Source organism: Xyrauchen texanus, chromosome 7 (genome assembly GCF_025860055.1).
Source record: "Xyrauchen texanus isolate HMW12.3.18 chromosome 7, RBS_HiC_50CHRs, whole genome shotgun sequence".
In the NCBI taxonomy this organism is placed as follows: domain Eukaryota; kingdom Metazoa; phylum Chordata; class Actinopteri; order Cypriniformes; family Catostomidae; genus Xyrauchen; species Xyrauchen texanus.
This window is the reverse complement of record NC_068282.1, coordinates 40,033,765-40,174,585: the sequence shown is the minus strand read 5'-3', so window position 1 is coordinate 40,174,585 and position 140,821 is coordinate 40,033,765. Positions and strand designations below refer to the sequence as shown.

The 140,821-nt window shown below is 39.7% G+C and overlaps 2 protein-coding genes and 1 non-coding gene across 3 annotated transcripts; 1 reads left to right on the top strand and 2 right to left on the bottom strand.

Annotated features, from left to right (window-relative positions):
* The first annotated feature begins 32,180 nt into the window (after positions 1 to 32,180).
* Positions 32,181 to 48,123, top strand: atg9a (ATG9 autophagy related 9 homolog A (S. cerevisiae)). The gene is made up of 14 exons (XM_052129729.1): positions 32,181 to 32,328; positions 39,851 to 40,002; positions 40,174 to 40,217; positions 40,392 to 40,456; positions 40,651 to 40,800; positions 41,127 to 41,268; positions 41,488 to 42,236; positions 42,315 to 42,468; positions 42,615 to 42,794; positions 42,906 to 43,145; positions 44,540 to 44,778; positions 45,815 to 45,932; positions 46,380 to 46,584; positions 47,950 to 48,123. The coding sequence occupies exons 2-14, from the start codon at positions 39,900 to 39,902 to the stop codon at positions 48,096 to 48,098; spliced, it is 2,538 nt and encodes an 845-aa protein (XP_051985689.1). The 5' UTR covers positions 32,181 to 32,328; positions 39,851 to 39,899; the 3' UTR covers positions 48,099 to 48,123.
* A 3,907-nt stretch (positions 48,124 to 52,030) lies between these two features.
* Positions 52,031 to 52,103, bottom strand: trnak-uuu (transfer RNA lysine (anticodon UUU)). Its single transcript has one exon. It is a non-coding gene; the product is annotated as a tRNA-Lys (tRNA).
* Positions 52,104 to 55,830: 3,727 nt separating this feature from the next.
* Positions 55,831 to 140,436, bottom strand: pcnt (pericentrin). Its single transcript, XM_052129734.1, has 54 exons — positions 140,276 to 140,436; positions 135,175 to 135,348; positions 129,669 to 129,857; positions 116,975 to 117,124; positions 116,603 to 116,698; positions 114,409 to 116,427; positions 110,970 to 111,158; positions 110,648 to 110,743; positions 110,395 to 110,538; positions 109,779 to 110,034; positions 108,608 to 108,687; positions 107,273 to 107,504; positions 105,495 to 105,595; positions 105,288 to 105,399; positions 104,870 to 105,116; positions 104,017 to 104,095; positions 103,426 to 103,642; positions 101,971 to 102,170; positions 101,250 to 101,695; positions 99,288 to 99,903; positions 98,464 to 98,673; positions 98,154 to 98,306; positions 95,850 to 95,996; positions 93,091 to 93,251; positions 92,683 to 92,864; positions 92,284 to 92,501; positions 91,737 to 91,899; positions 85,696 to 85,887; positions 84,807 to 85,039; positions 84,588 to 84,707; positions 84,413 to 84,433; positions 83,641 to 83,877; positions 83,385 to 83,552; positions 82,835 to 82,987; positions 82,534 to 82,695; positions 80,935 to 81,924; positions 78,208 to 78,378; positions 77,496 to 77,996; positions 77,155 to 77,257; positions 76,872 to 77,044; positions 76,584 to 76,778; positions 76,179 to 76,349; positions 75,873 to 76,065; positions 75,493 to 75,715; positions 71,895 to 72,045; positions 70,128 to 70,826; positions 62,514 to 62,684; positions 61,106 to 61,264; positions 60,505 to 60,669; positions 60,107 to 60,333; positions 59,275 to 59,363; positions 58,957 to 59,104; positions 58,662 to 58,792; positions 55,831 to 56,180 (listed from the first exon to the last, which is right to left on the bottom strand). Exons 1-54 carry the CDS (start codon positions 140,321 to 140,323, stop codon positions 56,137 to 56,139), a joined length of 12,915 nt encoding a protein of 4,304 aa, XP_051985694.1. The 5' UTR covers positions 140,324 to 140,436; the 3' UTR covers positions 55,831 to 56,136.
* Between the last annotated feature and the right edge of the window lie 385 nt (positions 140,437 to 140,821).

The window sequence follows — 140,821 nt, the reverse complement described above, 5'->3', positions numbered from 1 at the left end:
GCCAGGACCCGTTCACACATCTCCACCTCTCTCGCGTCGGTGGACGGCGCCACTGAGAGAGGCTACTCCTCCATCCCCCGGTCGAGGACTTCGGTAGCAGCACACCTTTGTCCGCCCTCCGCGAGATGGCGTTCCAAGCCTGTGCTCCCGTCTAAGGCCTGCAGAGCGACTTCGCCTATGTTGGCCGCGCCTATTCCGCCGCCGGCCAAGCCGCATCTGCTCTGCACTCAATGGCCGTTTTACAGATCCTACAAGCAGACCTTCTTCGGGAGTGGGATGAGAAAGGCAGGCACCCAGAGGCTGTTACTGATCTACGGCGCGACAGACCTCGCCCTTCAGCTACCAAAGCTGCAGCCCAAGCTCTAGGGAAGTGCATGGCCTCACTGACTGTGACCGAGAGACACTTATGGCTAACACTAGCCGACATGGGAGAAGCAGAGCGCTCCACGTTCCTCAACGCACCGCTCTCTCCAACCGGTCTCTTCGGCTCCGCGGTGAGTGGCATTGTTGACCGCTTCTCAGAAGTCCAGAAAGCCACCCAAGCCATGAACCTCTTCCTGCCGCGTCGCGCTAGCTCCTCTGCAGGCCGCTCACGTGATCAGCCTCCTGCACGAGCCTCTTCACAGCGCCCAGTTCAACAATCTCAGACTTCTCAGCGTCGACAGGGCGGCCGCCTCGATCAGGCTCAGACAGCCGCCGCAGACCGCCGCCCCGCGGGCCTCGATCTAAGGTAACGCTGAAACCCGAGCAGCCGAAGTCTTCCTAACTGTGTTGAACAAGCGACGGCTCAGTCCGCCGCGGCCGGACCACTGTCAAAGCTTTACCCCCTGTCAGTCCCCTTCTCTCAGGCTACTACAGTGGTGAATTTAGCAGCCAACAAGCCGGTGACACTGCCCGCTTGCCTGCACTCAAACGCCGTTTTCACGGCGACCCAAATAAATCTTGTAAAGAGCAAACATGTCTTATGTGTAGAAAAAGTGCCCACAACCTAGTGTTCGCCCCTACACACAAGCATAACACATCCCGTGCCCCTATCAGAGCACGCTCTCATAAAGCGGTTACTGAACCGCTCGAAGCGCCAGAGTCAATGAAGGCGCCCACAAATGCGTCGCGCGCGCCCATTCTCTGACCGCTCTGTCACACGACCAGCCCTATGTGTAGAAAATGTGCCCACAATCCAGTGTTCACTTCTGCACACAAGCACTGCATGTCTCGTGTCCCCACCAGAGCACGCTCACATAAAGCGGTTACTGAACCGCTCGAGCGCTAGAGTCAATAAATGCGCCCACAAATGCGTCGGCGCTACCATTCTCTGCCCGCTCTGTTACACGGCCAGCAACCATTCCTCTGTGTGTAAGTCCCGTGCCCATGACTATGCTTGCGCATCACGTAACAGATGTGACTCTTTCCCCATTCATTCCAATCGGAAGTCACTCACAAAACAGCCTGTTCATGCTGTCTGCGAGCAATCATGCATGAACACACTAAACGCGCTCACACATTTTGTTCAGCTCTGTGTGCGGCAATCAGAGCTGAATTGGCCATTCACCCTCTAGCTGCTACGCTTCAAAGCGTGGGAAGCTATTCCAGTGATATCCAAGTGGGTGTTAAGCACAATACAACAGGGCTATTTGCTACAGTTCGATCGCCGCCCTCGCTTCAGAGCTGGCTCGAAACCACTGTGAACACGGAAGCAGCGTGCATGCTTCGCTCAGAAATAGCAAGCCTTCTGTGCAAAAGGGCCATAGAAAAAGTGCCACCCTCTCTGAGCGAAGTCAGGGCTTTACAGCCGTTATTTTCTTGTTCCCAAGAAAGACGCCGACCTCAGACCCATATTAGATCTCAGGGTTTTGAACAAGGTGCTTGCAAAAGACCGTTCAAAATGCTTACAATCAGGAAACTCCTCGCGCATGTGCGCCAGGGGACTGGTTTATTTCTCTCGATCTGAAAGATGCATACTTTCAGATTCAGATAAATCCCGTCACAGGCCATTCTTGAGATTCGCCTCGACGGCCAGGTTTATCAATACACCGTCCTTCCGCTCGGCCTGTCCTTAGCACCCCGTACTTTCACGAAGTGCATGGATGCGGCGCTCGCACCCCTGCGGAGTCAGGGTTTGCGAATTCTTTACTATTTGGACGACTGGCTGATTATGGCTCAGTCACATATGGAGCTTCTGTCTCACAGAGCAGTTCTCCTCAGCCATCTGAACAGTTTGGGTCTTGCAGTCAATTGGACCAAGAGCTCACTACAGCCCAGTCAGACCATTTCCTTCCTGGGAATAGAACTAGACTCCGTGGCAATGACGGCTCGCTTATCTACACAGCGCCAGACGCCGTGTTCAGCTGACTAGCCGCATCTTTTCAGATGAACAGCCTCACGCCTCTGAAGAAATTCCAGAGAGTGCTAGGTTACATGGCCTCAGCCGCAGCAGTACTTCAGCTGGGTTTACTGCACATGCACCGCTTCAGCATTGGCTAAACACCTGCGTCTCGCCGGGCTTGGGCCACAGGCCGCCAGCCCATCAAGGTGACTCAGACCTGCATATCAGCTCTGCAGCCCTGGACAGTGGCCGAATGGTATCAGCGGGAGTGACAATGGGAGCTGTATCTCGCCGAAAAGTCATCTCGACAGACGCGTCCAACACGGGTTGGGGCGCGGTCTCGCGAGGGCTCTCCGGTTTTCGGCCTATGGTCAGTTCAGGAAAAGCTCCTTCACATAAATTGTCTGGAAATGATAGCGGTCGAGTACGCCGCGGCGCTTTCTCCCGGTCATTCAGGGTCACCACGCCCTGGTCCGCTCGGACAACAGATCTGTGGTATCCTACCTAAACCGCCAGGGCGGTGTCAGATCCAGGAACCTCTTCCATCTGACAAAACGCATACTGAGTTGGTCCCAGTGCCACCTGCGCCGCTGAGGGCGACGCACGTGCCAGGCCACCTGAACGACGGCCCGGACAGACTGTCCAGAGACAATATTCCCCAGGGGAATGGTCCCTGCACGCTCAAACAGTCCAGACGTTATGGCACCTATTCGGCAGAGCAGAGATAGACCTCTTTGCGTCCAAAGAGAACTCTCACTGCCCAATATTTTTCTCGAAAGCGAGGACGCCGCTGGCCCAGGACTGGCCCAGACGCCCGCTTACGCCTTCCCTCCCGCCTCGCTATTGCCACAGGTAATGCAGAGGATCAGGAAACGGCCACTCGGTGCTCCTCATAGCCCCGCTGGGAGAATCAGACATGGTTCCCGAGCTTACGCAGCTGTCACTGACAGCCGCGGGCCCATCCCAGTGAGAGCAGATCTCCTCTCTCAAGCTCACGGCACAATCTGGCATCCCCACCCAGAGCGCTGGGCTGCATGCGTGGGTGATCAACGACTACCCGTCGCTCTGCCAGAAGGAGTAATAAACACCATCATACACGCTAGAGCCCCTTCCACGAGAAGACTCTATGCGCCAAAATGGTCTGTGTTCTCAAAATGGTGCACCGACAGAGACCTGGACCCACGGACATGTGGGGTGTCATCGCTGCTCGTATTTCTACAAGAGCTGCTGGATAAGGACAGATCCCCATCCACGCCAAAGTGTATGTGGCGGCCGCTGCGGCGTTCGCTGAACCCATGCACGGCCAGTCATGGGGTAAAAACGAGCTGGTCATCCGCTTCCTCAGGGGAGCTAGAAGGATGAACCCCCGCGCTCCATCGGTTCCTATCTGGGATCTTTCTATAGTTCTCGAAACTATGAAAGCCCCCTTTCGAACCACTTCAATCCATGGATTTGAAATACCTTTCACTCAAAACCGCTTTTCTGACTGCCCTGTCATCAGTCAAACGTGTGGGAGACCTTCACGCGCTGTCTGTCAGCACTGCGTGTCTTGAGTTTGGACCAAGTGACTCCAAGGTCATTTTAAAGCCTAGACACGGCTATGTTCCCAAGGTGATCGGTACTCCTTTCAGAGCACAGGTCATTTCCTATCGGCGCTGCCAGCACCGGATAGCGAACGCGACGCCAATCTCCTTTGCCCGGTCAGAGCACTGAGATTGTATACTGCGCGCCCGCTGCTTTCAGACGCCCGAGCAGCTTTCGTTTCGCTCGAGGGCGCACCAAAGGTCTCGCCGCCAAACAGACACTATCTAGATGGATAGTGGACGCTATTGCTGCTGCATACGCGCCAAAAGACCTGCCATGCCCGCTGGGCATTAGGGCTCACTCCACTAGAGGCATGGCATCCTCGTGGGCATGGTCCAGCGGAATTTCCATTCACGACATATGTGTGGCAGCGGATGGACTTCCCTCCACCTTTGTCAGATTTTACAATATGGAAGTGCCCGCTCTGCAGGCAAAACTACTAGCGGTTTAATACGCTACAGCTCCCTGGTGAGCTGCACTGATGGGACACATTCCACACAGACCGCACCGCCGCTCTGTCGCTCCCATCCTACTATGTGCTTATGTATTACACAATCAATGACCTGCATTCTTGCCGGCCAAATATTATTTCCCCACTCATAAGGGCTCCCCGGTCCCCCTTAATTCCCTGGGGCTCATACAGTGGATGCTTGGCACGCACGGCGCTGACAATGGGTTCCCGTGAGCGTAGCTAGCTTACGCAATACGAGAGAACCTCTCGTGAAGAGAACGTGATCGGTTACCTAACGTAACCTCGGTCTCTCTAGATGAGGGAACGAGTATTGCGTAGCCGGCCGTGCTCTCCACGCAGCTGACTTTTCGCTTCAGTCAATGAAAACCAGGGTTCCAGCCTACTAACTACGCTTATATGCACTCTAGTCATGCCCATTTTGGCGGGCTTTGATGCAGTGAGCGCCGGACGCTTCTCATTGGATGCGAGTTCGCCCAAGCTCGTCTATAGGCTGCAGCAGTTGCCGCAGAGCAACCTATGAGCTCGCTAGCTAGCTCGCCAAGGTCTGCAGCTGCCGCGACTGCGCTGACAATGGATACAAAAATTAAGGATAATTTTTTGGCTTCAATATCTCAGAAAAGATTAATCTTTCCCGTAGCGTAAGCTAGCTTACGCAATACTCGTTCCCTCATCTAGAGAGAACCGAGGTTACGCTAGGTAACCGATACGTTTCCACTGAATGAAGCCTTAGCTTGACGCTTTATCCACTCCCTTCGTCCACATCCACTTGAATAAATCCACAGGACAACTCGTAAAAAATATATCAGTTTACTTGGTTATTCACAAAAATAGCAGCACAGTAATATTACGAAAAATAAAAATGATTATTAACAACACAAAAGTAGAGAAAGGTAAAGTAATGTAAAGGTCAAAAAACTGTGTGGCTCCACTCTCTGCTTGCCTGACTGTTCACACAGATAACTTCACTAAATCTCCTCACTAACTCTCGTGAGAGTATTCCTAAAATACAACCAAAGTAATATAAATACACTCTAAATTATCCACACACATTTTAGAGAATAACACAATTAACTCCTTGCATTACTGTAAATATTAACTGCATCGAACTGTAAATATTTTCTCCACATAAAATGAATCATGCAAATTACTGAATAACGCATAAATTAAATTATTTATCAATTAACTGCATTTAGGCTCCTACACTCTACATCAGGCATAAGGGGAACAGCAGGCTTCCCAGAGGGAACACAAATCTGTTTAGTTCACATATTAATTGTAACAGCACAAATAAACAGTTTTTCCACCATAAAACAATTTAAATAAAAGCGGTAATATGTCATTTGGATATGATATACAATTAAATATGGTTCACAAAACTATTAAAACACATAAAAGTAAACCAAACAAAGATAAATAGTCTGACATACAAAAATAAAGACAGATGTAAATTGTTAAATGAGTCTCAGAAACAAGATTAGATATACTGAATCGCAATCAACCACATGGAATTACTCAAAAGTACAAAAAATGAATTAGAACACCACTTTGCCACAAATAACAACATCTACTTTTCTACAAACATTTTAACCTGTGAATAATTGTAATGTAGAACATGGATGGGCAATATTGATAAAGTAATTAATTAGATTAACACTCAGATAAAGAGCACACTTCTTAGCTTCCCAGAGGGAACACAAATCTGTTGCATAGCAACAGCTTCAACACTAATGAAAGGCTCAGTAACACCATTTGGAACAAAATAAATTACAGCTCCCCCTAGAGGGTGGAAGCCTTATAACATCCTCCCTACACATACAATTTATTATCTTTTTACATTTTGTTTCTATTTTACTTATATGCCACTTCCAAATCAACTTTTTAACAATCCTTCCCTCCACAAAATATCATATGCCTTTTCTATATATAAAAAGACCGCAACCAGGGATTCCTTCATTACTCATGCTTTTTTATTTCATTTTCAAACAATCATGGGGTCTCATGTATAAAACTATGCTTAGATGTCTTCCTAAAAGTGTGTGTAAGCACAATAGTCAGATTTTGCATACGCTCAACAAAAAAATAAAAATAAATAATCTCATCTGCATACAATTACCATATGCATTTCACCACCCAGACACATGATTACTGCGTTTAACGGTACCAGAAACGGTATCATAAGAGATAAGACATATGGTTTGATGCTGCATCATGAAGAAACATTATTTATTAAGATATAAACTTGTTTTCAAAGAATTCATCATGAAAATCCCTTGGCAAGATATTTTTATCTTTGCAGGCATAAATATAACCCAAGCAATTTTGGTTCTCAGAATTTTTTATAAATCGTTTTAAGGGTTTTTATTGAGTAGTTCAATATTTAGTACTGGAAACAAAACAAAAATTATTAAAATTATTTGTGCAGCATTGTCTGATATAATCGGAGTACCAACAATTTTATATTTGACTGGTATTTTTTTATTTTTATTTTTTAAACTGCTGAACGACAAACTTACTTTTTCATAATGTTTTTATTAGACTAGAATGGGGGTTTCATTGCGATGAGGGTCGGAATGAAGTGGAGCAGGCAGCTCTATTGATGCGCATTTTATGTGCGTTGCTGTACCTGTTTGCCAGAGGTGGGAGCAAGTCACAGGCAAGTCTCAAGTCTTAACCATCAAGTCTTGAGTACAGTGAAAAATCAAGCAAGTCAAGTCGAGTCCTGATAAGTTTCGAGTCAAGTCACCGTACTAAAATAAATAGAGGTTTATTTATTTTATTATAATTTTTTTTTTGCTCTGAGAAGATAAACTTGTATACATATCTTTACATTAATTTTTTCATATGAATTGTATAACAGTAATGTGTTCGGAAAATAAGGTATCTATAAGTATTCACAGTATTTTTAATTGCCCACGATAAAAAAATACCATGCATGTTCATTAACAAAATGTACTAATATATATATAATACATATAACACTGCGTGTATGCTATGTAATAATGCAGTCAGATTTTCACATTGATCTAACAAAAACGGCAGCGGGGCTGAATGAATATGCAAATTCGCTCTCTGACAGTAGGTGGTGCTTATGCAGCAGAAATATAGCTGTTACCCTGGTAATGGCTGTACACAAAGCAGCCCTGCGCTTGTCGTGGAATATTGCGAAGAGTTTCTCTAAGTTGAAGAAAACTTTCAGAGTCTTGAGTTCCAGATGCCAAAGTTGTAGTTTATTGATCACCAACAAACAAGAGACCAGTCAGCTGATTGTTCTGACTCTATCCTCCTGAGTTCTCAGTTATATACCTTTTTGTTATCTTCTTGCCCATTATCTCTGACCAATAGAATAATTACTCTTGTCTCTTTCCTTCGCCACCAATATGTTCTATTTTCCTCACTAATTAAATATTGGTGGAAAATCCCCCATCTAATTATTTTTTAAAAACATACATCAACTGGTAACTCCACTTATTTTTGACATAAGTCATAGTTCATGGTAAAAGTGCATCAATTTTAGAAACACCTGTGTATGATACAAACAGACATGTCCCCATCACATACCTTTTACCTTTGCCCTACATTTCAGTGTACCCTCATAATGAGGCGGCCTTGTTTGTTCATACACAGTATCATTTGATTAATGAAAGAAAATACAAGCTCCAAAGATATTTAACTCATCAGGGTAAAACACCATGCCAGAAACATATCATATAAGAGATATCTAACTTATTAAAAGTGTTTTCGTAAGAAGTGCATCCTGTATTTTAATGAAGTGCATCCTGTATTTTAATGAAGTGCATCCAGTATATTAATGAAGTGCATCCTGTATTTTAATGAGACACACCATATATTTTAGAGATACGTGTCAGCATAAAGGAAATACACCAAAGATATATGTCAGAATACTACTAATTAACAGAAACAGCAAAACACCAGCTGCAAGAATACAAGACACCATTCATATAATAACTGATTAAAGAAGTACATCCTGTATTTCAAGGTTGTATACCATTCTTTGTGTTCTCTGCAGCATCAACACTTTTAGTAACCTCATATGCTCTCTCCTGGCTCACACAAAGGCCTAGAAACTCATATAAGTATTTTGATATCTAAGAATGATTATTATACCATCTAAAAAATTATTATTCTACAATACGCTCAGTGGCGGTCTTAACATAGAGGCATAGGTAGGCGGCTGCTTGGGGCCCCCTACCAGCGGTCGAAGTATGGGGGCCCCCAACCAACCTAAAAAAAATAATAAGAAATAATCAAATAAAAGGCCCCTTATCATCATGAACGATTCAAAAGCATAGTACATTTTATTAACATTCTTAAGAAATACGTTGAAACGTTGAAGTACTGGTTAAAATGTCCAGTTCATGGTTATCTGTCCCTACACATACACCCCCTATTTTCACAATGAAATGGACTAGTCCGTAACGGTGCGCGCCGCGAAAGATAAACACACAGTGACAGGAGGTACACAAACAGAGACGAAACAAGACGAGTCTAAACGCGAAAATGAAAAGAAGTTACCCAAGCGGCTCCATTAAAAGAAAAAAGCGAAAAGACGCTGATAAGTATTTGGCAACACTGCCAAAGATGACAAACTTTTTTACGGCTAACGTTACTGATACAGACAGGAATAAAAACGTCCAACGAGTTGAACATGCCGCTACAGCAACAGCTAGCTGAAGCTGTGAAGTGGTGCTAGGTGAGGATAAAGTCAACCAAGTAATTGAAGAGGACATCGCGTTGTTGCCGCCCGCCGTCACCGACAGTGTTATCGAGGTTGACACTGAGGAAGAGTTGTCCAGTGATGGCCATTTTGACAGCGACGAGGAGGCTTTGGTGAGTCAACCTGTGAAATTTACGGTAAAACATTTTTTTTTTACTAACGTAATTGTAGTAGCCCTATGATTCTACAGCATGTGATCCATCATATGTTGTGATAACGTTAACCTGAAGAATTTGTAAAACATTGTGCACAATGAAGGTTTGAACTTTCAGACACACACACAGACATCAAGATTCAGCATAATGAATCATTATCAACAACTGTGATGATATAAGTGCATTGCATGATGGGAGCCATCAATCAAAACTCATCAATATCTCCCAGCATACATTGCAGCATGAATAAATTATGCTGAATTGCCTAAAGGTGATGATACACAGGGCAACTTTTTGAGCAATGTTGCTTGGGCACTTTCCCATTGAAAATGTGCAATACATTTCTATCTGGATATTTTAGATCGGTCGTAGGCCCTGTGTCTCATCTGGTTGCCTGTTGACGGCAACATTGCTCAAAAAGTTGCCCTGTGTATCATCATCACCTTTAGTATTTTCTTTTATTATTACTATCTGCTTTTATTTTTGCTGTTGTTATTGTTGCAACTTTTTAGTAGCTTGTTTTGTGATGTTCAGAGTTTTATCTGATTATTTTGTTGATTGTCACCGTTGTTGAGATACATATGCTGATTCTTGAATTCTGTGTTGGTCTACATCATACTGTAGTTCAAAACCGTTATTGTACACCATGTGTTTTTAAAGTTCTTCAGATTACCTGTTTGTCACTGCTAGCTCGCATGCGGTAGGTTCACAGAGCTTTAATACTCAAAAACGTGAAATATTAATTCGTATTAAGCATTCCTCCACATAATGGCCACTACATAATGATTATGTCATCATCAATAAATAGCCAACAACACCTGATCACATTTTCTCTCAGATTTTCATGCCATAACGAATGTGTTTTATAATCAGCCAGAGAAAATCTTTTTGTAAATCTCACTGTTATTTTTTACTTTTTTTTTTTTTTTTTTCCAGTGTAGTAATAGCCCAAGCCCTAGCTGTGCTAATCCTGCTGCCACCGACCAAAGCACTGTAGGCTTGCTACGGGCCGTAGATTAGCTTTACCTGCCTATCCCATCATTCAGTCTGTAAATTTTTTTGGTGGGGGGAAGAGAGGGGGGCCCATACATACCTTTGCCTTGGGCCCACAATTTGCTAAATCCGCCACTGCCTGCGCTTATAAACATTACTTTATTAGGCATTATATGGAGGTAAAATTAAAAGAAAATGCAACTTTTCAGTTCCCTTCAGAGATCCATTTATATAAAATAGCCATAAAGTTATTGCATTCAAGGGCTTTAGTTAAAGTCTACAGAAGTCATAATCATTATGAGAGCACTTGGATTTCGTCATGAGTCATTCTGTATATTTTATACTACTTGTCACATTTTAAATAAAGTGTTGTGACTGCAAATCTGCCTGTTATGTTTTTATATTGCCAACAAATGGTTATGCTATAGTGTTATTATATATGTATATATGTTGAGATGGTTTAGAAAAGGCACACACACACATTTAGAGGCAATGTCGGGTCATTTCAAACTTATCGCGCTACAAAACATGAGATTAATCGTGAATAATTTTAATTACTGACAGCCCTCAAACATTTGAACAGTAATTTTACATATTCATTTTTCTGGATAATGAAATTATTAACTTTTCCTTGTGGTTTTTGAAATGTGTGATGAAATTCGGGGTTGTTGTGGTTGTATCTGATATTTTTGCATTGCATGTTTTCATACTTTTTTTTTTTTTATTCACACGGTCCAAATCGAAATCTTTATATCCAAAAGTGGTTATTTTGGGAACTCGAGAATCATCTGTCATTTTGACGTGTTGTGTGCGCAGCGTTAACTGCACAGATGCAAATCAGTGGTGCTGGCGGACTCACATTTTTGCATATGAATTAATTGATGTTGCAATCTTTTTTTTAAACACATTTCATTGCTGTTTATAATAAGTTATTGAAAATAATCATAATAAAAAAACATTAAAGTCATTGTCGAGTCATTCAGATCAAGTCAAGTCTCGAGTCGCTGGTAATTAAGTCAATGTACAGTCAAGTAATTTTTTTCATTTAGTCAAGCAAGTCACAAGTCGTTAAATTTGCGACTCGAGTCAGACTCAAGTCAAGTCCCCCACCTCTGCTATTTGCAGCTGTACAATACTGTTTCTGATGAGACATGTCAAGAAATAATATAGCCTACTATTGGCTTGATAACGATTACTTCTGTTTCAAGTGCTTAACTACATACTTTTTATTCTATATGCGAATTGAAATGAAAATCAGTTTATAATCAGTCTGTTCAGTTCAGTATTGTCCAGCTGGAGTCACCAATTCACACACACTAGTAAAAGTGTGTAGTCTGCGTACACAGTCAAGAGTGTCCGGACGGTGCGCACATATTTAAGGCATCTAGTTGGTAGTTGATTTGGTTTGGTTGGTAGGTAATTTCTTTAAGATTTTATAGCTTATCGTATCCTTACCTGGTGTAGTATTCTTTGAATTATTAATAGCTATACTTAATTCAAAAAGATTAAATTCTTTATCTAAAATACTACTGAGTTCCTGTTTTTTCTTACAAACATTTTCATATATATTCCTAATTTGTTGTCTTCTCGCTAAGAATGTATTATTTAAAGTTTCAATGCTAAGCTTTAGCAAATGCTTGACCCAGAATGTTAACCTTGTCTTTATTTGTAATATCTACCTCTCCATTTTCTTCCATAACAGGACTCCTTTTGAAACTATCAATCCAATTCATCTTCTTGATAATATGCCAAACCATATTTATTTCAGTTTCCCTCCCAATCATATTGCAAACATTTTGCCAAGCTTTCCTTTTAGTACTTTTAATAATCTACCTAACAAATGCTCTTTTCCTCTGACAATTGATAACTGCATCTTGGGTGTTCATTTTAACATGCAAAATGTCTTATTCCGTTCTCTGATTACTTATGAGCATTCTTCTGACCACCATGGCACATTCTTCTTTTTACGTGTACCTTTTGATAGTGGGATAGACTGGCAAGCTGCCAAATGAATGCTATTCACCACTTTACAATACCTGTCATCAATATTTCCCTCAAATGACAGCTCATTGATTCTTTCTTCACGCAGCCTTTGAAAATTTTCCCAGTCTACCTTTTTAGATGTCCATCTAACACCATAGATACATTTTTGTCGTTGAATCACATTTTTAATTTCACAAATCACTGGAAAATGATCACTATACTATTAGATACTTACATATACATTTGCCGGCTAATAAAGCTGAACCTAATTTAATATACGGACATGACATTCTATTTCTTACTATGTCCACTCTAGTTGGCCTTCCAACATTCAGACATATTAAAGATTTCTCTTCCATGAATTCTTCTATTATTTTCCCATTTTTATCTGTGTCCTTACTACCCCAAACACTAGTATGAGCATTCAAATCACCACATATAATCATTTTACTTGACAATTCTCCCATGTCCCCTTTTAAAATATCACCTGTCAATTCTATACATGGATTAAATAAATGTAATATTTTAGTTGTCCCTTGTTTTCAAATAATTTCTATACACATGCATTCAGCATTACTTTCATTAGTTTTAAGTCTATATGCCAAGTTTCTTTTAATAAATATTGCACATCCTCCACCTCTTCTCTTTCCTTATTGCTTCATAACCATTCAGCTTAAAGTCCAAGGATTTGCATAGCCATGTTTCCTGTATAAATGATGTCAGGAGATTTATTATATCCAGAATAGATTTTTTTAAACTCTGGTACATAGGAAATGCATAATAATGCTACATATCACTACATTGAGATGCTTCATTATTTGCTGTTATATTTCCCTCAGCTTTCCCTTCCTTGGGGTTTAATATCTTGTGAGCCTGCTCAGCTGATATACCAGCAGTTCAAAAATATCCTTGAACACTCCACCACAATTTTCAGTGTATTAGATCTCCTTTCTACCACTTTCACCACTGCACAAATGAATGCCACAAATTCAGTTTTGCTAATTTTTATAATGTCTGGTGATTCAAACTTTGAAGAGCCCGTATGGCTCATTGGTTTACTATTATGAGAAGTTGCCTGGTCATTCTGCAGTTTTGCTTCTGATACGCATTTCACTCTGTGGGCTGCTTCTGCATAGGTTAGGTTCTGAGTGGACATTATCTTTTGGCTATCTCGTGCTTGTCGTTTGACTGGACATCCCGCATCCACCGCCAATGGCAGCTCTCACTCGACCTGTCATGTCTCTCTTTGTCTTTTAAAGGATTAAAAGTTCCAGTCCAAAATGGTTCGGATGACAACTGATATCTTCCTTGTAGCAGCATAGATCATCTGACAGTCATCATCTCTACAAGCTTAACAGGACTATATGCCAGCAAATTATACAATCCTCCTTCATTCACTCAGATCACTCATTTGATTGGCTATCGATAGTTGGCATGTTCTCTTTTTACATAATTCAATTTCTTTTTTATACAAAATTCACAACAATAGAGTTTTTAAGGAGATGTATTAAAGCAAGTGATGGTGACATAAGGCAAAACTTCTAAGCATATTATTTTCTACATATACTGCTTTTTGTTTTATCATAAAGGGAGATTAGCATAGCATCTTATAGACAAATAAAACAGGCTAAAAAAAAATAGGGGTGGAGTGGCACACAAACAAACACATAAGAAACATGCCAGTGCTTTTGCAAACTACAAACACTTTGCAAACAAATGTTTAATGTTTTATATGCTGTGATACACAATGACTGGGGTAAAAAGATTATTTTGTTATGCTTTATAAAGGAGTGAAAAACATTAGGTTACTAAAGCTAGATATTTTCTCTATACAACTCTGTAGATTTTAGATAAAGCCTGTCATATTGCACTGATCCTCTGTATCTGAATATGGAAACACCATAATGATTTGAATCCAAAACCTTTCTCAAATCTAGCCAATTAAATGTTAGATTTTGATGTTAAAATATTATTTTATGTAATATTAACGTTCAGAGGATTTTACCCATGTATCTTGTTACTAGATAGACTAGCATATGTAATGGGATACATATACAGCCATACACCATATCAATAAGCCAAAAGCAAAAACGACTTTCTCTAAACACAACATTAGTGGGAGTACATACGCCATAAAAAAAAAATCACACCGTGGTTCATCAGTAATTTTCTGGTAATTTGATAACTATATGTTATGTTGATGATTTGTATACCTGCTTGAGCAATAGTAGCTGGTCAACATTTTTATGAAGATGGTGTGATTGGGGTTGGTTGCCTTATTGATTATGTGGTTGTTTGGCACATCAGTATTTTGGCTGAATTGGCTAGCACATCAGTGTGGCAGGGCGGAGGGCGGGGCTGGGTCGTGATCATACACACCCGGTCCCGTATTAGGCTAATCAAGCCTCTGATGTTTAAGGGACGACTGCAGAGGATTGTGCGGGAAAAACAAGAAAGATGCCCAGATATAATATGTGTTCAGGAGTCTTGGTTGAAACCATGTCTTAATTTTACATTACAAGGATATATTGCAATACGTAGAGACAGACCAGGTGGAAATGGAGGGGGGATAGTAACTTTCATAAAACAAGATATGATGCAGGATAGTTGAGATTAATCAGGAACATGAGGTAATGGTAACTGAAATATGGGAAGGAGCAGAAAGTATAAAAATAGTAAATCTTTATAATCCATGTAAGAAACTAAATATAGGAGATTTGGAAAAAATAGATGAGAATGGTAAACAAAAGATGGTATGGTGTGGAGAGTTAAATTCTCATAATACATTGTGGGGGAGTGAAAATACAGATCATAATGGATTGGTAGTGGAAGAAATGTTAGATTTAAGAGGATTAGTGTGTATAAATGATGGGTCAGGCACCAGAATTGATATAGGAAGTGGACAGATGTCAGCTATCGATTTAACTTTGGTATCAGATAATTTAGCAAGGAAAAGTACTTGGAAAGTAATAACTCACAATAACATAGGAAGCCACCATTTTCCAATATTATGTAAAATAGGAATAGATATTCAAAAAGAAAAGGTTGAGAGAATACAAAGATGGGCATTTAAAAAGGCAAATTGGGAGCAATTTAAGGAGATTTGTGAAGAATATTTGGAGGGGTTTTTGGGTGTAATAGAGGATGTAGATGAGTTGAATAAAAATATCTGTAATGCAATACGGAGAGCAGCAGTAGAAGCAATAGGAAAAAAGAAATCAGGAAATAGAAAAAGGTAGTTCCTTGGTGGAATGAGGAATGTAGTGAGGCAGTTTATATAAGAAATAAAGCACTCAGGAAAGTAAGAAAAAGTATTAATTTTAATGATTTAATAAACTATAAAAAGGCACAAGCAAAAGTGAGGCGTGTAATAAGAATAGCAAAGAGGAAATATTGGAGGGAATTTTGTGAAAGTATTGGTGAAGATGTTGAAATAAACGAAATATGGGGGATGATTATAGTAGCATACCAGTTTTAACAGATAAAGGGAAATCAGCAGTTTCAGATGAAGAAAAAGTAAAGTATTAGCAGAAAAATTTATGAAGGTGCATAGTAATGATAATATTCCTGTGGAAATGAGAAAATATAGGAGACAACGCATTAGAGAAAACCCTAAAATGTTAGAAAAAAGAGGGCATTCAGGTAGTAATAGAGGCTGAGTTTACAATGTATGAAATGAAGAGAGCACTTTTCCAGGAAAGGATGAAATTTGTGTAGAGTTGATAAAAATTTTTATCAGAAACATCATTAAAAATAATTCTAGGATTGCTTAATAAAGTATGGGAAACAGGGAAACTTCCTTCTGAGTGGAAACATGGGGTCATAGTGCCAATTGCTAAGCCAGGGAAAGACAAAGATCAACCAAGCAGCTATAGGCCAATAGCATTGACATCAAACTTATGTAAGCTTATGGAGAGAATGGTAATGTCAAGGTTAGTATATTTTATTGAGAAGAAGGGGTTATTTTCACAATACCAGAGTGGTTTTAGGAAGGGGCGTAGGATTCTGTAATAAGTCTGGAAGCAGCAATAAGGAAGGCTCAAGTAAATAAAGAGGTAGTAGTTGGAGTGTTCTTCGATATAGAGAAGGCTTACGATATGTTGTGGAAAGAGGGTTTATTAATGAAACTTGATAAACTGGGAATTACAGGAAAGATGTATGATTGGATCAAGGATTTCTTATTTAATAGGACAATACAAGTTAGAATTGGGACAACATATTCTCAAACATACTCTATAGAAAATGGAACTCCCCAAGGTAGTGTATGTGGTCCAATACTTTTTAACATAAAGATTAATGATATTTACACACAAATTGACACAGGAATAGGGAGATCACTGTATGCAGATGATGGCGCAATATGGAAAAGGGCAAGAAATGAAATATTTGTAGTTAAAAGTCTGCAGGGGGCAGTAAATAAAGTAGAAAACTGGGCAAATGAGTGGGGTTTCCGGTTCTCAATTGCAAAAACACAGGTAATTTGTTTCACAAAAAGGAGAAAAAACATTAAAGTAAGTATAAAAATGTATGGTCAAGAATTAGAACAAGTTAAAATATTAAGATTTTAGGTATGTGGATGGACTCTAAATTAACATTTGGTATTCACATTCAAAAGCTTGTAGACAAATGTAAAAAAGGAATAAATGTAATGAGGTGCTTGGCTGGGGTTGAGTGGGGAGCAAGTAGACAGTCTTTAAGAAGAATATATAGCTCATTAATAAGACCGGCAATAGATTATGGTAGTTTGATATACTGTTCTGCATCAGAAACATGACTCAAAAAGATCGAGGTAATTCAGACTCAAGCTTTAAGGATCAGCTGTGGAGCATTTAGAACATCTCCAGTACCATCAATCCAAGTAGAGATGGGAGAAATGCCACTAGAAGTTCGTAGGAGAAAGCTAAGAATGAGATACTGGATTAATATAAAAGGACATGATGAAAGACACCCAGTTAAAAAGGTACTGGGAAACTGTTGGGAGTATGAGTATGGGAGAATAAATAGTTTTGGCTGGGTAGCAAATAAGGAGGCACAGGAAATGGGTATAACCGAGATAGAAGTTTCTCCTTCTGTTATAATTTCATCTATACCCCCTTGGATATATCCAATGCCAGAAATAGACTTATTCATACACAAGGAGATACACAAGAAAGAACATAATTTGCCATTAAAAGTAATCGTTCAACAATACATAAATCAAACTTTTTTATTTATGCATTTTGGCAGACGCTTTTATCCAAAGCAACTTGTGCAGTTATTACAGGGACAATCAGTATATATTCCTCAGTACAATATTAAAATATCAAAAAGAGTAACCGATTTGTTTTTACAACAGAACTGATAGCCATATCATTAGCCTTACAATGGATAGAAGAAAAGCAGCCTAATAGTAGTGTGATATGTACAGACTCACAATCAGCTTTGCAAAGTTTAGAAAATGGAACATCTTTAGCAAGACAAGATATTTTAAATGAAATATTACAGAAATGATATAGCATAAAGCACGTAGGTGTAAGGGTGAGTTTTTTATGGGTACCAGCACATGTCGGAGTAAAGGGGAATGAGGAAGTTGATAAACTGGCAAAGAAGTCATTGAAAGATCCTGAGATCAATATTAGAGTAAAGATGAGTAAAGTGGAAATTAAGGGGCTGATTGGGACTTAAGTAAAAAAAGAGGTGGCAGAGGATATGGGACAATGAAACAAGAGGAAGACATCTATATAGTATTCAAAGAAATGTGGGGGTGGAAAGAACAACTGTTAATAATAGGAAAAAGGATATGATTGACAAGATTACGTATTGGATATACAACATTAAATCTAAATTTACATAAAATAGGTAAACATGAAAGTGGTAATTGCGATAAATGTGGAGATCCAGAAACAGTAAATCATATATTACTAGAATGTATAGCATACAATAGAGAAAGACTTGAATTAATCCAGTCACTAAAGGATAGGGGTGTAAACAATTACTCACTTAAGGAAATATTAGGAGAAGGAACAGATTATATAATACATGAGAAAGTATTAAAATTTGTAAATGATACTGATCTGGTAAAAAAAGATATAATTCTTCTTCTTATTATTATTATTTTATATATAGATATATAAACAAGTGTATTCTACCACGTAGCGCTCAATACTTCAATCCAGTAGGTGGCGGACAATGCACCTTTAAGTTGGTTTGCCAACCGCCATTTAAACAGAAGAAGAAGATGATTGTGCGGGAGAGAGAGATGCTTCGCTCCCAGAGCTGGGAGGAGAGGGGAGACAGAAGGTTTGAAAAGCCAGGTCGAAAAGATCCAGATGGAGCACCAGCCCAATTTCCACTCAATCACATAAGGGCAAACTACGAGGATGCTGGTGCAGCCAATGCTCGAAAGCACGAGTTCATATGCTCAGAGAGTGACAACTGGCGCGTGTCTCGAGAGGAGCAAAGAGGATGATGACGTGGGCTGAAAGCTAGCGGGGTCTTGTCGGGATAATGAACGGTCTCTCTCTCTCCTGCACGATCCTCTGCAGTCGACCCTTAAACCTCAGAGGCTTGATTAGCCTAATACGGGACCGGGTGTGTATGATCACGACCCGGCCCCGGCCTCCGCCCTGCCACAATCAGATATAAAAATAATACATAATTCATTACCATAATGCAGTATTTACATATAAATGTAATATATCTAAACAGACACACACACACATACTGTATAAACACACATGCCTTGTACATACAGTATATAATGTATGTATATATTAAAAACCAATATTAATGTGTGTTATTTAGCATATTGTACACATGATAAAAATATTAAACACATCTTTTATTTATGGTTTTCTTTTTATACATTTTAGTTTATAAATTATGCTTAAAGGGTTAGTTCACCCAAAAATGAACCCTCACCTTCAAGTCATCCTATAAACCTATAATGTTTGGCTGAAATAAGAAAGTCATATACACCTAGGATGGCTTGAGGGTAAATTATGGGATAATTTTCATTTTTGGGTGAACTAACACTTGCACACAGTATTTATTAAAGTTGAAGAAATTGCACTATATTAATGATATGGGGCTCTATTTTAAGAGTGCTAGCAATAAGCTCAGGGCAATGTCTGTACATTTTTGGGGTCGTTCACCTGGATTCAAACATTGTTTGGATGTGCATGCTTTCTACAATTTTTGATTCTGAATGAAGGCAGCACATTTATAAGTCACTAGTGCCAATATTTTACATTATGAACAAGATAAACATGATATATGATATATATGATACATAAGATAAAAATGATCTCAAATTAATTTTTGTTTTTGATACTCTTGGGTGAATATGGTAGTAGAAACTTTTGGAAATATAATATATTTTGATGCATTTAATTCTGATCATACACACACAACCTAACATTACACCTTTATAGAAAGCTTATGCCTTATATATATATATATATAAGGCAAAAGCAAAATATATATAGTTTGCCTTAGGCAATATATATATATATACCTTAGGCAAAAGCAAAAACTGAGAAATTTGAAATACTGAGAAGTACAACTTTCGAAGAGCCCCTTTTTTATTTACTTCACAAAGATTCGTTAAGTAATAATTTATAATGAGTTAAAGAAATTCAAATAGATACAATGGGGTTAAAGGGATAGGGTTAGATTTTTTTATTTTCTAATTTACTGTAGTCTCTGTTTTCAGCAAACGTGAAGAAAGAGATCACATAATCACAGATTTTTAAGGGAGCTTACTGAAGAGTCCATCGCAGATTTTTAGGGTTGCTAAGATGAAAAACAGAGTGACAATAAAAAAAGGGTCTAGCTACGCCTTTGAGCGCAATGATTATTGAACTTGTTATGCAATTATACCCTATTGAAATTAGATATACATGCCAATAGAGGGCGCCAAAATGCTCGTTATTTTACTTCAACGTTTTCACTGTACAACATTATTATTATAGATAGGTTAATTATTGTTTTCAAACTTTCATTGTAATTCATATTACAAAAATGTATTTAATATAACAATTGTCGATAATTGTCGACCTTTTTTTTTTGTATTTAGACCAAATGCATGATGGGGACTAATTTTTCTCAACTATCGCCAACTTTTCTTAATTTAACATGAGTAGGCCATAGGAGGAAATAGAAATCCTCTTGTTTCTTGTTTTGAAAAAACAAACAAACATGAATTTATTAAAACAAATAATAAAAATAATATCTAACCATGCATTTATTTAAAGTAGTCAATAGACTACATTTGGAAAATACAACTATTCTTACCCTCATTTCAGATTCAAACTCCAAAAACCCTGGGTTGAGCCATGCAAATCAAAATTAACAAATCAAAAGAGGCTGCATAATGAATCGAACTTAAATCGCGGTATGGACTCTGTGACTATACCGCAAAAGGCTGGGTTGTCTGTGATTAATTATGATCAGTTTGCAATCCCACACAATGAGGTATACCTGATCATCAGGTGCCAGCATCTAATGGTATAGCCTTAATTATCATTCACAAAATTAATTAAAATTCAACCACAAAATTATACTCATACAGACACACACACACACACACACACACACACACACACACACACACACTTACTTTTACTCCCTCCCCCATAGTATATTTTGGGTCAAGATACACCCGGGTGCCTTTTGCTCCATTTTGAGGGGGCCATCTTAACCCAAGGGGTAACTCTATATATTATATTATATTTTAATTTTTTGCCTCAAATCTAAGTTAATTGAGCTAAGTTATGAACTGTATGTTTATATTACATTAAATATTAAAAGTTAAATTAGAACCTGCGCTCTCACACAGTCTCACACTTAAGGCATAGGACTAAAACTCTAAGCCAAAATCGTTCTACTCTTAAATTGCATGTCTATAAAGTCTTATCCCATCTAAGGTGAAATCATAAAATCACCTTTGCTCACCTTTGCTAAGTGATTACCCATCTATGCGTTTTAGTGGAATACTGCAATGGATAGGCCTATTAAATATTTTCATCATATAATACCCTCATTGGGGACAGTGGCCATCCAAACGGTGTTTAAAGTGGCGCTTTTCACACAGGAAAAATGCGTTTTTAAAATTTTTTACGCCTTCTCATGCAGCAAGCGGGGCAAGCTTGGTGGATCTCTCCACTCGATGTTTCAGAGAACCGGGGTTACGTGAGTAACCTATTGTTCGCTTTCATTATCTCGTGTTCGAGATCCACCTATGGGAGACATGGACAGCTCCCCTATTGCACAATACACTCACAGTGAGGTCCTGCAAGCCAGTTAAGGGAACGGTCGCCCCAAGAAGGCGGTGCTTGACACGTCCCATAATCACACACATGGCAACCCTGAAGCACACAAGTGAGAACTGTGTACAGGTAAAGCATAAGTAACATGTTATTGGCACAAACATAAAAATCAGCCCAGCAGCATACAGTAAAGACAACACCCAGGCAGGAATGTTAATGCATGCATGGTGACATGAATGTGCACAGCCAACCGGCCCATTACCCCTTTTTCTTACTTATATATATATATAAAAGGAGCTAACAAAAGTATGGGGAGAAGCCCAGTTGGCAGCAGAACAGATGTCCTCCAATGAAACTCCCCTGAACAGAGCCCAAGTGGCGGCCATGCCCCTCGTGGAGTGGGCTCTGATGCCTTCTGGAGGCAGCACTCCCCTAGATTCATAAGCCAAAATTATAGCTTCCACAAACCAATGGGAGAGGCGTTGCTTAGAAATGGGATTCCCCGAGTGAGGGGGGGCCCAAGAGATAAAGAGCTGATTACTCTTCCGAAAAGCACTGGTCCTATCCAAGTAAGCCCGCAGGGCACGGACCGGACACAGACCATTCAGCATCTGATCCTCCGCAGATGAAAAAGGAGGAGGGTGAAAAGCGGAAAGCTCCATTACCTCATACGAGAATGCTGGGAAGTATTTTGGCATAAAGGCTGGGTTAGGCTTAAGGAAAACCTTAACTCCACTAAGAGAGAATTTAGTGCATGAGGAATGAACAGAGAGTGCCTGCAGGTCACTGACTTGTTTAGCTGATGCTAAGGCCAGGAGCAACGCTGTCTTGAAAGACAGCAATTTTAGGGAAATGCTTCCCAGGGGTTCAAAATGTGGCTGACATAAAGCCTCCAGCACCATGGAGAGGTCCCACTAAGGAACAGTTCTCCTAGTAACTGGGAGAGAACGGCATGGCACCCTTCAAAAATCTAAGAAAGAGGGGGCGCTGCCCTGCCGTTGAGCCGTCAAACCCAAAATGACAAGCGGAAATAGCCACCAGGTAGACCTTAATAGTGGAAAAAGACCTGCCTTTATCCATAAGGTTTTGTAAAAAACACAAAATATCAGAGACTGAACACTGATATGATGTGGAACCATGCCCATCACACCACCCTTCAAACACTTGCCACTTACAGTCATATAGGGACCTTGTGGAGGAGGCCCTAGCGTTCTGTATAGTGGCAACCACCCGTGGGCTTCCATCGAGCTTAAATTTGTCCTCTCATGAGCCAAGCACAAAGAGCCACCCTGTCCGGGTGTGGGTGATATATCTCCCCGTTCGCCTGAGACAACAGGTCTGTGCATAGAGGGAGGGGCCACGGTTGGGCATGCAGAAGAGGAATTAGCTCTGCCAGCCTTGGTGCCTTGGGCCACCTGGGTGCTATCAAAATGAGGGACAGGCCCTGCTCTCTCACCCTGGCCAGGGTAGGTATTAACAGGCACAGGGGAGGAAATGCATAGAGCAGCACTTTGGGCCATGGGTGGGCTAGTGTGTCCACGCTGAGGGGCGCATCCTCGTCCTTTAGCGAGAAGAACATAGGAAAATGGGAGTTTTCGCACGAGGCAAAGAGATCTACGTTCGCCTGTCCGAATCTTTCCCACAACATGCCCACTATTTGGGGGTGGAGTCGCCAGTCTCCGTAGAGCAGGTTCCCCCTCGACAGAAGTTCCGCGCCCCTGTTCAAAATGCCTGGAACATGGGTCGCGTGTAATGACAGGAAGTGCCGCCTGCTCCACACTAAAAGCCTGTGAGCTTGGGCATGAAGCTTGGGCGAGCGCATGCAGCCCTGGCGATTGATGTGTGCCCCTGCAAGCGCTGCAGAAAATGATTCACAGCTTTCCATACAGTAGCTGTATGCCATAAGACCCTGTAATCTGAGACATGTGCGATTTGGCACTTTTCACAAGAAGAGCGAACGCGTTCTTGTAAAAGGCGCGCGCACATGGAGATTGAATTCAGCTCCAGACCCAGGAATATAACACTCTGGGCAGGTGTTGTTCACATTCACTCTGAACCCGAGTGATGTGATGTGCGTGAGCACACGGCGAGTGTCTTGCACCACTTTCTCCCTGGAATTGGCTATGATTAACCAATCGTCTATGTATGTTAGAATCCTTAGACCCGTTATTCTCAGCGGCGCTAAGCCTGCCTCCGCACATAGACAGAACACCCTCGGACTCAGCGAGAGGCCGAAAGGGAGGACTGTGAATTCGTAGCATATGCCCTGCTAGGCAAAATGAAGAAATTTCCTGTGTGGGAGGTAGATACTGATGTGGAAAAAAGCATCTTTCAGACCAACTGATGTGAACCAGTCATTCTGATGAATTGAGCGCGCGAGTGTGCCGTGTGTTAACATTCTGAAATTGTATTTCCTCAAATGCTTGTTTAAAACGCTGAGATCCAAAATAGGACGGAGAGAGCCGTCCTTCTTTGGAACTAGGAAATAATGGGAGTAAAACCCCTGATTGCATTGATCTAGGGGTACTACGTGAATCATCCCCTTCGCGAGGATGGAGGAGATTTCTTCTTTCAGAATGTGAGCAGCGCTCTTCTCTGTGTGAGAAAAGATAACGCCGCCGAAAGGCCGGCCGCTTACGTTTAGAGTCTGAGGGGGTAGAGTTGGGGGGTTTCTTGGCCGCAGCCATGGCTAAAGACATTCTACCCCAGGGCTTAGCAGAGGATGGGTTACTCTGCTGAGGAGGTGGCTTATTGCGTGGCTTTGCCTTACCGGGTTGCTGGAGGGGGGCGCCTGCCGCGCTTTTCTAGGAAGGCATAATTTGAGCGTTTCGTCCTCCTTTTTCTTACCGTCACAACGCTGTTGCATTAAAGCGACGGCATGGCAAAAGAGAGCCTGGCCAGGCTCTACAGGGGCACCTGCAATGCGCCGCTTCTCACTGTCAGGGAGGCCCGACAGATTAAACCAAAGCGCACGTTCTCCGACAACTGAGAAAGCTATAGAGCTCCTGCAGGCTTGGATGGCCTGACGGGCATTACAGAGAACAAGTTCATTGACTGTGACAATCTCCTTCCACAGAGAGGGTGTGGGGGTCCCTTTCTCTAGTTGCTGCCCCATGTAAACCAGGAGTTCAGCATGGTATGCAGAGAGAAGGGAGGAGACATTGAGGGCCCTGACCGCCAAGGCAGAGGCTTTGAAAGAGGCCTGGTGTATGGAGGCAGAAAATCGGTCCATTTTGTTGGGGAGAACAGGCTTGGGGGGGGCAATAGCGATAGAGGGCTCGATGACAGGGGGTCACCCATGCCAATGGCCGTCATATCCTTCACTTCGAGGACCGCAAGAACGTGTTTGAGGTCGAGCGGGTCCCACCAAAAATACCTCATATGCTTTACACATGCAGGGAGGACGGGAAGAAGTTGTTTTCTCGGGCCGGGAGGGGGTCCCAGGAGTTTCCCATCGTACACAGCCCTCTCTTGGTCAGTGGCACTTTGTAGGGCTGGCCATTCGATATTGAGGCGAGCGGCTGCTCTCTCACAAACCTCGATGAGGACGGACTAGGGGAGGGCCGCGGGGGCGTTAGCCTGGGGAGTCATAGAAGACGGGATGGTATCCTCATCCTCCGAACCCTCGAGAAGGCCTGCATCATCTTCATCACCAGAACCAGCCGGCTCATTGGCGAACAAGGGGTCCCCTGAGAGAACGCCGGATTATTTTGATCGGCCCAGCTAAGAGAGGCTGCGCCCCAGGAGGGACCCAGGAGCGCGTCGTCATCACCGTTTCCCCCATCGGAGTCGGAGAGTTCGAGGTCGGTGCACTGGGTAGCGGCGACCTTGAGCCTCCGGTGCCAGAGTTTATTAGGCAGCGCCAGGCAGTGGCTACAGTTTTACGGAAACTCTAGAGCCTCCTCCACGTGTTTGAGACCCATGCACACACAGAAAGGATAGGCATGTGACAGGCTGACCCTGGAGGAAGCCGTAGGTTTGGAAAATGCCATATTAGGGTGAAACTCCGTAAAATCCTTTTCGTGGAGCAGGGGAAGTGGTGAGAGAGAAAGGCGGGCAGCCTGGTGGTAGTTTAAGCGAGCGTGGGCGGCTTGCAATAAACAAGAAATGGCTAACCTGGCTGAAACAAGACAGTCACGTCTGGCGGAAGCTGATCTGAGCGATGTGTCCTCCTGTAGACAAATCAGTGAAAGTCAAAATCCAACCGAGCTGAGAGAAAAACAGAGGTCGCGAGAAGCGAATGTCAACTGAGGAGCAGTAGTGCGTGCAGGTCGTTATATGCTCTTAGGTAAGGGGGTGCGTCCTTACCGAGCATAGGTCACGCGCTTCTGTCTGTCTAGCCAGACTTGGTGCCATTGGATGCTCCTGCAGATGTCAGGTACGGATGCCCTTCCCATAGGTGGATCTCGAACACGAGATGATGAAAGAGAACCCTACGGCGTATTTTACGGTGCCAAGCTCTCACACACGATCCGTCACGTCACAGCCAGCTCTCACACATGATCCGTCGCGTCACAGCTCTCACACACGATCCGTCGCGTCACAGCTCTCACACATGATCCGTCGTGTCACAGCCAGCTCGCACACATGAGCCGTTGCGTCACAGCTCTCACACATGATCCGTTGCATCACAGCTCTCACACATTATCCGTCACGTCACAGCTCTCACAAAAAAAACACTTACTTGCCAGTTCTACGATACGCCGTAGCTTGGTCCTCGGCCACTCCTTCACCCTATAACGGACGACAGCCACGCCTCCCTGGGCGGATCGGAGGCAGTCCTCCAGCCCCTGGTGGACAGAACACCCGCCGCGTTCTGGGGAACAGAAGGGGTCTCCCCCACCCCTGGCAGCGGATCTCCCGCTCCAAGCGGTCGGCAGCGAGCCCCGACCCTCCCCGTTTCAGCGGCTGGTAGGGGACTCCTCCGCCCCTGTCAGCGGCCCTGACCGCTCCAGGCGGTTGGTTAGGAGCCCCTTCTCCCTTCGCGGTCGGCGACCGTTCCTCCGCTTCCAGGCAGCCGGGCTCCTCCGTCCCCCGCAGATGGCCGCGGCTGCTCTATTGGGGTGGATGGTAGTGGCAAGAACTCTACTACGGCGTATCCCTCCTCCTTCTCGGGTTTTAGCACCATTGTAAAGGGATTTAAGGGAAAGGAGGAGGTGAGAACCGGCTTGACGATATAAATAATAGTTTCATGAAAAACTTAAACAAAAGACACAAACATAAACACATGACGGTCAGCTTCCTGTAAACGATCTCTCTCTCTCTGTCGCACCACCATCAACAGTCGGCCTTTATCCCTAATAGAGGCTTAATTGGCCTGATAAGGGACCGGGTGTGTATAATCACGACCCGGCCCCGCCCTCTGCCCTGTCACAGAGGACATTTGCGTTCTGATTCTCATCTTTACATTTAATCAAAACTCTTCCATTGCTCAGACATGTTCCCCCCATTCCCTGGTCCTATTTCTTTTTCTTTCGCCTTTGATAATTTAACAGGATGCATGTATTTTTTGGCTTGTTTGACAAATGTGATCATTACTTTGATTTCTCTTTCCTAAACATTCCTCATGATACTTTGACTTGTATGTCTGGTTCTACTATACGTTTGTTCATATTCCTTTTATTATACTGTACTTCCTGGAACTCCATATTCTGATCATTTCCACCATCCGAAGATACGTCCATTATTTCCACCTACTTTAAATCAAGTGCCGTTCTTGCCTTTGTCCTCCTAAAAATCCTCTCTGCTGCCTGGATTAATGTTTTTCCTCCACTCACGCTCCTCCCACTTCACGTGCAACACTCTATTTTGGAACCTTCTTGGTTTTTAATGGCGAGTGGCATCCAACGTAAATGGAGCACGGAGCAGAGCTTAAATTCTACCTATCAATCCTGTTTTTCTTATGAATTCAAAGAAAGTTCTACTATTTTTACAACTTGACATATTTGTTAATTCCTTAATACTGCACTCCTTAATTCCATTCTTCATCAAATCCTCCATCATATTTGTGCATTCAGTAATTACATGTGATATATTCTCCTCAGCCTGAGAGTATTCACACAACCCATCTGGATGCTAACCTGTTATTTTTAGGGTACTATTTACATTTGAATGTCCTAACCTTATTCTGTTGTAAACAACTTCCTATTTCCTTGACTTACCCATGCTTCCTATTTTCTGATTAACTTTATTGGTTATGCTGTAAAGAAATCTAGCCTTTGTTTCATTGTTCCACTTTCCTTGCCATTCTTCTATTGCTTTACTCCATATTACTGCTTTATCTTCTGACTTAATGCAACTTGTAATTCTATTGATTCTCTTTGAAATGCTTGTTTTGCAAATGTATCCACCTCCTCATTTCCCTTTATACCTACATGTGCCGGAACCCACATAAACCTAATTAATCTACCCTCTCAAATTATTCTTGTATGTACTTGTAAAATTCTAAACAGAATATCTTGTCGGCTGGATTTGAAAGATCTCAGGCTCTTAAGGACTGAAACAGAGTCAGAACATAGTAAAATGTATCCTGGTTTGTGTTCTTCTACCCACTGTTAAGCCAAGAATATTGCCAGCATTTCCACTGTATACACTCCCAAATTAGTTTTATTCCACTTTCTTTTCATTTTGGGACTATAAATGCTGCTCCAGTCTGATGCTCTGGATCTTTTGACCCATCTGTAAATATATATGTATATATGTAAATATGTATATATTGGGGGTAATTAACACTGACATGGATTGAAAATTATTTTAGTAAATCTATTTCCCCTCTTCCTGCTTTCTTTATTTCCAACATATGCATGGTTATTTGTGGTGTCTTATGTACTCACGGTTCTGTTTCTGGGATTACAATTGTTGGGCTCATCTTGACTCAATTAATCCCCATTTCTTTTGCATATATTCTGCTTGCCCATCATAAACAATTTATTTTATCTTGTTCCCAGCATTTGTATCACCATTTTTGTAGGATGTTCCTCTTTATGCCCTTTAAGATTGACCCAGTAATTAATAATTCGCTGTTTCCTCACTTCTAGTGGCATTTCTCCTGTCAGAACTTGCAGAGCTGATATGAATGTTGATTTTACTACTATACTGCACTGCCTCAGAGCTTGAGCTTGTATCTTATTTATTTTTTCCAATAACGTTTTTGATGCTGACCCATATACTTCCATAATTAATCACAGACCTAATCATTGTCACATATTTATGTTTGGTTTGTTTGCCCTCCCGTTCAACTCTACTTAAACTCCTCATGACAATTTCCAACAATTTCTGCTAGAATTATTTTCCTTGGGAAAACTACTGTATTGTCTTTTCTACTGAGAATTTAAATCCCCATTCATATGCCCATTTTTATACCTTTATTATTGCTTCTTGTATCTTTCTATGTATATGCAGAATGTTCCAAATTGCCCCATCATCTTCAAAAAGAGATCTTCCTATATCTGGTTGAACTTCAGAAAAAACATCATTAATCATTATATAAAACTTTAATGGACGTATTACACTTCCTTGTGGACTCCCATTTTCTATTTCATGTCTATTAGATATTTAATTTCCTACCCTACTTGAATAGTCCTATTTCTCATAAAATCCTTTATTCATCATTTTTAGTTTTATCAGAAGACCCTCTTTCCACATCATGTCATATGCTTTTTTAACATCAAAAAATACCACTACAACTGATTCTTTATTTATATGTGCTTTTTCTAATTTCATTTTCCAGACATTCAATAGGATCCATTGTTCCTCTTCCTTTTCTAAATCCACTGGTATTTTGTTATTAGTCCTCACTTTTCTGAAGAATATGTTAACCTTTCTGTGACCATCCTTTCCATAATTTTACATATTTTCGATGTAAGGGCTAACGGCCTATGGGCTTAAATGGATCATTCCCAGGCTTCCTAATAGGAATTATTATAGCTGCTTTCCATGCTTTTGGAAGTATACCTTCCTCACATACTCACATTATATCATGTCAACAGTTTCCTCATTGCCCCCATCCTTAAGGTGTCTCTGCATTAAATACCCTATTTGATCCTTCCCTGGTGATGTATGAGTATTGGCTGATTTACTTAAAGCTCTTTTTTTAATTTTTTCTAGAATAAATGGAAAGTTGATTGGCTGATCTTCCATTTCCCCCTCTCTTTTCCAGTATTTTTAAACATTTCCCCTTTGTTATTTCCCTCCCTCCTTCCTTCCTCGTTTAAGTTCCCTGACCCATGTATCTGGACCAATGCTTTTACCAACATTTCTGCTTTATCTTTGTCTGTAACTGCAACTTAACCTTACTTCTAATACTGGATACTCCCATTCCTTTCTACTACCCCCCATTCTATTGATCATATTACACACTTCTCCTACTGGAGTTGATCTTCAATCTCATTGAAAAAACTTTGCCAGCTTCCTCTCTTAGCTTATCTTATTGTTTTCCTCGCTACTGCTTGGGCTCTCTGGTATTCAATTAATTGTGTATAATTGTGTTCTCTTAAGACTTCTAAAAGCTCTATTTCTGTCTCATATCACCTTGCTACACGTGTTAGTCCTCCATTGAACAAGCTTTCCTTTTCATTCTCCCTTTACTTTGTGATATTGTTTCTGATGCTGCCTCTATAACATCACTTCATTTCATTTTTTTGGGGGGTATTTCTTCTCCTTGAAATTCTATCATTACTGTTTCATTTTCTCTTCTATTTCCTCCCACAATTGATTTCATTCTTTGTGCATTCAATATTATTCCTCCCTTTACATTACTTTTCATTTCATCCATGCCTATGTTAAGTGGGACCCCAGAAATAACACCTCTTTGTCCCCTATTACTACCCTTTTCTCCTACTTAGTTTGTACTAACCATTCTGACTATTTCTTTAAGTTTAAGAGCTTTATTTGCCTGTTCTTCTTTGTTACATCCCACCAACACATGTCCATCAGATAATACTTTTGTTAAATCTATATTTCCAATAGATTTATTTATCATCTTTGTCAATTTTAATGGATTCATTTTACTTACCCCAAACTGATCACCAAACCTTTTCATGCATTTAATATTTTTTTCACTCTGTTCATCTGTGCCTCCCCTCCTTTCCCATTCTACTTCCCACTGACGATGGCGCCATCCAGCAAAAGTCCCGGAACCGTCGTAATTATTCGTTCAGTCCAGCTTTTCTTTCAACCGGCTCATGCGTCACTTCCGTTACACAAGCTGCGCTATCTTGGAAAAATCTCCCTGGTCTTCCTCTAAATAGCCTGAAGATTGCAGAAACTCTTGATGACATCCATACTACTCTAGGCATGCCTGATCTTGAAAACAAAGCAGGTTTGGGCCTGGCAAATACATGGATGGGAGACTGCCTGGGACTACCAGGTGCTGTTAAATTTTTTCTTTTCTTTTTGCTTTATTGTTTTAACTCATACACTCCCAACTGGCTCGACTGGGATTTATTTATTTATACTTTGAAATTGGTTGTTTGATTGACTTTCATTAATTTAGCTTTCTCTGTGGCAAAGGACAGCCTGGTCCTTTTTCTTGCCTCCTCCAGGGGGCAGTAGAGAGGCTTTTTTTTAATTATATTTTATTTTTTTGCTCTTCCTTGGCAGTGCACTGGGGGCCAAATGCACTGGGGGCCAAAAGTTTGGAATAATGTACAGATTTAGCTGTTTCTGAAGGAAATTGGTAGTTTTAATTCATCAAAGTGGCATTCAACAGATCACAAAGTATAGTCAGGACATTACTTATGTAAAAACAGCATCATCACTATTTGAAAAAACGTAATTTTTTATCAAATCTAGACAGGCCCCATTTCCTTGAGTAATGTAGTAGTTTTTCATGCCAATTTTGTGAAAAATCACTCAGCATCTTTGGGGTTTTGATTTCAGAAGAATAGACTTTATTATCGCACAATAAAGCCGAGTTGCCTATGGTGAAACCACAGTACCAACAACAACAACAACTGAACCATCTCTGGTTTAGTTTTACTTAAATACACCTCCTCAAACAAGGTGGGGCTTACATGCATTATCTATCATGCTCTTCATTGACTCTGGTCTTGACCATATTAAGAAGTAACAGAATGTCCTTTGGAAGAGATCAGTTCTCCCCCCTAAGTAATGCTATTTATGTTTCTGCACACACAGTCAAATAATCAAACATATGTGAGCACATATTCATCACGTCACAGGCCTTTACATAGAGTAAACTGCATGTTTGCCCCTCAGACATAACTGTGGTATAAATCAACAATGTTTTCATTGATTATTCCTGATTAACTTGATAAAAATATACTACAGTAATCATGCTAAATTGCTATAATACAAACACCATGTTTGACGTCATTACTGATTTTACATTTTAATATCCTGTTGTACTTGCCTGATTTTTGTCCTGTTTCTTGCAGGGTTTTAGTTTATTAAAATACATTTTCCATATCAATGTTTTGTCTCACCTGCTTTCTTCGTGTATTCTGAAGTCACGACCTCTGCTTCATCTGTGGATGTTTAAGTGTTTGAGAATGTGTTTTGTATACATGCACACAAAAAATATTTATTGACAATATAGCTTTTGTTTTCCGTAACAGCTATTATCGCATTCCATTACTAGTGGGCTACTGCATAGTACAAGCTGTGTGCATCAAGGACCAAATAAAGAACCAACTACTATTGGCTTATCCCAAACCTGCTGCTCATTGGACAGCAAATGTGTCACGCTGACGCGGCCTCTGTACTCTGCGTTAAGAAACGAAACCAAAAATGCTTCAAATGCGAAAACAAAATGGATCTTGATATTTTTAAACTGAGCGCAAATTTTTAATCACCGTTCCTTATATTCGAATGAGGTAAGAATTCAATCCAGTCCATTTTTTCTTGGCTAGTGTATCGCCGGTTGTTGCTGCGGGTGTTTCTCAATATGACGCGCATGTTAGCCCCAATATTTTGTTGGCATAAACACCTGAGTGCTTTCGGCCAGGGATAATAACATATTATTTTTTATTTTTTTAAGTATGTCATGCGTGGATAATAAGCTTTCTGAAGGAAACGTGTTTGAAACCTGTATGGTTTTGAGACTTTTGCAGCAATTGACTGCATGTGATTATTATTATTATTATTATTATTATTAGTATTCTATTTATTAATTTGTTATTTAATCTATAGGAAGAGCGGAATTGGTCCCGTAATAGTTTTATATGGGATGGCGGGAGGTACAAGGTAAGAGCCGTTGTTGATGTAGATGTTATGTTACATTTCAATGCAAGGACGTTCCTTCCGGTTGCATTGATTTATTCATTTCACATTGCTGGCCAAACTGGTCCAACGCGTGTTTTAAAAGCGCTCTAGTAATGTCAAAGTTAGTAACCAGAGAATATTGGTGAGCTTGCTTTGGCTTCTTCTGCCCGTAGCCTCCATGTACGTTTCTCGAACATGGGCCCGCCGCTTTTTCACAGTGAGCTCTAAAGCGGGTTCACACTTTAATAGTTTGGCTACGATTTTGCCGTCTCAGACAAATGTTAGGGATATTAAACGATTTCAATCGGAACGATCGGAATCAAAGTCTTTGCTATGACGTGTATCGTACAGTCTGACATGCAGTGGCGGCTGGTCTTTTTTTAAAAGAGGGGAAGCACATATGTTGGTCAAAAAAGAGAGACAGCAAGCTCTAATCGCGGCACTTCCGGTTTCATGCTCAGTTGCCGCTGACATAGAGTGCCGAAGTTATGACGTCACTTTGTAGGCCAAAACGCGGAAGTGAGTTAGTATTTTAGCACTTCTGGTTCCCTCGCCCTAAAGTCTATGGGTTTTTTGAATGGGTTTTTGCTAAATCGCCTGAAATAAGGTCTGTGGTTAACAAAGCCTCTAAATATTTTCACGTTTTGATCTATGAAATAAAACACACCAGTTATAACCTGCTTGTGGTTTTTTAAACTTTATTGTGTCTTAAAAACAGTGATTGCTAACAAGTTTTTAAAAGGGACTACATCCTTTGGCGGGGACTTTAGACGTCATCATGACAAACAGCCTTACATTCTTAGAAGTTTACCTTTCAGTTAATATACATAACGTTATATATTTAATCTTTTCAAATTGTAGTTTTTCCAAATATTTTTGTACACAGGATTCTGTGATTTATAGTGGTTCTCTCCTCAATCTATGGTTTTTCTATCGTCTAAGAAAAAGGACATAAGATTGGAAATTCATACGCCATAGCTAACGTTAGTGCTTATGAGATGGTAAAATCGTGTTTTTTTTTTTCTGGCAAATTAGCAAATGGTATGCAAACATACAATCAAACATAATACAGTGAAAGATTATCTTTAAAGTTTATTTGGGGCACAATGATCAAGGCATAATAATCTTAATCACAAAGAAAATAATATTAAGGTTTATATAAACTAACAAAATAATAAACGAATAAATAAAACATTAACAAAAGATTTTAAAAAAATCTCAGAGAGGCACGCATAAACAAAATTAGTTTCTAACATTTTTGGAAAAAACGAATGGGCAATATTTCTCATGAAAATGTGGATAAGTGTTCATACACAGCGCAGATCATAATGAGCGATTTGTTTTTTAAATAAAGTTTGAGGAAGCTTGATGATGACGTTGATCCGCGACCATGGTGTGCTGTAGTCCGTTTATAGCCTACCGTTAGCATTTTATATCTGACGGCTTTATTTAGGCTTCAAAATGTATACATTTTGGATTAACTTGTAAATATTATCTTGATAGACAAAACGTGTAAGGGTCACAACTCTTTGTTGAACACAGATCTTATTTTTTGCGATTTTCCAAAAGTCTATGGGGAAAATGCATAGCTTTTCGATCGAGGGAACCCATGCGCCGCTAACTTCCGTTTTGGCCTACAAAGTGACGTCATGACTTCGGCACTCTTATTACGGCATGTGCCGCTGAATTTAAATGGAGTATGCCCCTGTTTATTAATTATGCCAGTGAATTTACACTGGATCTGCCGCTGAAATGCCTCTGCATTTACGAGGCAGATGCCGCTGTTTATGAATGATGCCACTATATTTACACGCCATCTGTCGCTGTTTATGAATGATGCCACTGAATTTGCACAGCATCTTCTCTTGGACTACTTAAAGGATCCGTTCACCTCTGCCCACTGTCCTTTTAACTAATTCATAACAGAAACATATTTGCTCATAAGGCGACTATCCTACTGATTTTATGAATGGTTACATTTTTTCAAAATGAGCAGGTGGTAATACAGAAACGATGTTTGTTTAGCTACATTTTGTTACTCAATAGCCTATTAAGACTTTGTTTGCTTTGAAGCAGATTTTATTCAATTGGATCAGTTCATTTTAATAGATTTTCAATGCAGTTTTCCCAGTGATGAGAGAATAACGTCTGTGATACGTTAATTTTAAGAACTCCCTGTAAGGGACTATCGAGCAATTATGATAAATATATTAGGCCTAACAGTAGCATTGTATCATATTAAAAATGCCTTTTTCTATTGGCATACTTAATATTATTTTATAAGATGTTTTTATTGCTATTATTTACAGGATGAGGTTCCTACATGCAGGTACAAAATATAAAAAAAAAACATCTTCATTACCACAACCAATTCGAGGAGAGCTACTTTTTCCAAGAATATTTGTCCTAGAATTGTATTTGCTGTTCATAGGTTACATTATGATTCAAATGCATTCAAAATTCACCAGAATGCAGGAAGTATTTCTGATACTCCCATTTCCTTGGGGGAAAAAGTTAAAAAAGTACAAATATACAGCTATAAAAGCCAAGTCCGCTGTACTTGTGCTTCTGGACATCAGTTAATATTCTGCCCATGGTTTGAGCCTTATTGTGATGACTGTCAGCCACTGACAAAGGACAATGCTGCCACTGACCTGCAACTGTTTGGGGCAGCTGCCAATAAATTGTGCATTCTATGAATAGTGTGACTGAAATGTTTTATGTAATGGCCTCAGAATTGGTAAAAAGGGTATTTTAACATGAAATGTGCAGAAAAGTGCAGACTAAGGATGCTCAGGTCAAAGACCATGTATACAACAAACGATCAAAGAATCTAGACTTACCGAAAAGTGCTTAACACAATAGAACTAACAGTCATATGATTTGCTTAGATCATTACAAACCAATCACCAGAACAGTATAACCAATTACAGTGAAGAAGAATTGAGTGACATTTGATTTTTACTCAACTGTAAGAAATAAATGTACATGTATCTTTCTGTTCGGGGAGACTCTCTTGGTTGTTGTGACCAGTGAGCTCTCGGCCATGAATAAAACTTGATTCCTGCAAAGAGCAACTTGGGAGTTGTGTCTGGTATATGCTGTGCAGCTGCAGAATAGAAGTACTAAAGATTCTTAGCTCAGAGGACCACAGCAGGGACAGTGATCGTGTTGAATAATAAGCGAGTAGCCGTAATACTCAGAGTTAGTATTAATGATCCTGTATCGGACCAGCGTACACCTGAGAAGGGCGGTGAGAGTGCCTAGATGCTAAAGACCTGGTGCTCACGTGTGGTTTGAGGTAGTGATGGTAGCTTCTTGACGGGACGCCATCACCATACATTGGGAATGGAATTACCTTGAGATACTGTAGTCAGATTAGTAGGTTGTATTCATATTAAGAATTTCCACAACAAAAGGCTGATATATTTTTAATAAAATATTGCTCTCTTTATCTAATGTACCTGGTAGATGGTGTTGTAGGTTGTGGCCCTAGACCTCCTGGTGTTTGCTGATCAGGGTCTGAAAAAAATGTAATAATGAAGATTGAAAAAGTAAAGGGCATAGCATTAATGTAGATCTCCTAATATGATCATGTTTTAAACACTGAGAAGTAATAGCATTTCAAAGACAGTAATATAACACTGCATATTTTATTAAAAAGATATCAGCCTATATATAGCCACAATTTATTGGCAGCTGCCCCAGAGGCAGGTCAGTGGCCGCATTGTCCTTTGTCAGTGGCTGACAGTCATCACAATAAGGCTCAAAACATGGGCAGAATATTAACTGATGTCCAGAAGCACAAGTACAGCAGACTTTGGTTTTATAGCAGTATATTTGTACTTTTTTTTTTTTTTTTTACTTTTTCCCAAGAAAATGTGATTATCAGAGATAGAAATTTTAGGACTGATATTATTGGAAAAAAAAGTAGCTCTCCTCAAATTGGTTGTGGTAATGAAGATGTTTGTAATATTTTGTACCTGCATGTTGGAACCTCATCCTGTAAATAATAGCAATACAAATTCTTATAAAATAATATTAAGTATGCCAATAGAAAAATACCTTTTTAACATGATCATATTGTATTATAGATATGATACAATCAAAATACTACTGTTAAGCCTAATATATTTATCATAATTGCTTGATAGTCCCTTACAGTGAGTTCTTAAAATTAACGTATCACAGACGTTATTCTCTCATCACTGGGAAAACTGCATTGAAAATCTATTAAAATGAACTGATCCAATTGAATAAAATCTGCTTCAAAGCAAGCAAAGTCTTAATAGGCTATTGAGTAACAAAATGTAGCTAAACAAACATCCTTTCTGTATTACCACCTGCTCATTTTGAAAAAAAATTTAACCATTCATAAAATCAGTAGGATAGTCCCTTGTTGTGAGCAAAGATGTTTCTGTTATGGATATGAATTTGTTAAAAGGACAGTGGCCAGTGGTGAATGACCCTTTAAATAGTCCAAGAGAAGATGCCTTGTAAATTCAGTGGCATCATTCATAAATGGAGGCAGATGATTTGATTTGAAGTGTGTTTCTTCATGCTTTAGTCTTTTTGACTAACAGCATATCTTATCATGTGTCACTCCGAGACGTCTTACAGGTCACCCACCTGTTGCAGGTAGATGAGCAAATTTACTCGCGTATGAAATACCTACATTTGGACAAGGAGCTTGTGAACTGGATTGAGCCTCGTTGCATTTGGAGTGTGGCAGGTGCTATTTCACATCCTGGTTGCGCATAAAAAATAACGAACGTTCATAAAATCGCTGGTATAAAATGCTCTTAACAGTTAAGATCAATAGTTATTGGGAAACGACGCCCAGAAAAGGATATTTAGCTATATTGAGGAGGTGTAGAAACACTTCAGAAACCTATTTGAATTTGTATTTACTACAGCAGACGCAAATTGACATGTCAGCCAATCAGTGCTGTTTGACATACAAAGTAACACAAAATCAGTACTCATTGAAATTTATAGCAATTTACAATAAAATATAAGAAGGTAATAAATAGAAAGTGAAAATAAATGGACAGTGAAAGTATAAAAACATTCAAAGAATATTGTAACATTTGAAACCATTGAAGTAATAACATTTTGGAAAAATTGCAATGAAATTTCTTTACACAGTGTGAATAATATTTATTACGGTTTATGCAAAAGGAGATCGTTTTAAAGAGTTAGAGCACAAAAATGCAGAAAGTGGCGTAGTGGGCTAAAGCACTAAACTGTTAATCAGAAGGTCGCTGGTTCGATCCCCACGGCCTCCACCATTGTGTCCTTGAGCAAGGCACTTAACTCCTGGTTGTTCCGGGGGGATTGTCCCTGCAATAAGTGCACTGTAAGTCCCTTTGGATAAAAGCGTCTGCCAAATGGATAAATGTAAATGTAATGTAAGTTGTCAACAAAGATTAAATGTAAAATAAGTAAAAATCAAATAAACCCAGATGTTCAGAAATAATAGAATAAGAATATAGAATAAATCATTCTAAGCGAGTGTAGGTATTCATTTTATCTAAACCAAGTCTACATCAAACATCAAGTTGAAACAATTTGTGTATACATAAACCCCTCTAGTGGTTCACGCGCCCTCTAGTGGTTCACGCTGAGCAGCACAGCAATATGAAATAATCTATCATTACAATTCCACTAGCAAAGTTTGTCAAAATGATCGCTTGCCAAATGTTGGCTATAGATGCAGTAACCTTAAAACATGTCACAGAACAAAGCAATAATTAGTGATCAATCTGAATCATCATGGCAAAAGGAGCAGCGGATGTTTGATTCTTTCTCCCATATATATTTCCTCTCCAGAATTTGAAATGAAGCGCCCATAACTGTCACGTAATTAACGGTTTTTATGGGTGAAAAGAAATGAGACCGTTCATCAACATGAGCATGCCGAAGTAAGTTATGGTCTTAAGCCGGTGTATACCTGCGTGATGGACGAAGCTGAGCTACAATCACACTGTGTACAATTGTACTGGGAATATTACCATCTTTTATATAAATCTCCGTGTTTTTAACCTGTCACGTTCATTTGGAGCGCGCTACACGTGCAGCTGATCAGAACAGGAATGGCATTAAGACAAGCGCTATGAATTCTTTTTCTCTTTTTTATTCAACCGTTGGTGGATTTACAAGGTAGCTAACTATAGCGTATTATTTTTTTTAATGTATAAAAAAAATGGTGTCAAAACGGAAATTCGAAATAATCGGAAAAACCGCCAAGCCCTAGCTTGACCAACAAGTTCGATCAACGGCGACTCCACCTCACAATTTACAGGATCTGCTGCTAATGTCTTGGTGCCAGATACACAGCAGGACGGCCCTGTTTTTGCGGCCAGCGGAGGACCAACAGCATTTTGGCACATCGGTGTAAATACATAGAACAGAGAGAATCCCTTTAGTCCCTCGTGACTGTTTGTGAATTTGTTTTCATTTTATTTATTTATTGTTTTTATATTCAATTGTTATAAATAAATGAAAATAAATATTTAGATTTTTTATTTTTTCTGAAAAGGCAAATTTTGTTCAGGTCAAATGGTGTAACCCTTACTTGGAGTAACACTTACTCCAAGTAAGGGTTATATTTTTTTACAAAATCTGTTATATTTTTGTACAAAAAAAAAAAGAAGAGTGGTGGTGTAGTGGGCTAAAGCACATAACTGATAATCAGAAGGTCGCTGGTTTGATCCCCACAGCCACCACCATTGTGTCCTTGAGCAAGGCAGTTAACTCCAGGTTGCTCTGGGTGATGTAATAAGGGGTCTGTAAGTCACTTTGGATAAAAGCGTCTGCCAAATGCGTACATGTAAATGTAAATATATATTTTTTAATTTATGAGTAAGTTGTGTTGCAAGGAAAGTATTTATATACCATTTAATTGAGAGTTATGCCATTGTCATTTTAACAATTTATGAAACCAACATTGAAACAAATATTGCATTTTAACGAACTTGACACATGACAGACACAACTAGATTTTTGATGAAAGATTTCTCATTATCACCCTCTTATTTGGCACTGACCCACATACAGGTTAAACCTTACAAATTAACATGTATTTCTGGAAAGACAAGTTAACTACAAATAATACATATTTTTATTTAAAAGGCAACAGAAGGGATAGTGTGTGACAGGTGTTCATGGGGCTGACGGCAGGATGGCACACTTTGATACAGAATACCAGCGCCTGGAGGCTTCCTACAGTGATTCCCCTCCTGGAGAAGAGAACATGTTGGTGCATGTTCCAGAGGGATCCAAATGTAAAATATAAACACCCACACATTTCAATAAAGCAACAATGCAAGACAGTTAATTTGCCAAATGATATTAGAGCCATGTGCTACCTTGCCTTACCATGTGCAATGAATATTATGCAATCATGCTTCGCAACCATTTACCCAGATGTTATGAATTCACCTAATTTATTGCAGCTCCATGGCACCACATTGAAAATCTGGACCTTTTCTTCCAGAGAATATCCTTTTTGCACTGAAATGAATAGCTTGTTTATGGGTTAAATAGATTTTCATATGATAGATAATCATATCAGGTATTGTATATTGACTGAAAATGCTTTGATTACATTACAAATAGTTAATGGCTCAACAGATCGTTCAGTTCCAATTGTATTTTTCTTAACATTCAGTAAGTCTATAATCTACACCAGAAGAATGGATTTACTTGTATGCTGCTGGGAGAAATATTTGAGCTTGTGTAAGTACCAGTTAATTTATTCTTTATTTATCCATAATCTTGAGATACTATACTTGTGCTCTGTTATTGCACCATCTAGATGGGTATTGCAACTAGACATTATAAAAAAATTTTTTAGCATTATTTGTGTGTTCTTATAGGTAGTGACAATGGATCATAATTTGGACATTGCTTGACCCCACCTTTTTTTTTAGGCAACTGGTGTTTGTGGTGACATTCACAGTGTTCCTGGCTAACTGTGTGGACTATGATATTCTCTTTGCCAACAAATTTGTTAATCACACTGATTCATCAAAGGTTACACTCCCTGATGCTTTTCTCCCAGTGGATGTGTGCAGTGCTCGGTAAATTTCTTGATTTTCATGTGGCATTAATGTTATTACTTCTTACCAATGTCAGAATTTTTTTAACATTTTGTATTATTATAATTTTTTTTTAAGGGGCGATATTTTCCCCCCTGGAGCTGATTTTCAGGGGCATTTTTACTTTAAATTATGAGAGCAAATTATTTTCTAATATATATAACACAGTGTGTTGTCTGTTTATACAAAATATTTAATTTAAATGAATTGGTCACTACAGTTTCTATGAATTATATATAAAATGTTAGATAACGGACAAAAAAAATCCAGCTTAACACAAACTGTCCTTTTGTTAACATGTGTTGCAGGATCCATGACAATGTTTTTGTCATCTTCATCCTTGTTATATCAGGGGTCTTTTGGCTCCATCGTCTCATCAAGTTTATCTACAACATTTGTTGCTATTGGGAGATCAGATCATTCTACATCAACGCCCTAAAAATGACCACGGTGAGCTTTTCTGTTATATTTCACTACTAATATCACATTACCGAAATGCATAGCTACTAACAGCAGAGTCGGCAGTGGGAGAGAACACACTTTTTTTCAGTACTTACTGTGTCTGAAGCTGTAAAATCCAAAAGTATCATAAAAGCAACAACTTTGTAGTGATTCAGTTAAATCTCTGAGACACTGGAAACAACTCTTATGTTCCATTCTTTTTTGCAGACAGACCTTCCTTATTTCACCTGGCAAGAGGTGCAGGCACGGATTGTTGAGATACAAAAAGAACACCAGATTTGTATCCACAAAAAAGAACTAACAGAGCTTGACATCTACCACCGTATACTGCGTTTTAAGAACTACATGGTCGCAATGGTCAATAAGTCACTGCTACCTGTGCGCTTTCGTTTACCTCTACTGGGTGACACGGTTTTCTACACCCGTGGGCTCAAGTACAACTTTGAGCTAATTTTCTTCTGGGGCCCAGGATCTCTTTTTGAGAATGAGTGGAGTCTGAAACCAGAATACAAACGTGGAGGGAACCGTTTGGAACTTGCAGATCGCCTAAGCTCAAGGATCTTGTGGATTGGAATTGCCAACCTTCTCCTATGTCCAGTTATCCTAATTTGGCAGATCCTGTACGCATTCTTCAGCTACACTGAGGTGATCAAGCGTGAGCCGGGAAGTCTGGGTGCTCGATGTTGGTCTTTGTATGGCCGTTTTTACCTTCGACACTTTAATGAACTAGACCATGAGCTGATGTCACGCCTCAGTAAAGGCTACAAGGCCTCCTCCAAATACATGAACTGCTTCATGTCACCATTACTGACAGTGGTGGCTAAGAACGTGGCATTCTTTGCTGGCTCCATACTAGCAGTTTTGATTGCTTTGACCATTTACGATGAAGATGTATTGGCTGTGGAACACGTGCTAAGCAGTATCACATTACTTGGAGTCTGCATCACAGTCTGCAGGTGGGCACAGAGTGGAAAGGTTTTTTTTTTTTTTTTGGAGTGACCAATATTAAACTTTCTGCCTTTTTTCTTCTCTAGGTCTTTCATCCCAGACAAGCATATGGTGTTCTGTCCAGAGCAGCTGCTTAAAGTGATCTTGGCACACATCCACTACATGCCTGATCATTGGCAGGGTAGTGCCCACCGCTATGAGACCAGAGATGAGTTCGCACAGCTCTTTCAGTACAAAGCTGTAAGACATGCAGCAGCTCAAAAAAGACACTTCTCTATGTACCTAACACAAGTATTTACCCCCTTCTCCTGACTGCAACTACAATATTAACCCCCCACCACTCTCTCTCTCTCTCTCTCTCTCTCTCTTTCATTCTGTTTCCTTAGGTGTTTATTCTTGAGGAGCTCCTGAGTCCCATCATCACTCCCTTCATTCTCATTTTTTGCTTGCGTCGCAAATCTGTGGAGATCATAGATTTTTTCAGGAACTTTACTGTGGACGTGGTTGGTGTGGGTGACACCTGCTCTTTTGCACAGATGGATGTCCGTCAACATGGTCATCCTGCAGTAAGGATGCAAAACCTCTGTTTACCACTTATTTTTTTTTTTAGGTAACTGCATCTATCTAATTCTCATTTTATTGCTAACTGTTATGCCCTCTTATTTGGTCCATTATAGTGGATGTCTGCTGGGAAAACAGAGGCCTCCATCTATCAGCAGGCAGAGGATGGGAAGACCGAACTGTCGCTCATGCATTTTGCCATCACAAACCCACACTGGCAGCCTCCTCGGGAGAGCACCCATTTCATTAGCCAGCTGAAAGAGAAAGTGCACCGCGAGGCCACTGGGGGTCAACAAGGAATCTTAACAGAAAATCCTGCATTCACCTCAACCCACTCTCTACAGTGTGATTCAGAGGTATGAGATACCAACAAATTATTGCACTGCAAACATCCATCAGATTTTTACAGATAACATACACTAACTAAACAAATTTGTTCCAAAACAGGCTAAAATTGTTACAATGTTGCAGTTTATTCTTGGCAAGACCGCATTTCAAAACCAACCAAAACTGTATCATTAAAAGTCACATGTAAGCAAACTGCCCCCTTATTGGTCAGAATGTTTGTACGCTGTTCTGGGATTTAGCGTATCATTATTCGCTTTTCCACTATCGGGCCAGGGCCAATAGCCTCAGATCTTGAGCCGCGAGACCAAAATCAATCTGTATTCCCACAATCAGGCCAAATGCCATGCAGCATTGCCCTAAAACTCGGCCTTAAAATGACGCCATGGTGCCAATATCACACACCCCACCCATTTCCCAAGCAAGAGTGAAGCTCAAGCAGAGGTGTCATGTTATCTAGCATATCGAGTTTATATAATTTGTAAAAATTAGCTGGCTAGCAAGATAAGTTAGCATTGACAACACACTGACTGTAACTGCCATGGTGTCCCACGTAGTCTCTCCACTAACAGCGGACGATGTCCCAGCACACCCATCCATGATCTCGGACCATGATCTTTGGGCACTGCTTTGTCTATTGTGCATTTTAATGGATTTGTACTGTACCCGCAAGTTTTTAATTTTTCATGCGCATGTATCGTTGTGCACTGGAGACACAACCTGCAAGTTCTGCGATCTTGGTGCTGAAACCTCTGACTTGACTCAGTGAAACTCCACCTTTGACACTGCACCTGCCTCAATCCCCAGTTTGCCTTGTTTGGCCCAAAGGTAATTGGCGGGCTGAAGGCCATTGGCCGAGAGAAGCATCGTACTAAAATTACCTCAGGAGTGATAAATGGCTCCTATTTTAAACATACAACTATATCTAATATAGTGGCCAAAAGGCTATATCCACATTTTGATGAAGAATTACAGTGAATTGCTGACCTACAGATGTCCTCTTCTAAGATGTTCATGGTTTTTAGAGGGATATTGTTTGGTTTGTTTTTCTGTTGGGTCAGATTGCGTTCTCACTACAAGCAAACTGATCCACGGTTTGTTTGCAATCACCTAGACAAGGTGGTCTCAGACCAATTGTTTTGGTGCGGATCCTAGTGCGATTAACATATTCCTATATCCCTAAGCGAACTGAACTTCGAAGAAGAAAATGTACCAGGCTTCAAAACAAATGCTCCAAACGAGCCAGGTGTGAAAGCATACTAAGAGAGCTCTATGGGTAATGTCAATCATGATGGATTAAGGGGATGACATTTGATGGCCTTGTTGTTTAAATGCTGACCAGAATGTCACAGAATCTTGGTATCCTTTTGAGTTTAAACACACACTCTGCTTTTTTCCTTTCCAGCCTCGCAGTCTTATTGCAAATCTCCTGATGGGACCCCCCTCCTTGGCCTCACTGCATTTGGGTCGAGAGGGCTCCATCATCAATCCTGTGTCCATTGGATTCAGTGAAGGAGTGTCCGCTCTCCGGTCTCTCTCTCCTGTCAGCACAAGTATACACCTGCAGGGAAGCTACCCATCTGCCAGGCTGCCACGATCTGACCATCCAGCTGTGGTAGCTGGCCGGGCAATGGCAGGCTCAGGGTAAGAGATCACTCAAAGTGCAGCAACAACTAATCAATAATGAAAATGATCAGCAACGCATTTCATTGTCAATTTCATAAGTCATTCTTGTAATTCCATTAAAAAGCAAAAAGAGTCTGCACCATAAGAGAGTGACTGTTATGACTGTAAATGTCAAATCCAGGGCATGCAGAGTGACCCCCCGTCAGGCCTGCTAAGCAACCAATTGGCCCAGTTGCTAGAATGGGTAGAGTCATGTTGGGTCAACCCCCTCATGGTCATTATAATGTGGTTCCCACTCTTGGTGGGGCGCGTGGTGAGTTGTGCGTGGATGCTGCGGAAAATAGCATGGGCTTCCACACGTGCTACATCTCCATGATAACGCACTCAACAAGCCACGTGATAAGATGCGGAGGCAACTGAGATTCGTCCTCTGCCACTCGGTTTGAGGCGAGTCACTATGCCACCACGAGGACCTAGAGCGCATTGGGAATTGGGCATACCAAATTGGGGAGAAAAGCCCAAATTAAAAATACATGATAATTAAAATACATCGACACAATTGTGATTCAGTTGATGCCTTTTTAAATGGTCAGTGTATAATTATAAATGTATATTGGCTGCAGCATCCATGCTTCGGATTGTTTTTGAGTCACTCTTAGGGAGTTAGATGACTTATAAGCTGTCGTGGGTTTAGGAGCTAGTTTTTCGCATTAAAATGCTTCATGAATTACTCTTAGGTTAAATTTTACGAGTCCTAAAATTAGAAGTTACACACCCCTAATTTTTAAGAGTTGCTCCTAAATGTACACGTTAGGAGCTACTTATAGCCTTAAGATTTTTTATGAATATGGGCCCTGGTCAATAAGTTAAAAGATTTTTTTTTTTTTTTTAGCCCAAACAATCTAAATGGCTTTAATGTCTTTTTAGGAAATTCTTCATTTGATTGTAGTCCAGATGAGATACAGAAACCAGGAAAGTATGTTATGTTAATACAGTTATTTGTCCTTGTTTTCCTTTTCCTTCTCTCTTCTTTCCTTGGCTTGTCCTCATTCAGCACTGATGCTCGTACTGTCAGCTCCAGCAGTAGTGTCTGGGAAGGCCAGCTAACCAGTCTGGTCTTATCAGAATATGCCTCCACAGAGATGAGCATTCATGCTCTCTACATGCATGAGGTTAAGTACTATCACAACAAACTGCAGATTGTTGGTTACAATATGTTTAAGAGAAGATAACGAAGTCAGAACAGTTTATATAATAACCGCTTTCATTAAATTAGTTCAGTGAATCTCTTAGCAGAGTATGTGCAGCACAGACTGTGTGCATTTAATTTGCTATCAATTCTACCAGCTATTCTTCCATTTTAGGGATTTAAGCATACGCTTATGCAGGAACAACCTACTAGTACTTCAATTTTTATGTGTGAGGCTGCCATGTTCAACTGATACTTATGCTACTAATGACTGCCTGTAAAGCAGTTTTTACAAATTAAGGCACCACAGGAGTTTTTTTTATGTGTGATGATTAGTCTGACTGTTGAAAGAAGTCAGTCTATAGTCTGATAAATCTAGATAATGAAGTGCATTTTAAATAACTTTATCCCTATGTTTGTGTATGCTTAGATTCATAAGCAGCAGTCCCGGGGTGAGATGTCTCGACACACCTGGCACAGGCAAGAGAGTGATGAAAGCAGTGAGAGTGTCAATGACGATGTGGAGTTGGCCCGCAACTTTCCCCGTTCCAGCACTTTCCCAAGTGCCAGCACCACACACCAGGAGGGGGCAGCACTGCAAAACAGCAGCCAGAGGCACTTCAGTGGAACTGCAGGTACTTTAACCCTTATACTCGGGTGCATTTTTGGCTGCTGCCTGCAGTTTTTCACACTCAAATTTAAAAGCTCACCATTCATACATAGGGGAATAATTGCAGAAATGTGTGTAATTTTTCAGAGAACACCTCAAATAAATAAATAAAAGGCTCCAATGTGTTTCTAATCTTATGATAAATTATTTATTTATTTTTTAACTTTTTTTGTTCTCCTAACTTTGTAAAATGTAATGCTTCGGATCATTTGTGAGTCACTCTTGGGGAGTTAGAAGCCCTCAGGAGGACTTCTTAGCTCTCATGGGTTTAGCAGCTATTTTTAGCTTTAAAATGCTTCGTGAAATACTCTTAGATGAAAATGTTATAAGTCCTAAAATTAGAAGTGACACACCCCTAATTTTAAAAGTTCCTTTCTAAATTTACAGGTTAGGAGCCTGGATCTGTTCACTCTGTCACATTGAAAAGGTTCATGATATTCCACTAGATGGCAGCAAGCACTAAAAAAAAAAAAAATCTTAATCACAATATACAGATCTTAAATGTAGTTGGTGCTCTAATGCATTTTAGCCCTCAAAGATTGGCTCGTCCATAGAGATTCAGTCTAATTTTTAGTTAAAGCAACACCCTTGTTGTTTCATTTAATATCTTAGACACTTAGTGGTCTAGAACCTCAATCTAGGTGTCATTACAAAGCAAATTCTCAACATACTTGTTTTTAGGCCTTATTTAGTTATTTTAAGTAACATAAATGCATAAGTTAAAGCTTTCAAATTAAACCTCATATGCCTGACTTATGTATATGGAGACTTTAACATTTTAAGCATAAACAATATAAACAGAAATGCAAGGGGGGAAAAATTACATTTCTTTCTCAAATCATTGTATTTTCATCTTAAGTTCTGATATCTAAGTGAAGAAATTAGATATAAGTGTTTTCACACATGAGCACTGGGTGTAGGTAATCGGTAAATGAGTGTGGCAGTGGCAGTGTTTTCCAAATGAAACAAGAGCTGTTAGTTTTGAATGATATGTCTAACGTAGAGAACTGTGTTTAGTGTTTTGCAAAAAGTGTTTTACAATTGCAAACTGAGTGTAAAGCAGATTTTGACTTGGGCTGAAGATTAGGTACATGAGTTAATGGTTTCACTGAGTGTGCCTCAAGTACCACTTTTAGTGTGTAAACAAGTGTAAAAAAACAAAACAAAATAAAATCTGTAAGCGGTTAAATGAGGAAGTAGCAACTCCTCAAAATTAGACTCATTTGCCCATTATTTGTCCTGATAATTCATAATGTAATCTTCATGGAGGCACCTACTGTACATAGTTGTAATTTGAGCCTTGCAGAATCTAAATCTCTGTCTCCCACAGATTCTATTTCTGGAAGCTCTCGAGTCCAGAGAACACCTCGTATGCCTATGGGAGGCTGGTCTGAGGAGACACAAAGGAGTCGGCACCATGGCCCTGTTCCCGAGGAGGGGTCTGAGGATGAGCTTCCACCACACGTCCACAAGGTATAAAAACTTGTAGGTATGAAGCAACACTAACTCCCATTAGATGGATACCTAATATTTTTTTCTTTCTTGTTTTTTTTGTCATTTCATAGGTGACTTAAAGGTTTGTCATAGATGAAGTACCCACAAAGGACTCACAGCATCCATTTACTTTTGGACTCTGATAAAAAAAAGTAATATTTATGTACTCTTGGACAGTGTCAAGTGCTCAAGCTTTACTATTGTATGTCACAGTGTGGCATTATATCAAATTGATTTCATATGGCTGAAGCATGTAAAACATTTTTGAGTTTACTAGAAATTGATAATTCACTATATTGGATGAAATTATAAAAAACACCTAATTATCCATATACCTGAATGGGAACATCTAACTAATTGATCCAGTCATATTGAAAAACGGACAGATTTGTGATTCTGTGAGGAATTATATTTGTATATTTATTTACATAGTTCATATTGCAAATGATGCTTTTCTTTTCTTCTTTTTATTATTTTTTTGTCTTTTCATTGTGAATTGGCAACTCAGTAAATAATCTTCTGGAATAAACTATTACATTGAAGTTATTTTGACATAACCCATTCCCACAGTGTCCAAAAACGGTAGCATTCAGTTGACCTTTAGATTTAAATTCTGTTGTCAAAGATTGTCAGTGGTCATGTAGGAATTTTGTGCTTAGCATCTCTGAAATGCTTTTGGTAATTTTGTTAAAATGAACACAAATTTATGATATTCTCGAAATAAGATAACATTTTCAAGCCCCGTCTCTATGAGGGATTACCAAATAGTTCAAGCATGGCACTGGAAATAAAATGCATGCTCTTTATGTTATTATTTGCACAAAATTTAATGAGAATGCACTTTAGAATTTTTACATATCCAAATAATTAAACGACATTGGGCAAATAAGTCTTTTTATTTTATTTTTTATAAACATACAGTTTAGATGGTGTACGCTTGTGTCTATAAGGTAAACCACAACATTTTCAGTTTGTTTAACATCCATGGATCAGAGAATAAAGAACTGTCTTTCATAAAAATGAGTGAGGAGGTATAGGATTTAAAATACCTCAGGACCGGCTGGCTTCTTTTTGGCGCTCGAAAGTGCATGACACTTGTTGGATGATAGCAGGTTGCTGCACACTCCTAAAAACCATAACTGCTAAAGGGACAAAAATAATCATTTCTGGGTGACTACAAAGTTTTTGGCATGTTTATACATATCATTCATCGTACATAACAGCAAAAAATAAATGTAAACCATATATTTTGTTTAACTTGAACTGACAGCGTTTCTCATATTGTACATTGCATCCTCTACATTGTGCTTGGAGAGAAAGTGTACAAAATACTAATTGTGCATGACCCTTGACCTTTACAATGGTAAAGGTTTTTAATAACTAGCCTGTGAAAAGCTTATGTGACCTTATCTAATTGATCAACTGCGTCTGTGCATTTTACATTATCTTTCTTTTCAGGTATATATAGAGAATTTAAATTTTGTACAGTTGTAAATTTATCAATAAAATGTATTTAGTAGTTTGATTACTGAAACAGTTTTTGAGGTCTTATGTATTATAGGACATGGGCCACCGTTGCTTTATGAAAGTGGCACCCGGGCTCGTATGTTTAAAACTCTTAAACTCAAATCCACTAAGCTTATACTTGTGTATTTACACTAGCATATAGTGCATATTTATCGTTTGAAAACGTATTGATTTTTTCCAACGTTTATTCATCGAGCGCGCGTGTCGTCTTTGAAAAACACGAGAACCACTCTGGTCTGTCTGTCAATTATTCCCCTTATAACACGGTTAGCACACTTTAAGACATCGTTTTATAGCAAGACATCTTCTAGTTTTAGTCCGTAAAACGTAAAAAAAAAATATCCCTCCTCGAATTCAGCGTTTTGTTTTTATACCGCCGGATCCTCCACGGAGGGTTGCGCTGCTTTATTGGAGCATTTACTGGAGTAAACAAAGTTTTGTGTGTGTGAGAGAGAGAGGGTCTGCGAGAGGGAGGCAGACCACAGAAACTAAAAGTTGTTTCGGATTTTATATATGCTGTATTGACAGTTTACGCCAAAGCTCTGTTTGTTGGTCGCGTGCGTGCGGTGTAGCGGATCCTGGCGTAGGCGATATAGGCAGCTCTCTGGGGCGGCACGACGTGGTACCTGCATGAGAGCTTGCATGCTATTGATCGGAGAAAGGTGCCCCGAATTGTGCCACCCTTCACAAAGCTGGCAAGATCGCAATTTGTTCCTAATAGGCTACTCAGCCTTAAAGGCCATATTGTTAGGATTATGGATGTTCATAATGCATTCTTACATTCTAAAAAAGAAGAAGAAAAGATAACCATGATAACAGTATAGGTAGCCTACTACACCATGACAGGATCACCTCAGTCGTCTTGAGAAATTTTGAATCAACGATGTAATTGCTGGGCAGATGACAAAGTAATTGATGATTTTGCATCAATGAAAACAAGGGAGGGAGGGCTACATTTTTTAGATTAGGTGTAATAGCAGCAAGCTGCAATCTGTAAGTATTCTGCCATTTTTGTATTTATTTATTGGCTCTATAATTACATTGTGCAGTTTAAATTATGCATATATTATGTAAATGTTAATATAATTTTCCATAAATAATATAGGCCTACATAGTTCCTTAATTTATATATTCATTGTCTGTTTATTTTATTTAAATGAATAGTTCACCCACAAATGAAAATTCTCTCATCATTTACTCACACTCATGCCATTCCAGAAACATGGCTTTCTTTTTTAGAAGAATATTTCAGCTCTGTAGGTCCATAAAATGCAAGTGAATAGTGGCCAGAACTTTGAAGCTCAAAAAAGCAAATAAACGCAGCATAAAAGTACTCCATAAGACTCCAGTGGTTTAATCCATGTCTTCAGAAGCGACATGATAGGTGTGGGTGAAAAACAGATAAAAATGTAAGTCCCTTTTTACTCTATATCTCCACTTATGCTGTGTTAAGGGGCTCCATGTTGGATCTCACCTAGGGCACCAAGTAAGCAGAACTGCCTGTCTCTCTCAGCCTGTGTGTGTGTGTGTGTGTGTCAATATGAGACCAGAGTGAAAGAGATCGAGATAGGGGAGCGCAAGGTTGCTGTTCAACTGAAATTGAAATGTTGAAATTTACATTGTTTGTCGTTCTTATCCAATGTCTTTTTTTATGTGGCTGTTTTGCTGTGGTAGTCTGAACAGCTATTTGAAATAACTTGCCGAAGTGATATGGAACTGTTATGCAGTTGGTTTACTGAAAGGTTGCAGTTATCCCCTTTGAACATTCCTCAACCAATCAGAATCAAGCATTCAACAGATCTGTGGTATAATATCTTAAATAGCATTAATCTGTTTAGATCATTAATTTCTGGTCTTTTTATATTTTGTATTATTAACTCGTCAAGATACCACCCCTGGAGTCGTGAGTTTGAATCCTGGGTGTGCTGAGTAACTCCAGCCAGGTCTCCTAAGCGGTTGCTAGGGAGGGTAGAGTCACATGAGGTAACCTCCTTGAAGTGGTTCTCGCTCTCAATGGAGTGCATGGATCACAGAGATTAGCATCAGGCTCCACGTGCTGTGAGTCTCTGCCATGTCATGCACAGCGATCCACATGATAAAATGCGGATTGACTCAGAAGCAGAGGCAACTGGATCCTCAAACCGGATCAGATCCTCAAACCGGATTGAGGTGAGTAAACTTGAGGTGGTGAGCATTCCAAAATTGGGGAGAAAAGTGGATTAAAATATATATATTTTTAAATTAATTGTCAAGAATTGTATACACTTTCATGTAGTACTAAAGGGTTAAACCAGCCGAACAAACCAATATTTTAAAACACATGCATTGTTAGACAATGTGTTGTGGCACATATGTTTGTGTTTGTTAAATAAAAAATAAAATAAAAATAACGCCCGAACAGGGACTTGAACCCTGGACCCTCAGATTAAAAGTCTGATGCTCTACCGACTGAGCTATCCGGGCTCTTACAATCTTCTAAAACGCCCCCTATTTTACTGTTGTAGTGTAGTGTACTTATTAGCTAACTAGCATTTTATTTAACTAGCGTCTCATATGAATTTATATACATTTAACCAACTGGATTGTCTAGCAGATGGCGGTGTATTAAAACTTAAGCAGCAAGCAGCGTTTTTTCAAAAGTACATTTATATGTATTCTACACCAAGCATTTGATTGCAAAGTGTTTTCTTAATCGATTCCCAAAAGTTAAATATATATAATTTGCTCAGACTGCAACATGATTTATGTTGCGTGTGAAAAGGGAGCTCAACCAGAACACGTATGCGTTTTACTAATGGGCTGTGTCTAGAAGGTAACCCCCGGAATCCTACACCTCGCGAGGCATTCGCTGTTATTAAGGTTGGGTTTAGTGTTAATTTAGAGGTAGAGTTTGGGTTAGGTTTAGAGCTACGTGTAGGGGTACTGTAGGACTCTAAATAAATAAAACGCAGTAGGCTCGTCCGAGATGAGCAATATGCGCAGCACCGATAACTGATGATCACCGCGAGGTTACAAATGTGTCCAAGTGTGGTCCTTGCTCTGATGCCATGCTGATGTATGCCAAAACAACTCTAGTGACGGCACAGCTCTCTCCTCGACTGCTCTGAGTCAAGGCATAATAGGATTATTTTTTTATGTTTGATCTTTGTAACTCTTATATCATGTTTTGTGTGTATACATTTTGTGAATATTCCCAACAATCTGACAGTGCGATATTTTGAATGATTGATATGCAATTGTTAAATATTGATATTTTTTTCTAAAATACATGCCTTTATTAAATACAAATGGATGAAAATACACGTCTATGGTAGAAATTAAATGACATTTACATTGAGTGTCTTTTTCATAATAATTATTTTCATAAAAAATAAAAAAAGTATTTAAATATATCCAATTATCTGCAACAGTGCATGAACTTGAATACTCTCTTTGATATTTGGAGGTGATTTTAATGTAGTACTGGATTATAAATTGGATATATGGCCTCCACAATCTGGTAGACCAACTCCTAATTATGTAACCAAGTTTATGGAGGGATCTTTCTTAATTGATGCATGGAGAAAATCTCACCCATCACAAGTATCCTTTACTTGGAGTAATAATTCATTATCAAGTCAGTCTAGGATTGATTACTGGCTTACATCCAAGGATTTAGAAAATATTATGTCTGATATAATATCTCCATTTTCAGACCACAAGGCTATCTCTAAATTATCTTAAATAGAAAATCTTCTTACTGGAAACTGAATAATTCAGTACTACAACATAAATTAGATAATCACCAGTATAGAAAAATGTATCTCATTTTATTGGAATAAAGCAAAAAATGATTAAAAAAAAAAAAAAAAAATTACTGTAGCAATTGGGAGCTTCTTAAATTTGAAATTGGAAAATTTCTTAGGAAATAGTGCAGCGAACTAGCAAACATTAGGAAAATTGATGAGGATAAAATTTTAGGCAAACCTTCCGTATTATTATTATTAAAACAAAGAGGAAATGTCTGAATTGGACAAAGCAGAACTTACTGAGCAGAAGATTAAATTAGAGGACATTTACAAAAGAAAGTCTGAAGGAGCTTTTATAAGATCTCGAAGAAAATGGCTTGAAGCGGGCGAAAAGAGTTCTGCCTATTTTTTAGACTTGAGAGACAAGCAAAAAATCATTATATTTAACAATTTAATATTAATGGTGATATTGCCGAGCACCCCCAAATAATTGCTAATTTTTGTTCTGAGTTTTGTAGTAATCTATACACCTCTACATTTTGTCAACATTTTACTAATACGTTTGTTGAGTCCTTGCACAACATAAAGCAGCTTAGCATTGAGGATTCTAATGTATGCGAAGCCCCTTTTAGATTACAAGAAATTATTGATGCCATAAATGATTTGAAAAATAATAATTCTCCAGGAACAGATGGTTTAACTGCTGAATTTTATAAAGCATTTAGTAAGACCTTAGCTCCTTTTTGTTTTTTTTAAACTCTTAAACCCTTCTCCAAAGCCTCAGTTCTTTACCTTAATATCAATAAATGTGAGCTGCTTCCAGTTGGCAACTGCGTGGAGTCCTCAATCTGTAACATTCAAGAGCGTAATGGGTTAAAATTGGTGCCCCTCCAAGTTTGCCCCAATTATTGAAAAGACACGCAAATTTCTCCCCAAAGATTCTTTCTCTGGAATAACGGCAATATTTTGTATAGGAATAAATCTTTATATTTTCACAATTGGTTTAAGAATGGGTTGCTGTTAGTCAGTTATTCAATAATTAATGGACTTTGAGTTTGCAGACTTTATCTCAAAATACATATTATTAAAATAATTCAATGGTTAAAAAGGCTATACCTGCTGTGGTGGGTATGCTTTTTAGAAATGGTGTCTGTGTGTTTGCACCGTCTGTCTGTCCTCCCAGACCTGAAAATACCCAAGTTGATTCGATTTGCATTTCCATGTTAAAATCTAACAATTATAAAATTAGATCCTTATTTCTGAAAGGGAGTATCTCTACTCATGTTATTTTCTATTGGAACAACCTCTTTAATAATGTAAACTGGACTCAAGTTTGGTCGTTGCCCCAAAAATCTCTCCTTAGAAATAAGGTTAAGGAATCTCATACAAAATAAGAGTCTATCATACAAAGCAATTTTTACAAAAATGTAAAAGTGATATTGATATAAAATGCTCTTTCAGCGAAAGTTCTACTGAAACTATTTTTCATATAGTTTGGTCCTGCCAAGTTACACAGTGTTTTTTTTTTAAAAAATATAAAAAAATAAAACGTTAATACCGCGATAACTGCCTTTGATCTCGTAGCGGCTGGTCCACTACGAGAACTTATAAGTGCTCAAGTTGGACAGTTCTATCACTCCTCCCCTAACTGCAGCAGACTACTCTCGTCTACTTTCAAACGCGAGACGTATGGCATCTCAAACAAGCCTAGTGTGTGAACAGTAAATGTGGCTCTCGCGAGACCTTAGGTAATTGGCGGTTACCTTCTAGACACAACCGAATTAATGGGCTGGCAAGTAACCTACCCCCTTCCCTGGGTGACCGGGTAAATCCCACAAAGGTCAGATTTCAAAATCAAAAGAAAAACAAAACTTATATATGGAATTAAGTAATGGGATAGTGCTTAATTAACATTAACAACAAAATAAACAATAATGAATAACAACGGAACATGTAGGCTTCATGTAAATGGCACATTTTTTACATATACGACACAGACATGTTCTAGACCGTTTTATCGTATTCACTCTCATAGTATTTTGTCTTGGAGTCTAGTCTCAGTGTATCAATAATGCTCTTTCAAGTTAACTTAAGAAAATGACATGCAAAATTATAACTGAACAGAATTTTAAATCTCAAATTGCCAGGACTCACTTTGTGCACAAATATCCAAGTGCTAAATCATAGATCCTAATGCATATCTTGCAAAATTACTGTGCAAGGTAAAAAAAATTAAAATAATCCTCTGAAGAAATCATACTAACAATATTTTAAAAAAATTGCTCTGCATCTATTTCAGAAGCCCTTGACCGAGACACTTAAGAGCATTTCTACTTAATGACATAGACCACAAATAACTCAAGAATAGATTAAAATATTTATTACATTTTATAGAAAGTCCATAAAAACAATGAAAATAATTATATAAAAACAACAACACATTTTACAAAACTTATCCAACCATGTGCATTAAACAGTGACATCTATTAAATCACAAATTCAAGTGCAATTATCTTTATAAATGCTTAAAAGACATTCTGTGTATAAAAACAAAAGTAAACCATGAACATTTTCAGACCATACAAAAATCTAAAATGCACAAATATGTGAGGGGGAAAAAACAAAAACATTTTGGATATGAACGTTATCATTTTAGATATTTAAAAAAAAAAAAAAGATTATGTAAAAATATTTTTTATAAAAAGGTTAAAAAAAAAAAAAAAATCGAATAATTGAACAGACTGGCACTGGTTATAAGATTTCTTCGTTCATCGATCAGATTTTCTGGCATAAGAGAGAATGGATGATGCACCTAGAAAACATAACATGAAATTAGAAACTAGATCAACACACACAGCGCACAGGCACAAGGCAGCATTTATGCAGACGGACATGCATGCTGTTGTGTGCACATACAAAAACCACACCTGTGTGAAACAAGACCAAACCGAATGTGACTGATCACACAAGATGGTTAAGTCTTTTTTGAATTCCGTTGTGACTGGTTAATATGGAAATGAGGCCAGACCATCACTCACCTAAAAGGTCAGGTGTAAACTGGTGCCAAACAACTCAAATACAGCCAGGTTCTATTTTCTAGAAACCACTTCTGCTGATAGCTCATCGTATCAGGGAGGCTATGCCTCCTGTTCTCTCTGGGGACTGTAAGATGGTAAGGTCAGACATCATAGAACGTTTTGGATCCTGTCACCGTTCCCCCAGTGTTAATAGGGATCCTCGTAGCCCAAAGAGACTAACAGTCTTGTGTACTCAGTTACAGATAAAAGGTTTAAAGTTGTTGGATTTCATTTAGTGTTAGAAAGCAAATTAAAACATATGTTTTTTAGGGCTGGGAAATTTAACAAGTTAATTACTACAATTATTAGTTGAGTGTTTAAAGAATAAAAAAAACCTGTATGCAATAATTACAGCATTAATTGTTTCCACTTCCGGAGGCTAAAATTGGCATTTATAAATTTTCAAGGAGGTGCACACATGCAACTCGACAGCACATGCTAGCACAGAAACTGAGCAGTGTGCGCTTATTATGTGTGATGCATGTCCCAGACAAGGCACAATTGGAAGAATTATGTGTGACATCATGATCATCTTACTTGAACCGCTACATCTCCACTACTAACATCTAAATGGGTCTAAAAAGCCAGCTAGCTATTTGTCATCAAATTTCATAAACTTAACACTACCTTGATTTCTTTAAATTAGGTGTGGAGTTGGACTCCCATTTATTCTTTGTATTTTCTACTGACGCTTTTATTTTTGGGGTGCTTTCAATTCTTTTACTACTCTGATTTTTTTTTAATCAATTCGTATTTGTTAAATAAATGTATTTAAACAGCAATAACAATCCAGGGTAACAATGCATTGTGCACTCTAATGTAATGTGTGTTTAAATATGTAACTGCATACATTCCAGTGTGGTTGCCAGATATTCAATCCTGAAATCATTATGCATGACTAAGACGTATTTTCATTATCTAGTGTCTACCATCAGACCTTTAGGTGACCAAATTTCAATTTGGTTTGTATCTGTATGTAAAGTGTTTAATAATGCAATATTTAAGTTTCTCTTGCCAATAAAGCTTGATATAAACATTCTACTCATTTGATCATATTATTAAAAAAGTCCACTGGAAAACAGCAGAATATTTTGCCAAACTTTTAATTATAGCATGCCCACTGATTTTATGGCATGCAAGCATATCATTTTATTAAAGATTTATACCTGTAGAAATGTGTCAACTCTATTTGAAAAAAATAAAAAAATCTCTTTTAAATTTAAATATTTCAACAATTAAAAAAAAAAAAGAAAAAAAAAAAGACTATACTTGTAAGTTCTTTAAGACAAAGTAAATATATTTATGAATGCAATTTAAATGTACCATGATTAATCGTGATTAAATAACAGAAAACGGTGCAATTAACTATTTGATAATTGGATAAACCAAATTGGATTTTTAGTGGAATTCACATCAAATTTATTCATGTACTGAAGAACTGGTGCATGATTACACAGACAGACTCCCTAGAACAGCAGGGTGCATTATTAAAAGTCTAGTGTGAAAATGTGAACTAGTTGAAACCAAGGACACCATACATGTGAGTGATTAAATAGGTGATGTGCTTTGTCCAGTAGAGAGATCAGTGTAGATTGTAATCCTCAACAGGTTGTTTCTTTTAAAAGGAATGTTTTCGGTTCATAATTAAAAAAAAAAAAACTATATCGACATAATTTGTGGCATAATATCATTTACCACATAAAATAACTATGAAGCATCCCTCATTTAATAAAACAGAAATAACTAAAAAAATGGAAGATAAAAAAAAAAAACTACACAATGTGGGTTTAAGCAGAAGTGTTAAGCGCATATTTTGGTTAAAGCACTTCCATGAATTATTCAGTATCAAACCCACTTATTATTTTACATTGAAAAGTTGTCTAAATCAAAATTTTTGACAAAGGGGCACTTTTCTTGAAATATGCAATCAACACATTCTTTGCGTGGAGTTTGCTCCATGTAAACAGCTCCTTATCTCGTATCATTATGTTTATCATGGAACATATAATGCCAGTTAAACGGCTAACTTTTACAAGACATCTTACACATATTACTGTACACAGACAAGGTTAAGTCAGGGACAAGTAAACAGTTAAAAAGGAGGTAATCAACATTTGCCACAAATGCTGTGGATAGAGCTCAACTTCTATTGAACCTAAAACAAGCAACACTACACAATTCAGTCATGAGCTGAATTTCTTTTGGCCTCGCCTTACCTGGACGACTAGCTCCCAGACGCTGCTGGACGGTCTCCAGGTGTTGAATATACTCTGTGAGGGAGCGTTCCTGATCTTGGGACGAGCTGCAGGAGCGGTCAGCTGGTCCCAGCACAGGACTTGGGTACATTCTTGGATGGAAGGGTATAAAAAAAGTTGAATTGAAACTGATATTTTAAGTGAAAACGGTCACTTATGGTTCCAAGTGGGGAGAAAACAACCTAGAACACCACTGAATACACCATTTATAGAAATAAAAGTGTCTGGCTGATATGATTAAACCAAAACATTTCACCTATTGTGTAGTCTAAAGGGGGATTTGATAGGTGGCACCAGAGATGAGACCACACCCCTTTGGGTGAAAGCATGATCACGGGTGGGTGGAGATTCCAACGCGGCACCGGTCTGCTGTGGCTTCAGCACTTCAGTCCTCAAAGCAGAAACTGAGAGAAAAGCAAAGGCGACATGAATTTTGACTAATCAATAAAACATCTTAAATCACCTCTAGAAGAGAATTTTAAAGGGCAGCCAAATGTTTGTTTCCTACAAGTACACAAACTGAAAAAATGTATAATGCTGCTGTTGAACAAGTGATTGAGAGACTGACCAGTACCTTGTCTGGTTCCATGCATGTTAACTATGGCACTGCCAACTGAGATTTTCCTTGTAGCTCTTTGCCATTTCCTGGTGAGGAACTTCAGTCTATAAAAAGGACAGAAAAAAGAAAATCATCTAGGGATGAATAAAATTCCCAGTACCAAGTCGACACTAAGATGAAAAATGTTATGATATCAGTCTTTCTACAAATTTAGTAATACGGAGTATCGATACGGAGTCTGACATACAAGCACTCGGTGGTCAAATGCACTTTGGGTTCAAAATGCTCACTTTGGCGAGTTGTTATATGCACAGTCATTTATTTATGAAGTAAAATGTAAACAAATGTCAAAATATTAGACCAGCAGACCATTGAGCATGCATACTGGGGCGGCTGTGGCTCAGGTGGTAAAGCAGGTTGGCCATTAAGCGCAGGGTTGGTGGTTCAATTACCGGCCCACATGACTCCACATGCCAAAGTGAAACCGTAAGTATTTTATCATTTACGGACTGGCCCCATTCACTTCACTGTGAAGTGCCTCACTGGAACTCAGATTTTTGCCCTTTTTTTCTTTTTATATTTTTTTGTTGGTAATCAGCATTATGCCACAAATGCTGAAGATTGAGCTTAACTTTTATTGACTTTTTAACTTAGCTTTTAAATAATGGAGCATATTTAACAGCATATCAGTCAAGAATCATTAAGTTTGATGCATCAACTACTAAAATCAACCAACCATCAATACATTCTTTTCTTTTTTACATGTCTGTGATTTAATTAAGTCAACAAACTGAATGTTAAAACTCCAGGACACATAGTAAATGTGCTGTATAGCTATTTTCCCTACCTCGAGATAGCAATAACTACTCTGACAGATGTTCTGAAGCGATTTATGGGTCTGGAGACTTGTGATTGGCTCAAAGTTGGCTGTGCGCCCATCCGAGCTATAAGCGCAAGGGTAGCCTGCTCGCACTCCCGGAAGCCACCCAGCAGCAAAAGCAGATAACGCTTCTGATACACCAGTGACTTTCTGTAACTCTCCGCTCGCAGGTATCTCTCATAGAGCCGCTGCACCTACAGGGAGCAGGATGGAGAAATGCTGTTGAAATACACACATCCTTACTCTGAAATGCTCTCAACAAGTCTGAGTTTATTAGCTAAACCAATGGAAAAAAACACCAATGATTGCAACACAAAAGAAAGGCATGAGTTTTACACTGTGAAACTCTATAAAAAGGCCTTTACCTTGTTGTTTGAGAGGTCGGAGATGGGTCGGTTTTCATTGCTAGCTGTGACCTTTGAGAGATCAGCCTCTGCCTTTCGTAATGCAGCCTGAAGAGCTGCTTTTTCTTTCTGCCAAGCCAGTTTCTCCGATAACATGCACTGCTCTGTTAGAGCAGGAGACTTCACCTGAGCAAGAGAGAGAGACATAAAAATTCAGTGTACAGTGTTGTACAACTGCAAGTTACCACCCAAAATGCCACCATAATTAATTGTGGTCATGGTCTGACGAAGAGCCGGGTGGACTCGAAAGGTCACCAAGCTGGGAATACTTAAAATGTATATTTTTGCTATGGTGTGCCGACTCTTTTGAAACCATTTTCCTCTTTTTGGTAGAGCACCACACTGAGCACTTTTGCCATTGAGTGTGCATGCAATGACTTACTATTTCACCAGATCAAATTATAGAATAAAAAATAAAGTTCTATTTTGTCTTGTTACCAAGTTACACTTTTATTGCATTTAATCAACAGCTGCTGTCACTTCTGCATACTTGTGCCCACCACTATTATGTACAATATTAAAATATTCAGATCAGACAAGCAAGCGAAATATGGATTATTACCTGCTCCTGGCATTTGAAGCTGTGCAGTTCTCTCTCTAGACAAGATATAGTGTGTTTGAGAGAGATTTTCTCCTCACTCAGAGCAGCAAGACACTCAGAGAACTCAGAGTTCTCCTTCAGCAATCGTTCCATTAGAAAGGGAGTCGATGAGGTAGAGTCCTATGGAACACAGGATCAAATAAGTAGGAGTGCTGCTGCACCAAATATCTGTAGGGCTATAATTCTGCCATAGGCACGAGGCCACAGGTAATTTAAAAAAGAAATTAAGTAGTTAATATAAAAAAATCTTACAATTTAGACACAATAAAACAGGATTAACCATAGCAAATAGCTGAGCAACAGACTTTGTCAAGGATAAGATAAATTCAGAATAACAACATACATTTCTGGCTATACATCACACAAAGCTATTGTATGCCTTCATGTACTTTTGTGTTCTCTGACAGCCCCTCTTCACAGAATTTTTTTTTTTCATAAAATGAAAGCAGCAATGTAATTATTTTTTTTAATTTCTCATTTTGTGTTCCACGTTAGAAAGAGTCATACCAGTTGGGACTAACATGAGTGTAATGAGTATATGATGAATTTAAAGCTGAAGTGTGTAACTTTTTCAGTGTAAAAATGAGAGCTGTCAGAATTAACGCGTTAACGCATGCGATTAATTAAGGTATACCGTATTCATTTTTCTTACCTATGATTAAGGCATTTACCATTAATACAGCATATACCATTAGTCAAACTCCCACTTAGACTTTGGGAAACATTTAATGTTACTTGAATTGGTGCTATTTTAGTGCATTTCTATCTTTATACTGTGTAAGGCTTTGTTTGGAAAATTTTAATAAAGCATTGTATTGTTGCATATTGGTTTGTTTTCTTTGCCAAGATGGAAATAACTGCATTTTGACAGGAAAAGTTGTATATATATGGTGTCAAATTACGGCCTTTTCATAATCTGTGATTAATCGCAGTTAACTACAAAAAAAAAGAAAGAAATTAATAGTGATTACATTTTAATCGACTTACAGCACTAGTTAAAATACTTTCTCAAGCCAGATTAATATGCAGACAACTGTAAATAAGCCATTTGTAGGTTTATTTTCTCAGAAACTGTAAACACTGTGTCTCTGTGGGGCTATTAAAATTCCTGTTTTGAGCAACCTGTCCATACAGACACAATAACATTGACTGAACCAATGTTGCGAGTTGGGGGCAGGAGTATTATTTTTGTGTTAACAAACTATAATATTTTTTTCCAGGCATCATGGCATTGCTCACATCAGGAAAGTAGTTTCAGAGGCAGAAAAAGTAATTACATTTGACATTTTTTGACTTATTATTTATTATTACTTTATATTTATATTTATTATTTTTTTATTTATTATTACCCTACATGTGTTCATGTTACCTGTGAATGGTTTGTGAGTGTTTTCTGGGCTAAGTTTAAGCCATTTGTGTGTGTCTCTCGCTGCAGGTGTTCTGAAGTGAGCTGTTTCTCTTCCTGCTCCAGGTCAGCCAGCGTCTGCTGCAGATGCTTCAATCTTTGCTGATCCCTTTGACGCAACAACTCGAGCTCCAACTGTGGAAATACATAAAATAAAAAATTACAACCCCAAATGTTGTGATGGTCTGGATGTAGAATCAGAATACAAGTTTAAAAGAGTTTACCCAAAAATTTGAATAGACATTAACTCACACTCATGTTGTTCCAAACTCGCATTACTTTCTTTTTATAGAATACAAAAGGAGATGTTAGGTGGAATGTTAGATGCAATGAAAGTGTATGGTGTCAGCCCTAACATCTCTTTTAGTGTTCCAAAAAATAAAGTCAAGAGGGTTTGAAACAACTTGAGGTTGACTTTACTTGATGAAATAAGTTATGATAGAATCTGAGAGTCTGCCTAAAAAACTGCTGTGAAAAATCACAAAAACAATTAAACCAAAAATATATATTTTCCAGTTTTCTTTTTTGACATTATAAATCTCTGGGTGTAAATAAGATGGCTCAGAAAAACTGCTTTTGTTTGGTTCCCAATCATGTTACGTGTACCTGAGAAACATGAAACATGTGCTGATACGACAAAGCACTCAAAAGTTATAACATTACAAAAATAATTTATCATAGTATACAAAAACAAGTGTCCAACAGCCTCTTCAAACAAATAAAACATAATTATTGTAAATAAGAAATAATTTCAATGCAAACACAACAATGACTAAAGGCATGCATAACATGGAGACATAGATTTTAGTAATGAGATTTCACAGAATGAGTGCCTTTTTACTCAGAGTCTGCATCATTGTGTTTATGTAATTTACATGGCACCATCTCCTGGTGGCAATATGTAACATTGTACTTCGTGTGGATTATATAATGTTCTCTTACGAGAGGTTCTCTCGTATTGCGTAAGCTAGCTTACGCTACGGGAAAGATTCATCTTTTCTGAGATATTGAAGCCAAAAAATTATCCTTAATTTTTGTATCCATTGTCAACGCAGTGCGGCAGCTGCAGACCTTGAGCGGGCTAGCTAGCGAGCTCATAGGTTGCTCTGCGGCAACTGCTGCAGCCTATAGACGAGCTTGGGCGAACTCGCATCCAATGAGAGGCGTCCGCGCGCTCACTGCAACAAAGCCCGCCAAAATGGGCGTGACTAGAGTGCATATAAGCGTAGTTCGTAGGCTGGAACCCTGATTTTCATCTCTTCAGCGAAGCTCTTCGCATCTCTGAACTGGAAGCCGCGTCGCCGTTCGAGGGGCATCAAGCAAGCGTGGACAGCGCTCGAAGAAGCCGGCCGTCTTCGCCACCTTCGGCCATCCTGCGAGCTCGCCATCCGGCGACGTATCCTTTTAAAGCAAGCTAGTTCTTATGAACTTCACAAAAGAGTACGAGCGTCTTTTTAAAGATGCCTCGCTCCACTTGCGCCTCATGCCGCGCCCCTCTCAGCACCGGAGACCGCCACGTCATCTGCGCTCTCTGCCTGGGACTGGGGCATGCAGAGCTCCCCTCGCTGAAGGCGGATGCGATCTCTGCGAGGAGCTTCGATGTCGACCCTGCGGGCTCGACTCGAGCGCTCAGGACCGAAGCCGCCGCGCGCCTTCCATTCAGCCGCGCAGTAAAAGCGCCGCTCTCAAAGGCTGCCGGAACCAGTGGTAGAAGCGATTGCCTTGCCGGAGCCCCTCCCTCGAGCATCGCCTTCACCCTCCCCGCCCACTCGGGACGCGCAGTTGCCGCCCGGCGGCTGCTCTGCTGCCATCTCGGACGAAGAAGCGGAGGATAAGGGCTGTTCCATCATGGCTTCGGACAGCGAGGAGTGGTCAGGCTCACACGCCTCCTCCTCGGCCCAGGAATCCAGCAGGACCAGCGCCCGAGTCGAAGGGGAACTAACGCCTCCTCACACAGGTTGTCGACCGCCTCGGGCTCGAGTGGTCACCGCCCCTGAACAGGCTCCCAACAGACTCCACGCCGCACCTTTGCCAGCCCTCCGCGAAATGGCGGTCTAAGCTGGTGCTCCCGTCTAAGGCCTGCAGAACTACTTCCGCCTGTGTTGGCCGCGCCTATACCGCCGCCGGCCAAGCCGCATCTGCTCTGCATTCCATGGCCGTCTTACAGACAGAGGCTGTTTCAGATCTGACTAGCCGACTTGGGAGAAGCTGAACGCACTACGCGCCGCTCTCTCTGTCCGGTCTCTTCGGTTCCGCGGTGAGTGGCATTGTTGACCGTTTCTCGAAGCCCAAGCCATGAATCTCTTTCTGCCTTGTCGCTTAGCTCCTCTGCAGGCCGCCCACGTGACCAGCCTCTTGCACGAGCCTCTTCACAGCGCCCAGCTCAACAAGCCAGACTTCTCAGCGTCGACAGGGCGGCCGCCCTCGATCGCGCTCAGACAGCCGCCCCCCTGCGGGCCTCGGCCTAAGATTGTACTGAAACCTGAACAACCGAAGTCCTCCTAGCGTTGTTGAGAAAACGACGGCTCAGTCCCGCCACAGCCGGACCACCGTCAAAGCTTCGCCCCCTGTCAGTCCCCTTCTCTCAGGCTACTGCAGTGGTGGATTCAGCAGCCAACAAGTATCTTGTAAAGAGTAAACATGCCTTATGTGTAGAAATTGTGCCCACAATCCAGTGCTCACCCCTACACACAAGCATTACACATCCCGTGTCCCTATCAGAGCACACTCACATAAGCGGTTACGACCCGCTCAAGTGTTAGAGTTAATAGACCCGCTCTGTCACACGGCCAGCTGTATGTAAGTCCCGTACGCCCCCTGTCAGTCCCCTTCTCTCAGGCTACTGCAGTGGTGGATTCAGCAGCCAACAAGCCGGTGATATTACCCGCTTGCCTGCACTCAAACGCCGTTTCCACGGCGACCCAAAATAAAGCCTTGTGTAGAAAATGTGCCCACGATTCAGTGCTCACCCCTACACACAAGCATTACACGTCCCGTGTCCCTATCAGAGCACACTCACATAAAGCGGTTACGACCCGCTCGAGTGTTAGGGTTAATAAACGCACCCACGAATCCGTGCGCGCGCCCATTCTCTGGCCGCTCTGTCACACGACCAGCCTTATGTGTAGGAAATGTGCCCAAAATCTAGTGTTCAGCTCTACACAAGCATTACACGTTCCGTGTCCCCATCAGAGCACACTCAAAAGCGGTTACGAACCACTCGAGTGTTAGAGTCAATAAATGCGCTCACGAATACGTGCGCGCCCATTCTCTGCCCGCTCTGTCACACGGCCAGCAAACACTTCTCTGTATGTAAGTCCCGTGCCCGTGGCTATGCTTGCGCATCACTTAACAGACGTGACTCTCTTTCCCCATTCACCTCAATCGGGAAGTCACTCACAGAACAGCCTGTCCATGCTGTCTGCGAGCAGTCCAGCATAAGCACAGTAAGCGCGCTCACACATTCTGTTCAGCGGCTGTGTGCGGCAATCAGAGCGATTTGGCCATTCACCCTCTAACATTACGCTTCAAAGCGTGGGAAGATATTCCAGGGATATCCGAATGGGTGTTAAGCACAATAAAACAGGGCTATTTGCTACAGTTCGATCGCCGTCCTCCTTGCTTCAGAGCACGGCTCGAAACTACTTTGAACACGGAAGCAGCGTGCATGCTTCGTTCAGAAATAGCAAACCTTCTGTGCAAAAGGGCCATAGAGAGAGTGCCGCCTCCCTGAGCGAGTCGGGGTTTTACAGCCGTTATTTTCTTGTCCCCAAGAAAGACGGCGGCCTCAGACCAATATTAGATCTCAGGGTTTTGAACAAAGCGCTTGCAAAAAGACCGTTCAAAATGCTTACAACCAGCAAACTCCTCGCGCATATGCGCCAGGGGACTGGTTTATTTCTCTCGATCTGAAAAATGCATACTTTCAGATTCAGATAAATCCCGTCACAGGCCATTCTTGAGATTCGCCCGACGGCCAGGTTGATCAATACACCGTCCTTCCGTTCAGCCTGTCCTTAGCACCTCGTACTTTCACGAAGTGCATGGGCCTGGCGCTCGCACCCTCGCGAGTCAGGGTTTGCGAATTCTGAACTATTTGGACGATTGGCTGATTTTGGCACAATCACATACGGAGCTTCTGTCTCACAGGACAGTTCTCCTCAGTCATCTGAACAGTTTGGGCCTTGCAGTCAATTGGACCAAGAGCTCACTACAGCCCAGTCAGGCAATTTCCTTCCTTGGAATAGAACTAGACTCAGTGGCAATGACGGCTCAGCTTATCTACACAGCTGCGCCGTGTGCAGCGACTAGCAGCGTCATTTCAGATGAACAGCCTCACACCTCTGAAGAAATTTCAGAGAGTGCTAGGCTACATGGCCTCAGCCGCAGCAGTACTTCAGATGGGTTTACTGCACATGCGCCGCTTCAGCATTGGCTAAACACCCGCGTCTCGCCGGGCTTGGGCCACAGGCCGCCAGCCCATCAAGGTGACTCAGACCTGTATTTCAGCTCTGCAGCCCTGGACAGTGGCCGAATGGTATCAGCGGGGAGTGACAATGGGAGCTGTATCTCGCCGAAAAGTCATCTCGACAGACGGCGTCCAACACGGGTTCAGCGGTCTGCGAGGGCTCTCCGGTTTTCGGCCTATGGTCAGTTCAGGAAAAGCTCCTTCACATAAATTGTCTGGAAATGATAGCGGTCGAATGCACGCTGCGGCGCTTTCTCCCGGTCATTCAGGGTCACCACGTCCTGGTCCGTTCGGACAACAGATCTGTGGTATCCTACCTAAACCGTCAGGGCGGTGTCAGATCCAGGAACCTCTTCCATCTGACTAAACGCATACTGAGTTGGTCCCAGTGCCACCTGCGCTCGCTGAGGGCGACGCGCGTGCCAGGCCACCTGAACGACGGCCCGGACAGACTGTCCAGAGACAATATTCCCCAGGGAATGGTCCCTGCACGCTCAAACAGTCCAGACGTTATGGCACCTATTCGGCAGAGCGGAGATAGACCTCTTTAGCGTCCAAAGAGAACTCTCACTGCCCAATATTTTTCTCAAAGCGAGGACGCGCTGGCCCAGGACTGGCCCAGACGCCCGCTTCGCCTTCCCTCCCGCCTCGCTATTGCCACAGGTAATGCAGAGGATCAGGAAACGCGTCACTCGGTGCTCCTCATAGCCCGCGTTGGGAGAATCAGACATGGTTCCCGGAGCTTACGCAGCTGTCACTGACAGCGCCGTGGCCCATCTCAGTGAGAGCAGATTTCCTCTCTCAAGCTCGCGGCACAATTTGGCATCCCCACCCAGAGCTGGGCTGCATGCGTGGGTGATCAACGACTACCCGTCGCTCTGCCAGAAGGAGTAATAAACACCATCATACACGCTAGAGCCCCTTCCACGAGAAGACTCTATGCGTCAAAATGGTCTGTGTTCTCAAAATGGTGCACCGACCGAGACCTGGACCCGCGGACATGTGGGGTGTCGTCGCTGCTCAGTATTTCTACAAGAGCTGCTGGATAAGGGCAGATCCCCATCCACGCTCAAAGTGTATGTGGCGGCCGTTGCGGCGTTCAGCTGAACCCCTGCACAGCCAGTCATGGGGTAAAACGAGCTGGTCAACCGCTTCCTCAGGGGAGCTAGAAGGATGAACCCCCGCGCCTCCATCGGTTCCTATCTGGGATCTTTCTATAGTTCTCGAAACTATGAAAGCCCCCTTTCGAACCACTTCAATCCGTGGATTTGAAATACCTTTCACTCAAAACCGCTTTTCTGACTGCCCTGTCATCAGTCAAATGTGTGGGAGACCTTCACGCGCTGTCTGTCAGCGCTGCGTGTCTTGAGTTTGGACCAAGTGACTCCAAGGTCATTTTAAAGCCTAGACACGGCTATGTTCCCAAGGTGATCGGTACTCCTTTCAGAGCACAGGTCATTTCCCTATCGGCGCTGCCAGCATCCGTTAGCTGAACGCGACGCCAATCTCCTTTGCCCGGTCAGAGCACTGAGATTGTATACTGCGCGCTCCGCCGCTTTCAGACGCTCTGAGCAGCTTTTCGTTTCGCTCGAGGGCGCACCAAAGGTCTCGCCACCGAAACAGACACTATCTAGATTGCTGCTGCATACGCCAAAAGACCTGCCATGCCCGTTGGGCATTAGGGCTCACTCCACTAGAGGCATGGCATCCTCGTGGGCATGGTCCAGCGGGATTTCCATTCACGACATATGTGTGGCAGCGGGATGGACTTCCCCTCCACCTTTGTCAGATTTTACAATATGGAAGTGCCCGCTCTGCAGGCAAAACTACTAGCGGTTTAATACGCTACAGCTCCCCTGGTGAGCTGCACTGATGGGACACATTCCACACAGACCGGCACCGCCGCTCTGTCGCTCCCTTCCCACTATGTGCTTATGTATTACACAATCAATGACCCGCATTCTTGCCGGCCAAATATTATTTCCCCACTCATAAGGGCTCCCACGGGTCCCCCTTAATTCCCTGGGGCTCATACAGTGGCTGCTTGAGCAGCACGGCGTTGACAATGGGTTCCGTGAGCGTAAGCTAGCTTACGCAATACTGAGAGAACCTCTCGTGAAGAGAACGTATCGGTTACCTAACGTAACCTCGGTTCTCTCTAGATGAGGGAACGAGTATTGCGTAGCCGGCCGTCGTTCGCGCCCACGGCGACTTTTCGCTTCAGTCAATGAAAACCAGGGTTCCAGCCTACGAACTACGCTTATATGCACTCTAGTCACGCCCATTTTGGCGGGCTTTGTTGCAGTGAGCGCGGATGCCTCTCATTGGATGCGAGTTCGCCCAAGCTCGTCTATAGGCTGCAGCAGTTGCCGCAGAGCAACCTATGAGCTCGCTAGCTAGCCCGCTCAAGGTCTGCAGCTGCCGCACTGCGTTGACAATGGATACAAAAATTAAGGATAATTTTTTGGCTTCAATATCTCAGAAAAGATGAATCTTTCCCGTAGCGCAAGCTAGCTTACGCAATACTCGTTCCCTCATCTAGAGAGAACCGAGGTTACGTTAGGTAACCGATACGATTTATTCATCCAATTATGTTGTGTGTGAGCTTGTTTGAAAGATAATCACCTCCTCCAAGTAATGGTATGTGCTATTAGTTTTATTTTTCATGAAGTTACAAGTGAAAACGCGGCATATAAGCAACACCAACATAATTGTCAAATACAAATATTTGGCTATGACTTGCTATATTTTGTCTGTGAATAAAACATATTGGTTGTATTCTACTCTTCGAGAGCTTAACAAAAATATATGAAACATGGCTATTTGAGGAGTCTGATATTTTTACTGATTGTAAAAATATGTACAGTACAATTTGTTTTTATTTTTTATAAATTATCAAAACTGAACACTTCTGATATTTCTGCAAATTTCAAAGCACATGTTCAGTTTTGGTAATAATGACTGCATGCATTGTAAAGTAGAGCTTCTAGGCTTTCAAATGACACCCATTTAGTGATAGTCAAGACTGATATTGGTGATTATTTGTTTTTCTCGTGGGCCCACCCATTCGGGCACAAAGGGTTAAGGAAACATAGATTTTTTTGTCTTACCACTTTTTCGTTGGTGCGTTCGTGGCGTCGCTCCTTTTCCACCTGCTCTTGTTTCTCCTGCCTCCTCTGCCTCTCCATCTGCTCTTCTCTCAGTTTCTCCTTCTCCTTCACTGCTTTCATCTTTTCCTTCATCCCATCCAACTCTCCTTGTAACCGAGTGGCTCTCTCTCTCTCAGCCTCTAGGATGCGCCCAACCTCCATCTTCTGACCCTGCAGGCCCTCCAGAGCAGCACGGAGCCTCCTCACTTCCTCCTGCTCTTTGTGTGCCTCCTGCTCTGCCTCCTGTGCATGCCTGCGCTTCCCTTCCAGCACTTGCCCTTGCAGACATTCCAACATGACTGCCAGATCTTCTCCCTGCCGCCTCTCCTGCTCTAGCTGCATCCGTAGATCCTGAATGAACTTCCTGTCATGGGCACTGGCTGCTTCCTGTCTGCGAGCTTCCTCCTCCGAGCGGCGTGCGTGCTCCTGGGCTTGACGGGAGAGCGAATCAGAGAGTTCGGTTGTTCGAGAGCGCTCCTCCTCCAGGCAAGAGTTTGCGAGTTCGGTGCGTTCGCGCTCCTGGGCCAGCAGGGCCTCGCAACGAGACTGCTCGATTTGGAGCTCAGATCGCAGGTTACTGACGGTCACATGCTCCTGGTCCAAAGTGGAGTTCAGCTGACTGAGACGAGATGCTTGTTCTTTCAAAGCCTGACGCAATGACTGTATAAAAAATGATAAATAAATGAATTATATATATATATATATATATATATATATATATATATATATATATATATATATATATATATATATATATATATATAAAAAAATGCACTAGGTAGGCATTATTTTAAACCAACCACACTTATGCAAGAATTTATGGTGTAATTCAAGGGAACATACAGTATGGCAGAATTTGTTTTGAAATAAGAGTTGTACTGTGTAGACATTCTCATAACATTTACAACACAAAGCTCCCTCCCTCATTTTGACCATTTGTGAAAAAATGTGTCACAAATATGATGTCACAACTATGCTAATGTTAATGTTAACCTTTTGCATTAACATCTATTCAGTAACCCGGCCCCATTTTGCAGCCAGCCCACCAGGAAATGTCCCGGTTCTCCCTATTGCCAGTCCGCTCATGGCCTTAAAAAATTATTACTCCAACTAACACTTTAAATGGTTGTTCCCATCAGGACCACTGGTTTTGGCAGGTTTTTTATTTTATTTATTTTTTTACATATTTATCCACTTTTCTCCCAATTTGGAATGCCCAATTCCCACTACTTAGTAGGTCCTCGTGGTGGCGCGGTTACTCACCACAATCCAGGTGGCGGAGGACAAGTCTCAGTTGCCTCGGCTTCTGAGACGTCACTCTGAACATCTTATCACGTGGCTCATCATGCACGACACCATGGAGACTCCGCATGTGGAGGCTCATGCTACACTCCGCGATCCACACACAACTTACCACATGCCCCATTAAGAGTGAGAACACCAATCAAGACCATGATGAGGTTACCCCATGTGACTCTACCCTCCCTTGCAAACGGGCCAATTTAGTTGCTTAAGAGACCTGGCTGGGTCACTCAGCACACACTGGATTCAAACTCACGACTCCAGTGGTGGTAGTCAGTGTCAATTCTCGCTGAGCTTTCAAGGCCCTGGTTTTGGCAATTTTGACACTGCTTCTTTTTAACCATAAACCAAAAATAGGCAACATAGAGCCACCCAGTGGATGGTCAGGAAAACTGTGGACAATACTACATTAAACAGGTTTTTCACCTCCTGTGTGTGGTGGCTCTGCTCAATTGTCTGTTGGTTGCAGAGTCTCTGTTGCTGAAGCTCCTCCTGCAGTTCTTGCACTCTAATCTGCTCTTTCCCCACCGCCTGTAAGCAGGCCTGATGTTCAGCCTCCACATTTTCCAGCTTTAGCCTAAAGACAGAAAACATTTAGGAAAAAAATAAAAAATTACACAAAAATTACATAATGCCAAATAATAAAATGAGTGCAACAACTCAACATGACTCACTGAAGTTTATGGAAGCACACTATGGTAATATTCAAGTGTGATTACAAATTTAATTAGTATTTACATTTCCTCCAGAAGTGATGGAGATTGCTCTTTTGGTTATTAGCACACTAATAAAGAGAATCTATCCGTGCTTGTGCAGAGGCTGGGATTTTGTTTAGTGCAGTGGTTCCAAACCCTGTTTCTGGAGGCCCCCCAACACTGCACATTTTGTATATCTCTCTTTTCTGACAACCAATTCAGGCCTTTGAGTCTCCACTAACGAGCTGATGAGTTGAATCAGATGTTTGATTAGGGAGATATCCAAAATAAGTAGTGTTGGGCCTCCAGGAACAGGGTTGGTAACCACTTTGTGACTCGCCACTAAACGCAGTGGTCACATGTCCCCAGAGTTGGGAAGTAACGGAATACATGTAACAGGTTTACGTATTTAAAATACAAAATTTAAGTAACTGTATTCCACTACAGTTACAATTTAAATCATTGGTAATTAGAATAGTTACATTACTTAAGAGATTATATTTGCATTTTATTGTCATTGTTTCATTTAATATTTAGTCTTTTCAGATTGAAAACATTTATACATATAAATGATGCGATCCAAAGTGCATTTGATCAGCAGTGAAACACTTTTATATGATGTGTTACATTCATATGAGCAGATAGAGAAGTACTTTTGAAGTTTGAAGCACAAGAAATAAACCTTGTGTAAATAGACAGCTTTACGGTAAGATAAAATGCCATTTCTAGACATTTTACATGCACGTGTTACCAGACACTATCATATTTTCTTTATCAAGAAAATTCATGTTAGATCATCATTTCTTTTTTTCCAAGTAAGACCTTTGAGATTAGGGCAAAAATCATATTCTTGATCCATTTTTTGTATCGTTTTCCAGTAAAAAAAATCTAAAAATCCAATTTGATTGATCTTGTTTTAGAAACAACACTGCATAAGATATTTCGTTTTTTGCAGAGAATGTATTTTTATAGTTTTTATAGTCAAAACAAGTGATCTACCAGTGCTGAAGTAATCCAAATGATTTAAAATACATACTGACCTTATACAGCATGTATTCTGTAATGGAATACATTTCAAAAGTAACCCTCTCAACCCTCCCACCTACTGTCTGAGCCAAACTCTACATCAGTTGTGTCAAAATACAAAGAAGAGTCCAATCTAACCTGCTAAGCATCCAGAACACGTAGTCAATTTTGAGTGATTTATTTAAAACCATTTTATAAAATTGTTTTCATTATATCTTTTAAAAATACTTCCCAATCTGCAGCAAAGCTACAAATGTTTCCTGTCTGACCTGGATTTCAACCAGGGTCACTGAAGGTACTGCAAGTAGGAGTAATAACTGGACCAGTGTCCCAGCTCTATTTTATCCATCGCTTTGTTGATTTTCAAGTCATTATTCATTATAAACAAATAAAAGCATTTGAAAGTATTTGACTGACACATATCAGCCTATGATGCTTTAAAATGTTAAAAATAAAATAATTCCACTTGAGATTTACTGCTCTGATAAGTGTAATTGTCAGTTTCAATTAAAACCAATGACCCAAGTTAACATGGGAAACTAAATGTTACCCTCTGAAACTGTTAAAATCGCTCTTAAACTGTGTCAAATTCATTAGAACAGACATCAATGAACCAAAGTGGGTTAATAATGATACCAGCATTGTTTTTATAATGTGCAAAAAAAAAAACATCTTTTCTTTGCTCCTTGGCCATTCTCATTGAATGAATCAGCTGAAATGGCAAGTGAAATTATTCGCACATCCTCAGTTAACACTATCCCCAGTTGACTTATAACACCGGCTCTGCTTTGCCCTAACAAAAATGCATGGGCTGGCACTGTGGCATGACTTAACTGTGTACAAAAACATCCTATTTCATTGGTTAAGCATCAACCAATAAAACGACTTCATTGCCCCTCCCCTACTGAACACTGATCCTGCTCTCTCGCATCAAGTGAGTTATTTAATACAAAAGTATTATGTTTTTTTTTTTTTTGCAACTACAAAAGTTGTTGAAAATGAACGCGAGGAAATAAACAAATCTCTGAGATAATTTTCAGCATTTTCATAGATGACATTATTCTTGCAAACAGTTTTCAGACGAATGAAACAAGAGAAAAAAGAAAGTGTGAAAACTATTCACGAGACAGACTCATGCTGCACGCCTCTGAAAAAACAGCGAATCAGACACAAGCATTGACGGCTTTTCTTTTGTCCATTATTAAAAATAAAATAAAGTGCATTTCTTCAAGCGCATGTATTTGTGACAGAGCACTGCTTGTCATGTGTCACTCTGAGACAGGTCGCCCGCCAGTTGCGGGTAGATGAGAAAAATTAACCATGCATGAAGTACATTTGGATGAGGAACTTGGAAAGTGGTTTTAGCTTCGTCGCATTTGACAGGTGCTAGTTTCACACCCTGGCCACTGTTTAATATATTTGGTGATTTCCAAGATCCATGGTTTTGCCATTTCCCGATATTGTCGATCATCATCTGTTCACCCAGCCCTAGTGACTACTTGTCTACAATTGTGAATTCAAAACACAAGCTTTGAATAATTGTCTGTGAGTGCAGATTGCAACATTCAACTTAAATTTTTTATTATTTTTTTATACAAGTTTTCACATCGGTGCTGTAAGTGTAAGTTTCAACGTATGAGTACACATATTTACTGTAAAGTTCTCAAATCCAAATATGCAAGCTCTCCAGTTTTGCTACTGATTTACCTTCATGCAATTCAAGTAGTAGAACTTGTTATAGTAGCACTTGTTTTCAGCAGGGGGCAGTAAGGGAAACTCAAGCACAAGATGCCACACGATCTGTACAAACACAGGTCGACGGAGTGCAATTCCTTTTAAACTTCGTTTTACATAACTCTGCATATATGATGCAGCCCAACCAAAGTGAGATGCAGGTGCACATTGGCGCTTCCTTAGACAAGCCTCCAAAATAATTCTATCTTGTATAGATTGACAAATTCAATAGCAAAATGGATTGCCATGAATTATAGGCCACTGTATTGGCAAGAAAATGGAAATAAACAATATACTGCCTTCTGAAGACATTTTGTATTGTCTTCTCAATGCTTCACTAATCTGTCACAATAAATGTAATGCATTTTAGTAAGCCGTCATATAAATTAATCTGATAAATTTTAATAGATTTGCAGCCCTAAAAATATATAAATCCACACACACACACACACACACACACACACACACACACACACACCTTAAAAATGTGTTTTATTTTTCACAAAGTCTAGTTTCATATAATAATTTTCAGTTTCGGCCAAGAATTTGTTGGTGCATGTTTGGTTTACCTGAGTTTGTTAATCTGGCTCTTTAATTCCTCTTGATTTTTGCAAGATGACTGTAGCTGCAGTCTGGAGTCCTCAAGCTCCGCCTTCAGCTCTGAAACCACCTTCAGCTCCACCTCCAGCTGTCTCCGCTGATCTGCAACCAGAGTCTTCTCTGCGTCCAGAGAAGACTGCAGATCATGAGACACTGTCTGTTCCCGCTGCAGCCGCAACTCCAGCTCTTCAACTAAACAAATATTCCCAGACACAGTTAAAATCGGAATTTACAATGACAGTGTAACCAACATCTGCCCTTGTAAAAATGACACAATCAAGTAGTGATAAACAGAAACAGTCGCAGAGACCAAGGAAATGAACTAAACAGCAGGTTCTGCAGAACTTACTTTCTCTATGCATCTGTTGTGTTTGCGTGCCTTGTTCTTTTGCAGTGTGCAGAGAATCCTGCAGCTTCTGCAGCTGTTCCTGGCTCTGTTTGGTGCTTGCATGCAACTGTTCATGCAAGCTGCGCACATCAGCCAATAGACTGTGATTGTCTGCACTGAACAACTGCTCCAAAGACCTCCTCTGCTGCTCCTCCTAAAAGAGAAAGCATTTTGATAACAGAACAGTATTTGGTTTGGGAAGATAAACATGGATGTACAAGCATGGCATACTCTAGCAACAGTACCACATGCTGGGCTACTCCATACCTGTTTTTGAAACAGTTTCTCCAGCTGGTCCATCAAAGGGGTGTGGTCTATCTGAGTGCTGGCTGCCATAAGAGCCTGAAGTTGCAAGTGAAGCCACTCCCTTTCGCTGTCAAACACACTGCGGACTGCCTGCAATAGCTCACGCCTCCAGTCCACATCCTCACTGTCAGTCTTCGTGCACGAACACACAGACACAAAGAGTTTAATTTGAAGGTCCTGCTAGCATGTACATTTTTCGTTTGTGATATTTATTAAGAAAACCATTTCAGTAAAGAAAAAAAAAACACTGAGTGCTGCTTCAAGTCAATTATATAACATATTATGCCATTAATTCACAAGCGAGTCTCTGAAAATTAAGGATGTCCTTTAAATCGGTTAGGTGATCAATTAACAGACAATCCTCACCTTGGGTTCCCTGTCAGCCATCCTGCAGAGCAGTTCTCGTAGTGACAGGATGGTCTCCTGTAAGGCCCGTCTCTCCCTCTGCCAGGAGGGTGGCGGGGCAGGCTCAGAATCTGGGCGGGACTGACCAGATGGGGTGGGGCGATGGGACAAAGACAAGATTCTGCAGCTCTCCTGGTATACACGCTTCAACATGGTCTATAAATGAATGCCGCACAAATATGCAGTGAAAATCCGTCCAATCAGTCATTTGTCATATCTAGATGTTCTAGGCAACATTGTTGCGTTTACCTGTAGCTCTGGTGTGAGATGCTCGCTGCTCTCATGCATGCTGCCCGCAGCACTGTCTGTGTTTTCAGCAGGTGACATTCCTCTGCAGCGCAGATATTCGACAAAATGAGCATCCAAACGCTCAGTATTCTCCAACTCAAGCTTCAGCAAGGCCTCCATACTGGAGCTCACATCTACAAACAAACACATTTCAGATAACTCGAGTAAGGGAAATAATCAATATAAATTTCACAGATGCAGTCTCTCTTTGGTAAATGCATGCAGACACAAACACGTGACTCACTGCTACCGTATCCATCGCTGACCCACTCTGGCACAGACACAGGAGACGCGGAGCCAAGCAGAGACCGAGATAAAGTTACATCCAGATTCTCCAATTCATCAACCTTGAAAACACAACAACTAGTTTTATAACTTTTATAGCATTAGTTTGCACTTTATCAATAACATTAATGAAAGAATAATTTTTTGCTTTGTTTTAATATTTTTAGCAGTGGTGATTCAAAGGGATGAATTTAGAGACAACTTTTCAGAGAGGGTTTTCAAAATTATTGATGGGCTGTTTATAACACAACATGATTTTAGGTTACACTACTCCATTAACACGGTTGCAGTTGTGCTGACCTTATCTGCATCTAGCGAGTCAAGCACAGAGAGGTGTTCAGACACCGTGAGCGAGCATGGTGATGGAGAGTGTGTGCTGGATTGGTCAGTCTCTGTAGAAAGAATGAACGATTGTCTGGCTTGCGGTCTCTCTCTGTCCCGCTCCATAGGCGAGTGCTTGCTTCGAAGCTCCAAGCTTGCGTTGTGTAGTGCGGTGAGTTCTGAGAGGTGAGATACATGCAGGCGAGAGGGGTGCTCTTCGCTGCAGTCCAGTCTCCGCAAAACCTCTGGGGAAGAGAGGGAGGCAGACAGGGATGGGTCACGGGACAGGCCTTCCAGGAAACGGTGGTTGTGTTTAGGATTGTGGTCTTCTAGGCTGCAGCGCTGTCTAAGCTGTTCTAGCTCCCTTTGCTGGTAGGCCAGCTCCTCCTCCTGCACGGTCAGGTCATCCTGCAGACTCCGTAGCTCCGCCTTCAGATGCTGGTTATGGACCTCCAGATCAGCCAATGCACGATCTTTTGTCTGATGATGAGAGGACAAGAGTAAACCAAGTTTTTACATTTTCTGAAGAAAATGCTAGTAGTTGTTTTTTTAGAATTTGTAGACTTTAATTATTTAGACTGACTGGGTCAAATGGGTTAAGCCTAACACATAATTATAAAATAATAATAATAATAATAATTCAGCTTAATTCCAATATGAGCATTAAGGAGAAAAACCATTACAGACATACCTGTCCCTCTTCCTGTAGCTTCTCTGCTCTCTCTGTGCTGGTACTAAGCCCCTCCTTAACTGCAGCTAGCTCCGCCCTTAGAGCATCATGCTCCACCTTCAGGTGGATCAGCTGCTGTTCTCTCTCGCACAGAGCAATCTCTGCCTTCGCAAGGGTCTCTTCAGCACATGTCTGCACACATAAACAAAAACAGTCAGCATACATAAATGTGGTGCACACACACACACACACACACACACACACACACACACACACACACACACTCACAAAAACACCAAACTTTCAGTTACATCAGTGGTTATGAAATCAATATAATCAGGTCATGCTTGGATAAAATGGGGGTAAAGAACAGACTAAATCGAATACATAAAGCAAGCCTCTAGTAAAGGGATGACATAACTTGCAAATGATTCTAAAGTTGGTGAACATGAAAAAGCAAAACGTCCAAATTTGAAAGGAAAAGGCATTCATTTTTTCAATTACAATAGAAGTAATTTCTAAAAAAAAAAATAGAAAAGGTAGTAGAGACAAAGACATTGGTTAAAATACCTCTCAATCTTACATCAAATATAAACAAAGAGCGCATTAAGTTCTCTATTTTATCACATGACGAACCAAAGCAAAATCTAAATCAAGCTTTTAAGGTACACAGTTTTAAAGACTTCAGACTGAAATTTCCTCTCTGCAAATGTATACTTCCTGGGCAAATTTTCATCTAAAATCTGTTCTTGTACATACTTTTTTTTTCTGCTGTCACTTAAGGCTTTACCCAGACTGCACAAATAATGTGGTAGATCTGCAACTAATTGAATTAACACTGAAAAGCTTGAAAATATAATGCAACTTCCAACCAAAAAACTGACTGATTACATCATGACATAGCAAAATGTCCATATCAATAATGGTTTGTTTACTGTGGTATTCTTGAAAAATATGAGAGGACAAAACCTGCAAAAATAATAAATACATAAATAAATAAATGTAATAATAAGAAAATAAAGGAATAAATGTCTTGATAAAACAAATATAATTAGTTTTTAATCAAAGTTATTCCTGAATGTATTTTTGTAGACTTTTTTCCTTTATTATTTTCTCTTTTTATTTTTTAAAACTTTATATTCTTTCAATTTTTTTTTAATTATTATTATTTATTTATGCATTCATTTATTTATTCCCACCTGTATTTATTTCCATATTTAAAAATTCCCACATTACATTTCTGTCTCTTGTATGATAATTATGTGGGCCGGTCCTGCATCGGTTTATCATAGATTGAAGCGTGTGCTCGATTACTCTTGACTTGTTTTGGATGTCACGTTAGGTCATAGCAACATCGTGTAATCTATAGCTATTTGTGGGGCTAAAAACACAAGAGCTTAAGTCAATCCAAGACTGATTGGTTATACTAAAATCACAAAATAAATGGGAAACAGTTTCTTCAACAAAACCACAAAATGAGCAAATTTCATAAATGATATGATTTAAACTTATTCTTTTCTGTGTCTATAACTTCATATTTTGATGTCCGCAAATCCATAATATTGTTTTCTGTTGTTATGATTGTTCATTGTAAAAGATACAACCATGCTTAATTTCCCTAATCGTTTATGTATGTATGAATGTACATAAAAGTTCTGCAATAAAAAAACTAATCTATAGCTGACGCTTCACATATATCTAGAGAGTTGCGCAACTTTGCGAATGAAGTCGATACCCACGCATCAAATGAGTGTTTCATTTAGAGTATAGGTGCTTATTGACGGTTTAGGAGAGCTGTATGCCGGTATGAATGTCGAAGCACATCCTGGATTGTTAAGACTCTCTGCAAAACGTTTCCCTGCATATTCTAAATCTGTGCGAGTCAGAGGATGCTAAGGTGGGACGTCCATCTTATTTGCTTTTGATAAGTACTATTGAGCTCTCAACCAATGATGCACTGGAGCTACACAAGGACTGCCTCCCTCATTTCCATGTTGCACACAGAAAAGTCAAAATAAATACATGTATAAATATATATGAGAATATTTAAATATGGAAAAAAAAAAAAAATAATATATTATATATATATATATATATATATATATATATATATATATATATATATATATATATATATAAATAAAATACCTAAATAAAAAAAATAAAGTTAAAAATAAATATTAAAATAAAGGAATAAAGTCATACAATAATAAATTTAGGAATACATTTAATTAAAAACTAATTATATTTGTTTTATCAAGACATTTATTCCTTTATTTATTTTTTAATTATTACATTTAAATATTTATTATTTTTGCAGGTTTGGGCCTCCATAGAAAAATACAGCACAGCAGAAATAAATGAAAACCATGTGAGATTTATTTACCACTCAAAATAATTGCTTGTAAAATTTCTTAATTTAGTGTACCAGACTACACGAGATGAGAGATATGTTTGTTGTTGTGCAGGACCCGCTGTGAGGACAATGCAATAGAATGTGTGCATTTATTGTTATTGTATTATGAGAGGGATAGACTTGGTGCCAAGATATTCACACAGGATTCAGACTGCAAGCACACAAATCATGAAAATAGTTTGGTTTATAATTTGGAAAGAAATAAAATTCTTGATTCCTAACCCATAAGTGAATCATAAACGTAATTAAGGATTAACATCATTTTAAAATGTGCAAACACTAAAGTAAGAAGTTATTTACTAATATTGTATAATCAAGTTTAAGTATCTCACCAGTACTTCTTTCTGGGCTTCCCCTTGCTTTGCCACCATCTCGTCCTGCTGCTCATGTAGTTCTTTTATGTAGTTTGTCTTTGATGTCACTTCCTGTTTCAAGCACTCTATTTCTTCTTGGAGACATCCCTCACGTTTTTTCAGAATTTCTCTCTCCATGGACAGTTTTGCTATCCCGGTCTCCAAGGCAATGATGTTAGCTCTGCCTGCTTGGACATGCTCCTCAAGATCTTTCAGTTTGGACCGCAAAGCAGCAAGCTCATTCTGATCCTCCTCCTCTTTGTGCTGAAGCTCAGAGACCTGACTTTCCAGCTGCTCATTCTCCACTCTTTGCATCTCCTCCTGCAGCCTTTCAAGCTCCTGCTGAGCCTTCTCTCTCCTCTCCTCTGCCCTTCTCAACTGGAGCTCAGATTTTCTCAGGCTGGACTGGTGAGTCCGCTCTTTGACTTCCAACTCTTCCACATAGTCAGTCAATCTCATGGTCTCTGATTGTTTCTCCTCTAGCTGGAGTTTGATCTCCTCTGCTTCCTTTTCCAACATGGCCACCTTCCCTCTTTCCTCTCCCAGACTCCGGCCAAGTGCTTCCACTTGACTCCCATACTGTTCCTCCTGGGAGAGCAGCAGTCTCTGAAGAGCTTCCCTCTCTCCGGAAGCATGTTCCAGCTCAATCTGTAACTCCTTTAAACGAGCGTGAGCCGACTGGAGGGTGTGGCTGTTGAGCTCCTGACACAAGCTCTCCTCTGGTGCCCTCTGCTGGCAAGGTCGAGAGGACCAGTGGAATTCAGAGGACTCGGGGCTGTCAGTGTTGGGGTCACTGATCTCATGATGGTTAGGGTCAAGCTGGCTTAGCTCCTCTTGAAGCTTGTTGATTACCTCGTGGAGCTGCTCTGCCTCTTCTTCCTTGGCATGGCGCAAACGTTCCTGATCGCAACGAAGACGTTCGACCAGAGAGCGCAGCTCTTCGATCTCAGCCTGCTTCTCTTCTAGTGTCTGAAAATGTCAATGGGGATTACAGTTACAAAGCCAGCATCATAAATATCACCACTGAGAATAATGAAAAACAAAATGAAATTAAAATGAAGCCTAATTTTAGGACCACATATTATACCATATTATTTTGTTTGTGGTGATTTTGAAAGATTCACCCTGCAAGTTGCACAAAATCATCAGGCAAATGGTCAGTGTAAGAGTAGCAAAAAATAAAAAATACACTGAAGTGGATAACATATTCAGGGTTCCCACACTTTTCAAATTATTGTTAAATATATTGTGGTTATCAAATTATTTTTACATTCATTTTGAAGTGTGCAGCACATGCAGATTATACATTTATTTATATAGCAGCCTTTAGCAGTTTAATAATTCCACTAGGATATATCGCAATTTTAATTTGATTATTTGTGCATTCAAACATTCCTTTTTATTCCAAATGTCAAATTCCAAGACATTCCATTTAATAGCTAATCCCATTTTTATGACTGGATTCAGTGATTCTGTCCATGTTTTCCACATCATGATAATCAGCTTTAGAAACAGAAATTGAGACTGCTTCTTCCTGAAAATCCAAACAACAGCGTATCTGAGGGATAAAGCTCTCACTTTATTATCGTTTGTCATGTCTAGCTCCTGCTGCAGCTGAAGGATCTGCTGGTTTAAGTGGTCAAGCTCTAGATTCTTCTCCTCTAGAAGGGCAGAAGGCAGCTGAAGGATGGAGTCATCATTCACTTCCTCTAGCCGTCTGGTCAGAGTGTCCACAGTCTCCTGCAGTAAACAGACACAATGCACAAACAGATCCAACAGACCTGCTTTTAAAATCTTCCAGAAGATCACAGTTAACAAAATATCCTACAATATTTCATAGTTCCTTGAGATAAAAATTAAGATGAAACTATGCAGGTACCTGCAAGTGTGTGATGTGTGCATGGAGTTGGTCTTCAATAGCTTTGCTCTCTCTATTTTTGAGCTCCAGCTGTAATGTGAGCTGTCTGATCTCTTCCTCCATCAATACTACACCTTTCTCAAGCTCACCTTCACGCTCTGACAGCAACTCCACCTAAAAGTATCAAGCAATAAACAAAAAAAAAAGTCCATGTTAATCTAAGATTTAAAAATAATGATTGGTCACTTGGTTTCCAATTTCTACCTTATACAGTGAAATCTCATTGGTCCAAAATCCCACTCCATATAGCTGTATATTAAATATCAAATGTGATCTGATTGAGTGAAATCAAAATCTATGTGAAGTGACGAAATCAGACACGTAAAAAAATACTTCATTTGAAAACATGTCGCACCTAGTTAGATGTGATCTTGGGTTGTGTTCTGATAATTTGGAAGTAGGTTTGAATCATACATTGTGCTGTAAGCTTGTTTTAATAAATAACTACCTCTAGGGAAAAAAAGTGTATAGCTCAGATTAATTACATTGAAGTATTCTTCTTGACACACACCTGTTGCTCTTTGGTCTGCAGATCATGTTGAGTGGCTTCCAGCTGTTCCCGGAGGTTGGGGTCAGAGGTCACATCAGGCAAACGGTGTCTGGTCTCATCGAGTTTAGACTGCAGAGCGGAGATCTGAAGCTTATTGGCATACTGCTGTTGTTGCAAAGCTTCTTTATCCTGACCGAGAACACAAACCAATGTGGGTTAGAGCAATAAAGATTTTTATATAAACATTAAATGATCTTCAGTGTGTGTTAGTATGCACCTGTGTGAGCTCCTGAAGGCTCTTGGATGTTTTCTGAAGTTCTTGCTCTAACTGCGTGACGGTCCTGCTGGCCTCCGCACTGCTTAGAAATGCTTGTTCCAGCTCACGTATACGAGTCGCCAATTTTTCAATCTCCTCATTACGTTCTTCCACATCACGTTGACACTGCTCTTTCGCTATCAAAAGCACGCTGTAGTCTTCCATCTTATCTTTGATCAGAGCCTGAAGGCTCTCAACCTGTGTAAAAACCCCCAAGTAAACATTCAGATCAAAAGAAAGCAAGCCAGCATTTAAATTAAAATGCTGAATATGCATGTGGTCACATGGGCCAAATAACATGAAGTAAACATAAATCAAAGATATTTAATAGATTGAGATTTTCTAAAGGGCTACAAGACCACAAACTAATGTCAGACAGGACATCTTAAAAAAAAAAAAAAAAACATGATTTGAGCTGCATGATTTAACCAAAAAGGCATTATCATGCACCAACTACTTAAATGGTGAGCCATGACATTTCACAGAGACTGTCCAGAGGATAAAAAGTAGCATAGAGTTATATGGATATGAGTGTCTGTATTCGAATGGGAAGGAGGAAGCAAAAGCAATGAAATATCATATAGACGTGACTGCTGTAGATCTACTGAAAAAAGGTTTAACACACAAAACAGTGAATAGAGAGGAAGCATTTGCTCAGCTCCTTTAAATGTTGCAAAAGCCATGCAAAAGCTGCTAAAGAACTAGTATTATTGACTACAGCCGGATAACATACCTGAAGAACTAAGTCCTCAATCTACAACATTCATTTAAGAAAAAAGAAAGTCAGATTAAAACGTCAAATCCTTCACAGTATCACGGATTACTCATAATTCACATAGAAAGGTGCAAGCACAAGACATTTTCTGAAGAAAAATTACATCTCCATAGTTCTAGACATTAGCCCTTACCCTTTGACCTTTGCTGTCCCCTCCTGCATGTCCTTTAGATGGCCGTCTCAGCTGAGCTTCCAGATTCTTGATTTCCTGCTGAAATTCATCTCTTTCATGTTCCCGTTCCACAGCTTGTTCCTGTACATTTACAGGACAGTCAGTTAATCTCTTAGAAGATGCTCATCATAAACAGTGAAGGACCTGTGAACATGAAGGCATTCAGCTAGAAACACTCACATCTATGAACTGGCGGTGATGTTTGAGCTGCTTCTCCAGAGCATCAATGTGTTGCTGCAGGTCATCAGTCTGCAAGCGGTGCTGTTCCTCCAGCTGATGGGAGTGACTCTCCTGCTCTTCCAAGGCCTGCTCTAGCATCCGCAACCGAGATGCCAGCCCACCGCAGTCCTTCTCTGCCTGCCGCTGCACTTCCACACACTCCTGCCCCAGGCGTTCGGCCTCCGCCAACAGAGCTGCACAGAGCCCAGGATGACCAATAAATGAAAATGAAACACCAGAGGGGAGACAAAACACTTACGCTCACACAAACAACTGCAAATGCAAATTAGGATGCAAACATGCATGGGGGCTGTGATTCATTTGTGCAATCTCAATGCACAAATAAAAGCACAGAAAACTGGATTGAGAACAAACTGGCAAAGAAAGAATCATAAAAATGGAAATAATTACATTTGAAATTTGCCCTTTAAAAGGTACCTTCAAAAAATTTTGTAAAATTTAGAATGCAAACAAAGACAGGGAATCAATAAAACATAAGTTTAAAATAAAATGCAAACTTGAATGCCTTTAGAGATAAAAATTCAATATTCAACTTCTGTTTCAGATTGTGAATACAAACCTGTCTCTTCCTCAGCGTCGAGGAAGCCTATAGAGCAGAGAAAATTTGAAGGATCAAACTAAGCCCTACATAGCAAGCACATAAACGATTCATTTGTAAATTTCACCTTTGTCTGCAAAAACAACTGATGTATCTTTAACAGACCATGACAATTCTGGCAAGCCCTGAATGACTAAAATAAATGTTATGTAACAAGCACAGATATAAACTAAATCATGTCAACCTAAATTAAATCACATCCTCTGAACCCTTCCTCTGATCCTCTCTCACCCTTCTCAGTGTCTCCGAGGCTGGCAGTTAGGGCTTCTCTCTGACGCAGTAGGAGGGCATGATTTTCGCTGACCTCCAGCAGTTGCATCCGAGTGCTCTCCAAATCCTCTGCCAGACATTGCTCCTTTTTATCCTTCTGCTGAAGAGCCTCCTCTAGAGTGGCCTTCTCAGCTACATAGCCTTCCATCAGACCTGGAGGAACATGTAAATGCACTCAGGAGAGCAAACTTTATTTGAAAGGAGGAAGCTATATCGTACTTTCAAAACCTAACCCCTAAACAAAAATACTTAAAATGTAAATGACAAATATAAATTGTGCCGAATGCAAGTAAAATTTGCCTTCGGCAAGTAAACACAACAGAGTTGGTTGCCTGTAACTACAAATTTACATGGATTAATTAAAATTATAAAAATGAGTCTGAACCTTGCTGATTTAAGAGATATGTACAATACAAATCAAACAATCTTTAATATATTATGACTCAACATTTGATTCAGGCTAAGTTTAAAGAATCATGAACCGATTCTTTAATAGACATGTATACACACACACACACACACACACACACACACACACACACACACACACGTGTGTGTGTGTATGTATGTATGTGTATAATGTGTGTATGTATATATATATACACATACACACATACACACACACACTGTAATATACAGGTGAAACTCGAAAAATTAGAATATCGTGCAAAAGTTCATTAATTTCAGTAATTCAACTTAAAAGGTGAAACTAATATATTATATAGACTCATTACAAGCAAAGTAAGATATTTCAAGCCTTTATTTGATATAATTTTGATGATTATGGCTTACAGCTTATGAAAACCCCAAATTCAGAATCTCAGAAAATTTGAATATTACATGAAATCAATAAAAAAAAAGGATTTTAAATACAGAAATGTCGGCCCTCCGAAAAGTATAATCATGCATATGTACTCAGTACTTGGTTTGGGCCCCTTTTGCATTAATTACTGCCTCAATGCGGCGTGGCATGGATGCTATCAGCCTGTGGCACTGCTGAGGTGTTATGGAAGACCAAGATGCTTCAATAGCGGCCTTCAGCTCTTCTGCATTGTTTGGTCTCATGTCTCTCATCTTTCTCTTGGCAATGCCCCATAGATTCTCTATGGGGTTCAGGTCAGGTGAGTTTGCTGGCCAATCAAGCACAGTAATACCATGGTCATTGAACCAGGTTTTGGTACTTTTGGCAGTGTGGGCAGGTGCCAAGTCCTGCTGGAAAATGAAGTCAGCATCTCCATAAAGCTTGTCTGCTGAAGGAAGCATGAAGTGCTCTAAAATGTCCCAGCAGACGGCTGCGTTGACTCCGGACTTAATAAAGCACAGTGGACCAACACCAGCCGATGACATGGCTCCCCAAACCAACACAGACTGTGGAAACTTCACACTGGACTTCAAGCATCTTGGATTGTGTGCCTCTCCATTCTTCCTCCAGACTCTGGGACCTTGGTTTTCAAATGAGATGCAAAATTTGCTCTCATCAGAAAAGAGGACTTTGGACCACTGAGCAACAGACCAGTTCTTTTTTTCTTTAGCCCAGGTAAGACGTTTGACATTTGAAGCCCATGTCCAGGACCCGTCTGTGTGTGGTGGCTCTTGATGCAGTAACTCCAGCCTCAGTCCACTCCTTGTGAAGCTCCCCCACACATTTGAATGGCCTTTTCCTGACAATCCTCTCCAGGCTACGGTCATCCCTGCTGCTTGTGCTCCTTTTTCTTCCACACTTTTCCCTTCCTCTTAACTTTCTATTAATGTGCTTTGATACAGCACTTTGAGAACATCCAACTTTTTTGCAATTACCTTTTGAGGCTTTCCCTCCTTGTGGAGGGTGTCAATGATGGTTTTCTGCACAACTGTCAGGTCAGCAGTCTTCCCCATGATTGTGAATTCAACTGAACCAGACTGAGAGACCATTTAAAGGCTCAGGAACCCTTTGCAGGTGTTTAGCTGATTAGAGTGTGACACTTTGAGCCTACAATACTGAACCTTTTCACAATATTCTAATTTTCTGAGATTCTGAATTTGGGGTTTTCATAAGCTGTAAGCCATAATCATCAAAATTATATCAAATAAAGGCTTGAAATATCTTACTTTGCTTGTAATGAGTCTATATAATATATTAGTTTCACCTTTTAAGTTGAATTACTGAAATTAATGAACTTTTGCACGATATTCTAATTTTTCGAGTTTCACCTGTATATACACTCACCTAAAGGATTATTAGGAACGCCTGTTCAATTTCTCATTAATGCAATTATCTAATCAACCAATCACATGGCAGTTGCTTCAATGCATTTAGGGGTGTGGTCCTGGTCAAGACAATCTCCTGAACTCCAAACTGAATGTCAGAATGGGAAAGAAAGGTGATTTAAGCAATTTTGAGCGTGGCATGGTTGTTGGTGCCAGACGGGCCGGTCTGAGTATTTCACAACCTGCTCAGTTACTGGGATTTTCACGCACAACCATTTCTAGGGTTTACAAAGAATGGTGTGAAAAGGAAAAACATCCAGTATGTGGCAGTCCTGTGGGCTGAAAATGCCTTGTTGATGCTAGAGGTCAGAGAAGAATGGGCCGACTGATTCAAGCTGATAGAAGAGCAACTTTGCCTGAAATAACCACTCGTCACAACCGAGGTATGCAGCAAAGCATTTGTGAAGCCACAACACGCACAACCTTGAGGCGGATGGGCTACAACAGCAGAAGACCCCACCGGGTACCACTCATCTCCACTACAAATAGGAAAAAGAGGCTACAATTTGCAAGAGCTCACCAAAGTTGGACAGTTGAAGACTGGAAAAATGTTGCCTGGTCTGATGAGTCTCGATTTCTGTTGAGACATTCAGATGGTAGAGTCAGAATTTGGCGTAAACAGAATGAGAACATGGATCCATCATGCCTTGTTACCACTGTGCAGGCTGGTGGTGGTGGTGTAATGGTGTGGGGGATGTTTTCTTGGCACACTTTAGGCCCCTTAGTGCCAATTGGGCATCGTTTAAATGCCACGGCCTACCTGAGCATTGTTTCTGACCATGTCCATCCCTTTATGGCCACCATGTACCCATCCTCTGATGGCTACTTCCAGCAGGATAATGCACCATGTCACAAAGCTCGAATCATTTCAAATTGGTTTCTTGAACATGACAATGAGTTCACTGTACTAAAATGGCCCCCACAGTCACCAGATCTCAACCCAATAGAGCATCTTTGGGATGTGGTGGAACGGGAGCTTTGTGCCCTGGATGTGCATCCCACAAATCTCCATCAACTGCAAGATGCTATCCTATCAATATGGGCAAACATTTCTAAAGAATGCTTTCAGCACCTTGTTGAATCAATGCCACGTAGAATTAAGGCAGTTCTGACGGCGAAAGGGGGTCAAACACAGTATTAGTATGGTGTTCCTAATAATCCTTTAGGTGAGTGTATATACACATACAAACACACACACACACGTGTATATACACACAAACCAAAACATTATGACCACTCACAAGTGAAGCAAATCTCCTAACAAGGCCACAGGTCAAGGTAGATTAGAAAAGAGAACAATCGGTTCTCATGGTCAAAATGTTGAACGCAGGAGAAATGGGCAGGAGTAAAGACACAAGCAACTTTGACAAGGGACAAATTAATATGGCCAGACAACTGGGTCAGAGAATGAATGATGCACAAGGGCAACGAAGGCTATCCTGTCCGGTCCAAACCGACAGAATGTCTACTGTGGCACAAGTCACAGATAATTTTAATGATGGTTACAGGAGGAATGCGTCACAACACAGTACATCGCACCCTGCTGCATATGGGGCTGCGTAACCACAGACTGGTCAGTGTCCATGATGACCCGTCCACCATCAAAAGCACCAGCAATGGACACGTGAGCATGGAAATGGAACCTGGAGCAGTGGAAGAAGGTCACCTGGTCAGATGAGTCCATTTTCTTACACATTATGTTGACAGGCGTGTACGCATGCAGCGTTTACCTGAGGAAGTGATAGCACCAGGATGCACTGTGCTAAGACGACAAGATGGGAGTGTGATGCTCTGGGCAATGTTCTGCTGGGAAACCTTAGGTCCGGCATTCGTGTGGATGTCCATTTGACACGTGCCACCTACCTAAACAACATTGCACACCAGGTATACCCTTTCATGGCAATGGTATTTCCTGATGGCAGTGGCCTCTTTCAGCAGGATAATGTGCCCAGCCAAACTGCACACATTGTTCAAGAATGGTTTGAGGAACATGATGAAGAGTTCAAAGTGTTGCCCTGGCCTCCAAATTGCCCAGATCTCAAACCGATTGCGCATTTGTGGGATGTGCTGGACTAGCATGTCTGATCCACGACAGCTCAACCTCGCAACTTATAGAACTTAAAGGATATGGTGCTAACGTCTTCGTGCCAGATATCACAGGACACCTTCAGGGGTATGCCTCGGCGGGTCAGCACTGTTTTTGTGGCACGCGGAGGACCAACAGCATATTAGGCAGGTGGTCATAATCTTTTGGCTTATCAATGTACAATACATCCAGAAAGTATTCAGACCACTTCATCTTTTTCATCTTATGCTAAAATGCTTTAAATTATTTTCTTTTTTCACATCAATCTACATTCCATACCCCATAATGACCAAAAAACAGATTTTTGATAACTTTGCAAATGTAAAAAAAAAAAATCTTAAATATCACATTGACATAAGTATTCAGACCTTTAACTCAGTACTTAGTCGAAGCACCTTTGGCGGTGATTACAGTCTCAAGTATTTTTGGGTATGAAGCAACAAGCTTTGCACACCTGGATTTGGGAATTTTCTGCTATTATTCTCTGCAGATCCTCTCAAGCTCTGTCAGGCTGTATGGGGACCGTCGGTGGACAGTCATTTTCAGGTCTCTCCAGAGATGTTTGATTGGGTTAAGTCCAGGCTCTTGCTGGGCCACTCAAGGACATTCACAAAGTTATCCCTAAGCCACTCTTGTGTTGCCTTGGCTGTGTGCTTAGGGTCATTGTCCTGTTGGAAGGTGAACCTTTAACCCAGTCTGAGGTCGTGAGCACTCTGGAGCAGGTTTTCATTAAGGATATCCCTTTATTTTACTGTTCAGCTTTCTTTCAACCCTGACCAGTCCTCCAGTCCCTGTTGCTGAAAAACACCCCCACAGCATGATGCTAGTTGGGATGGTTTTGTGCAGGTGATGAGCAGTGCCTGGTTTCCCTGCAGACATGACACTTGGAATTGAGGCCAAAGTTCAATCTTTGTTTCATCAGACCAGATAATCTTGTTTCTCACAATCTGAGTCCTTTGGGTGTTTTTTTTTTTTTTTTATGTGTCTTGCACGGAGGAGAGGCTTCTATCTGGCCACCCTGCCATAAAGCCCAGATCGGTGGATTGTTGCAGTGATTGTTGTCCTTCTGCAATATTCTCCACACATGATCTCTGGAGCTCAACCAGAGTGACCTTCAGGTTCTTGATCACCTCTCTTACCAAGGCCCTTCTCCCCCGATTGGGAGTCCTGGTTGTTCCAAACTTCTTCCATTTAAGAATTATGGAGTCCTCTGTGCTAGCCTTCCCCAGATCTGTGCCTTGACACAATCCCGTCTCTGAGCTCTGCAGGCAGTACGTTATGACTTTGTTTTTGCTCTGATATGCATTTTCAGCTGTGAGACCTTATATAGACAGGTGTGTGCCTTTCCAAATCATGTAAATTGAATTTACCACAGATGGACTTGGTAAAAGTGTAGAAACATCTCAAAGATGATCCAGAGAAATGGGATGCATCTGAGCTAAATTTCAAGTGGCATAGCAAAGGGTATGAATACTTATGTCAATGTGATATTGCAGTTTTTTATTTTTAAGAAATTTGAAGTTATAAAAAAAATCTGAAGTCTGAATGCTTTCTGAATGCACTGCATATGGCCATTCTGAAATATTTTTTACATCTCTCAAATTTCTCAACACCAAGTATTCAAAAAGTTAATTCTGAGCCCTTAATGAGGGTTGACAAAACTTATAACCTTCAGCTTTGTGCAACTCAAGCTGTAGTTGGCTCTTCAGACGGGCCTCATGGTCCAACTGCTCCAGGAGCTGAGAGTTTTGAAGCAGCAGAGATTCTCTGGCCTCACCTCCGTCTCTGAAGCGCTCATCCAGTGCAGCATGGAGGCCACAGATTTGCTCCATCTACAACAGAGAAATAGAACATTTTAAAAAGATATTTAAAGATTAAAAAAAGAAATTATAATAAAATAATCATTAAAATATAAATACGTGGTTAAAAGAGTTTCTTAAACAAAGCCACACAAATCTATCACATTATCCAGTTATGAACTATAGTCTAAATCACAGGGGGGGATAGAAAGATAATTTGGGCTGGTCATTTCATGTTAATAGCTCAGACCCCATGAGGTGACCTGCTCCATGTAAAATAAATCCGCTCTTACTAGGCTGATGATTTTCCTAAAACCTTATACATGATACACACTAACAAATGTTTAATTGCAATCAGGCTATATTCCAATTTGAACAGCAATTATGAAGTTGTTGGTGGGTCTGTGGGTGTTGCACCTGATGTGAGGACTCCGAAAGCAGCTCCAGTAGTTTATCCACAGCAGTGCGCAGGCGTGTGCAGGCTCCAAGCATGAGCTCCTCACCTTCTGCCTCCATCTCTCCCTCCGGCCCAGAAAACACACTCTCACACAGCCTCTGAGACAATTCCAGCCCCTCGTCCACTGCAGACGACCATGTGCTGCAGTCAGCATCTCCAACCATACCAGCCGAATCTCCTGAGAGAGGTGGCAAGATGACTGATTGTTAAAAAAGAAAATCTGAAAACAAGATTGCCAATGGATTGTATTTTTATTTTTGAAAGAATTTAGAAAATATTGCTTCAACTTGTGCATCTCACTGGCTATCATTTAATGGTATTACCGGTCTGTTAAAAATGTAAAACCGAGTGAAACACACCCATTTCATGTGGGTCACGGCTACTTCTGGCTGTCCTGGTCTTGGGTGTTTCATCTCCAGGGCGACCACCTGTTACACATGCCCCTAACTTGCAGCTGATGTGCTCCTCCGTTGAGATTGTAATCCGAAGCATATCCATGAGCATTCGCTGTAGTTTGTCACGAGCTGTTTGCAGGTCTCTTCTGATAAGAGTAAATACCAAAGATTTACTGATTAATTCATTATAAAATCAGTTTATATACAACAGTAGCAAGCTCTTAAGACACACTGCATTGTTTGAGGGATGCACATCCTCAGTGCTTTGAGCAACTGTATTACTTGTCTTCAAATCACCCTCTTAACATAGAACAGTTACAGTTCCCTCAACACACTTTCTTCTGCATTCATGCAGAAGAAAGTTCAGCTGACCTTTGCTGTGTGGCTGTGTTGAGGTCTGCTCTGAGCATGGCCAGTAGATTGTCTCCCTCTTGGTTCTCCCGGTCTCTGCGCTGCAGAAGAGTCTCCAGCGTGTCCATCTCTGCTCGCTTGCCCTCAAGCTCCACCTGTAGGCAACTCACCTCGGTGCGTAGCTAAGGGAAAGGCACGAGAAACATCACAGACAGGAAACCAGTCATCACACAGACAGGAAATGTTCAAGCATTTAACTAAGAGGCGTCAATGCATCATCAGCAATGTTCAAGGGACAGGCTACGCCGTCAAGAACACATCAGCACCATAAAATATGTTTGTTCCCAAACTGAATAAAAAAGGACTGTCCTGTAGTTCTACAAAATGTACAGCCCGTCCTCAGAGCCTGAACAATCAAAAGAATGGGGGAAAAATGGCAGCAAGTTTGAATGTGACAATGTAGCATGCGTTTAAATATGACTCTTGTAAAAGGCGTGTGGTGTACTACAGCAGCCAAAAAGGGCGTCAACGATGTAACCATAATAACCAGCTTTACCACAGCTTAACTAGGCCCTGTGATAACTCCCACTCACCACTTCTGATGTACACATTAATACAGGGTTGCTGCAGAGTTTTTAAAATAAAATGTAAGACTTTTTAAAGGGGACACATTATGCCAAATCATTTTTTTATTATGCAAATATTATTATTTTTTTAACAAAATGTGTCCCCAGAATGTAGGCAACCACAAAATATGGTAAAAGACCATCCCCTCATTTCTTTCCATTTCCCATCAATAAAAAACAGGGTCTCCGAACCAGCAGTTAAGGTTTGCAGCCCCTTATGACGTCAAAAGAGGAAAGGTACCACACATGGCTCGCGAAGAGATCTACCAGAGTAGCTTAGATCCACCCTCATTAAAACCTGAGCGCGTATCGCACGGTCTGCCATATTTATCTCCTTACCAGAGCTGCTTGTGCCAATTTGAACTGCTTCACCAACGATGGTTAACACAAGGCTGAATTTGCTTCAAAGCTAAGTATCAAGAATGGATCGATACCAACTCTCCGTGACCCAAATTCAGATATGCAAGTCGTAAGTTTGGCTTTCAGAATTAGCTTGTTTGCACACTGCACGAAAAATGCTTGTTGTGAAAACATTGTGCTTTGTGTAATGTAGCAACTAGTCCCCAAATACCTTATTCCATAAAAATGAAGCTTTAGCTCTGTTTCGGTTACAATAAAAACTAATTGGCGTCCTCCACAGTCCCGCTAGAGTAGTCATGCAGTTAAGATTTTCCGTGTAATAAAACCAGTCATGATTTTAAAAACGATTATGAAATGATAGTGGTATTTTCAACAACTATAGCCGTTTTTAATATTTCATAAATGGACCTTTGTTATGCACAACACAGTAAAATGATTAACTTAGAGTGTTCTGTGTTATTTATAATTTAGCAGTTCAAGTTCTTCTGCATTGTTGTCGCCAGAGTATCCATGGCACCAGCAGGAAAGGCACAGCCCACTTCCAGAAAGGGGTGTGGGGAGCAGCAGCTCCTTTGCATTTAAAACTACAGACACTAAAACAGCCCATTTGGAACAGTGCTACAAAAGAGGGGTATAAAGGCATGGTAGAATAAACTATCTTTGAGGTATTTTGAGCAGAAACTTGACACATTCTGGGGACACCTGAGACTTATATTACATTGTGTAAAAAGGGGCATAATGTCCCCTTTAAGACCTTTTTCAAGACCTGTACAAATAAAATTAATACCGTTTCCCCATACCAAAACAAACCTACACAATCTGAAAATACAATATGTATCACAGACCTTTACTTAAACAGGCAGGGGCACACATTCAACATGGCCTACATTTAAAAGTAAACATTGTCATATTTTATCTACACCACATCATCAAATGTTGAACTTTACTGATCGCTTGTCATAAATTTCCGATATAGCCTAATGATTGAGAACTGCTCTGCAACAGCTGGAACACCACTGAGATAGACAAAACCCTTCCAAAACACATAGCAACATAAGTTTATGACACACAGAGTGATAATTCAAATAGTAATTAAAAACGGATTTGTCAGGAGTTATATATAAAATGTAAAGTTGAGAAAGCATGCAAGAACATTCTTGCAATTAAAACATAAATAATTAGATAAGGTTGATTGAAATAAAAAAAAAAAATGAAATCATTAAATTATTAACAATTTACAGCCATTTCATGATTAATATGTAATCATGTTATTCTCCTTATGTGGTTTCAGCAAACAGATCACATAATGTTTTGGATCCCATTAACACCATCATCAGTCCTTAGTGCTGTCCACTTGTGATCGAATCACCTCAAATGAATCAACAACTATAGCCGTTTGCAGACATTTACACATTCACTATACATTCAATAGACATTTCATTAGACATTTTTGGTTTATGTTTGCCAAATTGTGACAAGATCCCATTAACACCATCATCAGTCCTTAGTGCTGTCCACTTGTGATCGAATCACCTCAAATGAATCTAAATTTCAGGTGTAAATGGGATCTTGTCACAATTTGGCAAACATAAACCAAAAATGTCTAATGAAATGTCTATTGAATGTATAGTGAATGTGTAAATGTCTGCAAACTAGTAGTAGCATTTTACTACTGATGTGTAAATGGCAGCAATATGTATTAAAAACAGAGAAAGCCATTGTTTGAGAATCACACATGTGATACTGATAATTTAACAGGTTTGAAAATGGCTTGTGTCTCTCTGTGCATTGTACCTGTGACACTACAGTGTCCAGTTCCTGTAGTTGCATGGTGAGTTGGCTAATCTTGTCTCTGTAGGATAGTTCAGTTTCTTCGTGCTGATGTTTTGAAGTCTTTTCCAGCTCCTCCAGAGCAACAGCCTTCTCCTGGTCACTCTCCTCCTGAAATACAAAAACAGTCCTGAAAAACGCACCTATCTACCTTTCCCTCCTTGCACACACACCATTTAGTTGCACTTGATTCTGGGAAACACTTCAGAAAACAGGTAGAGATGCAGTCATATACAGAACATGTCAAAGCTTTTGCCCAAGAAAATATCAGTTGTCAAACACAAATCAGTAGAACATGTTGCAGAAATCTTCCATGAGCAATATCTTGTGAATACCTCAAAAAAGATAAATAAAAAAGGAGATAAAACCAAATGTCCAGAACCTCACACAGAACAAAACTCACCCAGTGCTCTTCCCAAACAACAAAACCAAAATGCAGACAACACAATAATCACCAATCTCTTCTGTATATACTATCACACATACACAAACCACAAATCCTCATTCAGTCATCGCTCACGTGTCCCTACACTTCCTCCCATCTGTAGGATTATTACTGATAGAGAGCAGCTCTGTAATGCCCTGGTGGGAAAGTAGCCAATAGACAAACTAACGACTAGAGTATGACAAAGGCCCTGAGCTGTGAGAGTTCAGCTGGTTCAAGGGACAGTTTTCCCCTATAAGCTCACAACAGGTTTTAAAGCATTCCAAATCAGAGGAAGAGGAAACATTTTCTGTGAATGGTGAGAACTACTGTACATAGTACAGGGTTGGGATTAGTATTATTTCAAGCTTAACTAGTGTGGACTGCCCCCCGCTCCAGATGTTACCTCCCTCCCCCAGCACGGCAAGGGGTTTAGCTATTGTTTAGAACTGAGTCTGTGAGATATAGGGCCCTATTTGATATAGGGTTTGCGAAATTGCCCACGCAAAACGCAAATAGTCTGGACTAAGAGAAATTTCTTCTCCGGTTATTCCAGCGTCTGCATCCTATTATAATGTACATTTCCTCAAGCACCACCGATTTAAACAAAGACAGCATATTAATAAGAAGTTGGTAGTGTAAATGGTATAATTTACTGCGTCCTTGATAAATATCAGGCCATATGTATGCATCAATACTATTCTGTAAAGCAAACCACACACTACACGACAGTCAATTTTATATTCTGTCAATTTGGTGATACATGACTGATCGCAGACTGGATATTTCAACTAAATGGTCATTTGTTCCAACTCGAAATACGATCCAGAAATGTATTCACAATTCTATGCACATTGCAACAGGAGAGTTTATTTGTTATTGTCAATAAACAGCACAACTTTTTGTCATGCAATCTGATACTTTATTCGCACACCAGTCGACGACTCAAAACATCAAAGGAGACAAGCTTGAGTCATGTAGTGTGTGCTTGGCTTAACATGGCCCATCCCAGTGAAACGGACATGAAAATGAACTACACTGGCAAGCTGGGAGGTTAGCAAATCATAACAGAGGTCATTTAGATATAAAAGTCTTGGAAGGTAAAGTAGTAAAAACAGCCTGTTTAATTGGAATGTGAGAAAGAAATTGGACAATGGTTGGCCAATACTAAATAATGACAAGTTTTAAGATGTAAGAAACCATGACTAGCATAAGAAGACTTTATTTTCCCTTGATGTAGAGCTGTTCAGGTTGTAGTTCACAAATGCAGATGAGCATTCGCCATGGGTTCCCCATGAGTTACTTGACGATACGTGGACGATTTTTTTCTACAGCATAAATTAGACACTTTTTCAAATTAAAATAAATTGGCTAAATTTTACATACAAAAAAGGTATGAAAGAGTGTAATTTATGTTGTAGAAATAAAATCATGTATCAAGCAATATTTACCACAGATCATATTTTACTCATAAATTGAAAAATCCCATTATAAAAACCCGAAGGAAAACCTCAAGGGAACCCATGGCGAATTGGACTTCCGGGTTCGTCTACAAATTGACGTCATAGCTGAACAGTTCCATTGTAATCACGTTTACTATTATTAATTTATTAGAATTTACATTAAAATACTTTTAGTGCAACTGCCTTCCATATTCTTTACGTAGGCTACATAACATAAGCAGAGAATCCTCTCTGAAATACATTATTGCGACTTTAAACATCAACACCTAAATGGACAGTAAAACCACCAGTTTGTGTCTTCATTTTTTTTCATGAAACATGATGCTAATGCTTTTTTTTTTTTTTATGTGACTCCTAAAAAACACATTTCTTCCTTCTTACCTTTAACTGTGCAATTTTCTGCTGCAGCATCTCCTCAGATTGGCACTTGTGAAGCTCCAACTCTTCCAAGAAATGGAGTTGTTGCCTTGACGCCTCTTCCTCCAATTCCCTACGCAGAGCCTCCAGCTCTCTTGCAGACACTCCCCTCAACTCCTGAGATACAGAGGCAGAGAGGATAGTTTATTTATTAAAGCCCTTATGTCCTTACAGTTCTGACAAAAGACCAACACTTAAGGCTAAACATATCTGAATGAACGAGAGGTCACTAAAAACCTAGACTCTTGATTTTATTGCCTTCCTGAACACATACCTGCAGTTGTTGCTGATGCTGGGTGGTCAGCACATCCAGTTGTTGCTTTTGTCGCAGTTTCTCTGCAGTGGCAATTTCAGTGATCTCCAGAAGAGCAGCACTATGCTGCTTTTCTAGAGCAACCACCTGCTGCTGAAGAGCTTCCAGAGAAGAGCAATGCTCATCCTCAAGGGCAGCCCTCTGAGAAGAGAGAACTTCAGACATCTCCTCCTGCAAGAGCAAATAAATACACACTAAAGTTGCAAACTTAAACATTGATGTACAGCACACCTCTATTAAAACATGCAAATGTCATGAATAGAAAAATTATTTGCGATATTTACAGGCTTTGTAGTGCAAATGGTCCAACACAATAAAATAAATGAGGTACTAAATTACCCAACATGCAATTTAGCTTGATTACTCTGGTGACAGAGACACAACCACAATAATCAGCGGACAGTGCAAGTCTCTCTCTCTCTCTCTCTCTCTCTCTCTCTCTCGAAATGGGAAAAAAAATGGTCTCTCCCATACATGTGTAATGAGGAGGAAGATGATTGTGGTTGGGGAGAAAAACAAAACAGAAATGTTCTTGCAACGCAACAAGTATCACCACCCATTATAAAACTACTCAATTGAGGAACCACAAAATAACAGGATCACAAACGAGATCACCAATCTGCACCGCACGCTCTACACTAGTTCAGGATCAACATGTCTTTTTTCATTAAACTCCGTATAGCAATTAAACTCTTCCCAAACACTTTTAGTAAACACCAAATTAACAAACCAAAAAAATCTGAAAAAACAAAAAACTAATTTTATCCATTCTTTAAAGTGCTCACCTGATGAGCTTGACGTAGATCCATTGCCATGGCACTGAACTTGTCCATATGAACTTTTGCAAGCTCACTCCTGAGCTCCTCTCTGATGGTTTGCTCCTCCTTCCTCACCCGCTCAATTTCTGCAGTAAAGCGTTTTTCCAACAAGGCCTGAAGGTCACACAGTTCTGCTTCCCCCTCATCCCGTACAGCCTGGATCTCTTTCAGGTAAGTGCTCTCCAGTGTATCCATGTTTGCCAACAGCCTCCCCTCAAGCTCCTCCCTCTCCTGTTTGTGTCGTGCCTGTAGCTCTGCCTCTTGAGCTTCAAGCTGCGCCAGATTGGTTTCCTGAAGGACCGCCTCCAGTTTGTCAAGTTCCGCCTTGTGTTTCTCCATGAGCTCAATCTTCAAGGTCTCCAAGGCCGTCTTGTGATTTGTCCTCAGGTACTCCAGTTCCACCTGATGGTTTAGATTTAGTTCCTGACATTCCTTCTCAAGACATTCTAATTGAACAGCATGCTGGTCCAAAAGAGCTTTCTGGGCCTGCAGCTCCAAAGCATGCTGTTCCCTCAATTGACCCAGGGTAGCATCTCTTTGATGGGTCAATTTTTCTTCCAGTTGCCTCTGTTCATCTTGGTTTCTACATGAATGACATCGAGACAATAAGCACAAACATTCAAATGACAAACTTTCTCCATTATGTTCTGATTTCAATAAAACAAATTTGCGTCTGAAGAAAATGTGAGTTGTGCCTCCCTGTATAAACCAAAGATGCTTTCAAAAGCAGGCCAGTTGACTCGGCCGCCAGCTATTTTCTATGGATACAAGTGTCGTGAAAGTATAGGTCTTATTTACTTGAATGGGGAAAGGTAGAAAACTCAAATCGATGGTCAAGATTAAGATCTTGCATATTTCAAGAGCATATTTCATTTCAGCAGTAAAATCTATCAACAATAATTTGTGCTTCTTTGGCTCATAGAAAAAAAAAAGAATTTCAGGCCTTTCAGCTAATGCTCATGTGCATTCTTGAGTTGACTGGCAGGCGATGTCTGTATCTAAGAGGTGATTGACTCTTTTACCTGTAAGACAGGATTTTCTTTTCTACATCCACCATAATGGGCATTCAAATTTTTCCCATTAATTTTAATACAAGTGCTCCATCCTGGGCTAAATAGTCTCTGATAAGTCACCACCATAATGCTAAGGTGTTGTGGGTGGCCAAGGCACTGCTCTGTAGTTGCTAAGGTGTTCGGAGTACTTTTTAGCATGTTGCTAAGTGGTTGCTGGGGGTGTTCTGGGTGGTTGCTTACTGGCCTAAGTAAAAAGATCCCAATTCCAACCCGCTATAATATTCTGGCCCCTAGATATAGCTCAGATCCCTCCTTTAAATAGAAATGTATGGTACTTAATGGTCCAAAATTTTTTCAAACACTCTGGCTCGCTGAATTCCCTTGGGCCAAAGAAGGCCAACAGAGTATAGAGTCAGGGTCAATGTGAAAAGGAAGAGTTTTGCTGATTCAGGTCTCGCTTTCAACAAAGACCAAAATAAGCAAACAAACGGTAGCTTCAGTCTCCATAATGTTCATTTCAAGGGGTAGTTTGTTAGTCTCCAGAGTCTGATACCTCAGCTTGAGCTACTCTTTTGCTTGTGAAATGGGCAGATTTTGGTCCAAAAATTGCAGCTTGAGGTCCTAAGCTATTGGTTCTGTCTGACCAGTTGATAGCCCGGGCTCGCACTGGCCCAATAATGGAAATGAGGCTATTCATGCCAAGTGTTGCAGGACAAGTTACACACAGAAGTTTAATAATTGGGATAAGGGATTTGTTCAAATTAATAATGAGCAAGTAGTTGTGATGCAACAACAACTGTTTTCAACTTTTTTTATTACCACTTTAGGTGGTCTTGGTGGTTAAACCTTCAAGTTAAGTCTCTGAAAAGCATTGAACAAAAGGCATAAACATTGTGGTGTAATAGCAGTCCCTGACCTGCAGATGGCCTCTTGTAGCTTGTTCTCCATCTGATCTTGAAGCAAAGCATTCAACTCTTTCACCTCTGCTGCCATGGCACTCTTTGCAGTGCACATCTCTCTGTCGTACTGTGCCTGGAGTTTCTGCTTCAATGCCACCAGCTGAGGGTTCTCCTCACATTCAAGACTCTTTTGCAGGTGTTGAAGCCTCTCCCTTTCCACATCAAGAAGGTTCTGAACCTCAGCCAGCCTCTGCTCCAACTCCCCTTTCTCTTCCAACATGGCTCTCTGAAGATCCTCTTTCTGGGAGGCCAGATTCTCCTCAGCCTGCTTCTGAAGCTGCTCCCTCAGCTGGGCCTGCTCATCAGCACTCCGCTGGGTGAACTCCTCATGCACACGATGTCTATCTTCCTTCTGTGACTCCACAAGGCGCACCCTCAACTCCTCAGCAAAGTCCTTTTGCAGCTTTAAGAGGAGGAAGACCGTTCTCAACAAAATTTAACTGGGATTCACAAGAATACTACTGCTGGAACAAAACAAGGTTCTAAGAATTTTACAGTATTGCTTAAGGGGCTCAGAAATAAGATAATCTTCATGAGACTGAGTTTCATGTGATTGGATTAAAGTATGACCACCATTTCTATGCCTTGTGATGGTGCTTGATACCAGCCTTCAGCAACAAGCTCCACCAAAGAACTCTTGTACAAAGCATAAAGGCCTACTGTTATATGCACACTCACTGTCTCCTCCATCTGCCGGAGCTGCTCTCTGTGTCGTTCTGCCACTCTCTCCAGTTCCTTTGTGTGTTTTAGGGAGAGATCGGATAAGTGGGTCTCCAGCTGGGTCACCTTGGCCTGATGGTGCCTTGACCGCTCCTCCACTTCAGCCTCCACCTGCCTTGCTACTTCCTGTGCTGACTGTAGCCGTAACTTGGTGATTTCTGGTGAGGAATATATTTTTTAATTGTAATAGAATTTATATTCTCATGGATAATAAAAGCCTGAAATTTTAAATTCAAAATGTAGGTAAAAAACTAAACTTTATTTGAAGATATCAGTAGCTGCTTTTCCACTATCGGCCAGTGCAAGCCAGGGCTATCAAATAATCAGCCAGGGCCAATAGCCTCAGACCTCGAGCCGTGAGAACAAAATCTATCTGCATTCCTACCATCGGGCCAATAGCCCCACAGCGTTGCCCTAAAACTCCCCCTTAATTTGCCACCCTGGTGCCAACATCACACATCCTGCCCATTTCACAAGCATGATGAAAACTCAAGCTGAGGTATCATACTCTGGAGACTAGCAAACCCTTGAAATTAACACTGATTTGCACCGTGCCCTCAATTGTTTTTCCCTTAAACCTATTCCGCTGTGCGTTGGAAACACAACTTGGCAAGTTTGCGACAAGATGCTTAATCTAGACTTCATTCTGTTTGAGGCAAGCTGGTTGCTAGATATGAAAAATTGGGTAATGAGTATCTTTGTGCTGAAACCAATTCAATTGCTGAGTCAATTCAATGACCCCGCATAAATTCCCAGTTGGTCTTCTTTGGCCTAAGGGTATTTGGCATGCCAGGGCACTTGGCCGTTGCCCCCAAGAAGGCACGATGAAGCGCTGGAAGTGACAGTGGGAATGCAACTGGCCCTGGCACACACAAGCACGCCCTCATTTTGCCCGATAGTGGAAATGCAGCAAAAAGACCCCGATATTAAAAACCTCTACTGCAGCCCATGAAGAGGCCCAAAGACGACTAGGTTGAGAAAGATTTTGAAAACACTTATAACTGCTGATAGTGTTGTAGTTTGTTGAATTGTCACATTTGCTGTAAATTATGTTATTTTATGGTTATAAAATCTGGGATTTACCAGCATTACTGCCTTTTCCAGATTACAGGGTTTATCTGCATTACATCATCGTGAAAGTAGTAATATTATATATAATTTACACAGATATGGAAAATATATTTTACTACACTAAAATCCTGTTAACACATACATTTATGTCTTGTGGCTGTACTACTGAAATAGTATGCATTTTAATGTTTATGGACGCTACACTCCACTCATTGGTCTTGAGTACATTTCTTCCAGGCCAGTGGACACATATGGTTAAGTTGTTAATAAGGACATCATTTAATTCACTTTCACACCAGTGAATAAATAGTGCCCATATGTAGCCAGTGAATAAAGCTTCACCTTTGATATGGTTGTCTGAGAGTTTGGCACGGAGCTGCTCAAATTCATGGGCGTGTTTGCCGTTGAGCTGGTCGATGTCTTTATAGTATCGGTCAGCGAGCTCAGTGCGAGCCTGCAGTAATTCTTCCTTATAAGCCAAAGCCATGCTGGACCGCAGCTGCTCGATTTCCTGCTGGTGTCTCTCCTCCAACTGAAGCCGCAGGGAGTCCAGCTCCTCCTGCACCAACATATACACACACACACACACAATTACAGTACTAACAAAGAAGAGTGGAACAAACCACTTAAATGTATCACTCATTGTCAAAAAAATGTGTGTGATCAATACTGTTCTAAATAAAAAAATACTTCTGAGCTTAAAGGAATAGTTCCCCCAAAAATGAAATTTTCAGTCACCATTCACTTTAATTAAATGGAAAAGATGCAATGAAAGTGAATGGTGACTGAGGCCAACATCTCCTTGTGTTCCACAGCAGAAAATAAGTCATACAGGTTTGAAAGAACACAAGGCTGAGTAAATCATGCCAATTTTAATTTTTGGCTTAAATATCTCTTAGAATTACACAACTAGCAAATGTATACAAAATGGACCTTGTGTTTTTCCAGTTGCCGTGTGATCTCTGCCATAGCGTCACCCCTTTCTTCTTCATGATTTTCTTCAGAGAGAAAGCTACAACACACACAATAAGTTGTTTATTAATTTTACTTTCAAAGGGGTCATATCATGAGAAATCAAAATCATGTGATAAAAGCTTGACATCACATGAAAACACTTCAGAACTCAAAACTTCCTCCCTAGTTCAAAAAGAGCATTTAAATGCAACTATGCAGCACTTTCTTCTGCAATTTTGAGTCAGATGAATACATCAACACATGACCATCCACTTCCAACATCAATTATGCTTATTGGGCGATCAGACACTTGGCCTGCCCAGTCATGGTGAAGTTTTATGGAGAAAACAGGATATATGGCATTATTATAAAACACCAAAATAACAAGCAGAAAGTTGTGCTGTTCCTGGCTGTGTGTAGCTACTGCAACTCTGCACAGCCTTCTGAAGGGATGTTAAAAACAAGAGGTACTAGGTTGTATCTTGCTGGAAAACGTAGTCATTTTCTGCAAAACTTGCTGCATTTTTAATGTAACGGTCACCATTGGATGAATCACTTTTGTACTATTCCTCACTTGTAAGTCAATTTGGTTTATATGTTTTTAAATGCCATGCCAGCTTCTATGACTAATTTCATTCAGAAATCCATGTTAAATTATAATAAAATATAAGTAAAACAGGGTCTAGTAGGCAAACAGTTTGCCTGCTAGTAAACAAATTATGTTCAAGGCAAGATTTTAATCAAAGAGCTATCCATAATAAGATATAGTCTTGACCTGGACTATCCTAAACTCAAATCCATAATCTCCAGCCATAAGAGGTCTACAGCAAACCTTGCATCCCCGGTCTTGAGCACAGAGTCCTCCAGGGCTCCCTCTATGAGTCGCAGCTGGAAGAGTGCAACCTCTTCCCGATGACTCTCTTCTGCGGCCTGGAGTCTCTGCTCGAAGTAAGTTCGGAGGTTCTCCAGCTCCACCTCGTTTTGTTCTTTGATTTCCTGCTGCTGTTGAGCAAATTCCTGCTTCAGCCGCTCTATGTCATCGACCCGTGATGAGCGCGCAAGTAACTGCTCCTTCAGCTCTAAAGACAGAAATTTAAGGTCCATTTACATTTAAGTGCTAAGCTTGGCTGAGAACACAGCAACTGCAATTAAGAGGGATATAAAACTATAATATTTTGCTATAAATAATTAAGCAGAACAATACAGCCCACAAAAGCATATCAAAACCAGAATACAGCTCAAACGCTTGCCTCCAAGCTCCTGTCTGTTGGTTCTCATGCACTCCAGCTGGGACCAAAGGTTTGAGATCTCCAGTTCTGAAATGGCCTTTATTTCTTGCCTTTCTGACAGCAAACGTTCAACCTTATAGAAAAATTGTGCCTCAGTACAAAAAGAGAGCACAACATTGCATTTCAATGTACAGTATGTGTTGCCCAAATGCAAGGTGTGCATGGTACCTCTTGCTTCAGATGGTTTTCTCTCAGTTCCAAGGCTCGTGTATGCTCCTGTTGCTCCTGTAGTGCCACCTTATGACAAGCAACCAACTCCTCAACTGCACCTGATAAACAAATTTTTTTAAATAAACACTTTAAATGGATGCACAGGTTAAGTTGGCCACATCACTGCTATTCAGTTCCAGTTTATGTTAAGGGTGGATAACCCATTTGGCCAGTGCATTATAAGCCACGTTTTCATTATCGGGCCAAATGAATGCATACTAGTGTGTGCCAGGGCCAGTTGCATTCCCACTGTCACTTCTCAGGCTTCATCGTGCCTCCTTGGGGCATCCTCTGATCCTAGTCTGATCCCTCAGCTTGAGTTTCCCTCTTGCTTGTGGAATGGGTGGGGTGTGGGTTGATGGCACCAGGGCGGCATATTAAGGATGGGTTTTACATCAATGCTGCAGGGCCATTGAATTAATGGTGGGAATGCAGATCAATTTTGGTCTCACGGCTCAAGGTCAGAGGCTTATTGCCCCGATTGACCAGTTGATAGCCCTGGCTCGCACTGGCCCAATATAAGAAAAAGCAGCATTTCACTACATTGCATGTTTGTTTAAAACTTTATTTGGTTTTCTGCTAATCTAGTTGGGTATAATATAGATGAGGTTTCGTCAAAAGTGCCAGAATGAATTGTGATAAGATTGTGGGCATCAGCTAGATGGGTTAAAAATTAAAACAAAAAATATTATGCAATGGTTTTTCAGAAAAATTATTTTGAATTTATAGTGTTCATGTAATTAAATTATAGCTAGGGGCGTAACACTCATCTCACGATTCGGATCTTACGGTTCAGTTCATTTCACGATTCTTTAAACCAAGCCTGAATCAAGAACAATTAAGATTCAAAGTTTTTATTATTATTACTTTATAGACATATGCAAAAACAGTTTGTTTCCTTAAAATTGTATCCAAAAGTACTGTTCTTAAAAGTGCTAAATGATTCATCAGAGAACAGCCCAGAACAGGGCAATGGTGAAACCAAATCGAAATGTTAGCTAATAATTCTGCTTACTGAAAATACAGAATTATGTTAGATACAGATGCTGCTTACAATACAAATAATCACTGATTACATACATTTACACTATTTTAAATTAAAATTGTATTTGATTACATCTAAATTTTCTTTTCAGAAATTCATATTTAATGGTTGTACATGCTCATCCAGTTAAATAAAAATAATTTTCTGATTAAATCAAATTAGACATCACATTTGCCATTAGGATTATATTCCCCCATAGCATTATTATACATAAAATTCAGCATTATATGTAGTAGATTAATATGGCACTATCATTAAACTTCTGCAGACTTTAATTTTGTCTCATGCAGTATCAGAGCACAACAGTCTCACACTTCAAACGGACATTCGATCCCTCGCGCATCTCTCTCCTGCTCCTGGTTTCACTTTCAGCCGAACTCATCATACAACACCTGCTAGCGTGCAATCGTATTTTAGAGCTCCTTGTGCCAATGAAGCGATTTACATTTGTATGCCCATGATAAGTAGGATGTTGAGTGTATTGGATAGAACAGAAAAAACAGGATGTGCACAGTCACATTTTTCAACCATGATGCATCGTGCCACAATTAACGGTTACACCCCTATTATAACTGTATAATTTAAATACATTTCTGACAATACAATGAACTGAACTACTGACCCAACCAAAGCCAGCAGAAAAAAATTGTTCAACTCTGAAATTGCATAACAATATTTAATTGACACTCACAAGCAGCAGCATCTCTGTCAACCAAGGCTTGGTTGAGGTCTTTCTCCAGGTTGTTGTCCTTCTCTCTGGAAAGCAGCAACTCTTCTAGCTTACCCTGTGTCTCTGCCAGAGCTTCCCCAGCCTCACTGAGAGCTGCCTGGGTTTCACGCAGCTTCTGTTGGGTGTTATTTAATCGAACCTGGAGCTCTGTCCTGGCCTTTTCTGCCTCCACAAACCACTCAATCTTTAAATCCTTTGTAGACAAGAAAATAAATCTTAAAGTGCAGTGTGACGAGGAGGAGTGCATGGCCGGGCCGTGAGGACGCACGCCTGGCACTGAATTGTCCCAATCAGCCGGGAGGAGGATAAAGACGAGCCGGAGGCACCAGTTCGAGAGGGACACATGCGGCCGCTGTGTGTGTGTCTAAATTGATTTCTGTCATTAAAAGTTTAATTGACTACTCATGCCGGTTCCTGCCTCCTCCTTGCCCATCCTTACTCGTTACATTTGTGCCGAATCCAGGGAAGGAGGAGGGATGCACTGTTGTGGAGTACTCTCTGATTTCGTCCATCAGGGAAGGAGCCGCGGACATCCGCCAGAGGAATGTGGAGTTGTTGCCATCTTAACTCCGGCAGGCCTTCCCTACCACCTGGGAAACTAAGAGAGAGACTAAGGGAAGGAGAGGGGACAGAGAAAGAGCAAGATGGAGAGACAGAACGAGAGAGAGAGAGAAAGTGGCTCGCCGGGTCCCTGATACACAGTTGCCTGGTTCTCGGCCAGCGGTCCTCCGCGAATGCCAGGTGATGTACTGAACATTGCCTTTTGGCGGACGGCAGCAGGCTCCTCCGACTCCCGGAAGACATCATCAGCTCCTCCACTTCCTGGCAACCGGCAGCGATGTCCTCCACCACTGGCAGCGGGCTGCTCAGTCTCCTGTACCACCGTTCCATACCTCCTCGGCGTTGCGACCCTCCAATAGCGGCGAGGGCTCTCAGTAAGGGCATCCCTCCTCCTTCCCGGGTTTCAGCACCAATGTAACAGGTAAGAAGGAGATGGAAACTGGCTGAGCAGTCAAGGAAGTTTTAATAAAATGAATCAACTTGAACATACAGACACAAACACACACAGCCGCCGCATGTGTTACTCTCTCTTTCATATTGGCGTCTCCCGCTCATCATTATTCCCCTCCCGGCAGATTAGAACAATTCAGGGTCAGGCGTGCACACTCGCGGACTGGCCACGCCATCCTCTTTGTCATACACAGCAATTGAGGTGCATTGCACATTAGGGATTACTAATTGAAAGGCAAGCAGCAATGTTTCATGCAATTTTCATTTAAGAGCTGAGATTTTCACCTCCAGTTTACTGGCCTGCAACCTTTCTACGGAGATCCTTTCTTCCATAACTTGCCTCTCCCAGACCTGATTCAGATTATCTACACAGTGAGAGCACACACACATACACACACATATTAAATATGCATATGCTGTACTTAATCCATGACACACGAGAGACTTAACAGTTTCCAAATCACTCAACATACTTGAGCAATTACAGTGCATTCAGAAAGTATTCAGACCCTTTCATTTTTTCACATTTTGTTATGTTGCAGCCTTACAATAAAATGCTTTAAATTATTTTATTGTTTCACATCAATCTACACTCCATACCCCACAATGACAAAGCAAAAAAAAAAACAGATTTTTGATAACTTTGCAAATTAAAAAGAAAAACTGAAATATCACATTGACAGAAGTATTCAGACCCTTTGATATGACATTTGAAATTTAGCTCAGGTGCATTCCATTTCTCTGGATCTTCTCTGAGATTTTTCTACAATTTGATTGCAATCCACTTGTGGCAAATTCAATTGATTAGACATGATTTGGAAAGGCACACACCTGTTTATACAAGGTCTCACAGCTGAAAATGCATATCAGAGCAAAAACCAAGCCATAAGGTCAAGATAACTGCCTACAGAGCTTAGAGAAAGGATTGTGTCACGGCACAGATCTGGGGAAGGCTACAAAACAATTCTGGCTGTACTGAAGGTGCCCAAGAGCACAGTGGCCTCCATAATTCTTAAATGGAAGTTTGGAACCACCAGGACACTTCTTAGAGCTGGCCACCCAGACAAACTGAGCAATCGGGGGAGAAGGGCTTTGGTAAGAGAGGTGGCTAAGTACCCGATGGTACTGGTTGAGCTCCAGAGATCATGTGTGGAGATGGGAGAAACTTGCAGAAGGACAACCATCACTGCAACAGTCCATCGATCTGGGCTTTATGGCAAAGTGGCCAGACGGAAGCCTCTACTCAGACCAAGAAAGCAAAAATGCACCTAAAGGACTCTGACTGTAGATAGAGTGTAGATTGATGTGAATTTTATTTTTTTTATATTTTATTATTTTAGCCTGCAACACAAAATGTGAAAAAAAAAATTAAGGGGTCTGAATACTTTCTGAATGCACTGTAAGTAACACTAAAAAGAATAAAACTTTCAGGCAAAATCCTTTTCTCTTCACTCACTGATCTCTTTTTGGTGCAGAGTCTCGGCTCGTTCCTCTTTCTCTCGGCTCTGCTCACAGAGTCTTTCCAGCTCAAACTGTTGCCGTGTCTGCAGCATGGCGCTCTCCTGCGACCATTTCTCCCGCAGCATGGTTTGCAACTCGCTGAGGGCTGCCTCCTTCTCTTTCTGCATGTTGGCTTGAGAAAGCTCTAGCTGAGCTGTATGCAAGTTGGTCAGGCTCAAACGCAAGGCTTCAAGCTCTAGGTTGTGCTGGCTCTGTTTACAGGTAATAAAACCAAACAACCATTTAGTTGATGGCCTAGTTGAAATGTGGACAGAATTTAACTGAAGGGAAGTAGACGTTAACACTAGGAGTATGTTCAGAATGGCATACAACCATACTGCTACTAGGACTGTAGTATACTTGCTCTGCACAGAGAAATATCAACCAGTACAACACCTCTTACTTGGGTGACTACTTATGCATGTTTATCACTGCATACTGCATTACATTTCATATACCGTTATAAATAAACAGTATTTGCTTAAGTATATTGTGTAGTATGCAGTATGTTACTTTCACATTCCAAAATTTCCCCAAGAACATTACAAGAAAAAAAAAGTCAAAAAAGGTACTTGTGTTTGGAGTAGCTCAGCCTGGTGTGCAGCTTCCAGGCCATCTCGCAGCTCCCTGGATAGCTCATCCTTAAGTCTGCCAATTTCCTCACTCTGTTGGGCTCCCAGCTGAGACAACTCCCTATCGTGCTCCCTTTCATGGACCTTGTAAATACAAAGACGAATGTATGTGGCTTGAAAGACAGGATTCATATGAAACAGTGGACTAAACATAAAGGGTAAATAGTTTAAGGTAAACAATAGGTTGTTTAACCTGTTTAATCAAGCTGATCTGCCTCTTCTGTTCATCTTCCACATGAGCTTGCTGCTCTGAAAGTCTTCTCTCAAAGAGTAGATTCAAATCTTCAACCTGAAGGTAGGAAGACATAAGAGTTCATTAAATATGATGGTACATTTCATGCAAGCAATATAACTCCCATCGATTACTTACTATATATAACTTTTAAATGTAGCTTTTTTTTATATACCTTAATAATAGTTAGATCAGGATATGGCCAAGAACTGGTAATCATTCATCATGTTTTTTTTTATATTGGATGCTCTCCCCAGACACTGCCGCCACTTTGCTTTTTTACCTCTCTCTGGTGTTTCTCTTCCAACTGTCTCTGCTGCTCCTCATGTTCTCTCTGTCTTTCTAGCAGATCCTGTTTGACTACGACAAGTTCTTTCAGCAAGGAACTCTCCTTTTCCATGTACTCCTCTTCTGCCTTCTCTTGTGCTTCCCTAATTTCCATGAGCTGTGCATCCTTGGATTTAAGATGTTGCTAAATTGAAAAGAACAGGTTATTAATCATAACAGGCCTGTCAATGGATTAAAATTACTGTGGATTGATATTAATTAGGAGATGACGATAAATAAAAAAAATAGCAATTAATAACGTCAATATTTGCTGAGAAAGCCCCCAAATAATAGTAGTTATATAATACATACACACACACACGCACATTAGTTCCGGTCCTCGAATCTGATTAGATGGGAGACGTTCCATGAGCACTGATGGTCTGACACCATCAGCAATACGACGCTTCACTGTGTTTATCACTCCGCTTGTGTTCGTGCCGTTCTATACTAAAGTTTAAGAGCAGCGCAGATCTGTTAAGAACTATGGTTTGTCTTCACTTTTTTTTACATTACATATGGTAGCCAGCAGGTGGTGGCAAAAGATAATTTTTGTGTGTAATATGAGCCAGTTAGGTGACGTGAAGTGAATCGGCATCAGCCGTTTAAATACAAAAGCTCTTTGTGATCGCTTAATACACTACTAAAGCTAGGAAATAGTTTTAAACATACAACTTCAGCATTAAGGCACATCATAGCTGAGAGACACAACAGACTGATTAATTACACAATAGGTGCTGTGTAAAATTTCAGAGGACATCGCAGTTTCTATAGTGATCGACACTTGCGCACCTGCTTGGATGCTATTTTTCCACTGAGAAAGCAGACCTTCAGAAAACTGACAGCATCTCTACTTGGGTGTGGCAACAGGTGATCGCTCAATCTCTTACTCCCTCTCTCGCACATCCATCCTTGTTTATCCAATAACTTGGTAGAAACAGCACAAGCCGTGATACTATTTCTGAAGTGACATTTTTGAATTACTAACGAAGGCTTGTAACTTTACATCATTTGGTTTGAACCAGCAACGGCAGATTCTGATCAGTCGCATAAGAAAGTAGTTCCATGCACAAATGCGTTTGACTATTACTTTTAGTTTTGTAGTTTTTCCTAATTTTTTAAAATGTACTTGTTCATTGAACTGTTGTATATAAGCAACATCACACTTGCAATCGTGCTATATGGCCCTATACCAGCACTGCTGTGATTCGGCCACAGGCTGAGTGCCATAATAACAGCAATGCTGATGTAATGCCTTTTCGCACTCTTGCTCGTGTGATATTGCACACACACACACACACACACACACACACACACACATATATATATATATATATATATAAAAAACACACTACCAGTTAAAACTTTTGAAACTCTTGACTGAAAGGTTTCTTGTGATCTTAATCTTTTGATCTGAAGGCGTATGCTTAAATGTTTATGCCACCAGATTAATTTATTTCATTATAAAACAAATATTTAATTTAAAAAAAAAGGTTTTTGAAACAGACAACAATAAGAGCCAAACATAGATGGGAACTTCTTCAATACAGTTTAAAAATCATCCCAGGGTGATACCTCAAGAAGTTGGTTGAGAAAATGTCAAGAGTACATGTCTGCAAATTCTAGGCAAAGGGTGACTACTTTAAATCCAAAATAAATCAAAACTGTGTTATATTTTAGCATCTTCAGTCACAAGATAATTCCCATAGTTCCATTTATGTTATTCCACAGTTTTGATGACTTTATCATTTTTTTTTCTTCACATTTTTGAATAATAGTGAAGAATGAGTGTTTGAAATATATATATATAAAATTATAATTAGAAAATAATTCAACTTTACTGTTACAGATGAGTGATTAGATTAGACAATACAAAAAGTGGCTTTAGAAATTAGACAATACAAAAAGTGGCTTTAGAAATCAATATATTGTTTATGTTGTTATTGCTCTCCATTTCATTGAAGGTTAAAAACCCAATGATTTAAGGGCTGTTCTCACAGGACGCGTCTTGCGTCTGCGGTAATTTTTGCTGGCTTATGTACATGCGCGTCAGACAAATGCTTTTAGTGTGTCTCACATCTTTTTGCCATGTTAGCCAGATATACAGCTCAGCAGGCAACGGTCTTTTGAGTGTTGATTTCATGCTACGTTGTTACCAAGCTGGTAAGACACAATGCTGGAAAGTAAATAAAATTAATTTTATACTTTCCGGACAACAAGCTTATAGGTAACATGCTAACCAAGTACCTACTTTCATTGCTTGTCATCTGAGTGGAAGCTAATATGTAAACCTATTCACCAAATGGTTTTATTTAGGATTCGCAGTTTGTAACCCCTTCAACTGAACAATTCCAGTCGTTGCATTTACAAAATGTAATATTTAATAGTCTGGTTTTCCACAATTGAAAGTTTCCCCTGAACTTTTATAGCAGAATACGGTGTAACGCCGCTGTTTATCTCTTGACTCGGCAGATGTAAATGCTTCGTTTTTTACAACCTGCCCCTAATTGACTGGCATTATTAAAATAGTCAGCATCTGACTGATACTAAACAGTACTACTGATGTTTATTTAGCTATTTATTGTATTTTTATTTATTCTTTATTTTCCCAGTGTTCATTTTTTGAATTTGTTGACAATGTATAATAATAATGTCAAATATGCTTTGATAAAAATATTTGTTTAAGAAAGCAGCCTTCTGAGTACCTTTGCATCTTCATATCGGTCCACAATCCACATAGGAACGGTCCGTTTTCATTCCAGCTCAAATTTGAAATATCGGCCACTATATCAGTAATCGGTCTCAAAAATCCCATTTCAGTCAGGCTCTAATCACAGCAGGTGCACTGAAGGTCAGATTATACATTATCAAACATATAATTTTTTTAATAGATTTATAATGATTGATTATGATAGATAAGAAAATTGTGAATGCGCTCATCCATATTATTTTCATGCAATGCAAAATGGGATCCTGAGTTCGGGACAGAATCATAGAAGTTTCTAAAAACCTAGCCCTTCCACTTTCACAGCACCGGAAGTGGTTAGAATGAGTGAAGGACAGAATGGGAGAAGGTTCAAGTGTACTGACTAGTTGGTATATTATTTGTTTGACATCAGAAAACATGGCCGCATCGTTGTATCAAAACAGTTCGCTTCGATGGTAACAGCTTTAAACTTTTATTTAGTGATTGTTTGAATGTATGTAACATAAAAATAAAGATATTGTGATGTTGAAAAGACTATGAGCAGCTGATTAATTATGAAAACCGCTTGAGTCCCTCTTTTGCTGGTAAATAGAAAAGGGCATTTCTGATGTATCTAGCAATTGTTTCAGGCAGTTATTGGTTGAAAATACTAAATGTTATAAAATAGCAAGTTGATTAACATTCAAACCTCAAAGTTCTTCAGCTCTGATTCTAGAACCTCCTCCATGCTCTTTGCTTGGTTCTCCAAAGCTTGGAGACGTCTCTCTAGGGCAGCCTTCTCCTCCTCCATGTTTGTGAGGCTCTCTTTAAGGCATGTTAATTTAGACTCAAGGTCAGTTTTGTCCTTTTCCAAATCCTGCAACCTTACAAGATTCTCCTGTACCTCAGCTTTGAGTTGCTGAAGCTCCATATTTGCTTGGTCCACCTCTAGGGTCCTTTGACCAAGCAACACTGAGGTAGCCTGGTGTTTTTCCCTTTGTTGCTCCAGCTGAGAAAGAATATCATCTCTCTGACCTTGCAAAGATGAAAGCTGCCTCCCAAAGAGATTGTGAACCTCACTACTCACAGAGTCACCTGCAGCTTTCTGCTCATGGATATCACTCACTAGCTGCTCTTGTCTTTTGAGCTGTAGCACCAATTGTGCCTTTTCCTCCCTTAGTTCCTTCAGCAGCTCCTCTGTTGTTAAAGGAGTAGAGCTCTTAACATTGGAATCAATGCTGTCAGGCAACGTGCTTTCATTGTCCTGATGCAATAGCTGTTGTTGGCTCTGCAGTTGGCTAATTATGTTCTTTAGGTTGTCTTCCTGATGCATTTTCTGGCTGATAATATCCTCACAATTTTCCCTTTTCTCCCGTTCCATCTCCAGTTCCCACTTGGCTTCCTCAAGCTCCTTTGAAGCTTTGCTCCAGCGCTCTCGCGCCTCCTCGACCTCTTCTGCAGAGTGGCGGACTTCCTCTTGAAGAACCTCAAGTTGTCGTTCCCGGTCTTCTAACTGTTCCGACAAGTCTCTGCATTGCTGGATCAGAAGCTCTTTTGCCAAGTCTACAGTGCCTGCACTCTCATTCAACTCTTCAATGGCCGAGGTTGAATTTTGCCACTGGACATCAGTGAAGGACATTTCACCAGGCGGGTTCTCATCAATGCTTGGATCTACAGACAGTCCTTGCTCTGACTTGTCCCAATCAGATGTGACGTTGTTAAGCTGATCTGTCATGTGAAATAGGACCTCACCGTCTAGCTCAAACCTGGACATTTCAGAGTTCTCCATTAAGCTACGTTCTTCCAGACTGCCTTCAATTAGTGAGCTTCTTTGAAGCCCTTCAGAGGCCAAATAACGCTCCATCAGCACATCCTGGAAATCACCAGCAGAGACGTCAAAGCTATAAACGTCCCCGACAGCACACTCAATGGCCGTCTCCTCTTTATGGTGCCCTTTGAAGACATTGCTCCATTGTATTTCTGCACCAAAGCCTTCAGAAACACTTGTAAGAGAATCAACATGTTGCCGTCGGGCTTGGTCCAGAAGCTTCTGAATACCTAAGATCTCATCAGAGTGCTCCTCTTGAAGCCGCTTGAGTGCAGCCTTGTGAGTGTCAGTAAGCTGGGCTACATTCAACTCCCTTTCCTCCTCCAGAGTCTGAAGCCTAAGATCATAATTGGAAATATCAGCTTCATATTTGGAACGTAAATGGAGTCCTGATTTCTCCTCTTCCTGAAGACGATTTTGAAGCTCCTTGACCTGGTTGTCCAGTCTGGCCATTTCTCGGTTCAGCTCATCTTTCTCTGCTTTATACTGCTGGGCCTCAAGGGCTTGTTTCTCAGCAACCTTTAGTTGGGCCTGAGCCTCAGACAGATAAGCTTCCATCACAGACCTCTCATTCTCCAAACTCTGCACCTTCTTATGAAAGGCATCTACTTGTTCTTGAGCTTGCTTGGTGTTTTTACGCTCTTCTTCTAGCTCGTCTCGAAGCCTTTTCAGTAAAGTGTCAGAGTTTGAGTCAAGACTGTTCTCTGGGAACAGAGGGCTCACAGAACATTCATCCAAACCTAAGAGTTGGTCAAGTCTTAGATCCAATTGATCAGGGTTTCTCTTGGTAAAAGCATGTTGAAGCTGAGAGAGGGATTTCTCCATGACACTCAGTTTCTGTTGCAAGTCTGTGATCTCAGCTTCCTTTTGGGCTAAGAGGCACTGTTGCTCTTTGGTCACCTATAAAAATGAAGGAATGCAAAGTATTAGGGGAAAAAAAGTGTCAATGGAGCTTAATTTGCTCAAACCAAGTAATCATACATTTATGAATGGCAATTCTTGAATCTAAAATTGTCAGAGCTTTTGAATAATCTTTTGAATAACTTTTGTTAATCAAAGACACAGGTTGACTGACCTGTTGTGACTCCTCCAACTGTAGATGCAGCTGGTTCTGAGCGGCCTGGGTCAGATCCACACATCCTTGACTTTTACTACGCATGTATTCTTTTGTCTGGGAAAGAAATACATTTTCAACATTTCACATCTGAGCGTGCCAAGAAAAATATTATTCCGATACTCCTTAAGTGCCCATGGCTAGTTCAGTCAATTTAAAAAAGAAACTGATGAGAACGTTGCCATTATGAAAACATAACGGGAACTAAAATAACTGATTCATAGCAAATTAGGAAGATACTAATAGGAATTTACATTATATACATTTGACACAATCTTCATCTCTAGGAGGAGGAAATGAGAAATATTAATGTTGACCCCATTAGGACTTTACCTGCTGCAGCTGCTGTTGTAGAGCCTGAATCTGACCCGTGAGCTGCTGTGCCTCCAGCTGTACCTGGTCTCTGCTCTGCAGCGCCACCTGCAGGTTCTTGCTCAGCTGTGAAATGATCTCATTCCTCTTTTCCACTGCAGCCTGTAATTGCTATATGAAGCATTAAAGGGTTAGAAAAATATTCCATAATTTATTCATCATGTCATTCCAAACCTGCTTCTGTAGATCACAAGAGCAGAAATTAAGAAGAATGTTAGCTCTGCTCTTTTTTCCAGTTAATTAAAATAATGACAGAGACTGTCAGTCCCAACATTCTGCCTTAAAACTCACTTCTGCGTTACAAAGAAGAAATAAAGTCATGAACAACATGGTTGAATTTTCATTTTGGTGCGAACTAGTCTTTATCAAGTCATTTCAACAGTATAATTTAATGCAGATGGCTGAATTAAGCTAACATGAACTAACAATTAACACTTTTACAGCATTTATTAATCTTGGCTAATGTTAATTTCAACATTTTTAAAAGTCATACATTTTAACAGTTAATGTATGGAGCTAAAGTCTTTGAAGCACAAAAGCATGGTGAATTGCTCTAATCGATGGTATTTGCAATGCTTGCATTATGGGATGCTGAAACTTAACATGGTTGTATTTTTAAGCATTGAATATTTCATTTGGAAATATTTCACAACTAATTTCTTTATTAAAAATTGTAAAATAAATATTCACCTTACAAAGTTCGTTTTCAAAATATTTAGTACATTTTTTTTAAACTGTAAAATTCAACCCGTTCTATTTCGCTTCATCAAAATTAGAGGTTCAAATCCAGTTGGAAATTCAACCTTCCACATCCAGGAACAGCAGCAGATTACCAATGCACAATCTCCACCTGATGCTATTCGTTCTCACCAGTAGATGGTGCAATGCGATCGGGTATTGACTGCTGAAGACCAAAGCCACAGGTAAAGAGAACAACCGTGTATGTTTTGATCCTTTGTTTTTCAATTTGGAAAGAAATCAGCAGAGACAAGAAAATAATATATTACAATAAAAATAATAAATGAATGAAAAATGAATGAGGCCTAAATCAATTAACAATAGGCCTACCTTTGTGCAAGAGTTGGTAAAAAGTAACTGCATGATATAGTATTGCATTCAAAATGATGTCCATGTAATACTGCATCTACGGTGAAATTCTCTATCTTGGCGCGTCTTACCACATTCCTTCTCTTTACAAACTCTTAGCTTTCTCACCGACGCCCAGTATCAGATCCTGGCATAGGCGAGATATAGGCAGCCACCTAGGCCGGAAACACTTTCTGGGGGGGACGACAGGGTACCTGCTCTGCTGCCCCCTGCGCAGAGCTTGCAAGATCGCGACTGGAGAAAGGTGCCCAGAATTGTGCCACCCCTGGTTCAATTGTGATGGGAGAAAGGTGCACCAAATCTGCACAGAGCTTGCAAGATTCAATGGGAGAAATGTGCCCAGAATTGTTCCTGACAGGCTACTCAGCCTTAAAGGCAACATGGTTAGGATTATGGCTGTTCATAATGCACTCTTACATTCTGAAGATAGTATAGGTACACCATGACACAGGATCACCTCAGTGGTCTTGAGAAAATTAGTATCATCCATGTGATTGTTGGGCAGATATGACAAAGTAATTGATGATTTTGCATCAACGAAAACTAGGAGGGGAGGGCAACATTTTAATAGTGTAATTTAGGTGTTAAGTATTCTGCCATTTTCTTAATTTATTGGCTCTATAATTAAATTGTGCAATTTAAGTTATGCATTTATAATGTAAATTTCTTTTAAATAAAATTTGTTAATCTCATGTAACAACCAATTTTGATTCAACTGACTATCTGCTAGGGCTGGGTATTGAGTTCGATACATTTTAGGCACTGACTGAGTTGCCTCTAAACTATCAAGTATCAAAACATTTCTTGTCATTCGGTACCAAATTTTGATACCCAAGGGGTTAATCTCGTCAACGTCAGTGATAAGCATGTAGCATGCTAGATGTTCCCAAATCTTAAAGTGCCGATGATTGGCTGAGTTTAGGCATCATTGAAAAATACTAGTTTATGCCCAGGAGATGTAAAAGATGTGGAAAAGATCAAAAGTTTGGCTACATTTCACCAGGCTTGATGCCAACAGCATTTAGGAACTGGTATTGAAGTCAAGATATCGGTAATGGTATCGAAACATTTTTAACAATACCCAGCCCTACTATTTGCTGATTTAATTTAACTACTAGGCTATACGAAGTGCAACAGTTAAAGAAACAATGAGCCCAGTTTAAAATCTGTGGTCAATTGCATATTCATTCAAGTGCATTGACAGGGCACTTCTCCTTGAGGTAAGGTAAAACAGATCCAAAATGACTTTGGATAATGAAATTTGTGTTTACTTACATTGATTTTAGTAAATACAAATATGTGTGTGTATTTGACTTGGTACAATGGAGTTCTTGTTCATTGTAAATATGGCAATGGCCATCCCTGAAACCATGATGCGAGCACCGCCTACACTGCACAAAACGCATGGGTAACAAGGGAGCAAGAGCTTTATATGTATCTTCATTTATGTACGTCGTTTTGCACCATTTTCTCTGCATGACATTTCTAAGCTACCATTGCTTCTAAACACTTAAAACTGAAACGGAGAGCGCTCCCAGCAAAGTATATTGATCATTAGAAACAAAGGCTGCGTGCTTTTCTGATAACTATGGGTCTTAGCTCTTAAGAGCATTCTCTACATGTTAAGTTGTAAGCATTTTTTCCTTTTTCTCGTGCGTTTCCCAAACCTTAACTTATCAAACACGCGACACACTTTTAAATGCTTCTTTGCTGTCCATGTGACGTGCTGAAATCTGACCGTATAGTGTCGCTCATTCATAGTTGTGCATAACTTTATAAATGCTTTAATTTAGCTCACTGAGAAAGTGAGCTAAATTAATTATGAAACTAATTAACTGTGTAATTAAATTAGGGCTGTTGATTTAACGCGTTAATTCAGTGAGATTCATTTTATTAAAAATAACGCGTTCAAATTAACGCAATTAATCGCAATGCCCCTAGACTGTAATAGGGAAGATTCCTGAGAAATGCAAGCTTGTAGTACCACCCGTTTACTCCAGAGGGCAGTAAGTGAAATTTCAGCTGTGTGGCAAAGCTCAGTATATATATACAGTGAAGAAAACAATCATCCAGCAGACAACACAACACAAACTTTGCTTCATTCATCAGGTGTGCATTTATGTGCATTTTTAATGTTTAGCTTTCACAAATTGCTCAGTGGGTCGAGATGAAAGCTTCCAGGATCAATGAACACAGTGGAGGCTGTACAGTCCTGCCAATGGCATTAATTGAATGTAACTCACCTTGCTATTGCGGAGCACCAAACAAGGAGACATGTGGAACCTGCACTTTAGGAGCATTTACCAATTGAGAGGTCTGCTCTTTTCTTCTCTGAGAAAATCAATAATATCAGAAAGGTGATCAGCACATCCTTGAGTTATGCTGGGGTCAGACAAATCAAACCACAACCTGAGACAGTAGTTACTATGTCTGATTTCAACGAAATTGATGGCAAAATGTTAGAAGAAACCGTACAGCACCTTAAAACATCAACCTGCGCCCTTGATGCACTTCCCACATCTTTTTTCAAAAGTGTGTTCAACTGTTTAGAAGCAGATCTCCTAGAAGTGATGAACTCCTCACTTCTCTCTGGGAGTTTTCCAAACTCCCTGAAAACTGCAGTGGTCAAGCCCCTCTTGAAAAAGAGCAATCTGGATAAGACCATATTAAGCAACTACAGACCGATCTCAAATCTTCCTTTCATAGGCAAGATCACTGAAAAAGTTTTCTTCAATCAGCTGAACAAATTCTTGAACTCAAATGGATACTTTGACAATTTTCAATCAGGTTTCCGATCGCATCACAGCACAGAGACAGCGCTCATAAAGATAATAAACGATATTCGCTTAAATACGGATACAGGCAAATTATCAGTACTGGTACTACTCGACCTCAGTGCTGCATTTGACACTGTTGATCACAACATACTTCTTGACAGGCTGGAAAACTGGGTGGGGCTTTCTGGGATGGTCCTAAAATGGTTCAGGTCATACTTAGAAGGGAGAGGTTATTATGTGAGTATAGGAGACTATAAGTCTGAGTGGACGTCCATGACATGCAGAGTCCCTCAAGGCTCAATTCTTGTGCCACTCCTGTTCAACCTGTATATGCTCCCAATGAGCCAAATAATGAGAAAGAACCAAATTGCTTACCACAGCTATGCAGACGACACACAGATCTACTTAGCCCTATCTCCTAACGATTACAGCCCCATTGACTCCCTGTGCCAATGCATTGATGAATTAAACAGTTGGATGTGCCAAAACTTTCTTCAGTTAAACAAAGACAAAACTGAAGTCATTGTGTTTGGAAACAAAGATGAAGTTCTCAAGGTGAATGCATACCTTGACGCTAGGGGTCAAACAACTAAAAATCAAGTCAGGAATCTTGGTGTGTCTCTAGAGTCAGACCTTAGTTTCAGTAGTCATGTCAAAGCAATAACTAAATCAGCATACTATCATCTGAAAAATATTGCAAGAATCAGATGCTTTGCTTCCAGTCAAGACCTAGAGAAACTAGCAGGGTGGATTATTGTAATGGACTCCTCACTGGCCTTCCCAAAAAGACCATAAGACAGTTGCAGCTCATACAGAACGCTGCTGCCAGGATTCTGAGCAGAACCAGAAAATATGAACATATCACACCAGTCCTCAGGTCTTTACACTGGCTCCCAGTTACATTTAGGATTGATTTTAAAGTATTATTACTGGTATATAAATCACTCAATGGGCTAGGACCTCAATATATTGCAGATATGCTCACTGAATATAAACCCAACAGATCACTCAGATCATTAGGATCACATCAGCTAGAAATACCAAGGGTTCACTCTAAGCAAGGAGAGTCTGCTTTTAGCTATTATGCCAGCCGCAGCTGGAACCAGCTTCCAGAAGAGATCAGATGTGCTCCTACAGTAGTCACATTCAAATCCAGACTTAAAACACATCTGTTTAGCTGTGCATTTACTGAATGAGCACTGTGCCACTGTGTGTCCGACTGTTTGTACTGTATTTTATTTTATATTCTAAACTGTTTCAATTATTCTTATTTTTTATTCTTATTTTAATCTCTTCCATGTAAAAGCACTTTGAATTACCATTGTGTATGAAATGTGCTATATAAATAAACTTGCCTTGCCTACTCCTAGAGGTGATAACGGTGACAGAAATGTGGTGCTTCAAGCCCCAGCACCACCAAGATACCACTGTTGGGCCCTTGAGCAAGGCCCTTGACCCTATCTGCTCCAGGGGAGCCGTTTCATGGCTGACCCTGCGCTCTGACCCCAGCTTAGTTGGGATATGCGAAAACAACTGCATTTCATTGGCTCTGTACCTGTCCGCTGCACAAAGACAATAAAGTTGAATCTTAATCTTAACTGCTCTTAAGTCCATTAAGTGTAACTTAAACATATCTTTCTGGCATCTTTCACAGTTTATTAATGACAATGGGACATTTAATAAATTATAAATATATTTTGATAATTGGAAAGCCATTGTAAGCCATTTCAGAGGACAAAAAGTATTTATTAAAAAAATAAAAAATAAATAGGCAGTCTCCGTAGTCAGTGCATGCAACGTGATAAGTCTAAATTTACATGAGAAGTAAAATAGTACGTCATTATATTATCCTTCATAGATAGGCATAATTGTAATGGCAATAGAAAGACATGTTCTTATTAAACAGATTTAAGACATGAAGATTTAATTGACCATGCAGTTTAAAAATTAAATAAATATGCCTTAATAAATAATTAAAATATGGTTAACAGAGGAGATTAGAGCGAGTGTGTGCAATGAGTGATTCTTCCTTCCTTCCTTCCTTCCTTCCTCCTCCCTTCCTCCCTCGGCTGGTTCAAAATGGCTCACCTATAGTCTTTTTACAAGGCAGTGACAAATTGCATGATGCATAATGATGCCTAATTTCTTTAATTCAATTCTGTAATAGTTAGGTAATACATTTTGGCACCTAAACAAGGTTACAAACAAATGCATGTTTGTCAGTATTTCCACATTACTTTCATGTTGAGAAGACAAACTCCTTGACATACTGGCCAAAGTGATCAGTACCTTTGGACTGGACAGCTCCCGTAACAAAGCACTTAAGTTCTACTTTATAACGAGCGATCTATATGCTGGTTTGGATAACAGGCATTACTCTATTGTAAAATAACGATTAGTTAAGATGATCATTAAAGATTAAGTTGCAACGCTATCGGGAAACCCAGCCCTTGTCTATTAAGATGCTCTCAGTCTAGGCTTATGATGTGTTTGTGGAAAATCCACAAATGTAGCATATTGACAACAAAACAATTTGCAAAATGCATCTGATGTCTACTTTGCTATTGCAAAATCTCAGACTCGTCTTCTGGAGGTAATGTTCCCTTTGCGCTGTATCACATAGCTCCGCTCAAGAGACGCAATCCATCATTTAAAGAAATGTACACAAAAACAAGAGAAGCGAGAAATTGAGAGGCGATCAAATAAAATGCTAAATATTATTCTGTTTGCCCAACAAGTCATGCATTCGAGTCCTTTATCTAGATGTGAGACTTAAGGAGAACAAGATTAAATATTTGTTGAACTTTGACACAGTAACACTGAATTAAATGTTTCTTGTAGAAATGTCATATGATCCTCTAATAGACTATTAATATTAGTAGTTGACAGATAATGTATAAATCAATATAATAACATTATATTGAATATAATGTATAATGAATGATAGTAAAAATATTTATTTTTGTAGTGTTTACTACAAAGCAGAAAATAGGAAAATTCTTATTCTTTGGTGTTGGAGTTTCAAAAATGGCTAGAATTGATCTGAACATGAATATTAATAGTAATGCAAGCATGTCATAATTATTTCAAAACGTTATATGGATATGGGATTGATTCTTTAGCACTCTATATTTTAGTTTCTGTACTTGTAAAAAAACAAAACAATTTAGTCAAGAATGTTTAAAGGAGAATTTAATTTGGTCAACGCTAAGGGTTATAGTCTCACAGCAAGCATGATGTAAATTGCAGTATAAATTGCAAGAGCTGTCAGAAAATCCATTCTGATTGGCTGGCAGCTCTAATGATGTGCACAGGTTATCATCACTTTATCAGATAACAAAATGGTGTTTAGAAGTTACCAGGCTACAACAATGAGCACCTCTGTGGAAGAACTATAGTCAAAAACTACTTGACTTGCCAAAGTTTGCAACAAAAAAAAAGAAGCTTTAAACAGATTAAGCAATTATTTGAATGAACTACCATTCCATACATTTGTTGTATGTCATGCCACATAAAAAACATGTTTAAAACATTTGGGGTGCCTCCACAAGAACCAGCCCTGAATCACTGATTGCTGTGTAGGTAGACATAGGCTTAATAAATTAGCATGACCACAGTTTATTAAATTAATATTCAAGATGCAATTTGTCCATTAATATGATTTGCTGGAACATTTTTTTTTTTACATTGTACCATGGTGAAAACGGAGCCTTGTTTATTTATTTATTTGCTTTTCCTGAACTACGTCAATATCTGCCTATTAACGTCCAGTGCTGAAGTAAATAATTCTTCTACACAGTCGAGGATTTATAAAATCAGAAATATAATTGACAGACATAAATTTTATAGAAATTCAAATAATCTTAACTAGGCTAACAGTATATTAATTTTTAGCAAAGACATATCTGCCTTTCTTCATTAGTAAGAGTCAAAGCTCAGTTTTCAGTAGAACATAAATGCTTCATTACGGGAGCTGTCCAGTCCAAGGCCGAAACATTGGCCAATATGTCCAGGAGTTTGACTCCTAAACATGACAGTAATGCAGAAATCCTTACAAGCTTGGAAATTATAAGTAACCTTGTCGAGACACCGAAAGTTAATAACAATCACAGGATTTAATTATATAATGATGATTTTGGTAAGATGAGGTTTCAGGTTGATGCTCAACTTTATAGCGATTAATGATAGAAATGTATGCATGTGAACGCAAGCAACGTGAATCATAATAAAGGTCTCTAATGTTGCCAAAAGTTTGTTTCTTTTGCTGGAAACTGAATAAACCCGGTATTAACATTTTTCTATTTCATAAAATGCATCACACTTATTTCTTTTCCTAAATGAAGTTTTTGTGAATGTAAAACCTGGTGTAGTACTTTATCAATTAGTGCAAATTGTCCCTTTGTTTACCTGTGCATTTGTCTTCTGGATTTTGGAAAATAATTATGTAACATTCTAAAATAATTTAAATCACATTTTACGACTAAATAATAAGCCTAATATTTTTAAATATTTATAATATTTATAATAAGCCTTCCAAATCCATTGATAAAAGTGCCATTCATTTGTTTAGGCTAATAAATGAATTATAATGCTAAATAAAAAAAATATTTAACACTACATAATTGTACATTTGTGAACGGCAATTGTTGAAGTAAAATAAAAAATGTTTACTTCAGTTCAGTCCCTTGGCACACCCAAAGCCTTTGATTCTGGATATAGCTTTCCAATTATCCAAATATATTTTATACATATATTTTATACATGTTATAAAACGTTCCTTATTCTCTGACAAACTGTGAAAATGCGAGAAAGATACATTTAATTTGCACTTATGAATTTAGAGCAGTTCAAAGCCCTCTTTAATTTACAAAGTTTTTACTTTGATGTTTTTTGGGAAACGTGCTGTAGAGATTAAGTACTATTTTAATGATACTAAAGTTCTATTTAGTGCCCCGGGAAACCCAGCCATGGACAAATAAGTGAAAAGACGTTTCCGGATCTTCAGGACTTGTCACCCTACCCTATCCTTTTTATAAAAATGTTTAAAAGCCAATGCATTCCACAGGTCTGCGCTTCACTACAAAGTAAATGCATCTGCTCTATGCGATCCAATGGATAGCGCTGTGCACAGATTCATCACACTTTTGATAGAGATTATGATAGCTGACAGCTAAACAAAACAGGTTGTGTGTCCAAGAAGTAGGCGAAGAAATTTTGGGTGCAGATGCTGGGGACATCAATAGGCTATTTTAAAAACAGACAACTAATATTTCTCTGGCACACATAGGTTAAAGAACCCATGTGTAAGGAGAGGAATGTTGGCATAAAGCCCTCTCTATAGACAGGGCTGTGTGTCTATAGGCCCTTCCCTTGTGTCACAAGCATTCCTTAGTCCGGTTGTTTGATGAGAGAGAGATAATATGTAGTTGCAATAAAAGTCGAGCAATGGAAAGGTGCGTTTCATGCCCACCCACATGTGCAAATGTTATACCTATCCATTTTCTACTATTGAACAATTTTGAAAAACAAACTATCAAAAATGTTTTAAAAGCATGTACTGATAATTCAATTATTTATTTTTTCGATTAGAGCAATTCACCATGCTTTTATGCTTCAAAGACTTAAGCCATGAATTTAGCTCTATATGAATGCACTATGAACTAACATGAACAAATGTATTTTTATTAACTATCATTAACAAAGATGAATCAATGTAGTATAAAACACATTGTTCATAGTTAGTTTAGTGGAATAAATTAACCCAGCTCACTGTTCCCATGTCTATCTGCCAGTGGATCACCAACTTTGCAGGTTGTTGCAGGATATGATGCATATATATATATATATATATATATATATATATATATATATATATATATATATATATATATATATATATATATATATATATATATATACATATATATATATTATTGTGTTTCTGTATATACACTTATATTTCTATTCGCTTTTCATTCTAATTTTTTATTATCATCATCATCTCTGTCTTGTTTGTGCACTGGAAGCTTCTGTCACAAAGACAAATTCCTTGTATGTGGAAGCATATTTGGCAATAAAGCTCATTCATAATGCATTTTCTAAAGTTAACGAATGGAAACTTATTGTAAAGTGTTACCAATATTTTCTATACTAACTCCTGAGAGAAAATTGTGTTTTACAGAATAACAGCAACCACATTTTTTGGCACTTTAAAAACTGGGCTTCCTCAGCAAGAACATACAGTAAGTAAAATCCTGATTGGAGCAAGAAACCATAATGTTTAAATCCGTGAGTGTTCTGGTCACATGGAATGTGGATATGTTTCAGAACCTCATCCATGAAATCTACTTTAAAATGCATTTCAGTGAAAATTCAAGTAAACCAATTATGGTAAACATTATGCTCCAGAAAGCAGACTAGTGCCTCAGGTTTCTAGATGTGTGCATAATTATGACCACAAATGAATCAATTCAAACTGACAGATGCAACCCAGTAGAGAGACACAGTTTCTCTGCTCCATTTCAGGATAATAGAACTTTGCCTGAAAAATAAGCTGCTGCACAACACACTGAAATCTTCCTTCAGATTTAGAGTAAACAGTTCACCGCAACCAGGGCTGGACTGGAAATCTGGTAATCCTTGGCATTTTCCCGGTGGTCCGACGCACTTTTGGGCCGATCCGGGGTGGAATGGCCATCGGGTGAACAGAGTGGGCCAGTGGTTCAGCCGCGAAACACAAGCCGCTGCGTTATGCAGAATAGACCACAAAACGCAGCCGCGATATGCATAAAAGAACAGCGAACAACACCCCCCCCCGCTCCACAGTTGGGCCGGATGCCATGTAAAATCCCAGGCCGATTTCTCTTCCCAGTCCAGCGCTGACTACAACAATATCTGAGAAAAGCTGAAATTTAATAATTGTCACCAAGCCTCTGACAGCTGGGATTTGCCTACTGAGAAAAAGTATTTCAAGAAGTAAAAATCTGAAATAAAACTCACCTACATGCATATCTACTAGGGATTTAATGGTTCTCGGTTACGATTCGGTAAGCATTTGCAATGCGGTTCATCTTAAGTTTAATGATGAATCTGGATCATACAATTTGGCGTAGAAAAAAAAAAAAGAGAGCACCAAATAGACGTGCAGTTATAACCTTTGCTAATGCACCTGTTTCGCTCTGTATACACACTCTGCCCGTTTCATGTTCTAAACAGCACTGTGGCAGTAGGAGTCATTCAGGTTCCTAGGCACTATCATCTCACAGGACCTGAAGTAGGAGACCCACATTGACTCCACTGTGAAAAAGGCCCAGCAGAGGTTGTACTTACTTCACCAGCTGAGGAAGTTCAAACTGCCACAGTAGTTGCGGATACATTTCTACTCGGCAGACATCGAGTCTGTCCTCTGCACTTCAGTAACTGTCTGGTTTGGTGCAGCTACGAAATCGGATATCAGAAGACTACAAAAGGACAGTTCGGATTTCTGAGAGGATTATTGGTTGCCTCCTGACCTCCCTTCAAGAACTTTACACTTCTGGATTGAGGAAAAAGGCTGAAAAAATCCCTCTGGACCCACTCACCCTGCCCACTACCTTGAGGCCGATGCTACAGAGCTCGGAGCACCAGAACTGTCAGGCACAGGAACAGTTTTTTTCCCCTCAGGCTATTCATTTCATGAACAGTTAAAACTGCCCCATTGAGCAATAATTATGTGCAATTCACAGTTCAGTCTTTTTATACCTATCCAACACATCCTACCTCTTCTGCCATTACATTCACTTGCACTGTATATAACAGATTTGTATTTGCACAACGTATATACACATGTGTGTGTGTGTATGTATGTATAATATATATATATATATATATATATATATATATATATATATATATATATATATATGATGTTGCTGTTGTTAATATAATTTCCATCTGCATCCAAATCTCAAAATCAATGCTGTACTGTCAAATATGCATTTCAATGCACATAACATGTAATATTATTTGCATGTGTGCTACAAAAGCAGGTGCTGGTGCCACATTTTCAAAGCGCCCTTTGAGGGCACAAATAAACCCTGATGTGTCCCAGGCTGAAATTGAGTTTGACGCCCCTGTTTTAATCTATTCTTTGACTAACATGCTTGAACACAGGTCCGGCACAACAGTACTGCAACTGGAAAAAATCCTAGGGGAAACACTGAAGTTCAAAACCACTAAGATTAGAATAATTTTTTGACTTCTACCCACCTGAGTACGTTTATCATATTTTTGTTATAGCTGTGGTTCGATTGAAAAAAAAAAAAAAGTGTTAAATGATATTATGAAGCCAGATTATTATAATTTTTTTATTTTTTCATGTGATCACATTTTTATTGGGGCAGGTTGTAACATGTTTAAAATGTCCTTCATTTCCACAATTTATCAATTAAAATATTTGTAAGCCAAAACAATGTTATGCTACTGTTGTATGCTATCTTTTGCATTTGTTTCATGAATAATTTTGTGCCTCAGTTGTTTTATATTTGAATTTTTTATGAAAAGGCTATAATAGGCTGTTTAATGCAGGCATATATTTAAATGCATCCATAGATTCGTAGATTTTTTTTTGTGGTGGTGGGTAGACATGGGAAAACTATGCCACTGGTTTATTGGCAGGTTCCATTGTGACAACTAACCCCATATAGTGTGCCAACATGCCCCCTATTTGGGCAAGTTGTCACAAAAGATACACGTGTTCAATGAACTGTATGGCTAAATGTCTAAAGGTTTACCTTCAGTTGTTCTTTGCCAGTGTGTGCAACTATGGTCATTTCTGCAAGTTCGCCTTCTGCCTGATCAGCCAGCTCTGACTCTGTCAGAGACCCAGAGGAGGAGCTCTGTTCCTGGGAATCCTCTGCCTCCTTGTTGCCTTGATGGACCTCTGGAACACCCTTGTCTGTGCTGTCAGGTCTGAGTGACACCTAAAGGTTTAAACAAACATAAATTTTTTCCACAGTTTGTTACCATGACTACATTCCCTGTAGCAATGTTATTGTAGCTGACCTATATTTTAAAAGGGTGGGAGAAGAAACACACAACCGATGTGAATTTTACTGTAAAGAGAATGCATGTGCTACATGCAAGCATGTATAATATATGCTACAAGTATTTATTATGAATAAAGCAGATTTACTAGATCATAACTAGAGCTGTCGATTTAGCATGTTAATTTAGTGGAATTAATTATATATAAATAAATGTATCATGCCCCTGACCCATATGTATATTCCAAGGGATTTTCTTCCATCAGAGCAATTAAAGCCTGAAGTACATGTAACTTCATGTTTTCACAAGCCACGTCAGCAGGGGGCAGTCAGCGCACCTCAACAAATCTCACAAGCACAGGACATGTTCTTGACAGCTGGACGAAGCACAACATAATGTCACACAGCATCCTAAAAACTTTATGACTGTGAAAACCATTGTGATGCTTCAGTGTTTGATGCACATGTACATAACCCGACAATTAAAAACAGCGCAGACAGAGACAAGAGTGTCCTGTAAGAACAATTGCAAAATTATTATTGTATTTTTTACTTTAGGCTTGTTCAATGATATGGGAACAATAACAATATATTGACTTCTAAAGCCTCTTTTTGTATTGTCTAATCCAGGGGTTCTCAATGGGGTCGATACTAAAGCAGGTATTTCATCGGTGTCTCCTCAGCAGTACCCTGTCACTTTTAACGGTCTTGTCTAACGGTCTTGTCTATTGATAAAAGGCAAATATCAAAACTTTTATTATGCACGTTTGCAAATATGCAGATATCTTGTTTAAACAGATGTAATTCACGAACCTCACGAAAATCAAAACTTCAGGATCGGGATCAAAAGTTCCTCTGACTCACAAATCATTATGGTCAGTGATCACAATCAGAGCAGGCGATCCAGGCAGTTCAAACTGTCAGGAGCTTGCTGCTCGCTGGATCAGCAGGAGCACATAAGTGCAACCTAAATCTTATTAGCAAGTCAATCCACTGTCAGCCATGTTTGGAATGCTCTCTGGAGGCTATTTCCAGTCATGACAGTGCAGCTCCTAACTACTTTAATGGGGAAAGACCAAAATCTCCAAAACGGCTGGTATAGATTACGATAAAAGAACATTTCAAATCGGCAAGAAAATCTGACAACACTGGTAACATAAATGGTGCTACTTTATCTGAGATTATGCTAAAAAACAAAATTTTCCTAGACTTTATAGCTAATGCGCATGTGCGTTCTAGAGTTGATTGACAGGCGATGTCTGTATCTAAAAAGTGATTGGCTCTTTTACCTGTAAGGCGGGACTCCTATCCTATCTACATCCATTGACCGTTGGCTGCAGTTGGGCATTCTAATTTATCCCATGAATTTGAATAGAAGTGGCCCGTCTCTACTAAACAGTCTTCTGATGCAACTTCAAGGTAAAAGCGCTTCACGTGTGCTATAAGTAAATGTCTTTTTAAAAGTTGTGTAAAATTTTGTAAATATAGTGCTAAATAGGAGTTTATTATTTTTTAGCAATTTTATGTTTATGTTATTTACTATATTAAATGGTGTGATTATATATATATATCGGTCGTCAACTACCTCTGATCATTGCAGTGCTGCGAGAAGCAGTGAGAAGCACGGCACGAGATGCAGAAACCATTTGAATTCGGCACAGAATTCTACATGACCACCCTTGAATTTACTATAGTAACACTGTACAGTACAACGCATATTATCATATCACTACTTCAGCTCTATTAAATTTGTCATAGGCTACATTAGGGGAGTGAGGGAATATGTTTTTTTTTTTGTTACAACTTATGTTTACATTTTGTATTTATTGTTTTTACATGTTTTTTTTCTGTATTTAGAGTAGGCCTACTGTTTAAAATTACAATTTGTTTTATAGAAATCATGTTACATCTAAGCATGGTAGTGAAGATCCATGCTTCCATGTGCTTATTATGGTCTTGTTACAAATACCACTGTTTAAACTAAAAACAAATAAATACATTTCAATTTTCATAAGGGCAAATGCAAAATACAAAAAAAAAAAAAAATACATATTTTTCTTAAGGATTTGTGCATGTAAGAAAATATAACTGGTTTTGTTTGCCTTCAAAGAGGAGGAGGAGCAAAAGGGAATTAAGTGGGGGGAGGATTCATCAAAAAAAGGTTGAGAACCATGGTCTATCAATGCTTAACTCTTCTGCCACAAAGCAAAATAGTTTAGAATTATTATTTTTTTTATTACAGGCACTACATATTATATTTCTAATTATTTGGATTATTATATATTAAATATCTTTATTAAAAATATTCTGCATTCAATACAAGTTAAGCTAATTTGTACATAAGCTCAATTTGTGGCATAATGTTGATTACAAAAAAAAAAAAAAAAAGTCAACTCATCTGTCCTCTTTAAAAAAGAAAAAAATCATGGTTACATGAGGCACTTACAATGTAAGTGATGGAAGTTTCATCACGATACAATCCTGAATCAATTCTCTTGGCATGCGATCCGATATTTGCTGATACTTCACAGTCTGCCGAGATACGATTCGTTTCAGGAGCCTGCGATCGATATTACAATATTATTTGCCTATTTTACACAATTACAGTTGAAGTCAGAAGTTTACATACACCTTAGTCAAATACATATAAACTCAGTTATTCACAATTCCAGACATTTAATCAAAGATAACATTCCCTTGTCTTAGGTCAGTTAAGATTACTACTTTATTTTAAGAATGTGAAATGTCAGAATAATTGTAGAAAGAATGATTTATTTCAGCTTTTATTTCTTTCATCACATTCCCAGTGGGTCACAACATACATACACTTTGTTAGTATTTGGTAGCATTTGTCTTTAAATTGTTTAACTTGGGTCAAACGTTTTGGGAAGCCATCCACAAGCTTCTCACAATAAGTTGCTGGAATTTTGGCCCATTCCTCCAGACAGAACTGGTGAAACAGAGTCAGGTTTTTTGTCCTCCTTGCTCACACAAGCTTTTTCATTTCTGTCCAAAAGTTTTCTATCAGACTGAGGTCAGGGCTTTGTGATGGCCACTCCAATACCTTAACTTTCTTGTCCTTAAGCCATTTTGTCACATATTTGGAGGTATGCTTGGGGTCATTGTCTATCTGGAAGACCCATTTATGACCAAGCTTTAACTTCCTGGCTGATGTCTTTAGATTTTGCTTCAATATATGCACATCATTTTCCTATATGATGCCAACTATTTGGGGAAGTGAACCAGTCGATCTTGCAGCAAGGCACCCCCACAACATGATGCTGCCACACCCATGCTTAACGGTTTGTATAGTGTTCTTCAGCGTGCAAGCCTCACCCTTTTTCCTCCAAACATAATGATGGTAATTATGGCCAAACAGTTACATTTTTGTTTCATCTGACCAGAGGATATTTCTCAAAAAAGTAAGATATTTGTCCCCATGTGCACTTGCAAACTGTAGTCTGGCTTTTTTTATGCTGGTTTTGGAGCAGTGGTTTCTTCCTTGCTGAGCAGCCTTTCATGTATAGGACTCGTTTTACTGTGGATATAGATACTTGTCTACCTGTTTTCTCCAGCATCTTCACAATGTCCTTTGCTGTTGTTCCTTCCTGAGCGGTACGATGGCTGCGAGGTCCCATGGTGTTTATACTTTCATACTATTGATTGTACAGAGGAACGCTGTACCTTCAGGTGTTTGGAAATTGCTCCCAAAGATGAACTAGACTTGTGGAGGTCCACAATTTTCTTGGCTGATTTCTATTAATTTTCCCATGATGTCAAGCCAAGAGGCACTGAGTTTGAAGGTAGGCCTTAAAATACATCCACAGGTAAACCTCCAATTCAGTACACCTCATATCAGAAGCTAACTGGCTAATTGTGGAATTTTCCAGGCTGCATAAAAGCACAGTTATAATGTAAACTTCTGACCCACTGGAATTGCGATATAGGCAATTAAAAGTGAAACAATCTGTCTGTAAACAATTGTTGAAAAAATAAACTTGCGAAAACTACAGTTTGCTTATATTAAATCTGTGGAGAGGTTAAAACATGTTTTATTGACTTCAACCTAATTGTGTCAATCTCTGATTTTTTTGCCCTCAAAATATAATTTTTTGCCAGCAAAATATATATATATATATATATATATATATATATATATATATATATATATATATATATATATATATATATATTTATTTTTTTATTCAGCTTTCTGTATTGGGACATCCACAACAAAATAAGGTACTTCAGATGTTGAAAAAAATTATAGAGATAAATGTTTTAAAAAATAAAAATCACACACAAGTGATCACTCATTTGATGACAGCAAATTTTTCAGTTTAGTCCAATTCAAAATACTTACATACCCATAGTTTCTAACTATCGGTGGTTTTCTTGGCTACAACTTCCACAGTTGTAATGAAAAATTATGTTACAGTAAACAGGGATAAATGTTATGATAAAGGTATGAGTGTAAATGTGTAGTTGTAGTAAAATGTTTTTAAAGTCTTATAACTGATGCTGGAGCTGAGCAGGTGTTTCTCTTTCCCTCATTGGTGCTGTTCAAAATGTCAGTGTTGTCAAGATGTTTCACATGGTTGAACTTCTCCACAGTACTTTAAAATAGAAAATTATCATGTAAAATTTTAATGAGTTGCATGCGCAATGATATCAATGGAAGTCTGAATTAATCGTGAATGTGAGCTGCTCTGCGTTTATCAGGAGAGCTCACATTTTGAGGAGTGCCAGGTTGATGCGCTTGCATGGATCCTGTCAATGGAGATCACATTTCTCAGAGGCCCGGTTGACGTGTATGCAGGCCGCATGGATAGTGTCCCACACATCAGTGTCCCACATGAAAAGCATATTTAGTGCTCAGTAAAATGAACGTAATAAGGTTGCTTCATCGCCTGATGGAAATGCGTATGGACATGACTGACATGAGTATTAAAACAAAGGTGCATTGTATCGATTCATGTGCTTCCCTTCTTACCCTGATGTGCGTGCCCATTGCTTTGGTATAGCATAAATCTGGACTCAGACCACATTACCTTTCTCCATTGCTCCAGTCCAATATTTATGCTCTTTAGCAAATTTAGGTTTTTCCAATTAGCCTCACTAACATGTGGCTTTCTTGTAGCCAAACTGCCGTTTTGTCCCAATCCTGTAAGTTCTCAAAGCATTGTGCATGTGAAAATCTCAATTACTATTACTATACAACTATTGTAAAAAAAATAAAATAAAAAAATCAAACCTCTGAGTGTCCCTTGTTAAGCTCTCCATGATTTTGGCTTGTTTGTGGTTCCTCTAGGAGGTGCTCTTGCGCTGATCGGTCATTTGTCTGGACAGTCTGGCCCTTCCTCTTCGCCGTCTTTTTCTGCGTGCTCGAACGTTCACTTTTCGTCCGGCGCTGTCTAAAGTGAGCAAGCTGCGCCACAGGTTGAGGGACAGGTAGAGGGATACATATGTCAGGATGAGGTAGCAAGAACATAGAATCAGCATGCTGTAGGGCTTTAAAGACATGTCATGTCAAAAGATAAAATGGATGCCTCAAAAGAACCAAGCATTTCCTGCTTAGGCTGACTAATAGCCTTGCAAACTAAACTAATCAAAACAATGTCCAATGGACAGAACCCCAAGAGAGAATAAGGTAACAAAATACAAAATCATCTGAAGAGACTTGTTGGTCCACAAAGACTGAAGCAAGAAAATCAGGTTAAAAAGCCAAACAGATGATGTTTCTCAGAGCAGACGAAACAGCACTTGATCTTCTGCAAATCATACTCTACTCATCCTTCTTTGGAGAACTCCTTATCCTTAAACATGGAAACGTGATGACACCCAAAACACGCACAATTCTGCAAAAACGTTTCTCACAACTGCCTTAAGAAGCTTAGTTCAGATTAAAGCAAGCTCAAATAAGCTCTGCTGTACAAAATATGACAATGGTGCTTCCATGAATAAACATCAGCATAACCAATGCAGCTGTTAAATTCACAATGACGTGACAACAATCCACAAGCCAAACAGAACATCATATGATTCCAGGGCAGGTCAACAACTAAGAAAACTAGGACCGCAAAGTGCAAAGATACTCTTTGAATAACCCAATCAGAAACAAAGGAGAATGGAAAATGAAGAGGAGGTGGAGGAAGAGGAGGAGCAAATTCACACAAACCATTCACATAAACGTGCCTGCTTTAATATAACTGGAGCGGCCCTCTGGACTAGTCCTCTGACCCAGTTCAGAGTACAACAACACCTGAAATTACAGTTCAGTAGGATTACATTTGCCCTGCTTTAAAAAGCAGGGAGTTTGTTTGTGTATCGCCCACTGACTGTCACATCACATTAGATGGTGATATGAAGAGAGCCTGGGGGGCACAAGCCATAAACACTGCCTGAAATAGTGGCTTAGATGCAATATCCAAGACACTGTCTCCGTTACATCCACCAGGATGTAAAAAATAATTTCAAATGGTACACATATTTGTTTGCATTTCTTCTTACATTTCCTCAGGTTTTAGAATTTTTAAAAGAATATCTGTAATTTAAATTAACTGGCAAAGTTGTACTATGGGTGGATAGTTGATTGGTGACCAGTTATGAACAAAAGCCATGACAACCAACTGCCTTCTAAAAGCAGGGTAAACATTAAGACAAGTGAATCTGCCAGATTACAATGATTATCCATACACATCGCATAAACTAATGTTTTTTAAAATGTATGGATTTTAAAAATGTGTTTTAAAAGAATGCTTTTGGACTGAAATTACTAAATGAAACCGAAAAAAAAAGTTATGTTCAGTCAGTGTTGACAGATTAATCGTGTGGTGCCTCCTACAGGTCGCTACGTGAATAACAGCCTGAATAAAACATTACTGAACAATAATAATATAGAAAAAATAATAATAATGAATAGTAAATACAGTATTGCACATTATTTCCAAGCAACTTTAGAAACTTCAAAACATAAAAGTGAAGTCACCCAATTTCCATTTCTCTCAATGTGGAGAGAGTGCAGCTCCCGTAAACTCTCAAGATCGATTTAAACAGCAGATACCTTTGAACTGAAGTGATCCTGCCCAAAGACAGAGCTGTCGTAGATTCCTTCATTCTCAACAATAAATATAACTTAATTTGCAGCAAAAAAAAAAGAAAAAAAGGAAAAAGAAACCGAACACTTTTTGTTAAAATAAAAAGAACGCATTTCACTGCAAGACCAATAAGTTTTACATACCAAGATTTGGTCTGAACATAAAACCCCAAGAAAGTCAAGGAAAACATTTTGTATAGAATAGTTGAACAAATGTTGTTTTTCAGTAAGTGAATATCAATCTTTTGAACGAAAACTACTGCAAATCAACTTGGCACACAGAATGTTTACATTTAGTCTAATATTTCCAATATCTATCTGATAATGTATTATGAGACATTTGGGTATATTTACATACATGTATATATAAATAAATTGAAAAATCAATTGCAAATCGCGCATTACGGTTTGCATTTTCGTTTAAGCGAACGCACAGTGACTGCCAGATTTCAAATGGAAAAGCAAAGTCCGTTTGCAACTGTGTTTCCCATATCTTACGAATTTTGGCCCTGTCATATTTAAATAGCAATTTCAATTACCACGTCTGCTTTTTCACTTTCTCAGCGTCGCGTATGTAGCCAGCCAAAACTCAAATGGAATACCAATTCCCTTAGTATTTCCATTTCCGATGCCTTACACGGAAACCTGTCAATCAGGGTCAAGGGTGGGATTATGCTATGGGGCGTGTTTGTCTTGGGAAGTGACATCACTCACAGTCTATCAGGATCAATAATTAGCACTGCACTTTATTCATCTATAATCTCACACTGGACTGTCAACATATTCTCCTCAATATACTACTTCATATATATATATATATATATTTCATATACTCCTACTTATTGTATTGTATATTATGTGTATTGTTTACTGTACATTGTATATAATTATTGTGTTGTGTAAGTATGTGTACATTTGATTTGTAAATTGTGTTGTGTAAGTATGTTGTTTACTGTAATTGGTATATGTCTCGTCACTGTCATGACTGCTATGTTGCTCGGAACTGCACACAAGAATTTCACCTACTGTTGCACTTGTGTACATGGTAGTGTGACAATAAAGTGATTTGATTTGATTTGATAAACCGGCGTCTGTTCAGGGCATCACCTCTTGACCGTCGACTGTGAGTGACGTCACTTCCCAAGGCAAACACGCCCCATAGCATAATCCCACCCTTGACCCTGATTGACAGGTTTCTGTGTAAGGAATCGGAAATGGAAATACTAAGGGAATTAGTATTCCATTTGAGTATTAGAAAATCAGTTATTTTGAATTCTTATAATAAAGGTGGCTTAAATTTCATTGATTTTGATTCTCTTAACAATACCTTAAAAATTAATTGGCTTAAACGTTTCCTTCACAATCAATCTTCTATTTGGAGTATAATCCCAAGATATATTTTTTCTCAATTAGGAGGTATACATTTTCTTTTAATGTGCAATTATTCAATTAGTAAACTTCCTGTCAAACTTTCCAATTATCATCAGCAGATGCTTATGGCTTGGAAACTTATTTACAAGCATAATTTCTCGCCACACAATTTTTTAATTTGGAACAACTGTAATATTCTTCATAAGAGGAAATCTTTATTTCTTGAAAACTGGTTCAATAATGGGGTGATATTAGTAAACCAGCTATTTGATAGTGAAGGCAATTTATTTAATTATTCCGATTTTGTTTCAGGATACCAATTCCCAGTATCTAGTAAAGAATTTAATATAGTTTTCAAGACCATCTCTTTGGAAATCTGTATGCTGTTTAGAAACAATAATAGTGCTACAGTGACTTCTGTTTCTCCCCTAGCCCTGAATCTACTGTGGTTGGTTCTATTTGTTTTTCAATACATAAATCCAATTATAAAATTAGGTCATTATTTTTGGACCCTGTTACTTCAATTCCTTCCTCCATTTCTTATTGGAATAACCTTTTTGATGATATTAAATGGTCATATGTTTGGTCACTTCCTCAGAAATTCTTTCTAACTAATAAAGTTAAAGAAATATCCTATAAAATTATTCATAGATTTTATCCAGTTAAATACTTTTTAAAGAAATTTAGAAATGATATTGATACTTCCTGCTCTTTTTGTGAAGCCTCCTCTGAAACTGTTGATCATTTGTTTTGGGAATGTCTTTTTACTCGGTCTTTCTGGAACAATATTGATGCTCTGATTGTCCAAAAGGTTTTATGTAACTTTTCTTTATCATATAGACACATTCTTTTTGGATTTTATGTTAAAGACAACAATCTAATTAATGCATGTTTTTGTATAAACCTTCTTTTATATATTGGAAAAGTTTCATATCCATAAATGTAAATATATAAAAAGTAAACCCCACTTTAGCTTTTTCAAAGAAGAATTGAAGATGTATTTAAATACAATTTCAACTTCTGTTAACAAGAAAGCAATGAAAACATCCAGAATTAGTGCCATGTTTAATATTCTCTCTTAATGTTTTTTTTCTTTTGTGCCCTCTTCTTTTTTTTTATTCTTTCTTCTCTTACTCTCTTTTCTTTTTAGACTATTGTTGAATATATTAAAATTTCTTTCACATTTCCTCTCTTAATGTATTCTGAACCATAATTTCTCTTTTGTTTTGAAAGATTGTTTATATTTCTTGTATGTGTCGTCTTGTTCTGTTTGTTAATATTGCAATAAAAAATAAAAAATAAAAAAATAAAAATAGCCATTTGAGTTTTGGCTGGCTACATACGCGACGCTGAGAAAGTGAAAAAGCAGACGTGGTAATTGAAATTGCTATTTAAATATGACAGGGCCAAAACTCGTAAGATATGGGAAACACAGTTGCAAACGGACTTTTCTTTTCCATTTGAAATCTGGCAGTCACTGTGCGTTCGCTTAAACGAAAATGCAAACCGTAATGCGCGATTTGCAATTGCGTTTGGATTATGTCACATTTTATGCGTCCACAAATTGAAAACGCAATTGCAAATACAATTTGCAATTCCTTTTGAATAATGTCCGGAATATCATTCCATACAGTTCGTCATGTATGCGAGTTTACGCATTAAAACAAGTTTATTAAACATTGTACATCAGGAACAATAGATGTGTGTGACTGTGTCGTCTTTGGCTGCTGAAACAGAAGTGGTTCTCAAACGAAAGCCAGGAACCACAGCCAAAAGAAGAAAAAAACAAATTTTTTATATTTAAATATATTATATTCTAAGAACGCTATACGAGTCGGTTCATATTCACAAGCCTATGTGAAGATACTGTGCTAATGTTAGCGCCTACCTTTGCTCGTCCGGCCTCTAATTTTCTCTGCCTTTCATCCTGATCCATCTTCTGGATCAAGGAAATTCATGGGAATGAGGGAGCCTCTCGAGTGGGCGAAACGTAGACTGCAACTGTGTTCATGTACAAACTCCCAAACAAATTTCGCAATGTTTTGTGAGTTTGGAGATTTTCCTAAGTAACTGTCATAGAAAATTTCAACATGGCCGCGAAGTCTGTTTATCCCCGCCCTTGTCCGATTGATAGTCTGCGAGAACGTATAGAAACAAAGCATGTGAACTTTCCAGCCAATGGCATTTCCAGTTGCAGAAATTCACCTGCTCTTTGAAAACGTCCTCTTTTGAACGCAATGGCCTGACTGACCAATTATAAAGCGCATGTAGTCGTGACCCTTTGATTGACAACTTCTAGACCCTATTATGGCGCAGATGTAGCGGAGGTTGTTGTAGTTGTTGTGACAGTTGTGTTTCCGAATGTTTGAATGGTTGTGATTGACAAATGATAGAGGCGGGTAAAAGCCCGGGTAAATTAGAGTAGACCAGTAAT

Excerpts from the sequence above, each read along its gene's own strand:
- atg9a (XM_052129729.1), top strand. The coding sequence starts at position 39,900 with ATGGCACACTTTGATACAGAATACCAGCGCCTGGAGGCTTCCTACAGT. Across the intron at positions 42,469-42,614 it reads AGCTCTTTCAGTACAAAGCT|GTGTTTATTCTTGAGGAGCT; the intron begins GTAAGACATGCA and ends CTGTTTCCTTAG. Across the intron at positions 42,795-42,905 it reads GTCAACATGGTCATCCTGCA|TGGATGTCTGCTGGGAAAAC; the intron begins GTAAGGATGCAA and ends GGTCCATTATAG.
- pcnt (XM_052129734.1), bottom strand. The coding sequence starts at position 140,323 with ATGGATCAGGATGAAAGGCAGAGAAAATTAGAGGCCGGACGAGCAAAG. Across the intron at positions 117,125-129,668 it reads CTGGCAAAGAACAACTGAAG|CAATTACAGGCTGCAGTGGA; the intron begins GTAAACCTTTAG and ends TGCTTCATATAG. Across the intron at positions 98,307-98,463 it reads AGCATCAGCAACAACTGCAG|GAGTTGAGGGGAGTGTCTGC; the intron begins GTATGTGTTCAG and ends TCTGTATCTCAG.